The 136,900-nt window shown below is 57.1% G+C and overlaps 5 protein-coding genes and 1 non-coding gene across 11 annotated transcripts in view; 5 read left to right on the top strand and 1 right to left on the bottom strand.

The window, feature by feature from the left end:
• LOC136389650 (tumor necrosis factor receptor superfamily member 10B-like) overlaps positions 1 to 17,366 on the top strand; it is a 19,217-nt gene extending 1,851 nt beyond the window's left edge. Inside the window, exons 2-11 of the mRNA XM_066361488.1 lie at positions 3,947 to 4,028; positions 5,800 to 5,925; positions 9,295 to 9,409; positions 11,033 to 11,109; positions 12,398 to 12,547; positions 12,830 to 12,904; positions 13,600 to 13,625; positions 14,497 to 14,790; positions 15,398 to 15,440; positions 16,075 to 17,366. Coding sequence (XP_066217585.1) covers positions 3,947 to 4,028; positions 5,800 to 5,925; positions 9,295 to 9,409; positions 11,033 to 11,109; positions 12,398 to 12,547; positions 12,830 to 12,904; positions 13,600 to 13,625; positions 14,497 to 14,790; positions 15,398 to 15,440; positions 16,075 to 16,379 — 1,293 coding nt within the window. The 3' untranslated portion in view covers positions 16,380 to 17,366. The remainder of the gene's footprint in view (positions 1 to 3,946; positions 4,029 to 5,799; positions 5,926 to 9,294; positions 9,410 to 11,032; positions 11,110 to 12,397; positions 12,548 to 12,829; positions 12,905 to 13,599; positions 13,626 to 14,496; positions 14,791 to 15,397; positions 15,441 to 16,074) is intronic.
• A 3,749-nt stretch (positions 17,367 to 21,115) lies between these two features.
• Positions 21,116 to 21,619, bottom strand: LOC136388519 (large ribosomal subunit protein uL15-like). The gene has a single exon (XM_066360342.1). It carries the CDS (start codon positions 21,575 to 21,577, stop codon positions 21,131 to 21,133), a length of 447 nt encoding a protein of 148 aa, XP_066216439.1. The 5' UTR covers positions 21,578 to 21,619; the 3' UTR covers positions 21,116 to 21,130.
• Positions 21,620 to 23,465: 1,846 nt separating this feature from the next.
• On the top strand, positions 23,466 to 43,067 carry LOC136402681 (tumor necrosis factor receptor superfamily member 10B-like). 2 transcript variants are annotated; one of them, XM_066380349.1, is made up of 11 exons: positions 23,466 to 23,602; positions 28,829 to 28,910; positions 31,124 to 31,249; positions 34,656 to 34,770; positions 36,230 to 36,306; positions 37,992 to 38,117; positions 38,458 to 38,496; positions 39,552 to 39,577; positions 40,424 to 40,717; positions 41,324 to 41,366; positions 42,001 to 43,067. In XM_066380349.1, the coding sequence occupies exons 1-11, from the start codon at positions 23,564 to 23,566 to the stop codon at positions 42,303 to 42,305; spliced, it is 1,272 nt and encodes a 423-aa protein (XP_066236446.1). In that variant the 5' UTR covers positions 23,466 to 23,563; the 3' UTR covers positions 42,306 to 43,067. The 2 variants fall into 2 exon arrangements, with proteins under 2 accessions (XP_066236446.1, XP_066236537.1); XM_066380440.1 differs by lacking the exon at positions 38,458 to 38,496.
• Positions 43,068 to 44,234: 1,167 nt separating this feature from the next.
• On the top strand, positions 44,235 to 90,038 carry CARS1 (cysteinyl-tRNA synthetase 1). 2 transcript variants are annotated; one of them, XM_066380131.1, is made up of 23 exons: positions 44,240 to 44,331; positions 51,857 to 52,105; positions 56,374 to 56,465; positions 57,867 to 57,955; positions 58,768 to 58,864; positions 59,590 to 59,688; positions 60,596 to 60,748; positions 65,834 to 65,974; positions 66,088 to 66,176; positions 68,753 to 68,874; positions 73,255 to 73,367; positions 74,748 to 74,876; positions 75,172 to 75,301; positions 75,425 to 75,528; positions 76,332 to 76,429; positions 76,546 to 76,735; positions 77,113 to 77,181; positions 82,578 to 82,659; positions 84,931 to 85,011; positions 85,616 to 85,683; positions 88,586 to 88,645; positions 88,973 to 89,056; positions 89,634 to 90,038. In XM_066380131.1, exons 1-23 carry the CDS (start codon positions 44,307 to 44,309, stop codon positions 89,766 to 89,768), a joined length of 2,499 nt encoding a protein of 832 aa, XP_066236228.1. In that variant the 5' UTR covers positions 44,240 to 44,306; the 3' UTR covers positions 89,769 to 90,038. The 2 variants fall into 2 exon arrangements, with proteins under 2 accessions (XP_066236315.1, XP_066236228.1); XM_066380218.1 differs by lacking the exon at positions 51,857 to 52,105 and having other exon boundaries at positions 44,235 to 44,331.
• A 9,611-nt stretch (positions 90,039 to 99,649) lies between these two features.
• The window catches only part of NAP1L4 (nucleosome assembly protein 1 like 4), a 49,542-nt gene continuing 12,291 nt past the window's right edge, over positions 99,650 to 136,900 (top strand). For 2 of the 4 annotated variants that reach the window (XM_066379862.1, XM_066379889.1), the window contains exons 1-12: positions 99,650 to 99,732; positions 113,908 to 113,938; positions 115,333 to 115,391; positions 117,885 to 117,984; positions 120,112 to 120,253; positions 120,448 to 120,534; positions 122,031 to 122,162; positions 128,027 to 128,098; positions 131,736 to 131,875; positions 133,078 to 133,223; positions 135,737 to 135,759; positions 136,093 to 136,212. In XM_066379862.1, the coding sequence (XP_066235959.1) occupies positions 113,925 to 113,938; positions 115,333 to 115,391; positions 117,885 to 117,984; positions 120,112 to 120,253; positions 120,448 to 120,534; positions 122,031 to 122,162; positions 128,027 to 128,098; positions 131,736 to 131,875; positions 133,078 to 133,223; positions 135,737 to 135,759; positions 136,093 to 136,212 (1,035 nt within the window). In that variant the 5' untranslated portion in view covers positions 99,650 to 99,732; positions 113,908 to 113,924. Of the gene's footprint in view, positions 99,733 to 99,943; positions 100,012 to 102,664; positions 102,808 to 113,907; positions 113,939 to 115,332; positions 115,392 to 117,884; positions 117,985 to 120,111; positions 120,254 to 120,447; positions 120,535 to 122,030; positions 122,163 to 128,026; positions 128,099 to 131,735; positions 131,876 to 133,077; positions 133,224 to 135,736; positions 135,760 to 136,092; positions 136,213 to 136,900 lie in introns of those variants that run through there. The other 2 variants (XM_066379881.1, XM_066379872.1) reach the window with 2 other exon arrangements.
• On the top strand, positions 128,668 to 128,790 carry LOC136389893 (small nucleolar RNA SNORA54). The gene has a single exon (XR_010748448.1). It is a non-coding gene; the product is annotated as a small nucleolar RNA SNORA54 (small nucleolar RNA).

Below are 136,900 nucleotides of genomic sequence, written 5' to 3'. Positions count from 1 at the left end.
TTACATTGTCATAATAGCACAGCTGTTTTCAACCCTTTTCATCTCTTGGCACACGTAAAGGAGTTACTAAAATTCTGCACTCTCCTCGGCCACCTTCAAAGGGGGATGGTTGGAGAAGGAGCTTCTTTTTTCTTTTTTTTTTTGTGGCAGAGACAGCAGAAACAGAGAGTCAGAGAGAGGGACAGAAAGGAACAGACAGCCAGGAAAGGGAGAGAAATGAGAAACTTCAATTAATTCGTTGTGGTTCCTTAGTTCATTGATTGCTTTCTCATATCTTATGTGCCTTGACTGGGGTAGGGGGTGTTCCAGCAGACCGAGTGACCCCTTGCTTGAGCCAACAACCTTGGACTTAAGCTGGTTTGTCCTGCTCAAACCAGATGAGCCCGCACTCATGCTGGTGACCTCGGGGTCTCGAACCTGTGTCCAACCACATCCCAGTTCGACACTGTATCCACTGCGCCACCACCTGGTCAGGTGGAGGGAGGACAGGAGCTGGGAGAATGGGCGGTGTTGGGAGGGGCAGGTGCTGGAAATGAGACTTCAGGGGCAGCCAGGTGGGGCTGGGGAGGGGCCCTGGGTGCTGGAGGCCAGGACACAGCTGCCCTCAGTGTTCTTCCAGACTCGAGGGACCAGCGTGGGCTGAGATGGCAGCTGAGTCGGTGTGGGATTGATAGCCTCCCTGTTCTTGGCCCGTCCGGGTGCCCGACAGGAAAGACGCATCCTCTTGTCTCAGCCTGTTTTCCTCTTTGAAAAGGTTTTTGATTTTTTTTAAAGTTTCCTTTGCAATAACTTCCCATTCTGTAATTACCAAAATAAGTCTGATGGTTGCACAATGGAGTGAAGGTACCAAATGCCGCTCTTTCCAATGGTCACTTTTCAGTGATGTTGTTGGGCAGATAAAATATATTATGCTCACGTTGTTAAAGATGGCGCTGCCCACGTGGAAGCCTGTCTCCCAGGTGATGATATTAGTTGCCCTTCTTGCTTGGGATGGGCGTGATTATATTAATGTGTGTTGAGGGAGGGCTTTCGCGCCAAAAGGGTTTTAAAAGATGAGGGATTACGTTCTAGGGGAAAAGTGACTGTGTTCTAGGAGGAGAGCAGAGAAAGGCCATGTGGAGGAGAGGAGAAGCAGCCAAGGTGGCGGAGTGCTGAAGGACAAGCCGGTTTGTGCAGAGAGAAGGAGATGGGGAACAGAGGTGAATAAGGCTGGTGAGGTAGAACCTTTGGTTCTAGGAAACTCGGATAAGTCCGTGGCTTTGGGAGCCCTGAATGTAAAGGGAAGTGTTTTCCCAGTGTGTGTTTTACTTGCCCACCGGGTGCAAGCTAGGATTAAAGATAATGGCCCACCAGTTCTTGGCTCTGTTGTTTCTTTACCGACTGTCTGAATCCAATACGTGGGCCAGGCGGCTGTGATGGTGGCCGTGCCTACGGGCTTAACAAGTGTGAATTTGAAACCAATTATAAAAATTAGTTTCCAGAAAAGAAAAATTTAAAATAAACCAACCCACAGACTTGCTTTGCTCCTGCCTAGATGTTGCAAAGGTAACAGCATCCCAGGCCCCTGCTGTGCAGTGACCAGATCGGGTGACATCCGGGTCAGGCTGGCATTGGGTCTGCAGGCCACCTTCATATTTGAGCAGCTGTCACTGTGATGTCCTGAGCAGGCTGGAGCCCTTCCTCAGTCTGCCTTTCCTTCCACGACCATAACGCCGTTTAGAAGCATGGCCCATGATTGCATAGAGTACTTCCCAATTTGGGTTTGTCTGATGGTTTCTTTCCTTTTTTCTTTCCTTCTTTCTTTCTCCCCCCCCCCCCAAAGTGAGAAGCGGGGAGGCAGTCAGACAGACTCCTGCATGAGCCCAACTGGGATCCACCTAGCATGCCTACCAGAGGGTAATGCTCTGCCCATCTGGGCTGTTGCTCCTTGGTAATTAGAGCCATTCTAGCACCTGAGGCGGAGGCCATGGAACCATCCTCAGCACCTGGGTCAACTTTGCACCAATGGAGCCTTGGCTGTGGGAGGAGAAAAGAGATAGAGAGGAAAGAAAGAGGGAAGGGTGGAGAAGCAGATGAGCGCTTCTCCTGTGTGCCCTGACTGGGGATCAAACCTGGGACTTCCACACCCAGGGCCGAAGCTCTACCACTGAGCCAATCGGCCGGGGCTTTTTTTTTGACAGAGTTAAAGAGTCAGAGAGAGGGACAGAGACAGACAGGCAGGAAGAAAGAGAGATGAGAAGCATCAATTCTTCGTTGCAGCTCCTTAGTTGTTCATTAATTGCTTCCTCGTATGTGCCTTGACGGGTATGGGGGGGGGGCTACAGCAGAGCTAGTGACCTCTTGCTCAAGACAGCGACCTTGTGCTTCAAGCCAGCGACCTTAGGGCTCAAGCCCAGCAACCATGGGGTCATTTCAATGATCTCACACTCAAGCCAGCAACCCCACGCTCAAGCTGGTTAGCCTGTGCTCAAGCCAGTGACCTGGGAGTTTAGAACCTGGATCCTCCGCATCCCAGTCCAACGCTCTATCCACTACGCCACCACCTGGTCAGGCCCTTCTCATGGTTTCTTGTGAATAAAGCCCAGTTAGGTGTTTTCGACAAAAATACCACAGAAGTGATGTGTCATTTTAGCTGCATCATCTAAAGAGACAGCACCTGTGACATCGCTTTGTCCCTTTCCTGGCTTGTTGACTGTGATGACTTAGGTCAAGCACTGTTTGATGGAATCCATCATCTTTAAGTTACTGTTATTTTTTATTATTATTATTTTTTTTTACAGAGTCAGAGAGAGGGATAGATAGGGACAGACAGACAGAAACGAGGAGAGATGAGAAGCATCAATCATCAGTTTTTCGTTGCAACACCTTAGTTGTTCATTGATTGCTTTCTCATATGTGCCTTGACCGTGGGCCTTCAGCAGACTGAGTAACCCCTTGCTCAAGCCAGCGACCTTGGGTCCAAGCCGGTGAGCTTTTTCTCAAACCAGATGAGCCCGCGCTCAAGCTGGCAACCTCGGGGTCTCGAACCTGGGTCCTCCGCATCCCAGTCCGACGCTCTATCCACTGCGCCACCGCCTGGTCAGGCTAAGTTACTATTATTTTTGTTGTTGTTGTTGTTACTCCTATGGTGTTTGCAAACTGAGTTTTTGTCTGTAAACCTATCTGTATCAGTTTCATTTTCCCCAACCAAACATACAGCATAAATCAGTAAATTCTTACAATAGAATCGAATTTGCAGTGAAGGGGGGAAAAGAATCTGGGGAACAGAAAATAAAGAAAGTAAAAGCCAGAAGAAAAGAAGGAAATAGTCAAGCAGAAAGTAAGATATCAAACTTCCAATTAAGAGGGTAGACAGAATCTAAATACAGGAGCCACCCAGGACGTACACCTGTACATAGACATAGGTTAGTCACATCTGTGGATTATCAGGCTGAATGTGGAAGAAAAACCTACTGGTGGGTGTTTTTAGAGCCAAGCCTCAAAGGAAGGACACAGGACACCCTGAGTGACACAGTGGGAGATGAAGGGGGAGACAGGTGACGGGCACTGTCCTGTAAGGACGGCGGGAGTGGCATTCTCAGAATGGGACACGAGGGGATTCAGGCAGGAAGGGAGGTCCCATGCAGCTGCTGAGACAGCCAACTGCGTCCTGGAGCAAAGACTCAGGTCCGAGGCTGCCTAGCAGGCGGGCCCTGGTTCTAAAGGTGCAGGTCGATGCGATATCCACGACCATGTGCCTCAGGAAACTACAGATGGCCCCACGTTACACCTGCCCCACAGAGCAAGTGCAAGGACACAGGCATATAAGACCGTGTTCCCCGTGATGGGCACAGTGCTTGGTGGGTGGCCGTCCACCTTGGCTGACACGTGTCCATGCAGGGGACGTGTACGTCCATCCGGCTCAGAGGCCTCTCTTGATTAACCCAGTCTCCCTTTGTGATTGCAGGTGATCATAGGAACCAATGTGAACCAATGTGAACCTAACCAGTATGAGCAGGGGAACCGCTGCTGTGACCGCTGCCCCCCTGGTGAGTGTCAGGACGTCTTCCTGGGCCCTGGGCAGACCTGACCTGGGAGTGGGGGCTCAGCCCCTTGCGCAGAGCTGCAGGCCGCCTGGGTGGGGAGGACCAGGTGGGCGGGCCTCACCTGAGCAGTTACCCCCCCACCCACTGCAGGGCTCTGTTGTGAACAGAGGGGTCTCTGTGCTTACTCTGACATTGGGGAGGTGCCTTCACAGGGCTTGGAGGACAGAAGTGGGGTGTGTGCCCAGGGTGGACACTCCCCTGAGCATCCTGTCAGGAGCGCCCCCCTCTCAGGGCAAGGATGAGGGACACCTGTGGTCAGTAGCTCTAGTGAGTGGCTACCGCTGCCCGCACGCCCAGCATATCCACTGAGGCTCACTCACAATCATGAAGATGCTCTGAATTATCCCGTAACGCAGCGGGGGCCCCAGGCTCCAAGGGCCTGCTCTGCCCTCCCTCCCACCACATCCCCTCATTGTCGGTCAGGACCAGGCTCCTGGGCCTTCTGTGGAACGTGATCAAGGCCACGGCCCCCACACTGCACCCCCATCTACACACACAGGCTGCTGCGCACACACTATCAGTGCCCCTACCTTCTAGGGTCTCCTCTTAGAAAGACACAGCCACACACCTGCACCCCCGCTCTCTGAGCCCCACCCACACCGCCACACGCCTCCTTTTAGCCATGAGTCTGAGCCGTTCGGGGCTCCCAGCTCAGGGACTGAACCCCACACCCAGACCACTCACGGCTGCTCACACACCACCAGTCCATACAGTACACACTTCTACAGGTATGCGTATCTATGCACGCACACACCTGTGTGCACACACACCTGTAATATACTGCACACACGTATGTACACCTATGAATTAAAGGCACAGTTTATCTAACATGAAACCTTTGAGCTCTCAACATGCATGCAAAAGGCACGTTGTTATAGCCTCAGGGACAGTCTTTGCACAAGGCGAGAGCTAGTCCACCGGGTTCCTGCGGGCCCAGCACCTGTTTCTAGGTCTCCAGGCTCCACAGGAAACTGTCCCGGAAGCTGCTGAGCGGCCCCGGGTGGGTAGAGGCACAGGAGGTCGGCTGGGCCCCAGTGCACCCTGAGAACCCCTCCTTCCCGAGCTGGGCCCCAGTGCACCCTGAGAACCCCTCCTGCCCGAGCTGGGCCCCAGTGCACCCCGAGAACCCCTCCTGCCCGAGCTGGGCCCCAGTGCACCCTGAGAACCCCTCCTGCCCGAGCTGGGCCCCAGTGCACCCCGAGAACCCCTCCTGCCCGAGCTGGGCCCCAGTGCGCCCTGAGAACCCCTCCTGCCCGAGCTGGGATCCAGTGCGCCCTGAGAACCCCTCCTGCCCGAGCTGGGCCCCAGTGCGCCCTGAGAACCCCTCCTGCCTGAGCTGGGCCCCAGTGCGCCCTGAAAACCCCTCCTGCCCGAGATGGGCCCCAGTGCACCCCGAGAACCCCTGCCCGAGCTGGGCCCCAGTGCACCCTGAGAACCCCTCCTGCCCGAGCTGGGCCCCAGTGCACCCTGAGAACCCCTCCTGCCCGAGCTGCAGGGTATCGGGAACACCTGGGTTGACTCAGGTTCCTAGGTCCTGGGACACTTGGGGCCAGGTGCCATCCAGAACATTCTGAGGAGCTAGGAGGTGAGGGTTGGCGCTGTGCTGGGGACTGGCCCTCAGGTGCTGAGGAACCTCCTGGGGCAGAGGCCTCAGCGACCAGGTGAGTCTGTTTCTCAAGCCGCAACCTCACGTATGTCCCCACCCCTCCCACAGGCTACTTTGTCAGCCAACCCTGTGACATGGAGCACCGCACACAGTGCAGTCCGTGCCCACCTGACACCTTCATGCCCAACGACAATACGGAGAGCGAATGCCAAAAGTGTTCCCGGTGCCGGCAGGGTAAGTACGCTGTTCTCAGGCATGTGGGGTCCTTTGGATTTTTTTTTTTAATTTTTTAATTTTTTACAGAGAGTGAGTCAGAGAGAGGGATAGACAGGGGCAGACAGACAGGAACAGAGAGAGATGAGAAGAATCAATCATTAGTTTTTCATTGTGCATTGCAACACCTTAGTTGTTCATTGATTGCCTTCTCAAATGTGCCTTGACCGTGGGCCTTCAGCAGACCGAGTAACCCCTTGCTGGAGCCAGCGACCTTGGGCTCAAGCTGGTGCGCTTTTGCTCAAACCAGATGAGCCCACGCTCAAGCTGGTGACCTCGGGTCTCGAACCTGGGTCCTCTGCATCCCAGTCTGATGCTCTATCCACTGCACCACCACCCGGTCAGGCATTCTTTGGATTTTAAAGCACACACCCCTTCTACCAGGCTGTAGAGCTCACCCCAAGAGCAGTCATTACAGATGAGCAGGGTGATGGGGTTGCCAGGTCCCCATCACAGGGGCACATTTACCAGGACAATACGTGTCTGCAGTTAAAGAATCCACTTAGCTAGAAGGATTTCAGAGCTGCCGTCTACAAGAATAGCACACAGTCGTTTGCCTCAGGTTCCATATATCAGCAACAAAGTGGTTTTAAAAATATAACTGTAGCCTGACCAGGCGGTGCCGCAGTGGAGAGAGCATCGGACTGGGATGCAGAGGACCCAGGTTCGAGACCCCGAGGTCGCCAGCTTGAGCGCGGGCTCATCTGGTTTGAGGAAAAGCCCACCAGCTTGAACCCAAGGTCGCTGGCTCCAGCAAGGGGTTACTCGGTCTGCTGAAGGCCCGCGGTCAAGGCACATATGAGAGAGCAATCAATGAACAACTAAGGTGTTGCAATGCACAATGAAAAACTAATGATTGATGCTTCTCATCTCTCTTCGTTCCTGTCTATCTGTCCCTGTCTATCCCTCTCTCTGACTCTCTGTCTCTGTAAAAAATTTTAAAAATAAATAAATAAATAAAAATTAAAAATATATAACCGTAGAGAAAAGATACCATTATTTTTTACAAAAGCAAAAAATAAGATAACTTTAGAATTAATCTAACAGAGGATGTATTGGGTGTTTATGTGAGCAAACATTTAAGAAAACCTGAAAGCTCTGAGGATAAGAGGATGAGAAAGAAGATACAACGTTTCAAAGATGTCAGTTACAGGGAGAGAATCTCAGGGTCAGTGCATTCTGAAGGAAATCTCAGCACAGGGTGTGCACCTCAATCCGACAATTTTTTGTTTTATTTTTTTATTCAGCGAGAGGAGGGAAGGCAGAGAGACAGACTCCAGCATGCACCACCACCAGGATCCATCCGGAAAGCCCTCTAGGGGGCTATGTTCTGCCCATCTGGGGCGTTGCTCCGTTGCTCAGTAACCGAGCACTTCTTAGTGCCTGAGGCAGAGGCCACGGAGCCATCCTCAGTGCCCGGGGCCAACTCGCTCCAATCCAGCCATGGCTGCAGGAGGTGGAGAGAGAGAAGCAGATGGGCGCTTCTCTTGTGTGCCTTGACCAAGAATTGAACCCAGCACACCCATAGACTTGGCTGATGCTCTACCACTGAGCCAACCAGCCAGGGCTTATTTTTATTTTTAAAAAATATTTATTGATTGGCCTGACACTGTAGTGGTGCAGTGGATCAAGCATCAACCTGGAATGCTGAGGTTGCTGGTTCAAAACCCTGGGCTTGCCCTGTCAAGGCACATATGGGAGTTGATGCTTCCTGTTTCTCCCCCCCCCCTTCTGTCTCTTTATCTCTCTCTCTCTTTCTCTCTTCTCTAACGTGAGTAAATAAAAAAAAATTAAAAATATTTTTGATTGGTTTCAGTAAAAGTGTAAGGGAGGGAAAGAGAGAGAGAGAGAGAGAGGCAGGAACATCAAGCTGTTCCTGTCTGTGCTGTGACCAGGGATTGAACCTGCAACCTCTGCTATCTGGCCAGGGCCATATACATTTTATTTTTGAAAAAACGGGAAGCCTGACCAGGCAGTGGTACAGTGGAGGACCCAGATTCGAAACTCCGAAGTCACCAGCTTGAGCCCAAGGTTGCTGGCTTGAGCAAGGGCTCATTCAATGTGCTGTGCCCCCCTCTCTTGCCAAGGCATATATGAGAAAGCAATCAATAACTAAGGTGCCACAACAAAGAATTGATGCTTCTCATCTCTCTCTCTTCCTGTCTGTCTGTCCCTATATGTCCCTCTCTCTGACTCTGTCACAAAAAGGAAGGAAGGAAGGAAGGAAGGAAGGAAGGAAGGAAGGAAGGAAGGAAGGAAGGGAGGAAGGAAAAGGAAAAAACAGGAATATTCATGAGGGGCAGAGGGTGCACAGCTGCCTTTACAGACAGGTCTTTGCAGCAAGGTAGGGAGGGAGGGAGGACGAAAGCCATAGAAAGTTCCAGAGGGTGGAACTTGATACACTGACAGCATGAACACAAGCTAGCACCGGGTTCCCACATACTAAGATTTGAAGAGACAAGGAGACAGCTCAGCTCAGTATCACGAGTTCAAAGGGTGCCTACGCCACTGCCCACCACCCGTCCCTGCCTCAGCCTCCCCCTGGGCTGGCTCTTCCCCATGTCCGCTGACACTGGGGACAGTATGTAATGGCATCACGAGGAGCCACCCAGTGTCCACTGATAGAGGAGTGGGTATAAATCCCGTGTGAGTTTGCACAGTGTCCCCCAGTGACACTGGACCATGACAACAGGACTGAGTCCCAAAGGAGTGGGCAGTGTGCCCAGCACGGGCCGTTCGGCCGCACTGACGTAGGGCTGGAGGTAAAATCACAGAGGGCTGACTCAGGGGTGTGGGGTCGGGGCCCCAGGCGTGTGGGTGACGGTCTTAGTCTCAGACTGGGCTGTGGTTCCTCTCATGTTTATTTCATGTCACATGTAGCTCATGGTTCTTCCAGTGGGTCAGAAGGGAAGACGGGGCAGCTGGACAGAGGTGTTTGGAAACCCTGCCTGTCTGTAAAGCGTCAGCGTGGGAGGAGGTCTGGCGGGCTGCGGCGGTCGCCCCTGTGCCCGGAAGGGTGTCATCAGTGTGACCGCAGAGCTGTCCCAGTGGGTGTGGGTGCAAAGGGTTCTCTGTGTGCTGCTGGCAGGGACTCATAGCAAAGGAGCAGACAGGAATAATCTGGGGGTGTCTCTGAGGTGTGGCTCGGTCCTTCCTGCTCCTCCGCAGTCACCCCAGTTGCAGGAAATCCGGTCTGATTGTTACCTCGTCCCTAAACGTTAGAAAGGACGGAGTGAGCAGGTCAGTTCCGGTGGCTAAGGGGCCAGACATGCCAGTGTGGCCAGGGACAGAGTCCCAGCCCTGGTGACTGACCCCCTGCCTTCCCTCTAGACGACCAGGAGATGGTGAGTGACTGCGACCCACGCAGAGACCGGCGGTGTCAGTGTAAGACCGGGACCTACTGCGACTCTGAGGACTGCTCGGAGAACTGCAATCGCTGTACCAGGTGTGTCAGCCTTGGGGCACGGGGCCATGAAACAACCTGGGTCCAGCTCCCCCATCCACCACTTGTCCTCTGTGGGTCACTTATGCAGCTGCCCCCTGGGTTTCCCCATCTGTGAAATGGTAGCACCAGCCACCAGGAGGAGCCATTCTGTAGATTAAATCAAGCAAATGGCAGGGCTGACTCAGTTCATCCACTGACTCCTAGATCCCCTCATTCTACAGACAACAGTGCCCCCTGCAGTCTGCAGGTGGAACTGCGGGCTCAAGCCCCAGCAGTGCTGGAGTCAGTCAGTCAGTCAGCAGATGGACAGTGACGGTTCCATGAGGGGCAGAGGGCGCAGAGCTGCCTTTACAGACAGGTCTCTCCAGCAGAAGTGGGGAGGGAGGGAGGACGAAAGCCATAGAAAGTTCCAGAGGGTGGGAGCTCTGGGCTGGGAGAAGGGCAGGACTGTGTCCCGTGAATGACCATTGTCACTGTGTGAGTGTCCCGGGTCCATCTGTATCAAAGCACCACAACTGGACACTTTCAAAACCAACAGGAATTACTCTCTTGCAGTTCTGCAGACCGGGAGTCTGCCGTCCAGGTGTGGCAGGGCCACGCTCCCTCCGAAGGCTCTGGGGAGGATCCTTCCGGCCTCTGCGGCTCTCAGCTTTGGGTGGGGCCGGCGCTCCTTGGCGCCCCTGTGCTCCTAGACGCATTGCTCCGACCTCTGCCTCTGTCTGCACACCACGCTCTCCGTGTGCTGTCTCCTCTCTGCATCTAGAATGCTCTGCATCTAGACTGCTCTCTGCATATAGACTGCTCTCTGCATATAGACTGCTCTCTGTATATGGACTGATCTATGCATATAGACTGATCTCTGCATATAGACTGCTCTCTGCATATGGACTGCTCTCTGCATATAGACTGCTCTCTGCATATGGACTGATCTCTGCATATGGACTGATCTCTGCATATAGACTGCTCTCTGCATACAGACTGCTCTCTGCATACAGACTGCTGTCTTTAAGGGCAATGGTCATTGATTAAGACCTGCCTTACCCCGGTATGAGCTCACCTGACTAGAGCATGTCTACAAAGACCCTGCTTCCAAATAAGGTTTCATCCTGAGGTTCTGAGTGGGCCTGGGCTTGGGGGAATCTTCCGGGGAGATAACCCAGAGGTAGAGAGAGCACTTGCAGAACAGTTCAGTCTGTGGGGCGCATTGGAGGCCCTTTAGTACACACCGGCCATGCTGACCTGCGGGCTCACTCATGTGCCTGACACGTGTACAGTCAGCGCTGCCTGCAGGTCTGGTCTGCTCAGGGCTCTGGCTTCTCTCTACTGGCTCGCCTATGCCCTTCCCGTGGGCTCCAGCTTTGGACTGTCTTCCCTCTTGGAAGAGATGTGGCGACCGCAAGTCCACACTCACAGCCACACAGCTTTTTCTAGGAGCAGGTGGAGCGGGACCCCTCCCCCGGGAACCACCGAGCATTCCCAGGTTCTTCTCTCTTTGGAGCACACTGGGCCAGTTAGCTGGGGAATGCCAGGCACCGAGAGCCCAGGGCGGGTGGGCGGTCCTGGGACCTGGGCGGGGCCTGAGCCCGGAGATCACACTCAGGTTTCCTCCCTCTTTCTGGTCAGTTGTAAAGGCGCCACCCTCCAGACATGCAATGCCACCATGGATACTGTGTGTGCCACGGACAGAAACCCAGAGCCAGGTAGGAAGCCGCTCCAGGGCCCAGGCGGGGACGGGGGTGCAGGGGGCCCGAAAGCCTGTGCCTCTTGGGTTAAGTCTGGGCAAGACCCGTGCCCATTTTCATGTGGGTTTCATGGTTGTATCTGGGATCGTTTCTCATTTATAACTCAGGATACAGACCCTTTACTCTAGAAATGTCTCCTCCCAGTCAGGGTACCTCTGTACCAGTTTGTGGGGGGTTGTGGTAGACCGAGGTTCCTCCTGGTAACGTGGTCTGGTCTGTCCCCACTTTCCTATGTTTGCTGCTCTCTGATCCCCTGTGAGAAGTCTTTCCTTATCCCAAGATGTTGCTCATATGATCGCAGAATCTTTCTTATTTCATTTGACAATGACGCTGGCATTGGCGTGTTCGTGGTGTGAGGCAGGCGATGTGGCTCCGTGTGGTTTGTCCACACACACGCAGATGACGGAGCACCGTGTGGGGAACATAGACCCTTCCCCCAGTCTCGGTGTCACCTGGTCGTAAACCAAGCGCCCGAGTACGTCCGTCTGGGACTTTCTATCTGTCCTTGGACATGACACCATATTTCCACAGTATTCTCGGAGCTGCTCTTGTACTTTGGGGTATCAATTTATAGTTCTGAATTAGCTTGTAGATTTCCATAAAATGATTTGAAATCATCCATTTAAAGAATATCTTAATGCCAAAATAAAATATATTCGTTAGGGCCTGATCTGATTCTAAAGAGAAGCCATTGGACCATCAGTGGCTTCATGTGGAAGAGTCCTACGTCCCTCTGTTCTCGTGGGGTGGCCACGTGTCCATGCTCCGATTGGCCTGTACAGCTTTTCTGTCTGTGACTCCTGTTGGTGCTGTAATGTCACCAGCGTGAGGACAGGGCACCAGAGTGGTCTCAACAGACCTCCCCTGGGGGTGGGCTCTGGCCTGTCCCCTGGGCCGCTGTGGCCGGGCTCTGCTCTACTCAGGACCAGCTGTCGTCCCCCTCTCTCCGGCCACCGGGCTTTGCCTCCTGCCGGCCCAGGAGGAAGTGACCACTCAAACTAGAGCCCCTTAATGGGACATCACAATCTTGGCCACTCTTGTGGGACTGACTTGGTACTGCCTTCACAGTTGGGTCCTCATCTGCGAGCCGGACAGATGAGCCTGTCCTGCCTCCACCCCGAGAGACTTGGGGCCTGGACGTGGAGAGCCGTTCCAGCTCCGAGAGCAGGCGTTTCCTTCTCTAACGTGTCCCTTGGGGGGTGACATGCTTACCTGACTATGGCTCTCTCTGTCTGCCCCCTTCCAGGAAACCCAGCCAGTGGTTCTGCTGAGAGCTCTCCTGGCTTTGTAAAAGTGGGGGTGCCCATCATCGCTGTCATCATCGGCCTCGTCATTGGCCTCGTCATCGGCATCGTCATCGGCATCGTCATTGGCATCCGCTGCTGTAGAAGACCAGGTAGAGTAGAGTCCGAGCTGCCCCGCAGGGGACACAGGTCAGCAACCAGGTCAGGAACTGCAGGAGGTGCTAGGCGGGACGTTCTTCATTTAAAACAGAGCTGCGCTCACTTCCTCACTCAGGGACCCTCGGGCCTGAACTGGCGCTCTGGGCAAGGGGCTGTGTGCCGAGTGCGTGACCTGGCACAAGGCTTCACACCAGCATCCCAGGGCAGCGGGCAGGGGCAGGGTGTCCGGGTGCCCTGGCCAGGAAGCAGGGGGTCGGGGAGGTGAGAGCACTGAGCACGCTCACTCACTGGTAACTTTTACCTGTTTCCAGGTGTGAAGCTTTTGCAGCAGATACTCGGTTTCTTGAAGCGTAAGTACATTTCCTTTGTAATTAATGCAGGGATTTCCCTACAGAAGTCCTTGTCCAGTTATATCAGTCATAGTCATCTGACACTTAACGATGGGATACACTCTGATAAGCGTGTCCCTAGGCAATATTGTTGTGCAAACATCACAGAGAACACGAGCATCTGGAGGGTAGAGCCAGTACCAGGCTGTGTGGTGTAGCCTGTGGCTCCCTGGCTACAGACCTGCAAGCACATTACTGTACAGACAGCAGGAGTATTACATCACACGGGGCAGCGAGATGCAGTGAGCAGAGCTGACCACCAGGTGGCGGAGATGCTGCCTGTGAATCACACTGGCTGCTCTAGGCACTTTCTCACAAGTAGGGAGATACACCCAGAAACAGATACAAAGTGGAGACTAGTGCGTCAGTAAAGCAGTAACATAGTAGCTCATTATTGCTGGCACGCTGCTGTAAGTAATCATATCTGCTACTTTTCTGTGCCTCTGGCAGCAGCACAAGTTTGTTCACACTTATCACCCCAACCACGGGAACAATGACATGTGGCCCTTTGGTGAGGCCTTGTCACCAGGTGATAGGAGTGTTTCAGCTCAATTCTACTCAATGGGCGCACAGCGGTATGTGTGTCTTATCATTGACCAAAACGTCGTTATATGGTATATGACGGTATATTTATGCATTTTCTTTTTTATTTTCAGTAAAGTCGAGTGAGCCAAACAGCCATGTGAGTATCACTGGGAGTGTCCTACTCATGGCTTCAGGCCTGAGGGCCGCAGAGAGTCCCCAGGGTGGCAGGAGGCAGCCGCCCCACCCCCACCCCACCCATATTCACACCTCAGCGTTTGTGGAGTGGTCCCACCCCCTCAGCAGATCCTCAGTGTTGTGCTAGAGACGACTTCATCTCTGCTGGTCTAGACCCCGATTGGAAACTGAGGCACTGGGGGCACAGGGCTGTGTCCGGGTTCCCCAGGGCTGTCGAAACAGATGACCCCAAACGTGGGGCTTAATACACAGGGCCTCCCTGTCTGCCCGATGTGGAGGCCAGAAGTCTGCAATCCGGGTGTCAGGGGTTGGCTCCCTCCCAGGCCCTGGGGGGTCCTTCCAACCCCTCCCTCACCTCTTCTGCTGGCTGCCAGCAGTCCTGCTGTGCCTTGGCTGTCGACATGTCACTCGAGTCTCCGCCTCCGTCCTCACCTGGCCTCCTCCCCGAGTGTCTCTGTGTCTCTGAGTAGCTGTCTCTGAGGACACTCCCTCGTCACTGGGCTTAGGGCTACTGTCATCCTGTGTGGCCTCATCTGCACAGACTCCATTCCAAATAAGGCCCCTTCTGAGGTCCTGTTCATGGTTTAAGATGTGGACATCTCTTTTGGGGTCACCATTCATCCTATGAGAGACTCGTTTGGGGAACCCCCAGGGAGCTGGGAACAGAGCTGGACCCTGACCCCGTGAAGCACTCTTCAGTGAAAGTGCACGGCCCTGGCTGGTCTACCAGACACCTTGTCATTTCTGTCCCTCAAAGTGTCTGTCCCCTAAACTGGCTTGTATAAGACTGTGCTACAGAAGCCTGTCACCAAAAGCATGACTTTGTTTTTTAGTCACTCGATAGCATCCAGTTCAGCACACTGCTGGCTACAGACCCTGAGAGGGGCCCACCTGCCCCGGGCGAGGCCACAACACCGCTGCTGCAGGAGGGGGACTCAGCCCTGGCGCCCGGGGCCGGGCCCCGCCCAGGACCCTCAGAGGAGCCTGGGGAGGACACTGAGCTGCAGGAGGTGGTGGCCGGAGGAAGCCAGGCAGCCCCAGAGCAGGAGCTGCAAACTGCTGCTCCCCCGGCCCCGGGGCTGCAGGGTCAGGCCGAGGCGGCAGCCTCCCTCAGGCACCTGGAGCAGGTGAGCGAGCTCCCTGGGAGGGTCTGCGTAACAGTGCGGCCTGCGCTTATAGAGCACCTACTGTGTGCAGGGCCGTGGTAACTGCTCCCTCTGCGCTCTCGTCAGTTCTTGTCTGGGTTTCCTGGGGCGACCACAGCAGAGCACCACGGACCAGGCAACGTGAACACCACAAGTTCACTGTCCCCGTTCAGGAGGCAGGATGTCCAAGGTCGAGGTGTCGGCAGGGCTGGTTCCATCCGAGGCCGTGAGGGAGGTTCTGGTCCAGGCGTCTCCCCTGGGCCGGGGTCTGGGAGGGGTCAGGGGAACACTCAGAGCATCCGGGCCCTGGACCCTCGCCCTCCAGAGCTGGGGCAGTGGGACAATGCAGTGTTGTCCCCAGGCCCAGGCCATGTCCTGGGGGAGTGTGACACAGAGGCAGGTGGCCCTGAGCTCCCTGCTCCCCCTGGGGGGACAGCTAGTGACTTCTGGAGTGTGGTTACAAAGGCCGCCCTGCCCCCACCCACTGCTGCCACACAGACCCAATGACACTTTAGTTTTCTGTGAATTTCCTGCAAGTGTTCACACAGGTGTCTTCTCCTGGTACAATTTCATTGTCTTTTCTCTGCAGGAATATAAACAGCAGTATTTTCTGAAGGACACGTCCTGTGATGGTAAGTCATTCAAATTCTTCAGTTACAGTGACTGATGAGGTGTAACTCCTTCTTGTTTGGTGTGAATGTCAAGGTCTAATGTCTGAATTCTGGAAAGGGGAATTATGTAAATAGCCTGGTGCTATTTCTCATCTCATCCTCTCTGACAGCGGTGGGGATCCACCCTCTTTATAGACTTAGATATCAGACGGTCCACAGCTCAGCAAGGCCACAGAACTCTGCCCCAGGTGTCAGATCCTGTACTCGGCCCCCTGGCATCAGCCTTCTGTCCTGACGCCTCACAGCCGCTCTGGTGAGGTGGGGAGGAAGGGCGGGGCCAACCCCAGCAGACTCCTTATCCCGCCCCGGTCCAGCATTCCCGGGATACCAGGTCCCTTCACGGCTCACTGGCTGCAGAGTGAATGAGGAACAGGCAGGTTGAGAGCCATGGCAGGTCAGGGCTAACCACGGTCACCTGGTCCCAGAGCCCCTGCACTTCTTCCAGGTCAGCCTGGGTGGCCCAGGGCCCCCCTCCCCGGGGCCATGGTGTGCCGGCGGGGCCGGGCCTGGAGGAAGGTGGGAACGGTTACAGCGACGCTTCGTGAGCCTTCCGGAATTGTAACCAAGTCTTCCTTTCTCATTTCTGTTTTCTCAGCCAGCAAGAAGCTCTGTTATGAATTTGTACGTAAGGTTCCAGCGAATGACTGGAAGATGTTCGTGAGGCTTGTCGGACTCGGAGAAAATGACACTGATATTTGTGAACATGAGAACCCAGGGAATCTGATGGAACAATGTTACAAGATGCTGGTCCGCTGGAAGAACAGGCTGGGAAGGGACGCGTCCCCGTTCACACTCATGGCGGCCCTCCATGAAATGGAGCTCCACGAGGAATTGCACAATATTATGAACCACTTGGTTGCTGAAAATATCTTAGGGAGGCATGCAGAGACCCCAAAGTAGAGTAAACTCTGGACACAGGGTGTGACTTTAAGCAGCATCCTGAATGGGGAGGGGTGATCTTCTTTCCTGGTTCTGATCCCATTGGAAGCTTCATGAATCCCAGACAGGGCTCAGCCCCTTTCTCATCTGAATGGATTCCCTGTGAAGCTTCCAGTGGGAGGTCCGTGCAGCAAGAGAGCTTCTTTGCTGGGCACGGCCCGTCCGGGACTTCTTGTGGCCAGTGTGGCTGACCTGTGGCAGGTCCTCAGGTTACCCAGGGTCCCTAAGCTGCTCAGGAATGAACCCCCTTATTGTGCGGGGTGGGCTCACGTTCCACAGACCCTCTTCTAGGCACTGTGGGCAGGAGGGGTTGATGGTTGTCTTCTGTCCCCACCAACTCCTTGATCTCCGAGTTACTGTGATGTCTGCATGCCCTGAACAGAATGTGACATTAAGTGGGTGAAATGTACGATCAGTTCAGTGACAGGCAAGCCTGCAGCTGTCCTGGGCTAGCACTAGATCATCTCAGGTGAGGCATGGGGGACAGTTTACAGAGCCATTTTAGAAAAATAATTTTCAGGATTTTACTTTTTTTTAATTTTTAATTTTTTTTAGAAAAATGTGTAAGACTATTTAACATTTTAGAGAGGAGAAAGAGAACGGGGGGGAGGAGCAGGAAGCATCAACTCCCATATGTGCCTTGACCAGGCAAGCCCGGGGTTTCCAACCAGCAGTCAGTGTTCTAGGTCTACACTTTATCCTCTGTGCCACCCCAGGTCTATGCAGCCATTTCTTAAGTGCCTTATATTTAAACATCTTGACGCGTAAGATATTGGTGCTATTTAATATATGTCTTAAATTTATTCTTTGCAGGCCCTGGCCGGTTGGCTCAGCGGTAGAGCGTCGGCCTGGCGTGCGGGGGACCCGGGTTCGATTCCCGGCCAGGGCACATAGGAGAGGCACCCATTTGCTTCCCCACCCCCCCCCTCTCCTTCCTCTCTGTCTCTCTCTTCCCCTCCCGCAGCCAAGGCTCCATTGGAGCAAAGATGGCCTGGGCGCTGGGGATGGCTCCTTGGCCTCTGCCCCAGGCGCTAGAGTGGCTCTGGTCCCGGCAGAGCTATGCCCCGGAGAGGTAGAGCATCGCCCCCTGGTGGGCAGAGCGTAGCCCCTGGTGGGCGTGCCGGGTGGATCCCTGTTGGGCGCATGCGGGAGTCTGACTGTCTCTCCCCGTTTCCAGCTTCAGAAAGATACAAAAAACAAAAAAAATTATTCTTTGCATAATAAAAAACGTATTTTCAGCAGTTGTGTTTTCTGTGTGTCATTCCTGTTGGGTGCATAGTCTTGGGTGTGATGTTCTTGGAAGGTGATGTCCTGCCCAGAGAATGTCACAGACACCAAGGATGTGCCCTGGGGGTGCAGGGGCTCCGGAGTAGAGATCAAAGGCCAGAGAAGCCTCTTGCTGGTTTGTGGCCTTCCCGAGGGTCTCTGTCTCAGGAAAGGATAGCACAGTCCTTCCAGGGCTCAGCTCAAAATGTGGGCCCCACCCTGCACCCTGCTCATTCACCCCAACTTCACCAGTCCTTGGCAACAGTCACAACTCGGCCACTCCTTCCCCTCGAGCACCAAGCATGTTCAACTCCAGTTAGTCCATCAATGACGGAAATGCCACACCACCCACCCTCTTGTCCAGGAACCTGGGCATCTTCGCCGCCCACCTCCTCCCTGACGCCACGGAACCCTAAGTATTGACCTCCTGTGACCCTCGCACAGCTGTACTCACCCCACGGGGCCAGTTCACTCCCCTGCTGACCACTGATCAGTCTTGCTCCCCTGTGGGCTTTCCTGAATCCACGCTGCTTGCACTGGGCAGTTGGAATGAACATCAAAGCACACAGCTGGCCATGCCCTCCTGTCACACCCAGGGTGGAGCTCCTCCAGGGTAGACATTGGAGGAGGTGCCAGCCTCAGCCTGTGCCTTAAGCCCTGTGTCCTGTGGTCATGCTGAGTCTCAGTGCCTTGCTTTTTGCTGGGGCCACGTGCAGGCCAGTCCCCTCTTCCTGGAGTTCAGGCCCCGTCCATCCCAAACCTCTTCCTCTCAGTCTCCTCGGAAGCAGCCATTCTCCCCGAGGAGCCCGGTCCAGCCCGGAGAGGCCCTCTCTGACCACCGGGCCGCAGTTTGTCCCCAGGACATTTGGGTCACTGCTAACTTAGACACCCATGCCTGAGTAGATCTGTGCTTGAAGCCACCCCGCAGTGGCCAGACTGGGAACTCCACCCCGAACTCCCTGGGGGACCCCGTCTCCGGACTCCTCCTGCTGCACAACACGGAAGGTGGCACGGAGGCGTCTCCTGGCCTCTCCCGTTAACCACAGTCCCTGTCTGTCCTCACAGGGAGCAGGGACGGAAGGGAACACGTGGTGTGTGCAGTCCTGGGGCAGCTCCATCCATTGTCACCTTAGGAGTTGTGGGTTCCAAAACCCTAATGAGAAACACGACGTGCACCCCCCTGGTCACTGCAGCACTGTGTGCAATAGTCAGGATCCGGAAACAGTGCAAGTGCCCCTCAGTGGGCGATCCGAGAAAAACCTGTGGTGCAGCCTGACCAGTGGTGGTGCGGTGGATAAAGCGTTGACTTGGAATGCTGAGGTCACGTATTCGAAACCCAGGGCTTGCCCAATCAAGACACATATGAGAGCTACTATGAGTTGATGGTTCCCGCCCCTTCCAAGTCTCTCTCTCTCTCTTTCTCTCTCTCTCTCTCTCCTTTAAAATCAATAAATAAAACTTTAATTAAAAAAAAGAAAAAACCCAGCACGCCTGACCTAGCAGTGAGCAGTGGATAGCGCGTGAACTGGGATGCAGAGGACCCAGGTTTGAAACCTCGAAGTCGCCGGCTTGAGCACGGGCTCACCTGGTTTGAGCAGGGCTCACCATCTTGAGGCCAAGGTCACTGGCTCCAGCAAGGGGTCACTCAGTCTGCTGTGGTCCCATGGTCAAGGCACATATGGGAAAGCAATCAATGTGACTGAATAAAGAAGCTTTGGTACATATATACTACGGAATACTACTCAGCCATAAGAAATGACATTGGATCATTTACATCAACATGGATGGATCTTGATAACATTATACGGAGTGAAATAAGTAAATCAGAAAAAACTAAGAACTGCTTGATTCCAAACATTGATGGGACATGAAAACGAGACTAAGACACATGGAGAAGAGTATGGTGGTTATGGTGGGTGGGGGGAGGAGAGGGGGGAGGGAGAGGGTAGAGGGGAGGGGCACAAAGAAAACCAGATAGAAGGTGACGATAGACAATTTACTTCGAGTGATGGGAATGCAACATAATTAAATGTCAAAATGATCTGGAGTTGTTTTCTGTGAACATATGTAACCTGATTTATTAATGTCACCCCATTAAAATTAATTAAAAAATTAAAAAAATTTAAATCAATCAATGAACAACTAAGGTGCCGCAACAAAAAATTGATGCTTCTCATCTCTCTGACTCTGTCTTTGTCACAAACAAACAAACAAAAAACCCCCCAAATACCCAGCACTGGTACGTTTACACAATGGAATACTACACAGCTATGAAAAAGGAAATCTTACCTTTCAGATAGTCCTGAGGATTTTTGTGTTAAGTGAGATAAACCAGGCAGAGAAAGACAAATACCATATGATCTCCCTATGTGTGGGGTCTTACAAACACAATAAACTGAGGAACAAAATAGAAACAGAGGCAGGGACACAGGAAGAGATGGACAGCAGTCAGAGGAAAGGGGGAAGGGGGACGGGATCAAATACTTTGTCCTACGTTTCCATGTTTAGCTTCATGTTTCTCATTTGCATGTGATATTCATGTGGACTGCCCGGTCCGTATATAATGGCAGGTAGGGAGCGAGCTGCCCAGTGGACGTCTGGCTTATGTGAGGTCAGGGCCAACTTACCAAAGGCCCCACACAGCCCCTGCACTGGCTGAATTAGGAACAGCGGAGTAGCCTGGCCAGGCGGTGGCGCAGTGGATAAAGCGTCGGACTGGGATGCGAAGACCCAGGTTCAAGACCCCAAGGTCGCCAGCTTGAGTGCGGGCTCATCTGGTTTGAGCAAAGCTCACCAGCTTGGACCCAAGGTCACTGGCTCCAGCAAGGGGTTACTTGGTCTGCTGAAGGCCCACGGTCAAGGCACATATGAGAAAGTAATCAATGAACAACTAAGGTGTCACAATGTGAAATAAGAAAGTGATGATTGACTGCTTCTCATCTCTCCATTCCTGTCTGTCTGTCCCTTTCTCTGACTCTCTCTCTCTGTAAAAAATAAAAAATAAAATAAATAAAATAAAAGTAATAATAAAACTTTACATTTTATTTGTTTTTTATTTTATTTATCGGTTTTAGAAAGATAGGCAGAGAGACAGGAACCTCAATCTGTCCCTGCATGTGCCCTGACTGGGGATTGAACCGGCAATCTCTGCACATTGTGACGATGCTCTAACCCACCAAGCTATCTGGCCAGGCAGAAGCTTCACACTTTAAATGAGGTGAACTCCATTATTCCGCTGCCCTTTTTTTTTTTTTTTACAGAGACAGAGAGTGAGTCAGAGAGAGGGATAGACAGGGACAGACAGACAGGAACAGAGAGAGAGGAGAAGCATCAATAATCAGTTTTTTGTTGTGACACCTTAGTTGTTCATTGATTGCTTTTTCTTTTTCCTTTTTTTTTTTTTTTCAAAATCACTTAGTATTTAATGGGCTTCCCTCTGTGTAGCTTCAAGCTCCTAGGACACAGGCCCCACCAACACCCTTAATCTTCTCCTCAGCTCCTCTGCTGAGGAATTTGGCTTTCACAGTGACAGGCTGCTTTGGGAGCTTTCCCTTCCCGAGGGCTTTGTAGTGGCCCGATCGCACCACATCAATGACAGGAGCAGCTCCAGTCTTATTTTTGGCAGCATTTACCCGTGTCTGCTCACTGGCCAACGTCCACAGTTTATCAAGGTTAACAGTTGGGCAGAAGCTCTGGTTCCTCTTTAAGTGGTAACGCCTCATCCCAGCTTTCCCAAAGTAACCTGGGTGATATTTGTCGAAGTTGATCCTGTGATGACGCAGGCCACCAGCATTACCTCGGCCTCCCGGGTGCTTTCTGCGTTTGCCGAGGCGGCCGTGGCCGTGGCTCACGTGGCCCCGAAGTTTCCGGGTCTTCCTCAGTCTGGATGGCATGGCGGCTGAAATGCAAGAGCTGATTGCTTTTTCATCTGTGCCTTGACTGCAGGCCTTCAGCAGATGGAGTAACCCCTTGCTCGAGCCACCGACCTTGGACTCAAGCTGGTGAGAATTTGCTCAAACCAGATGAGCCCGTGCTCAAGCTGGTGACCTCGGGATCTCAAACCTGGATCTTCCGCATCCCCGTCCAATGCGCTCTATCCACTGTGCCACTGCCTGGTCAGGCTTATTATTACTTTGAAAAGTGAATGATGCCTGCCAGGCCTGTGCTGGCTCAGTGGATGGAGTGTCCACTATGAGTTGATACTTCTTTCACCACCATCCCTTTCTCTGTGTAAAAGCAAGAAAAAAATGTTGTTTTTTTGGTTTGTTGTTTTTTTGGGTTTTTTTTTTCAGGGACAGAGAGAGAGTCAGAGAGAGGGATAGACAGAGACAGACAGACAGGAACGGAGAGAGATGAGAAGCATCAATCATCAGTTTTTCGTTGCGAGACCTCAGTTGTTCACTGATTGCTTTCTCATATGTGCCTTGACCGCGGGCCTTCAGCAGACTGAGTAACCCCTTGCTCGAGCCAGCGAGTTTGGTTCCAAGCTGGTGAGCTTTTGCTCAAACCAGATGAGCCCATGCTCAAACCAGATGAGCCCATGCTCAAACTGGAAACCTCGGGGTCTCGAACCTGGTTCCTCTGCATCCCAGTCCGACGCTCTATCCACTGCTCTACTGCCCGGTCAGGCAAGAAAAAAAAAATTTTTTTTTTAAATCATTAAAAAATAAAAGTGAATGGTTCCTGACCTGTGGTGGCGCAGTGGGTAAAGCCTCAACCTGGAACTCTGAGGTCGCCAGTTCAAAACCTTGGGCTTCCCTGGTCAAGGCACATACCAAAAGTCAATGCTTCCTGCTCCTTTGCTCCTTCTCTCTCTCTCTCTCTCTCTCCCTCTCGTGTGTGCGTAAAAAAAGAAAAAGAAAGAAAAGAAGAAAGAAATATTTTTCAGAAATTCGGAGAGAGAAATAAGGATGAACATGAATGATGTTAAAGATTAATAAAAAATTTTGAAAAGAGCCTGACCAGGTGGTGGTGCAGTGGATAGAGCCTGGACGTGGGACGCTGAGGACCCAGGTTGGAACCCCGGGAAGTCACCAGTTTGAGTGTGGGATCACAGACATGATCCCATGCTCTCTGGCTTGAGCCCAAAGGTCTCTGGCTTTAAACCCAAGGTCGCTGGCTTGAGCATGGGGTCACTGGCTCTGCTGGAGTCCCCTCTCAATCAGGCTCATCTGAGAAAGCAATCAGTGAACAACTAAGAAGCCTGAACTAGGAGTTGATGCTTCTGATTTCTCTCCCTTCCTGTCTGTCTGTCACCCTTTCTCTCAAAAAAAGAAAATTAAAAGGAAATTCTGTCCTACAAGTGACATCAGCAGGCGTCTCTTTAGACTGTTCCTACATTCTTGCTGGGAGTGAATGAACGTGACGTTGAGGGGAAAGGTGAGGCCATAGAGGACTAGAGGGCTCTGTCCGAGGCGACTCCTGTCCTTACCCAACGGGGAGATTCGGGCACAGACAGGGAGGCGAGGGAGACACAGTGACGCTTGTACAAGGACCGCCATGGTTGTCAGCAGCCCCAGGCGCGGGGGAGAGGCTGAAGCAGAGTCCCTCTCGCTCAGAGAAACACCTGGACACCTTGATGCGGGACTTCCAGCCTCCGGGACGGTGAGGCCCGCCCTGCACGTCTGTGGTTTAAGCCGCGGGGTGTGGGGCTTTGTCAGGGCCGCCCCGGCAGACTGACCCAGGGTCCCTCCGGGTGGCCTGCTTGCCCCTCCCCCCCCAGACTAGGAAAGTCCCTTTGTCGGGAATCGAACGGATCAGAGGCTCCGCCCACCTTTGGACCGGGACAGCCTACAAATCACTTCCCCGCGGCTCCGCCCGCGGCCATCAGTCAGCTGACCTACCCAGGCCGTCACTCCATTCATTCCGCAGTCGTCGCCATGTCTTGGTGGCGATTACTTCTGCTGCTACCCGTCCGGGTGAGTGAGTAGGTTCTGGATTGGATGAGGCCTCCCCATCCCGACTCCTGCGGGACTGACGGGGTCCCCCCTCCTCTGGGAATGAACGGGGTCCCCCGCCCCCACTCCTCCGGGACTGATGGGGTCCCCCCTCCTCTGAGAATGAACGGGGTCCCCCGCCCCCACTCCTCCGGGACTGGACGGGGTCCCCCCTCCTCTGGGAATGAACGGGGTCCCCCGCCCCCACTCCTCCGGGACTGGACGGGGTCCCCCCTCCTCTGGGAATGAACGGGGTCCCCCGCCCCCACTCCTCCGGGACTGACGGGGTCCCCCGCCCCCACTCCTCCGGGACTGGACGGGGTCCCCCCTCCTCTGGGAATGAACGGGGTCCCCCGCCCCCACTCCTCCGGGACTGGACGGGGTCCCCCCTCCTCTGGGAATGAACGGGGTCCCCCGCCCCGACTCCTGCGGGACTGACGGGGTCCCCCCTTCTCTGAGAATGAACGGGGTCTCCCGCCCCTACTCCTCCGGGACTGGACGGGGTCCCCCCTCCTCTGAGAATGAACGGGGTCTCCCGCCCCCACTCCTCCGGGACTGGACGGGGTCCCCCCCTCTGGGAATGAACGGGGTCCCCCGCCCCCACTCCTCCGGGACTGGATGGAGTCCCTCCACCCCCACTCCTGCGGGTCTCAAGGCCGCCGAGGGCGTCGGGCGCGGGTGGGAAGGCTAAGGGACCTAAGGGGTCCCCGGAACCCAGGCGCACCCCGGCCGGCTCCGCCCCGATCCTGCGGAGCCGGAACACGAAGGCGGGCGCCCTGGTGGGAGACACGCTGGCGCAGCGTGCGCGTGGGCCCGAGATGGCGCCCCCTTTATTTTGAGGGAAGTTGAGTGGAGATTTTGTCCCAGGACTGGACGGTCTCTCGGTTGCCAGAAGTTCCGCGGGTGATGAAATCGGATGTTGACGCATGCGCCGTTGGTATGCGGGGGTGGGGGGGGCTGGGGCGCTGGGGGAGGGCTCAAACCTACAACCTGGAAACCCAGAGCGCCCTAGGAGGGTAGGTGATGTCTTTCTCATTTATTGATTTGAAAAAGAGGGGAAGGCGGTTGAGGTAGAGAGAAAGAACAGGAGGATCTGTTGTTCCACTTGTCTGCGCATTCAGGGGTGGATCTATGTGCCCTGACCAGGGATGGAACCCTGCCCGGGCTGTGTCGGGTACAAGGTCTCAACTGAGCTACTAGGTCTGCAAGATACTGTTTTTAATAAAAAGTGGGTTTTTCCTCGTTAGCCAGTGTTCACTCGGAATGCAGCCCTGCACTTGGCCTGAACGGCTCCCAGCCTCACGCCCGAGCTTCCCAGCGCTGGTTCCAGTAAAACTTTACTCACAAAAGCAACCGGGGCCCTGGCCGGTTGGCTCAGTGGTAGAGCATCGGCCTGACATGCAGGATTCCCGGGTTCGATTCCCGGCCAGGGCACACAGGAGAAGCGCCCATCTGCTTCTCCACCCCTCCCCCTCTCCTTCCTCTCTGTCTCTCTCTTCCCCTCCCACAGCCAAGGCTCCATTGGAGCAAAGTTGGCCCGGGCACTGAGGATGGCTCTGTGGCCTCTGCCTCAGGTGCTAGAATGCCTCGACTGCAATGGAGCAACGCCCCAGATGGGCAGAGCGTCGCCCCCTGGTGGGCATGCCGGGTGGATCCCGGACGGGCGCATGCGGGAGTCTGTCTCACTGCCTCCCCATTTCCAACTTCAGAAAAATACAAAAACAAAACAAAACAAAACAAAAAAACCACCAAAACAAAAAAGCAACCGGAGTTTGACGATTTGTTACTTTTAAAACTATTTGCATTACATGGCATCTATCTTTTCTTTTTCATCTATTAATTTTTTTTTTTTTTTTTTTTTTTTTAATTTTTCTGAAGCTGGAAACAGGGAGAGACAGTCAGACAGACTCCCGCATGCGCCCAACCGGGATCCACCCGGCACGCCCACCAGGGGGCGACGCTCTGCCCACCAGGGGGCGATGCTCTGCCCATCCTGGGCGTCGCCATGTTGCGACCAGAGCCACTCTAGCGCCTGAGGAAGAGGCCACAGAGCCATCCCCAGCGCCCGGGCCATCTTTGCTCCAATGGAGCCTCGGCTGCGGGAGGGGAAGAGAGAGACAGAGAGGAAAGCGCGGCGGAGGGGTGGAGAAGCAAATGGGCGCTTCTCCTATGTGCCCTGGCCGGGAATCGAACCCGGGTCCTCCGCACGCTAGGCCGACGCTCTACCGCTGAGCCAACCGGCCAGGGCTTCATCTATTAATTGATTTTAGAGAGAGAGGAAAGGAGAGAGAAAGGGAGAGGGAAATATCAACTTGTTACCAACCTGTTTCTGCTTTCGGTGGTTGATTACCTACCTGTACGTGCCCTGGCCGGGGATCAAACCCGCAACCTTGGGGTATAGGAACGGTGCTCCAGCCGACTGAACTACCCGACCAGCACATAGCATTTATCTTCATTGCTGAATTTTGAGGGGAGAGGGCTTACATTTTGCCATGTCGTGCCCTGGGAGGTCAGGGGGTGTTGGAATGCAGGACGCATCCTTTTGGGCGGCGCCAGGGTGCCGACCACAGCGCAGCTGAAGGGAGCAGCGGCCCTCAAAGGCCACCCTCAGAGGGGGAGGGCTGGAGGGGAGCTTCTGAGGAAGGACAGGAGCTGGGAGAATGGGCGGTGTGGGGAGGGGCAGGGACCGGAAATGCGACTTCAGGGGCAGCCAGGTGGGGCTGTGGCGGGGCCCTGGGTGCTGGAGGCCAGGACACAGCTGCCCTCAGTGTTCTTCCAGACTCGGAGGGACCGGCAGGACCAGCGTGGGCTGAGATGGCGGGATTGATAGCCTCCCTGTTCTTGGCCTGGCCGGGTGCCCGAAAGCAAAGACACGCCCTCTTGTCTGAGCCTCTTTTCCTCTTTGAGAACGCTTTTAATTTTAAAGTTTCATTCTGCAATAACTCTAGAAATTACCAAAATAATCCAAATGATTGCACGATGATGCGAATGTACTAAATGCCGCTGTATTCGCCTTTCCAACGGTCATGTTTATTTTTTTAATTGAATTTAGCGAGAGAGGAAGGGAGGGAGGGAGGGAGGGAGGGACGGAGAGAGGAACATCTTTCTGTTCCTATATGTGCCCTGACCGGGGATCGAACCTGCAACCCTGTCATGTCAGGACAATGCTCTAACCAACTGAACTATCCAGTCAGGCCTAGAAATAGTCACTTTCAAGTGCCTTGAATTTGAGCCCATTTTTAAAAATTACCTTCCAGAAAAAAAACAATAAAATAAACCAGCACACAGACTTGTGTCGCTCCCGCTCACATGCCACAAAGGTAACAGCATCGCAGGTCCTAGCTGTGCAGTGATCGGATCAGGTGACGTGAGGGTCATGCGGGGATTGGGTCTGCATGCCACCTTCGTATTTGGGCAGCTGTCGCCACGGTGTCCTGAGTAGGCTGGAGCCCTTCCTCAGTCTGCCTTTCCTTCTGGGACCATAATAACACTGTTGAAAAGTACAGCCAGCCATGGCTGGTTGGTTCAGTGGATAGGGCATTGGCCTGGCGTGCAGAAGACCCAGGTTTGATCTCTGGTCAGGGCACACAGGAGAAACACCCATCTGCTTCTCTCCCGCTTCCCTCTCTCTATCCCTCTAGCAGCCGGTGGCATGATTGTGTCAAGCATCAGCCCCAGGCACTGAGGATGGCTCAGTTGATTCGAGCATCGGCTCCAGACGGGGTTGCCAGGTGGATCCTGGTCCAGGCACATGTAGGAGTCTGTCTCACTATCCCTCTCCTCTCACTTAAAAAAGAGAAAAAAAGGAAAAGAAAAGCACGGCCAATGATTTAATTGAATACTTGCCAATTTGGGTTTGCCTGATGGTTTCTTGTGAATAAATAAATCCCAGTTAGGCATGTGCTTTTTTGTGTTTATGTGTTTTTGTTTTTCAAGAGAGAGAGAAAGAGAGAGAGATGAGAAGCATCAACTCGTAGTTGTGGCACCTTAGTTGGTCACTGATTGCTTCTCATACGTGCCTTAACGAAGGGGGGTGCTCAACCCAAGCCAGTGACCTTGAGCTTCAAGCCAGTGACCATGGGATGCTGTCTGTGATCCCACATTCAAGCCAACAACCTTGGGGTTTCAAACCTGGGACTTCAGCATCCCAGGTCGACGCTCTATCCACTGCACCAGCAATGGTCAGGTCTCAGCTAGGCACCTTTGACAAAAATCCACCTAAGTGGTTGTCCTTTGAGCTGCACCATCTCAAGAGACACAGCGCTCATGACATCGATGTGTCCTTTTACTGGCTTGTTGACTGTGATGACTTAGTTCACGTGCTCTTTGCCGGAATCCATCACCATTAGTTCCTGTGGTTTTGTTACTCCCGTGGTGTTTGCAAACTGAATTTTCTTCTTGAACCTCCCTATCCACCTTATTCTGCTCCATTGTTCCCTTCATTTTCCCCAAACAAAAATGCAGCGTAAACTGACAGCAGACTCTATTTTCATTTGCAGTGAAGAGGAGAAAAGGATCTGGGGACAGCAAGGAAGGACAGTAAAAGCCAGAATCAGGAAGGAAAAAAAGAAAAAGAAAGTAGGGTATTAAAAACATCAATTAAGAGGGTAGACAGAAATCTAAATACAGGAGCTACCCAGTACGTACACCTGTACATAGACATAGGTTAGTCACATCTCTGGATTATTAGGCTGAATGAGGAAGAAAAACTTAGTGTTGGGTGTTTTTAGAGCCAAGCCTCAAAGGAAGGACACAGGACACCCTGAGTGACACAAGTGGGAGACAAAGGGGGAGACAGGTGACGGGCACTGTCCCGTAAGGACGGCGGGAGTGGCATTCTCAGAATGGGACACGAGGGGATTCAGGCAGGAAGGGAGGTCCCATGCAGCTGCTGAGACAGCCAACTGCGTCCTGGAGCAAAGACTCAGGTCCGAGGCTGCCTAGCAGGCGGGCCCTGGTTCTAAAGGTGCAGGTCGATGCGATATCCACGACCATGTGCCTCAGGAAACTACAGATGGCCCCACGTTACACCTGCCCCACAGAGCAAGTGCAAGGACACAGGCATATAAGACCGTGTTCCCTGTGATGGGCACAGTGCTTGGTGGGTGGCCGTCCACCTTGGCTGACACGTGTCCATGCAGGGGACGTGTACGTCCATCCGGCTCAGAGGCCTCTCTTGATTAACCCAGTCTCCCTCTGTGATTGAAGGTGATCATAGGAACCAATGTGAACCAATGTGAACCTAACCAGTATGAGCTGGGGAGCCGCTGCTGTGACCTCTGCCCCCCTGGTGAGTGTCAGGACGTCTTCCTGGGCCCTGGGCAGACCTGACCTGGGAGTCGGGGCTCAGCCCCTTGCGCAGAGCTGCAGGCCGCCCTGGGTGGGGAGGACCAGGTGGGCGGGCCTCACCTGAGCAGTTACCCCCCCACCCACTGCAGGGCTCTGTTGTGAACAGAGGGGTCTCTGTGCTTACTCTGACATTGGTGAGGTGCCTTCACAGGGCTTGGAGGACAGAAGTGGGGTGCGTGCCCAGGGTGGACACTCCCCCCAGCATCCTGTCAGGAGCGCCCCCCTCTCAGGGGAAGTGTGAAGGACACCTGATGTCGGTAGCTCTAGTGAGTGGCTGTAGCTGCCCACACGGCCAGCAAATCCACTGAGGCTCACTCACAATCATGAAGATGCTCTGAGTTATCCCGTAACGCAGCGGGGGCCCCAGGCTCCAAGGGCCTGCTCTGCCCTCCCTCCCACCACATCCCCTCATTGTCGGTCAGGACCAGGCTCCTGGGCCTTCTGTGGAACGTGGTCCAGGCCACGGCCCCCACACTGCACCCCCATCTACACACACAGGCTGCTGCGCACACACTATCAGTGCCCCTACCTTCTAGGGTCTCCTCTTAGAAAGACACAGCCACACACCTGCACCCCCGCTCTCTGAGCCCCACCCACACCGCCACACGCCTCCTTTTAGCCATGAGTCTGAGCCGTTCGGGGCTCCCAGCTCAGGGACTGAACCCCACACCCAGACCACTCACGGCTGCTCACACACCACCAGTCCATACAGTACACACTTCTACAGGTATGCGTATCTATGCAGGCACACACCTGTTTGCACACACCTGTAATACACTGCACACACGTATGTACACCTATGAATTAAAGGCACAGTTTGTCTAACATGAAACCTTTGAGCTCTCAACATGCATGCAAAAGGCACATTGTTATAGCCTCAGGGACAGTCTTTGCACAAGGCGGGAGCTAGTCCACCGGGTTCCTGCGGGCCCAGCACCTGTTTCTAGGTCTCCAGGCTCCACAGGAAACTGTCCCGGAAGCTGCTGAGCGGCCCCGGGTGGGTAGAGGCACAGGAGGTCGGCTGGGCTCCAGTGTGCAACCTGAGAACCCCTCCTGCCTGAGCTGGGCCCCAGTGTACCCTGAGAACCCCTCCTGCCTGAGCTGGGCCCCAGTGTACCCTGAGAACCCCTCCTTCCCGAGCTGGGCCCCAGTGCGCCCTGAGAACCCCTCCTACCCGAGCTGGGCTCCAGTGCGCCCTGAGAACCCCTCCTGCCCGAGCTGGGCCCCAGTGCACCCTGAGAACCCCTCCTGCCCGAGCAGGGCCCCAGTGCACCCTGAGAACCCCTCCTACCCGAGCTGTACCCCAGTGCACCCTGAGAACCCCTCCTGCCCGAGCAGGGCCCCAGTGCACCCTGAGAACCCCTCTTGCCCGAGCTGGGCCCCAGTGTACCCTGAGAACCCCTCCTGCCTGAGCTGGGCCCCAGTGCACCCTGAGAACCCCTCCTGCCCGAGCTGGGCTCCAGTTTGCACCCTGAGAACCCCTCCTTCCCGAGCTGGGCCCCAGTGCGCCCTGAGAACCCTTCCTGCCCGAGCTGGGCCCCAGTGTACCCTGAGAACCCCTCCTGCCTGAGCTGGGCCCCAGTGCACCCTGAGAACCCCTCCTGCCCGAGCTGGGCTCCAGTTTGCACCCTGAGAACCCCTCCTTCCCGAGCTGGGCCCCAGTGCGCCCTGAGAACCCCTCCTACCCGAGCTGGGCTCCAGTGTGCACCCTGAGAACCCCTCCTGCCCGAGCTGGGCTCCAGTGTGTACCCTGAGAACCCCTCCTTCCCGAGCTGGGCCCCAGTGCGCCCTGAGAACCCCTCCTGCCCGAGCTGGGCCCCAGTGCGCCCTGAGAACCCCTCCTGCCCGAGCTGGGCCCCAGTGCACCCTGAGAACCCCTCCTGCCCGAGCTGGGCCCCAGTGCACCCTGAGAACCCCTCCTGCCCGAGCTGCAGGGTATCAGGAACACCTGGGCTGACTCAGGTTCCCAGGTCCTGGGACACTTGATGCCAGGTTTTCGTCTAGAACATTCCGAGGAGCTAGGAGGTGAGGGTTGGCGCTGTGCTGGGGACTGGCCCTCAGGTGCTGTGGGACCTCCTGGGGCAGAGGCCTCAGCGACCAGGTGGGTCTGTTTCTCAAACTGCCGCCTTACGTATGTCCCCACCCCTCCCACAGGCTACTTTGTCAGTGGACCCTGTGACATGGAGCACCTCAGACAGTGCAGTCCGTGCCCACCTGACACCTTCATGCCCTACGACAATAGGGAGAGCGAATGCCGAAGGTGTTCCCGGTGCCGGCAGGGTAAGTACGCTGTTCTCAGGCATGCGGGGTCCTTTGGAGTTTGTTTATTTATTTATTTATTTATTTATTTATTTTACAGAGACAGAGAATGAGTCAGAGAGAGGGATAGACAGGGACAGACAGACAGGAACAGAGAGATGAGAAGCATCAATCATTAGTTTTTCATTGTGCATTGCAACACCTTAGTTGTTCATTGATTGCCTTCTCAAATGTGCCTTGACTGCAGGCCTTCAGCAGACTGAGTAACCCCTTGTTGGAGCCAGCGACCTTGGGTTCAAGCTGGTGAGCTTTTGCTCAAACCAGATGAGCCCACGCTCAAGCTGATGACCTCGGGTCTCGAATCTGGGTCCTCTGCATCCCAGTCTGATGCTCTATCCACTGCACCACCACCCGGTCAGGCATTCTTTGGATTTTAAAGCACACACCCCTTCTACCAGGCTGTAGAGCTCACCCCAAGAGCAGTCATTACAGATGAGCAGGGTGATGGGGTTGCCAGGTCCCCATCACAGGGGCACGTTTACCAGGACAATACGTGTCTGCAGATAAAGAATCCACTTAGCTAGAAGGATTTCAGAGCTGCCGTCTACAAGAATAGCACACAGTCGTTTGCCTCAGGTTCCATATATCAGCAACAAAGTGGTTTTAAAAATATAACTGTAGCCTGACCAGGCGGTGCCGCAGTGGAGAGAGCGTCGGACTGGGATGCAGAGGACCCAGGTTCGAGACCCCGAGGTCGCCAGCTTGAGCGCGGGCTCATCTGGTTTGAGGAAAAGCCCACCAGCTTGAACCCAAGGTCGCTGGCTCCAGCTAGGGGTTACTCGGTCTGCTGAAGGCCTGCGGTCAAGGCACATATGAGAGAGCAATCAATGAACAACTAAGGTGTTGCAATGCACAATGAAAAACTAATGATTGATGCTTCTCATCTCTCTCCGTCTATCTGTCCCTGTCTATCCCTCTCTCTGACTCTGTAAAAAATTTAAAAAATAAATAAATAAATAAAAATTAAAAATATATAACCGTAGAGAAAAGATACCATTATTTTTTACAAAAGCAAAAAATAAGATAACTTTAGAATTAATCTAACAGAGGATGTGTTGGGTGTTTATGTGAGCAAACATTTAAGAAAACCTGAAAGCTCTGAGGATAAGAGGATGAGAAAGAAGATACAACGTTTCAAAGATGTCAGTTACAGGGAGAGAATCTCAGGGTCAGTGCATTCTGAAGGAAAATCTCAGCACAGGGTGTGCACCTCATTCCGACAATTTTATGTTTTATTTTTTTATTCAGTGAGAGGAGGGAAGGCAGAGAGACAGACTCCAGCATGCACCACCACCAGGATCCACCCGGCAAGCCCTCTAGGGGGCTATGTTCTGCCCATCTGGGGCGTTGCTCCGTTGCTCAGTAACCGAGCACTTCTTAGTGCCTGAGGCAGAGGCCACGGAGCCATCCTCAGTGCCCGGGGCCAACTTGCTCCAATCCAGCCATGGCTGCAGGAGGTGGAGAGAGAAGTAAGGGAGGGGATAGAGAAGCAGATGGGTGCTTCTCTTGTGTGCCTTGACCAAGAATTGAACCCAGCACACCGATAGACTGGGCTGATGCTCTACCACTGAGCCAACCAGCCAGGGCTTATTTTTATTTTTAAAAAATATTTATTGATTGGCCTGACACTGTAGTGGTGCAGTGGATCAAGCATCAACCTGGAATGCTGAGGTTGCTGGTTCAAAACCCTGGGCTTGCCCTGTCAAGGCACATATGGGAGTTGATGCTTCCTGTTTCTCCCCCCCCCTTCTGTCTCTCTCTTTATCTCTCTCTCTCTTTCTCTCTTCTCTAACGTGAGTAAATAAAAAAAATTTAAAAATATTTTTGATTGGTTTCAGTAAAAGTGTAAGGGAGGGAAAGAGAGAGAGAGAGAGAGGCAGGAACATCAAGCTGTTCCTGTCTGTGCTGTGACCAGGGATTGAACCTGCAACCTCTGCTATCTGGCCAGGTCCATATACATTTTATTTTTGAAAAAACGGGAAGCCTGACCAGGCAGTGGTACAGTGGAGGACCCAGATTCGAAACTCCGAAGTCACCAGCTTGAGCCCAAGGTTGCTGGCTTGAGCAAGGGCTCATTCAATGTGCTGTGCCCCCCTCTCTTGCCAAGGCATATATGAGAAAGCAATCAATAACTAAGGTGCCACAACAAAGAATTGATGCTTCTCATCTCTCTCTCTTCCTGTCTGTCTGTCCCTATATGTCCCTCTCTCTGACTCTGTCACAAAAAGGAAGGAAGGAAGGAAGGAAGGAAGGAAGGAAGGAAGGAAGGAAGGAAGGAAGGAAGGGAGGAAGGAAAAGGAAAAAACAGGAATATTCATGAGGGGCAGAGGGCGCACAGCTGCCTTTACAGACAGGTCTTTGCAGCAAGGTGGGGAGGGAGGGAGGACGAAAGCCATAGAAAGTTCCAGAGGGTGGAACTTGATACACTGACAGCATGAACACAAGCTAGCACCGGGTTCCCACATACTAAGATTTGAAGAGACAAGGAGACGGCTCAGCTCAGTATCACGAGTTCAAAGGGTGCCTACGCCACTGCCCACCACCCGTCCCTGCCTCAGTCTCCCACTGGGCTGGCTCTTCCCCATGTCCGCTGACACTGGGGACAGTATGTAATGGCATCACAAGGAGCCACCCAGTGTCCACTGACAGAGGAGTGGATATAAATCCCGTGTGAGTTTGCACAGTGTCCCCCAGTGACACTGGACCATGACAACAGGACTGAGTCCCAAAGGAGTGGGCAGTGTGCCCAGCACGGGCCGTTCGGCCGCACTGACGTGGGGCTGGAGGTAGAATCACAGAGGGCTGACTCGGGGGTGTGGGGTCGGGGCCCCAGGCGTGTGGGTGACGGTCTTAGTCTCAGACTGGGCTGTGGTCCCTCTCATGTTTATTTCATGTCACATGTAGCTCATGGTTCTTCCAGTGGGTCAGAAGGGAAGACGGGACAGCTGGACAGAGGTGTTTGGAAACCCTGCCTGTCTGTAAAGCGTCAGCGTGGGAGGAGGTCTGGCGGGCTGCGGCGGTCGCCCCTGTGCCCGGAAGGGTGTCATCAGTGTGACCGCAGAGCTGTCCCAGTGGGTGTGGGTGCAAGGGGTTCTCTGAGGTCTGTTCTCTGTGTGCTGCTGGCAGGGACTCATAGCAAAGGAGCAGACAGGAATAATCTGGGGGTGTCTCTGAGGTGTGGCTCGGTCTTCCGGCTCCTCCACAGTCACCCCAGTTGCAGGAAATCCGGTCTGATTGTTACCTCGTCCCTAAACGTTAGAAAGGACGGAGTGAGCAGGTCAGTTCCGGTGACTAAGGGGCCAGACATGCCAGTGTGGCCAGGGACAGAGTCCCAGCCCTGGTGACTGACCCCCTGCCTTCTCTGTAGACGACCAGGAGATGGTGAGTGACTGCGCCCCGCGCAGAGACCGGCGGTGTCAGTGTAAGACCGGGACCTACTGCGACTCTGAGGACTGCTCGGAGAACTGCTATCGCTGTACCAGGTGTGTCAGCCTTGGGGCACGGGGCCATGCAACAACCTGGGTCCAGCTCCCCCATCCACAGATTGTCTGCTGTGGTCACTTATGCAGCTGCCCCCTGGGTTTCCCCATCTGTGAAATGGTAGCACCAGCCACCAGGAGGAGCCATTCTGTAGATTAAATCAAGCAAATGGCAGGGCTGACTCAGTTCATCCACTGACTCCTAGATCCCCTCATTCTACAGACAACAGTGCCCCCTGCAGTCTGCAGGTGGAACTGCGGGGCTCAATCCCCAGCAGTGCTGGAGTCAGTCAGTCAGCACATGGACAGTGACGGTTCCATGAGGGGCAGAGGGTGCAGAGCTGCCTTTACAGACAGGTCTCTGCAGCAAGGTGGGAGGGAGGGAGGACGAAAGCCATAGAAAGTTCCAGAGGGTGGGAGCTCTGGGCTGGGAGAAGGGCAGAACTGTGTCCCGGGAATGACCATTGTCACTGCGTGCGTGTCCCGGGTCCATCTGTATCAAAGCACCACAACTGGACACTTTCAAAACCAACAGGAATTACTCTCTCGCAGTTCTGCAGACCGGGAGTCTGCCGTCCAGGTGTGGCAGGGCCACGCTCCCTCCGAAGGCTCCGGGGAGGATCCTTCCGGCCTCTGCGGCTCTCAGCTTTGGGTGGGGCTGGCGCTCCTTGGCGCCCCTGTGCTCCTAGACGCATTGCTCCGACCTCTGCCTCTGTCTGCACACCATGCTGTCCGTGTGCCATCTCCTCTCTGCATCTAGAACGCTCTCTACATATGGACTGCTCTCTGCATATGGACTGCTCTCTGCATACAGACTGCTCTCTGCATATAGACTGCTGTCTTTAAGAGCAATGGTCATTGATTAAGACCTGCCTTACCCCGGTATGAGCTCACCTGACTAGAGAGCATGTCTACAAAGACCCTGCTTCCAAATAAGGTTTCATCCTGAGATGCTGGGTGGGCCTGGGCTTGTGGGAATCTTCTGGGGAGATAACCCAGAGGTAGAGAGAGCACTTGCAGAACAGTTCAGTCTGTGGGGCGCATTGGAGGCCCTTTAGTACACACCGGCCATGCTGACCTGCGGGCTCACTCATGTGCCTGAGGAGTGTACAGTCAGCGCTGCCTGCAGGTCTGGTCTGCTCAGGGCTCTGGCTTCTCTCTACTCGCTCGCCTGTCCCCTTCTCCGTGGGCTCCAGCTTTGGACCGTCTTCCCTCTTGGAAGAGATGTGGCGACCGCAAGTCCACACTCGCAGCCCCACAGCTTTTTCTAGGAGCAGGTGGAGCGGGACCTCTCCCCCGGGAACCACTGAGCATTCCCAGGTTCTGCTCTCATTGGAGCACATTGGGCCAGTTAGCTGGGGAATGCCAGGCACCGAGAGCCCAGGGCGGGTGGAGGTCCCGGGGCCTGGGCGGGGCCTGAGCCCGGAGATCACACTCAGGTTTCCTCCCTCTTTCTGGTCAGTTGTAAAGGCGCCACCCTCCAGACATGCAATGCCACCATGGATACTGTGTGTGCCACGGACAGAAACCCAGAGCCAGGTAGGAAGCCGCTCTAGGGCCCAGGCGGGGACGGGGGTGCAGGGGGCCCGAAAGCCTGTGCCTCTTGGGTTAAGTCTGGGCAAGACCTGTGCCCATTTTCATGTGGGTGGTTGTATCTGGGATCGTTTCTCATTTATAACTCAGGATGTAGACCTTTTATTCTAGAAATGTCTCCTCCCAGTCAGGGTACCTCTGTACCAGTTTGTGGGGGGTTGTGGTAGACCGAGGTTCCTCCTGGTTACGTGGTCTGGTCTGTCCCCACTTTCCTATGTTTGCTGCTCTCTGATCCCCTGTGAGAAGTCTTTCCTTATCCCAAGATGTTGCTCATATGATCGCAGAATCTTTCTTATTTCATTTGACAATGACGCTGGCATTGGCGTGTTCGTGGTGTGAGGCAGGAGATGTGGCTCCGTGTGGTTTGTCCACACACACGCAGATGACGGAGCACCGTGTGGGGAACATCGACCCTTCCCCCAGTCTCGGTGTCACCTGGTCGTAAACCAAGCACCCGAGTACGTCCGTCTGGGACTTTCTGTCTGTCCTTGGACCTGTCACCCTATTTTCACAGTAATCTGCTCTTGTTCTTTGGGGTATCAATTTATAGTTCTGAATTAGCTTGTCGATTTCCATAAAATGATTTGAAATCATCCATTTAAAGAATATCTTTCAGCGGTAGAGCGTCGGCCTAGCATGCGGAGGACCCGGGTTCGATTCCCGGCCAGGGCACATAGGAGAAGTGCCCATTTGCTTCTCCACCCCTCCGCCGCGCTTTCCTCTCTGTCTCTCTCTTCCCCTCCCGCAGCCAAGGCTCCATTGGAGCAAAGATGGCCCGGGCGCTGGGGATGGCTCTGTGGCCTCTGCCTCAGGCGCTAGAGTGGCTCTGGTCACAATATGGCGACGCCCAGGATGGGCAGAGCATCGCCCCCTGGTGGGCAGAGCATTGCCCCTGGTGGGCGTGCCGGGTGAATCCCGGTCGGGCGCATGCGGGAGTCTGTCTGACTGTCTCTCCCTGTTTCCAGCTTCAGAAAAATGATAAAAAAAAAAAAAAAAAAAAAAAAAAAAAAAGAATATCTTAATGCGAAAATAAGATATATTCGTTAGGGCCTGATCTGATTCTAAAGAGAAGCCATTGGAGCATCAGTGGCTTCATGTGGAAGAGTCCTACGTCCTTCTGTTCTCGTGGGGTGGCCACGTGTCCACGCTCCGATTGGCCTGTACAGCTTTTCTGTCTGTGACTCCTGTTGGTGCTGTAATGTCACCAGTGTGAGGACAGGGCACCAGAGTGGTCACAACAGACCTCCCCTGGGGGTGGGCTCTGGCCTGTCCCCTGGGCCGCTGTGGCCGGGCTCTGCTCTACTCAGGACCAGCTGTCGTCCCCCTCTCTCCGGCTGCCAGGCTTTGCCTCCTGCCGGCCCAGGAGGAAGTGACCACTCAAACTAGAGCCCCTTAATGGGACACCACAATGTTGGCCACTCTTGTGGGACTGACTTGGTACTGCCTTCACAGTTGGGTCCTCATCTGCGAGCCGGACAGATGAGCCTGTCCTGCCTCTACCCAGAGAGACTTGGGGCCTGGACGTGGAGAGCCGTTCCAGCTCCGAGAGCAGGCGTTTCCTTCTCTAACGTGTCCGTTGGGGGGGTGACATGCTTACCTGACTACGGCTCTCTCTGTCTGCCCCCTTCCAGGAAACCCAGCCAGTGGTTCTGCTGAGAGCTCTCCTGGCTTTGTAAAAGTGGGGGTGCCCATCATCGCTGTCGTCATCGGCCTCGTCATCGGCATCGGCATTGGCATCCGCTGCTGTAGAAGACCAGGTAGAGTAGGGTCCGAGCTGCCCCGCAGGGGACACAGGTCAGCAACCAGGTCAGGAACTGCAGAAGGTGCTAGGCGGACGTTCTTCATTCAAAACAGAGCTGCGCTCACTTCCTCACTCAGGGGCCCTCGTGCGTGAGCTGGCGCTCTGGGCAGGGGGCCGTGTGCCATGTGCCTGGACCAGGCTCAGGGCTCAGACCAGCACCCCAGGGCAGCGGGCGGGGGCAGGGTGTCCGGGTTCCCTGGCCAGGAAGCTGGAGGAGGCTGGAGCTCCCCACAGGGGGTCGGGGAGGTGAGAGCACTGAGCGTGCTCACTCACTGGGTACTCCCCCTTGTGTGCAGGGCTGAAGGCTTTGCACTCCTTGGCCATTTTCTTGAAAAGTAAGTACATTTCCTTTGTTTTGAATTTAGGCATTTCCTCCGTAGAAGTCCTTGTCCAGTTATATCAGTCATAGTCATCTGCTGCGTAATGACAGGACACGCTCTGATCAGCGTGTCCCTAGGCGATTTCATCTTTGTGTAAACATGACATAGGGCCCGGGCACCTGGAGGGCAGAGCCTGTACCAGGCTGTGTGGTGTAGCCCGTCGCACTTGGGCTACAGACCTGCACGCACGTTACTGTTACAGCAAGAGATTAAATCACACAGGGCAGCTTCATGTCATTAGCTGAGTCTAGTGCGTCCATAAAGCAGTAACATAGTTGCTCTGTATTGTTCGGCATGGCTACTGTACATAATCATATCCGCTACATTTCAGTGCCGCTGGCAACTAGGTAGGTTTGTTCACACCTGAGTCTCCCCAGCCTTGGGAGAAATGACATGTGGCCCTATGGCAGGACCATGTCACCAGGTGATAGGATGGTTTCAGCTCCATTGTATTCTGGTGGGTGCTCAGCTATCTGTGTGGCCTTTCGTTTTTTATTGTTCTTAAATGTTTTCCTTTGCTACAGAGTGCTAGGAAGGCCTATTTATTTATTTATTTTACTGAGAGAGAGAGAGAGAGAGAGAGGCAGAGGGAGAGAGAGAAAGGCAGAGAGACAGACAGACAGACAGGAAGGTACAATAGAAAGATGAGAAGTGTCAAGTCTTCATTGCAACTCTTGACTTGTGCATTGATTGTTTTCTTGCATGTGCCTTGACCGAGAGGACTCTCGTCGAGCCAATGTCCCCTTGCTCAGGCCAGCGTCCTTTGGGCTTAAACCAGCCACCATGGGGTCATGTCTATGATCCAATGGTTAAGACAGTGGCCCGCACTTGAGCTGGTGTGCCCGTGCTCAAGCCAGTGACCTTTGAGTTTCAAACCTGGTCTTGAGCATACAAGGCCAACGCTCTATCCACTATTCTGTCGCCCGGTCAGGCATGTGGCCTGTCATTGACTGAAACGTTGTTATGTGGCGCAGACAGCATTTTCATTTCCTTTTCTTTTTGATTTTCAGAAAAGTCGAGTGAGCCAGGCAGCCATGTGAGTATTCCTGAGAGTGTTGCGGTCGGGTCTTCAGGCCTTGAGGACCACAGAGAGTCCCCAGGGTGGCAGGAGGCAGCCGGGGTGCCCCCCATATACATGACTCAGCGTTTGCGGAGCCGTCCGCACCCCCTCAGCAGATCCTAAACGTTGTGCTGGAGACGACTTCATCTCTGCTGGTCTAGACCATGGAGTGGAAACTGAGGCACTGGGGACACAGGGCTGTGTCCAGGTTCCCAGGGCTGTCGAAACAGATGACCCCAAACGTGGGGCTTAAAACACAGGGCCTCCCTGTCTGCCCGATGTGGAGGCCAGAAGTCTGCAATCCGGGTGTCGGGGGGTTGGCTCCCTCCCAGGCCCTGGGGGATCCTTCTCGCCCCTCCCTCCCCTCTTCTGGCTGCCAGCAGTCCTGCTGTTCCTTGGCTGTGGACAGGTCACTCCTGTCTCTGCCTCCGTCCTCACCTGGCCTCCTCCCCAGTGTCTCTGTGTCTCTGAGTAGCTGTCTCTGAGGACACTCCCTCGTCACTGGGCTTAGGGCCACTGTCATCCCATGTGGCCTCATCTGCACAGACTCCATCCCAAATAAGGCCCCTTCTCAGGTCCCGGCTAGAGTATAGGATGTGGACATCTCTTCTGGGGTCACCATTCAGCCCATAAGAGACTCGTTTGGGGATCCCCCAGGGAACTGGGGACAGAGCTGTACCCTGACCCCAGGTAGCACTCTTCAGTGAAAGTGCACAGCCCTGGCTGGTCTACCAGACACCTTGTCATTTCTGTCCCCCAAACTGGCTTGTATCAGACTGTGCTACTGAATCCTGTCACCAAAAGCATGACTTTGTTTTTTAGTCACTCGATAGCATCCAGTTCAGCACACTGCTGGCTACGGACCCTGAGAGGGGCCCACCTGCCCCGGGCGAGGCCACCACACCACTGCTGCAGGAGGGGGACTCAGCCCTGGCACCCGGGGTCGGGACCCGCCCAGGACCCTCAGAGGAGCGTGGGGAGGACACTGAGCTGCAGGAGGTGGTGGCCGGAGGAAGCCAGGCAGCCCCAGAGCAGGAGCTGCAAACTGCTGCTCCCCCGGCCCCGGGGCTGCAGGGTCAGGCCGAGGCGGCAGCCTCCCTCAGGCACCTGGAGCAGGTGAGCGAGCTCCCTGGGAGGGTCTGCGTAACAGTGCGGCCTGTTCTTATAGAGCACCTACTGTGTGCAGGGCCATGGTAACTGCTCCCTCTGCGCTCTCGTCAGTTCTTGTCTGGGTTTCCTGGGGCGACCACGGCAGAGCACACAGACCAGGCAGCGTAAACACCACAAGTTCACTGTCCCCGTCCGGGAGGCAGGATGTAAAGGTCGAGGTGTCAGCAGGGCTGGTTCCAGCCGAGGCCGTGAGGGAGGTTCTGGTCCAGGCGTCTCCCCTGGGCCTGGTTTTGGGAGGGGTCAGGGGGACACTCAGAGCATCCGGGCCCTGGAACCTCGCCCTCCAGAGCTGGGGCAGTGGGACAATGCAGTGTTGTCCCCAGGCCCAGGCTGTGTCCTGGGGGAGTGTGACACAGAGGCAGGTGGCTGTGAGCTCCCTGCTCCCCCTGGGGGGGACAGCTAGTGACTTCTGGAGTGTGGTTACAAAGGCCGCCCTGCCCCCACCCACTGCTGCCACACAGACCCAATGACACTTTAGTTTTCTGTGAATTTCCTGCAAGTGTTCATACAGGTGTCTTCTCCTGATACAATTTCATTGTCTTTTCTCTGCAGCAATATAAACAACAATATTTTCTGAAGGACACGTCCTGTGATGGTAAGTCATTCAAATTCTTCAGTTACAGTGACTGATGAGGTGTAACTCTTTCTTGTTTGGTGTGAATGTCAAGGTCTAATGTCTTAATTCTGGAAAGGGGAATTATGTAAATAGCCTGGTGCTCTTTATAATCTCGTCCCCTCTGACAGCTGTGGGGATCCACCCTCTTTATAGACTTAGATATCAGACGGTCCACAGCTCAGCGAGGCCACAGAATTCAGCCCCAGGTGTCAGGTCCTGTACTCGGCCCCCAGCCTTCTGTCCTGACACCTCACGGCCGGCTGGCCGCTCTGGTGAGGTGGGGAGGAAGGCGGGGCCGACCCCAGCAGACTCGTTATCCCGCCCCGGTCCAGCATTCCCGGGATACCGGGTCCCTTCACGGCTCACTGGCTGCAGAGTGAATGAGGAACAGGCAGGTCGAGAGCCATGGCAGGTCAGGGCTAACCACGGTCACCTGGTCCCATAGCCCCTGCACTTCTTCCAGGTCAGCCTGGCTGGCCCAGGGCCCCCCTCCCCGGTGCCATGGTGTGCCAGCAGTGCCGGGCCTGGAGGAAGGTGGGAACAGTTACAGCGACACTTCGTGAGCCTTCCGGAATTGTAACCAAGTTTTCCTTTCTGATTTCTGTTTTCTCAGCCAAGAATAAGATCTGTTATGAATTTGTACGTAAGGTTCCAGCGAATGACTGGAAGATGTTCATGAGGCTTGTCGGACTCGGAGAAAATGACATTAATATTTGTGAACACGAGAACCCAGGGAATCTGATGGAACAATGTTACAAGATGCTGGTCCGCTGGAAGAACAGGCTGGGAAGGGACGCGTCCCCGTTCACACTCATGGCGGCCCTCCATAAAATGGAGCTCCACGAGGAATTGCACAATATTATAAACCACTTGGTTGCTGAAAATATCTTAGGGAGGCATGCAGAGACCCCAAATTAGAGTAAACTCTGGACACAGGGTGTGACTTTAAGCAGCATCCTGAATGGGGAGGGGTGATCTTCTTTCCTGGTTCTGATCCCATTGGAAGCTTTATGAATCCCAGACGAGGCTCAGCCCCTTTTTTGTCTGGATTCCCTGTGAAGCTTCCAGTGGGAGGTCCGTGCAGCAAGAGAGCTTCTCTGCTGGACACGGCCTGTCCGGGGCTCCCTGTGGCCTGTGTGACTGACCTGTGGCAGGTCCTCTGGTTATTCAGGGTCCCCGAGCTGCTTGGGAATTGACCCTTTTATTGCGCGGGGTGGGCTCACGTTCCACAGACCCTCTTCTAGGCTGTGTGAGCAGGGGGGGTTGATGGTTGTCTTCTGTCCCCACCAACTCCTTGATCTCCAAGTTACTGTGATGTCCCCATGACCTGGAACAGTGTGGCCTGAACTGGGTGAAATGTTTGAGCAAGTCAGTGACACGGAGCCCTCTAAGCGCTCTGAGTGGTCATTACACTATCTGGGGGGCGGAGGCGTGGGTGACAGTAACAGTTATGGAGACATTTGTCAAGTGCCTTAAACTGTTTAACAATCAATTCCAAAGATATTGTTTTAGCCAATGAATGTAGTGCTTAATACATGCTTTTATATTTTTCTTTATGTATTTAAATTTATATCTTAAATAGACTTTTTACATGCTCGTATAAGTTTTCTTTAACCAGGAAGACAGTATTTCAAATGCTGTTATAGTATTTCTTTCTGTAATAAAATTGTATCTTAAGTAGTGTTTGTTTGTTTGTTTTTGTCATTCCTGTTGGGTACATACTCTTGGGGGTGATGTCCTCGGAAGGTGATGTCCTGCACAGAGCACGTCACAGACACCAGGGATGTGTCCTGGGGGTGCAGGGGCTCCGGAGTAGAGATCAAAGCCCAGAGAAGCCTCTTGCCTGGTTTGTGGACGTCCCACAGGTCTCTGTCTCAGGAAAGGACAGCACGGTCCTTCCAGGTCTCAGCTCAAAATGTGGACCCCCCCCCCCCCGCACCCTCCTCACTCACCCAAACTTCACCAGTCCTTGGCAACAGTCACAACTCGGCCACTCATTCCCCTTGAGCACCAAGCATGTTCAACTCCAGTTTGTCCATCAATGACGTAAATGCCACACCACCCACCCTCTTGTCCAGGAACCTGGGCATCATCTCCACCCACCTCCCACCTGACGCCACTGGAATCAGCATCACTGGCCTTCTGTGGCCCTCACACATCTGTGCTAACCCCACGGGGCCAGTTCACTCCCCTGCTGACCACTGATCAGTCTTGCTCCCCTGTGGGCTTTCCTGAATCCACACTGCCTGCACTGGGCAGTTGGAATGAACATCAAAGCACACAGCTGGCCATGCCTTCCTGTCACACCCAGGGTGGAGCTCCTCCAGGGTAGACATTGGAGGAGGTACCAGCCTCAGCCTGTGCCTTAAGCCCCGTGTCCTGTGGTCACGCTGAATCTCTCAGTGCCTTGCTTTTTTGCTGGGGCCACATGCAGGCCAATCCCCTCTGCCTGGAATGCACGCCCCGTTCATCCCCATCCCCTTTTTCTCAGTTTCCTCTGAAGCAGCCATTCACCCCAAGGAGCCCATTCCAGCCCGGAGAGGCCCTCTCTGACCATCTGACCGCAGTTTGTCCCCAGGCCATTTGGGTCACAGCTTAGACACACATGCATGACATGATTTGTGTTTAACGTGCCCCACCCAACTCGTGGCTAGACTGTAATTCCCCCACGCGTCCCATGCGGGTCCTGGTCTCCAGCCTCTTCCCCAAAAGGGACCAGGTCCTGAGGCTGAACTGCAGTGAGCTCGCCGAAGCCAAGGACTACAACTCCCAGAATGCTCCGGGCTGACGGCGTCTCCGGTTGCCTGGCGACCGGCTTGTCTCGGAAGACTAGCCCAGTGTAGGGCGGAACTTCCGGGTCGGCGGTTGCATCAGATTCTGGGGAGCTCTCTCTGCGGGTGCTGGTCCGGGATTCGTAGGATGGCAGGTTCCTTCGGGGAGCAGGGTGAGTGCGTAGCGGGGCGGACGGTGACCCCGGGTCTGAGGGGCGGGTCTCCGGGCCGAGAGAGGGGTGACCCCAGGTCTGAGAGGCCGGGTCCTTGGACGCGAGGGGCGGGTCCCCGGGCAGTGCCGGGGCTAGACGCGGGGGGCCCCGGTCGGCGGGACGGAGGAGAGACCCTGGCCGGGCGCCGGCGACCTCGAGACCCCAGCAGGCTGGGCCTGCGCTGGTCGCACCCTGTTGGGACCGCCCCTGCCTGGGCCCCGCCGAGTTCACCGCTTGCCCAGCCTCCAGCTCCCTTGGAAATTGACAGGGGGTCGCTGCCCACGCCCGAGGTGACCCCGTGCTTCCCCCGCCGGCGGCGCCGCTCCTGCCCCAGCTGGACTTAAGGGACAGGCCGAGCCCGAGGGTTGTGCTCCGGACCGGGCAGTACCCGGGGTGGGCGGCGAACGCGTAGGTTGGCACTCAGGCAACTGCGGCGGGGACGCCATGGAGACAGGCACAGGAGGGGGCGTCATCGCGGGTAACAGAGTGGCCTTCGGGGTCAGCCTGGCCAGGGCGTCGTTACCCGCTTTATTGCCCCCGGAGAGGTTCCCCCCGAGCAGCTCCGGCTCTGCCTCCCAATTCCCTGCTGTCCTCTGGGGCAGACAAGGGCGTCCACTGGTGGACATCTGAAGAGTCACGCTGCAGGTGCTGGAAAGATCCGAGTGCGGGCCAATTCCTGACAGTCTGGAGCCACTTTCCTGGGGAAAAGCGCAGTGTGCAGTGTGTACTCTCCTGGCTGGAGAAAACTAGATGCCTGTTCTTCTGAGACACAGCACCTGCCCACAGTTCAAGCTGTGCCAGGCTCCCTGGGCGCCCCGTGGTGCCCCCGCCCCCCCTCCAGTACGCGCTGGGATTCCTGGTGGGGAGCACCGAGATGGCACTAGTGCCCGCCTTCTAGGCCCTCCTCATGCCACCCACAGGTGTGCCTGGATTCCAGGTCAGTCTCCACCCACCCCAGAGCCAGGCCTCCTTCCCGTGGTTCATATCTCGGACTCAGAGTTCCCATCTCTGCCCCTTCCTTGGGGTCCATTGGGAACACTCCTTCCTCCAATGTGAGAGGTGAGGGGCAGTGAATGTAAAGACCTTTAGGGGGCACTTGGCCCAGAATAGGTGCTGACCAGGCAGAAAAGTGCAGCTTGGTTTTTGTGTCCTTTATTATTATTATTAATTAAAATTTTTTTCTACTTATTGATTTCACCAAAGCAGGTGGTGGGAGACAGAAACATTGAGCTGTTTCTGTATGTGCCCTGATTGGGAATTGAACCAGCAACCTTTGCACTTCCAGATGATGCTCTAACTAACTAAGCTGTCTGGCCAAGCTCTCATTGTCTTTTTGGTTTTTTTTTTAAGTGAGAGAGAGACAGCGAGACTGCCACATGTGCCCCAGTGGGATCCACCAGGCAAGCCCCCTACTCACGATGCTTTGCCCATGTAGAGCTGCTGCTTGGCAAACAAGCTGTTTTTAGCACCTGACGTGGAGGCTCCCCCAGGAGCCATCCTCAGCATGGGGCCAACTCGCTGGAATCCATCGAGCTGTGGCTGTGGGAGAGGAAGAGAGAGAGAAGGGGTCTTATAGTCTTTTAAATGAAAGTGTGTTCTTGGTCCATTTTGTAATATAAATGACATTGTTTTGTTTTTTTTCATTGCTTTAGAACTTGAAGTTTCAGAGTCTTAGTAAGAATTGTGGCTGGGTAGCTCAGTTGGTAGGAGCATTGTTCGGATATGCAAGGTTGCAGATTTAATCCCCTGTTAGGGCACGGAGAATGCACACATGAATCAACTAATGAGCCTGAGCATTGGTGGCACAGGGGATAGAGTGTCAACCTGAGACACTGAGATCCTAGGTTCAAAACTCTAAGGTCATCAGCTTGAGAGTGGAATCATCGATGTGATCCCGTGGTTGCTGGTCTGATCCCAAAGGTCAGCTTGAGCAAGCGGTCACTGGCTTGACTTGAGCCCCCAGTCAAGCCATGTATGAGAAGCAGTCAATGAACAACAACTAAAGTGATGCAACAACCAGCTGATGTTTCTCATCTCCCTCCCTTCCTGTCTCTCTCTCTAAACAATTTTTAAAAGTATACGTTAAAAAAAAATAGAATCAACCATTGAATGTAGAAATAAATGGAACAACAAATCAGTGTTTCTTTGTCTCTATTTCTCTCTCTGTGAAAGAGAGAGAGAGAGAGAGAGAATTGCCCCGTCTTGACAACCGATACTTAGGTTGGGTTTAACCGCCCAGGATGTCTGGATGGCTGACAGTTGCCTGGTCCTTCACCTTACGCCTCCACCAGCCATAGCCCTGTCCTGGGACACAGGCCCCCTGCTCTCTGCCACCCCCACACACCTGTCCCCAGGCTTCCCCTCAAAGACCACACATCTTCAGTGACATGGAAAAGGCTTCACAGAACTACCTGAGTTCTGGATGGTCCAGTGTCTGGTTGCCTTTTGTTTGCAAGCTTGCATTCATCAAAAGTGACCCCCTCCCCAGACTCTTCAGGGAGGGAGGCCCTCGTCTAGAATAGTCTCCCCTTTCTGGTCACTTCTCCTGCACTGACTCAGATGTCGGGTCCCCTGTGATGGCACCGGCTGCACAGCATCTCCCTGTAGCTTGCAGGTGCCTGCAGCCGGTCAGGGAGAGGAGGCTCGTCTCTGAGGACCCCAGGGGGACGGCGCCGCTCTCCGAAGCCTTGCCCTGCAGACTCAGGCACTCTGGTGGCCTCCGCTTAGGTCAGACATACATCTTGGTTTTATTTTATTTTCTTAAGTGAGAGGAGGGGAGATAGACTTCCACATGCATGCTCGACTCAACTGAGCTATCTGCAGCATCCAGGGCGAGCTCTCAGAGCAGTCTGGTCCACTGGCTGTGACAGAGGAGGAGCAAGAAGGGGAGAGGGGGGGAAGAGAAGCAGTTGGTCACTTCTCCTGTGTGCCCTGGCAGGGAATCGAACCCGGGCCGCACACAGGGCCAGCGCTCTATGCACCGAGCCAACCGGCCAGGGCCCAGCCTGATTTTTTTTTTTAAGATTTTATTTATTAATTTTTAGAGAAAAAGAGAGAGAAAGGGTGAAGGGGAAGCAGGCAGCAACTTGTAGTTTCTTCTTGGATTTGCCTTGACCAGGCAAGCCCAGGACTCGAACCAGCGACCTCAGCGTTCCAGGTCGATGCTTTATCCACTGCGCCACCACAGGTTAGGCACCCAGCTTGATTTTTGATACCGTTTAATGCACCGGTCTCATGGTGATAATGTGGCTAGCATTTCTGTCAGCGTGAGTCTGTGTCAGCCCTGGTCTGTGCATCGGCCACAGCCGGTGATCCTCAGAGCAACCCTTCGTGTAGCCGCTGCCCTGTCTTCCTGGGCAGCCTGGACTCCTGGGGTCCAGAGAAGCTCCGTGATTTGTCCAGAGTCAGAGGTGGAGCCAGGCCTGCAGCCTGGGCAGTGTGACTAAAGCAGGGACCCTGAGTGCCGCCCTGTGCAGCTCAGGGGACTGTCTGCAGAATGGCCACCATTCCCGGGTGTCAAGGCGGGACCAGGGATAATGCCAGGACGCTTCACTGCGTTTCCAAAGGAGAATAAAATGTACGTATCTCTAGGCTGCAGACACTTGCCCACCTGTGAACTCATATCTCTGGGACTTACTTTCTCATCAGAGTGATATGAGATGGTGCCCCTGGGGCAGAGCTAAGCCACCGTCCGTGGCATTGGTGCCGTCCAACCACCCACGTGTCACTGGGCAGGAGGTTGTGAAGGAATCCGGAACCCATAATGAGTGGAGGTGTGTGAGCGACACTGGAGAAGAGACACCCCAGGCGGAAGCATTAGGCCCTTGACCGCAGTGGGAAGCTGTCCCTCGGGGGGGGGGGGGGACGGTTACTTAGGTGGGTCTGTCACTTTAATTGAGTCACTACTCAGTAAGCGTGCATGGAACACCTGCTTTGCCAGACTCGCGGGGCCCCTGAGATCCCCCAGCAGCAAGGTGCAGCTGTCTCCGGCTGGGCGGTGGCGGGGGACAGGCCATGACAGTGAAGGGGGACATTCATCTGTGTGACTGTCAGGTGGGCTGACAGCTGGAACACAGAGCCCCGAAGCCTGAAGTGTCACTCGAGTGCTTCCTCTTGGTCGCTCGCCACCCTGTGCACACGCTGCTGGGTGAGCCGCAGCCCACCGGGTGGTTCGGAGCCCGGGTTCCTTCCCTCTGGGCTGCACAGTCTGCCAGGACCTTCGCTGCGTCCTTCCAGCCGGTATTCCTTAGGTGGGGTGCCCTGCGGAGGGCCCCAGGAGCTCCGCCGGGCAGACAGCCGGCTGGCCAAGCCCGGTCCCAAAGCGGGAGCCGTAGACTCGGACCTGAGTCTGAGCCCCCAGCACTGGGCTCCTGAGGAAGACGGCTGGCAGGGAAGGCGGGTGGGCTGAGCCCAGAGGAGCAGGAGGAGGGGTGGGCAGGGAGCAGCCTAGGCCCTGAGGCTGGAGACAGACTGCACTGCTTTGCCGAAGGCCCTGAGGCCGCGGTCGGGGAGGCTGGGGAGGCTGGAGCTGGGCCTCGGGCGGGTCTGCCAGGGCCTTGTGCACATGGAGGGAGCCTAGGTCTGGCCTTTGAGTTTTGGAAGGATCAGCAGCCCCTCTCCTGTGGAGGGATGGAGGGAGGCAGGGAGACCAGGGAGGACATGGTGGCCTGGGCCCGTGGCCGCAGTGGGCAGACGTGGGAGGACCGGGGTTGGTGCTGGTTCAGGAAGGGGAGTGAGAACTGGAGGGGTTCAGCTTCAGCCCCGGGGGTGGAGGGAGATGCCATCCGTTCCCGGGACTCGTGTCCAGGTTTGGGGTAAGACACACTGCCCGGGACACCCCGTGGACACGTGACAACTAGACATCAGGGCTGCTGCTCAGGAGGGAGGGGCTGGAGAGGTGATTGGGAGGGGGAGGCCTGTGGAGGAGTCCTGGGTCCCAGAGGGCCGCCCTCCCCCAGGGGTGGGGGGCCGGGTGCAGGTGCCTCTCTAGGGGTGCATTCCACACCTTTCCCAGCCCCCCTTCAGAGCCCCCTGGGCAGGCCCGGAGCCCCCACAGGCTGCGTGTGGGGGGCCCATGGGGAGTTGGAGGAGCCTTTGAGGGCAGGGGCGTCTGCAGGGCAGGGCGGGGTGCTGGGGCGCCCCAGATTCCAGCGCTGCTGAGGGGCTGGGACCTGCCTCAGTGGGGACAGAGGAGAGAGGGGGGAGGTGGCCACAGGGGTTGAAGGCACAGCTTTCAGAGCTGATGGGAGGGGTGGGCAGCCAGGCAGTGTCCTGTACTTTGGTCAAGGACGGCCTGGGCTTGATGTGAATTTGGTCCATGGCCTTGCTGAGGGATTGCCTGGTTCTCACGGCGGTGTGATTTCAGTGAGTGTTTTGTAAGGACATGGGCTTTCTCAGCCAGGGGCGCGGCCATGTTCCGGACACGCCCGCCTTCAGAAGGCGGCTTTCCTATGCCGTGTCCTGGACAGAAGTGCCGACTGACGGGCTGTTCCCTCCAGAGACGTGGGCAGTAGTTTGGTCTCGGGCTCCACTGTGGGGGCTGCCGCAGATGGGTGCCCTGCTTGGGAGTCTCTTGTCGGACCTGGCATCGTGGGCATGTGGCCAGACCACAAGCTGACCCAAATCCCTGAGCACTTGAAAGCTGACCTGTCTTTATTGGTTTCCTCCAGACGCCCTGAGTGCAGCGGCTACAATTACCCTGTGGCTGTCTGCGTCCTAGCCAGAGTGGTCGGGGCCCCTCCTCTGGGTGCCCAGCTCCCCTCCCTGCCCCGCCCCTCCCTACCCCGCCCCCCTCCCTGCTCCGCCCCCCTCCCTCCCTCTGGATGGTCCTGGCGCTCAGACAGTGCGTGTGTGTGGAGTCCCTGCCTAACCACTCCGTGGTGAACGTAATATAGTAATTACACAGGAGCAGTGGCAGTAGCCCTGCTGATGGCCCTCTGGCTGTGGGCACTGGCTGCGTGCCGGGTGGTGTGGAATCACTGAGCAAGTGGAGCGTCGCCCGCCCGTGCGCACTGGCTTTGCGAGCGTGTTGTCAGCAGCCTGGCTTCCCCGAACTACCCGGTCAGTGCCGGGAAGCCGTGTGGTGCTGAGCGCGTTTGGCACATTCTTCTTGTCGTGACAATAACATGCGCTGTAGAAAATGGAGCCGCGAGGGGTAAAGAGGGAAGTACCATTTCCCGAGCCCCGTCCACCAGGACTGCCGCCAGCACCCACCTGGTCTGCTCTTCACGTTTTAGTTAACTGACGGCATCGTCTGGAAAGGACCAGTGCTCGTTTACTCCCAGGAGAGTCGGTTCTGAGTGGGCAGGCGTGAGCCTGTCCCCGCTTTCCGCCCCAGGCTCCCTCCCTCAGCCAAGGGGCCTGGTTCTGCCTGGTCCCGAGCCCCCCAACACCAGAGATGAACAGTGCCAGGCATTAGAGTGGTGAGAACAGGTTTCATTCAGTGACTGTGACAGTAGGGAAGAGCTGAGCTCCCTCCGGCCTGTGCGGAGGGGACGGAGGTGACTGTCAGGAGTGGGATCGCAGAGGGCTGGCCCCTCCCTGTCCACGCCCCACGGCCAGCCCAGCCTGCCAGCTGCCAGTTCCGGAAGTTAGGATTCTGTTCTCCCACAGGCAGGGACGGTGCCATCCCAGAGAGTGGCTTCGGGCCCTGAGGGACACGGGGGGCTGGGAGACATGGCGAGTGCTCTGAGAGAGGGAGGAGGGCAGGGATGGGGTCAGGGACTGGCCGGAGCCGGCAGTGGCCCCGGAAGATTGAGCTTTCTCGGGTGGACATTTCAGGGGCTGCGGTCCTCCCAGAAGCCACTGTAGCATTGGGTCACCTCTCGGGGCAGGGCTCTGGACCGAGCTCCGCAGTTCTCACCTAGCCCTCCTCGCCTGCCCGGGAACTGGGCACCAGCACCCTCAGCACCTGACCGAGGGGTGTGCCCTGCAGTAAAGGGGTTTGCAGTTTTCTTTAGCTAAGGTCAAATCCGCATAACATTAAATTACCGTTCCCAGGTGAGCGATTCTGTGGCCTGTGGTGCACTGACAGTATTAGGCAACACCAGCTCCATCTCTGTCTCAAACGTGTCAGACCCCAGCGGAAACCCCGTCAGCGGTCACTCCCCACACCCCCTCGCCCCGCCCCGCCCCGCCCCAGGCAGCCACGGGGCAGCGTCCTGTCTCCGTGCACGTGCCTGTTCTGGGCGCCTCGTATCCGGGAGAGGTGTCTTTCTGCCCTCCGCCCCAGGCAGCCATGGAGACCTTGTTCTGGACGCCTCGTATCCGGGAGAGGTGTCTTTCTGCCCCCCGCCCCAGGCAGCCATGGAGACCCTGTTCTGGACGCCTCGTATCCGGGAGAGGTGTCTTTCTGCCCCCCGCCCCAGGCAGCCACGGGGCAGCGTCCTGTCTCTTTGCACGTGCCTGTTCTGGGTGCCTCGTATCCGGGAGACGTGTCTTTCTGTCCCCCCGCCCCCAGCTGACGCCGCGTGCCTCTGTCTTGCAGCTCCCGACTACAGGTCCATCCTGAGCATTAGTGACCGGGCAGCCAGGGTGCGGGCCCTGAACAAGCACCTGAGCACGCGTAGCTACGTCCAGGGCTACTCCCTGTCCCTGGCAGACGTGGAGGTGTTCAGGCAGCTCGCGGCCCCTCCTGCGGACGCGCGTCTCTTCCACGTGGCCCGCTGGTTCAGGCACGTGGAGGCCGTCCTGGGCGTCTCCTGTGGTGGAGGCGGGCCCAGTGGGCTCCACGCGAGTGAGTAGCAGGCCTGGTCCCCAGCGTTAGAACCTCGCCCCCCAGTGGCCACCTCTGAGGTCAGAGCCCTGGTGTGTGGCGCTGGTTGGCCATGGTGCCCCAGAGGAGCCCACAGGCGGGCTCCTGTCACCGTGGGCTCCTGTCACCATGGGCTCCTGTCACCATGGGCTCCTGTCACTGTGGGCTCCTGTCACCATGGGCTCCTGTCACCATGGGCTCCTGTCACCATGGGCTCCTGTCACCGTGGGCTCCTGTCACCATGGGCTCCTGTCACCGTGGGCTCCTGTCACCATGGGCTCCTGTCACCATGGGCTCCTGTCACCGCATGCACGCGATTGGCCTGGTGACCCACCAGTGCTCCCTGAGTGCAGATCAGGAGGAAACCTGCCCGCCGTCGGCTCTGGGGAGTCAGGCTGCCCTGGCGTCTCCCTGGTCCCTGGTGCGTGGCCCTGTGTGCCCCCCACACAGCCGCGAGCGGGCGCCCCCAGGTCCCGGCCCACCATTCTCAGCCAGTCCCTCGCCTGGCTCGCGTTCGGCTTGGCGCTTTTTCCCTCTCCTTTCCCTGAGGTGGCAGTGTGTGTGCCCACCGGGCTTAGGGTGCTCGGGTCCTCTCATTGGAACTCAGAAATGCGTCACCGGTCGGCTTTGAGGTGAAACCAGCCACGCGCGGCGTTCGCCCCCGCCCGGCCGTGCCGCTGTTCCCGCGGCCGTGCCGCTGTCCCCCTGGCCGTGCCGCTGTTCCCCTGGCCGTGCCGCTGTTCCCGTAGCCTTGCTGCTGTTCCCGCAGCTGTTCCCGTGGCCTTGCTGCTGTTCCCGCGGCTGTTCCCGTGGCCGTGCCGCTGTTCCCGCGGCCGTGCCGCTGTTCCCCTGGCCGTGCCGCTGTTCCCGCGGCTGTGCCGCTGTCCCCCTGGCCGTGCCGCTGTTCCCGCGGCCGTGCCGCTGTTCCCGTGGCCTTGCTGCTGTTCCCGCGGCTGTTCCCGTGGCCTTGCTGCTGTTCCCGCGGCTGTTCCCGTGGCCTTGCTGCTGTTCCCGCTGTTCCCGCGGCTGTTCCCGTGGCCTTGCTGCTGTTCCCGCGGCTGTTCCCGTGGCCGTGCTGCTGTTCCCGCGGCCGCGGCGCTGCTGTTCCCGCGGCCGTGCTGCTGTTCCCACGCTGTTTCCATGGCTGTGCTGCTGTTCCCATGGCCGTGCTGCTGTTCCCGCGGCCGTGCTGCTGTTCCCGCGGCCGTGCTGCTGTTCCCATGGCCGTGCTGCTGTTCCCACGCTGTTCCCATGGCCGTGCTGCTGTTCCCATGGCCATGCTGCTGTTCTCGCGGCCGTGCTGCTGTTCCCGCAGCCGTGTTGCTGTTCCCGTGGCCGTGCTGCTGTTCCCTGGCCGTGCTGCTATTCCCGCAGCCGTGTTGCTGTTCCTCTGGCCGTGCTGCTGTTCCCCTGGCCGTGCTGCTGTTCCCGCGGCCGCGCTGCTGTTCCCGCAGCCGTGCTGCTGTTCCCACGCTGTTCCTGCGGCCGTGCTGCTGTTCTCGCGGCCGTGCTGCTGTTCCCACGCTGTTCCCATGGCCGTGCTGCTGTTCCCGCGGCCGTGCTGCTGTTCCCACGCTGTTCCCATGGCCGTGTTGCTGTTCCCGCGGCCGTGCTGCTGTTCCCACACTGTTCCCATGGCCGTGCTGCTGTTCCCATGGCCGTGCTGCTGTTCCCACGCTGTTCCCATGGCCGTGCTGCTGTTCCCACGGCCGTGTTGCTGTTCCCCTGGCCGTGCTGCTGTTCCCCTGGCCGCGCTGCTGTTCCCGCGGCCGCGCTGCTGTTCCCGCAGCCGTGCTGCTGTTCCCACGCTGTTCCCATGGCTGTGCTGCTGTCCCCATGGCCATGCTGCTGTTCCCGTGGCCGTGCTGCTGTTCCCACGCTGTTCCCATGGCTGTGCTGCTGTCCCCAAGGCTGTGCTGCTGTTCCCACGGCCGTGCTGCTGTCCCCGTGGCCGTCCTGCTGTTCCCGCGGCCGCGCTGCTGTTCCCGCGGCCGTGCTGCTGTTCCCACGCTGTTCCCATGGCTGTGCTGCTGTCCCCAAGGCTGTGCTGCTGTTCCAGCGGCCGTGCTGCTGTTCCCACGGCCGTGCTGCTGTCCCCGTGGCCGTGCTGCTGTTCCCGCGGCCGTGCTGCTGTTCCCACGCTGTTCCCACAGCCGTGCTGCTGTCCCCGTGGCCGTGCTGCTGTTCCCCTGGCCGTGCTGCTGTTCCCGCGGCCGTGCCACTGTCCCCATGGCCATGCTGCTGTTCCCGCGGCAGCGGCAGCGTGGCCCTGGTGATTTCCGGTGCTCCCGTCAAGTCCTGGCTCAGTTCCTGCACAGCCTCTCTCTCTGACCAGGCTGCCTGATGTTCCCAAGGGGCTTGGCTGTTCCTGTGGCTTTGGGTGCTCCCTGCCCGGTTCACGGGCGGTCAGGCTGCCCACTGCCCCTGCTGGGGGCTTTCCCATACTCCTTTGTGGAACCCCCGCTGTAACAGGCGGAGGCGAGGCATGGTGTGGGTGTGGGGCTTCTGGGTCATCCTACAGCAAACACCTGTTCTTCAGCAGAGGGGGAGGGGCGTGGCTCTGTAGGTCGTTTGCTTCCTGTACGTTCAGCATGGTGACCCAGGTGACATCTGTGGGGTCAGGACAGTTTCTCCCAAGGGCTCAGGTATCAGGCGTCCTCCTGGGCCCCAGCCCCCCACGGGCACGGCCTGTGTGGTGTTCCGCTGAGTGAGCTTGTTGAGAGAGGGACAGACACAGGACATCATCTACCTTGTGAGACAGAGGGGTCCCTGTGACCTCAGTGCCGGGAAGGAGGGCACTGGACGTATGTCACCCTGTGGTCCACGAGGCTGCTCTAGACTGACTGAGAGACGTGAGGGAGGCCCTGCCCAGAGTACGGGCTCCTGCTGAGCACTGTCTGTCTGTCTGTCTTGTCCACGTCTGCTCCCTCCCCTCCCCGCCTGCACACACACACACACACACACACACACACACACACACACACACACACACAGCAGCCCTCCTCCTGTCCCTTCCCCTGTGACTCATACATCCTCCGTGCGGGTGCTGTGACCTCGGGCGCTCGGCTGGGCCCGGGACTGACTTCTCCGTGGGAAGCTGCGTGTAGTGACCCGCTGACCCCTCTCCGTGCAGATTCGAGGGAGGTCAGCCCAGGCATCACCGAGGGCAGGCTGGCGGCAGCACAGAGAACCCTTAGCAACAACCCTCTGGCGGGAGTGGGCGGGAAGAGGGCAGCTCGGTGGCTGCAGATGACCTGGTCGGGGACGGGGGGCAGGCAGTGCCCAGACCCCCCCCCCCGTGGACTGGTCTCGGGGTGGCACACACACGGTGGAGCACGGCACAGGCCGGCTATGGACGAGGACTGGGGGGCAGCTGGGGTGGGTGGGCCGCGACCAGGCCCCCAATGGGGTGGGAGTGGTCACTGAGCTCAGGGGTGATTCCTGGCCCTGGTGGAGCTGCTGCCGTGAGGCTCTCAGAGCCCAGGTCAGATGTGTCGGGAGCGTGGGCCTGGCCGCTGGGCGGCAGCTGCAGCCAGACCCTGGAGGAAGGGCCGTGAGCACAGCCTGGCCCGGGACTCCGCTAAGGGGCCACAGTCTGGAGAGCAGGGAGCCCAGAAGAAAGCTATTGGATGAGGTGCTACTCTGTGAGCCCTGCCTGGGGACAGGGACGACCCTGACCTGTTTCCGAGGTCATCAAGAACCCATGGGAGCAGGAAGCCATGAGTGCCCGCATCAGGGCGCCCCCAGCATGCTACAGGGCGGGGCCCAGGATAGAGTGGGGAGCCTGCCTCTCACTCACCACATCTGACAGAGACGGGGCCACGGCCCTTCCTGCTGACTTTCCAAGGCCGGGGGCCAGCAGCTGTATCTGGCCTGGCCTGGCTTCTCCTGTGCCCGGCAGTGGCTCCACTGTGCCCCCCTAGGGAGGGCTGGCCGCCCGGGGGAGGGGGCACCTGAGTTATGTGCTGTGCCCCATCCAGTCCAGCAGTGTGACCCACGCCTCCCCCTGACCCATGAGCCATGTCCAGTGGCACGTGTGAATGGGAGGACACGTGTGTGAAGGGCAGTGGGGTGGACTGGGTGTCCCTGGCCCTGCTGGGGAGTCGGGTGGCCGTAGGATTCACCGTGGCGCAGATGGGAGCACAGCTGAACGGAGAGGCGGTTGTGTAGGCGGGTGGAGCAAGATTGTATCTTTTTGTCAGAAACAATGTCTCCATTGTATGAACAAATGCTCTCTCTCTGCCTCGCAGGTAAAGGCCGGCGGGTGCAGCCCGCCTGGTCGCCTCCGGCTGGGTCCGAGCCATGCAGACTGCGCCTGTACAACAGCCTCACCCGGAATAAGGTCAGGCAGGGTCACCTGGGGAGGGGGCAGAGACGGCTCTGCCAAATCACAGAACTGCGGTGTGTTTGTCTGTCAGCTCTGGGGTTCCATGAGTGGAGGTGTGAGAGTCACCATGTGCTCTCTGAGTGGCTGGACGCAGCTGTGCTCCGAGACCTGGCACAGTACACAGCACCACGGGCTGGGAGCCCTGCCCGGTGGCCTGCAGCTACGGAGTTAGCTCTGGGCCTGGCCCGAGCGAACATAGGCACTTAACGGTCATTCAGAGCCAAGCCCAGTGCTGGCCGCTTTCTTATTTATTTTTCTTCTTTTTCCAAATGAGAGGAGGGGGAATAAACAGACTCCCGCATGTGCCCCAATGGGGACCCACTCAGCAAGGAACTCCTGTTTGGGGATGGTGCTCTGCCCCTCTGGGGCCATGCTCACAACTGAGCTATTTTTAGTGCCTGAGGTGGAGGCTCGAGGGAACCATCCTCAGTACCTGGGACTGATGTGTTCGAATCAGTTGAGCCATGGCTGCAGGAGAGGAAGAGAGAGGGGGGAGGGGGAGGGGAAAGACGCAGATGGGCGCTTCTCCTGTGTGCCCTGACCGGGAATTGAACCTGGGACATTCACCCGCCGGGCCGACACTCTACCAATGAGCCAACCGGCCAGGGCTCTGTCTGCTTTCAGAGAGGACCTGTGGTGGTAGCAGTTGTCACAGTGCACACCAGCGCAACGGGCAAAGCTGGACGCAGGCGGTGGTGTTGGGAGGGGAGCGGGCCGTTCCGCTCGGCATGGCCCGTGGCCCCAGTGGTGTGGGCAGATGGGTCTCCATCAGCGAGCACACCTAGTGGACAGGGGTTCCCGGGTGGATCCGGGGGAAGACCGTGGCCCCGAACCAGTCCGAGAGTGTGGGACCTTTCAGCAGGTGGGCGTGGAGCCCTTGGAACAGGGCTTGCTCCTGGCGGTCGGCCTACCGGCCTGTCCCTCCAGGAGTGCGGACCTCGGGCAAGTGCTGGAAACCGGTGCTTCAGCCGTGACAGGTAACTGGCAGCACCTGCCCTGCCCAGACTGTTCCCAGGGGCAGACCTAGGTCCTTTGAGGCACTCCGCCCGCGCCTGGCATGCAGTGGGTGCCGAGACCCGCGAGCCACTGTCGTCAGGGAAGCCGCGTTTCAACAGGAAAGCCAGGCGTCCGTCTCCTCTACCTCCCGCCCCTGGGACGAGTGGAATCCAGGGAGAAAGGGGCCTGGCACCCGGGCCTTCGGGAGTCTGTCTGGACTCTTGCCCCACTCCAGACGTGGTGACTTCCCACACACCACAGTCCTCACTGGACGCGGTTTGCTGGCTGCTCGCCGCCGCGCGGGGCTGTCCTGCCAGACCACCGCACTTCTGTGACCATCATTCTTCATTTCTCACAAAGGACGTGTTTATACCTCAGCACGGAAGGAGGGTGACGTGGTACTGCTGCGGGCCCACCGTCTACGATGCGTCTCACATGGGGCACGCCAGGTAGGACCCGCTGCCGGACGCCAGGCCCACGGGGCCTCCTGGGTCTGCGGGGCTCTGCTTTGCTCCAGAGTCCTGACAACGGAGTGGAAAACCCACCCTGAACTTTTCTTCTCTTTTTAAAAAAAATTCCCATTGATTTGAGAGAGGGAGAGAGAGAGAGAGAGAGAGAGAGAAGCATCAACTCATTCCATTTAGTTGTGCGCCCACTGGCTGCTTCTCGCAGGAGACCTGGCCAGGGATCCAACCCAGGGCCTCGCCTGACTGGATGGCTCAACTGGTTAAAGCTTCATCCCAAAGCACAGAGGTTGCTGGTTCGATTCCTGGTCAGGGCACATCCAGGAACAGACCTGTGTTTCTGTCTCTGTCGCTCTCTGTCTCTGAAACCAATCAATTAAAAAATATTTTTTAAAAACCCAGAAACCCAGCATCTTAGTGAGCTGAAATGACGCTCTCTCCACAGAGCCACTCGGCCAGGGCCTCTCTTATTTTTAAGATGAAAATTTTCTTTCTATCAGCAATCCAAAGTCACTGTAGAAAAATCAGAGAACACTGGTAACAAGAGCGCCCCGCAGCCCGCGGTTAACACCCTGGGCCGTGTGCCTGGGCTGTTGGCCCTTGTACCTGGAAAGGTTCCCCACGCCCCGCAGTTGTGGTGGGAGGGCCCACGAGCTGAGCTTCCCTGACACTCTGACCTGAGGCCCCGGGGTCCCACGGCCGCCCGCCCGGGTTATGGCCCGGAGGAGTCACAGTGGGCTGTGGGGGGCGCCCCGGATGGAGCCTTCTCCTCATCGGAAAGGCTGGCCTTTCCCCAGGTCCTACATCTCCTTCGACATCCTGAGGAGGGTGCTGCAGGACTACTTCAAGTTTGACGTCTTTTATTGCATGAACATCACGGACATCGATGACAAGGTAAAGGGTTTTAAAGGTTGCCTTTTATTTCTTTGAGAGATGGAACGACAGGCAGGAAGGGAGAGAGATGAGAAGCATCAACTCATAGCTGCGGCACCTTCATTGTTCATTGATTGCTTCTCATGTGTGCCTTGACCAGGGACTCCAGCCGAGCCAGTGACCTCTTGCTCAACCCAGTAACCTTGGGTTCAAGCCAGCGACCTTTGGGGTCAAGCCAGTGACCTCAGGGTTTTGAACCTGGGACCTCAGTGTCCCAGGCTGATGCTCTATGCGCTGTGCCACCACAGGCCAGGCTTCCAGACTGCATTTTAAGGAAATGACTTTGAGATGAGTAAACAGAATAAGGCAGGCTTGAGCCAGCTCAGGTCTTGACCTGGATGACCTGACTCAAATCCCCTTGATGAATTAGCATTAGTTCATGCAAACGACTGATGTATTCAGATGTGTGGGTGCTGGTTGAAAGCCACGTGTTCAGGGACCAAACTGGCCCCCTGGTCACGGAGGGCCCCCGCGGGGAACACTGGGGCCAGCTTGTTTTCTGGGCAACAGGAAGGCCACATTGGAACAGGCTCGCGTGGGCGGCTGGGGGTGGGGCAGTGTGTGCAGTCACTGGTGGCGTGCACTCTGGGCTCACGGCTGTCCTCACCCGGAGTCGCCCGTGGCGCGGGGGCGGACGTGGCTCTGAGCGTCTGCCCCCCTCTCCGCCTGTCCCTCTCCCTCTGCAGATCATCAGGAGGGCCCGGCAGAACCACCTGTTCGAGCAGTATCGGGAGAGGCAGCCCCGCGCGGCCCAGCTCCTGGAGGACGTGCACGCCGCCCTGCAGGTGGGCCCCTCGCGGTCAGCTCCTCAACTCTTAGTCACGGCACGTGGCCGTTCACAGGTCACTGGGCCAGGAGAGCGGCAGTCCCATCAGGGGTCCCCAGACTCTTGTCGCCAGGGCAGACACGTGTGGACAGGGAGTAGCGTATGAGTCGGGATACATCACCGTGCCGCTAACCTACTTACCTGTAAACACTTCTGACGTTGCTGTCGACTCTTCCATGGCCGGGACACGGCCCGCCCCGCACTCTGACCCAGACGCACACACGGCGCCATCCCTCAGTCGTAGTATGGACATGGCAGGTGTTTGAAGAGCTGGAGTTTTCCCAACCTGATATTTTCACTTTGAATAAACAGTACGACAAATTATGGTGTTACTTAGTGAGATTAGCGTAAGTTGTCTTACTGTCTTAATAATCACTGACTTTAGTGGTCACAGTACTAGTTAGTGGCGTGCTTGTGGCATTTTACCTCAGGGCAAAAACCTGAGTGAAGTCAGAGCTTAGCAAGCTTCTAGGCCAATAAGGGGGAGGCCCACTTCGCTGTGGGCCCTTCCTGACGGAGGTGGCCCGTGGCACCCGAAGTCGCTAGGTGACAGCTGTGTCATCGGGGGCAACCACAGGAGAACCGCTCTCACGCCGGGTTCACATCAGAGAAGCCAAGGCCGCCGGCTGAGCGTGGCCCCAGGTCGTGTGCGCTGACTGGCGGAGCCGAGGCTCAGAGACCAAGGACCCGGCCGGGCAGTCCTGGTGCCGCCTGCCCGGGCAGAGCGAGGGTGGCACTCTGAAGGCCACGTCTTCATTGCCCTCGTAGGCAGAGGGGGGAGGGGGCTTTCCAGGCTGAGCGGCCTTGGTGGGCGGGGTTTGTGAGCCAGCCAGGGCTCACGGCCCGCCCTCTCCGTCCCACTGCAGCCGTTCTCGGTGAAACTGAGCCAGACCACGGACCCCGACAAGAAGCAGATGCTGGAGCGCCTCCAGCAGGCAGTGCAGCTGGCCGCGGAGCCGCTGGAGAGAGCCCTGCGGTCCGAGCTCTCCGCGGAGGAGGACGTCCACCGCCATGCGCAGGTGAGCAGGCCCCGGCCAGCGGAGCGCTGCACTGCGCAGCGGACCCTGCGTCCTGGCCCCGGGGGCCGCGATCCTGCGCCTCTCGTCCCACATCCTCCCTCCCCGCTTCCTAGAGTGAGACCAGGGGTCCCCCACCCCTTCCCACCACCTTCCTCAGGTAAGCAGGAGGTGCACGTGGAGTGTGTGGGGAGCAGCCTTCTCTCGAAGTTACTCCAGTTATTTGTACGACTCCCCAGTGTTTCTTAATGCCGGCACCTGAAGAGAAGAGGAGCGAGGTTACAGTTGCAAAGAGCTGTGGGGCCCGTGGGTGCCCCGCTGAACGTGGGCCCTCCCCTGGCCGAGGGGCCCGTGGGTGCCCCGCTGCACGTGGGCCTTTCCCTGGCCGTGGGGCCCGTGGGTGCCCCGCTGAACGTGGGCCTTTCCCTGGCGTGGGGCCCGTGGGTGCCCCGCTGAACGTGGGCCTTTCCCTGGCCGTGGGGCCCGTGGGTGCCCCGCTGCACGTGGGCCCTCCCCTGGCCGAGGGGCCCGTGGGTGCCTCGCTGAACTCGGGCCCTCCCTGGGCCGTGGGGCCCGTGGGTGCCCCGCTGATCGTGGGCCTTTCCCTGGCCGTGGGGCCCGTGGGTGCCCCGGTGATCGTGGGCCTTTCCCTGGCCGTGGGGCCCGTGGGTACCCCGCTGAACGTGGGCCCTCCCCAGAGTGGCTCTTCTGCCTCTGGAAAGGCCTCCCTGCAGACAGAGTGAGGGCAGGGCCAGCCCGGTGCCCTGGGCTTCTTCAGCACTCTGCCTGCCTGAGCTGCCCTGCCCGCAGCGGCTGTCCCCGGCCACCCTCGCCCTGCGGCGGGCGTTCAGTCTGCTGTACACCGGCGCCCCCTGCTGGCAGCCTCCTCAAAGCCCAGGCAAACAGGAACCCAGAAAGGGCCGCGAAGCTGCCCCCGGCCAGCTGCCTGCCGAGCCACCAGCTTGCTTGCCTCTGGTGTCACGTGGGTGTCCTCACATAGCAGGTGCTTGGAGGGTGCTTGTTCTGGGCTTTATGGAAAGGGCCAGGTGCCCACAGTCTTGGGCGAGCGCTTTCCCTGCGGTGTGCCCCTGAGGAGGGGCCCCGGCCGGTGGGCTGGCCACACTGTGGAGGACGCCTGACCCGGCCCACTATCCCTCCTGTTTCCTTGTCACCAGCGGTGCTGCTTTGGGTCTGCTCCCAGCTGTTTCACTAATATCCTAGCTGTTTCACTTTATTTTTAATTGTGGTAAAATGCATAGAATGCACAATGTACCACGTTAACCATTTCTAAGTGCGCAGGTTAGGGACGTCGGGGACACTCACCCTGCTGTGCAGCTGTCCCCGTCATCCACCTCCAGAGCTCCTTCCACATTCCCAGGCTGAGACTCCGTCCCCACTAAACACCCCTCAGTCCCCTCCCCGCGCCCCGGCCCCTGCCGTCTACTCTCCATCTCTACCTACCTGACTCCTGGGGACTCGGGGACTCGGGGACTCGTGGAAGGGGATCGTGCCGCGTCGGTCCTGCTCTGTTCTGTGTCTGCCTCAGCCCCCTCCCTGCGCCCCGGCCCCCGCCGTCTACTCTCCATCTCTACCGACCTGACTCCTCAGGGACCTCGGGGACTCGGGGACTCGGGGACTCAGGGAAGGGGATCCTGCCGCGTCGGTCCTGTGTCTGCCTCAGCCCCCTCCCTGCGCCCCAGCCCCCACTGTCTACTCTCCGTCTCTACCGACCGGACTCCTCGGGGACTCGGGGGACTCGGGGACCCGGGGAAGGGGATCCTGCCGCGTCGGTCCTGCGTCTGCCTCAGTCCCCTCCCCACAGTGTCTTGAAGGTCCCTCCACGTTGCAGCAGGTGTCAGAGTGTCCCCCCCCCCTTTTAAGACTGAGTGGAATTCTGTGGTGTGGATGGACCACTTTTTTTTAAAATTTTTCTTCAGTAAGAAGCAGGGAGGCAGAGAGACAGACTCCCGCATGCACCCAACCAGGACCCACCTGGCACGCCCACCAGGGGGTGATGCTCTGCCCATCTGGGGCGTTGCTCCATTGCTCAGCAGCTGAGCTATTTTAGCACCGGAGGCAGAGGCCATGGAGCCATCCCCAGCGCCCAGGCCAACTTTGCTCCAATGGAGCCTTGGCTGCGGGAGGGGAAGAGAGAGACAGAGAGGAAGGAGAGGGGGAGGGGTGGAGAAGCAGATGGGCGCTTCTCCTGTGCGTCCTGGCTGGGAATTGAACCTGGGGCTTCCATACGCTGAGCCAACAGTCCTGGGCCGATCGACATTTTGCTATTCCTTCCTTCCTTCATCCATCCATCCATGGGCACTCAAGCTGTGTCCGCCTTTGGCTGCCGTGACTGACGCTGCTGTGAATGGGGGTGTGCACACACCTGTTCGAGTCCCAGCTTTCAATGCCTTTGCGTCTGGGCTCCCGGAAGTGGGATGCTCCGGTCGTGTGGCGGTTTTCGTCTTCCTTCTCTGAGGCCCACGTGCTGTCTTCCGCAGGAGCACGAGGGTTCCGGTGTCCCTTTGCCCTCGCCGACGTGTGCTGCTTTCTGACTTCCTCACGGCGGTCATCCTGAAGGGTGGGAGGTGCTATCTCCCTGTGGCTGGGGTCTGCGTGTCCCTGATGACTGGTGATGCTGGGTCATGAGCTGTGAGTTGTTCCTGACTGGCTCTGGATGCACCTGGGGCTGAATACCAGGGGCTGGAATTGCCAGGCCGGAGGGGATGTTTCCGGCTAACTGTCGGGGTCCCCAACACCATCCTCGTGGTCGCTGATTCTCCTGCAGGATTCGTGTGGGACTCGGCACGGAGCCGTCCTCACGTCTAAGCTTTGTCCCAGGGACACAGCCTGGGAGAAGATGTGGGCTGACTCTGGAAGAGCTCCCTCCCTCCTGCCCCATCCCGGGAGGGACACAGCCTGGGAGAAGACGTGGGCTGACTCTGGAAGAGCTCCCTCCCTCCTGCCCCATCCCGGGAGGGGCACAGCCTGCTCTCCCCCACCAGAGACAAGGCAGCCACAGGTGTGCAGCGTGTCAGCACGGGGAGCCCGTCGCAGCCTGGGCGCCTGGCACGGACCACCCCCAGCCCTTGGAGGAGAGCAGGGTTATGTTCCCATAAGCCACGCCGTGCGCAGAACACCACAGCGGCCGCAGGAAGCTGGTGTGTGTGGGTGGGGGGGGGGGTGAGCCGCCTCTCAGCCCAGGGGACGGTTCTGTTCCCGACACAGCCGAGGGCAGCCCTGCCATCAGGCCCTTCCAGCTGTGAGCCCGCGCTCAAGCTGGTGACCTCGGGGTTTTGAACCTGGGACCTTGTGTCCCGGTCGGTGCTCTATCCACTGCGCCACCACCCGGGCAGGCTCGTTCAAAATATTTTGAAACTTTTCTTTTTTGAAACTTCCTGAGCTAGCCGAGCCTGGTGTTATTCTGAAGTGTGTTGTTTGATCTCCGTGGACTTTGGGATCTTCCAGTTGTCTCTGTAGTCAACTTCTGGTTCAATCCCAGAACCTGATGATTTCTCTCCCGTAAGCCTGCTCGGCGGTGGTTCGCGGCCCCGCCGGTGGCTGGTCCTGCCGACCACGTCCACGTGAGCTCAGGAAGAAGGTGTGTCCCGCCATTGTTGGGTCAGGTCATCTCCAGTGGACGGACGGGGGTGTTGAGTCCCTGCTGCGGAGCTGTCCGTCTCCGAGGGCGGAGGGTTGAGATTGGGGGCCCGCCTCTCTCCCCGGAGCCCCGTTGGGCTTTGCCGCCCGGAGTCCGATGCGCTGTCTTTGGGTGCGTGCACGCTGAGGACGGTTGGCTCCTCTCGGTGAACCTCCTTCGTCGTGTGTGGTTCTTCCTCGTCGCTGCCCACGCTCCTCACCTGGGCGTCTGCAGCGTTCGGAGTTAGTGACGCTGCCCGCTTTCCTTTGATTCGAGTTGGCACGGCGCGTTCTCCTGCCTCCGTTTACTTTCCAATCTCAGCGTGTCTTGATGTTGAAAGTGGGTTTCTCGTGGACAACGTACAGTGTGTCTGGTACTTTGATCCACTCTGACGATCTCCGGCTTGTCCTTGGTGCGTGTGGACCACGGGCACTCAGCGTGGTCGTGGATGCGGTTGGGTCGATGTCCGCCAGGTGTGCAGCTGGCCCCTGTCTGTCGTCGGTGAGTGCAGGTCCCCCGCCCTCCCTGCGGGCTCTCACTGACACCAGGTGTGCACGGGATGCGTGCGTGCACGCCCGGCAGGGTCATCCTTGCCGCTGCTGACAGGTTGAGAGGAAGGACCAGAGTCAAACGTCCCGTCTCTCGTGCTCTTCCGCTCGTGCTGGAGGTCCGGGTTCCCGGCATGTCGTTTTCCTTCTCCCTAAAGAACTTCTGACGTCTCTTTCGAGGCAGGTCTGCTAGCGACAGGCTCTCCCGACTCTTGTCTGTCTGGAGAGTCGCATCTGAAGGGCAGTTTCACAGAACACAGAGGTTGAGGTGGGTGGTTTATTTCTCTCAGTGCTTTAAGTATTTCAGCGCCCCCTCTTGCTGCCTGGGTCCGGAGGGTTCGTCGGATGAAGTCCTGACCTTGTTTTTCCTCCGACCTCTTCCCTTCTGGGGTTTCTTTCTCTGCCTTTGCTTTCCTGCCTGTATTGAAAATGGTATGCCAAGGTGTAGCGTGTCTGGTGCCCATCCTGCTCGGTGTTCTGTGAGGTCACGGAGGGACGCGTCTCCCTGATGTGAGCGCGTGGTGACAGGCAGCGTCTCCTGCCAGCGCCGCACTGGGGTGGGCGTGGCACGGGCGGCATCTCCGGTCCATGGCCTCTGACCATCCTCAGGGCAGCGTGGGCTTTGAAAAGACCTCCCTCCGGACTGACATCTGTCCATCTAACCCTCGGCCGTCTCCCATTGTGATCCTTTTTGTAAGCCCTCGACTGCGGGGCTGGGGGTGAGCACCGCGCGTGTGCCGTGCCTCTGATCCTCCCGTGTACGGGGTCTCAGTGCTGAGCCATTCGCGTGCACACTGCGGGCCCTGGGGGTGGTAACGCCCAGATCAAGGCTGACATGGCGCAGAGGGCCCCCTGGAGGGACCCCGTACAACCGGCGCGTGTGGCTCTGTTTCCTTCTCTCAGGTGCTGTTGGAAGAGGCAAAGGACTTGCTTTCCGACTGGCTGGACTCCACCCTCGGCAGTGAGGTGACTGACAACTCCATTTTCTCCAAACTGCCCAAGTTCTGGGAGGAGGAGTTCCACAAAGACATGGAAGCCCTGAACGTGAGTGCGGCGGCTGTCCTGCCCCGGCGGTCTCGGGCCAGAGGCGCGAGGGGCGCTCCCGGGCCAGCGCACAGGGAGGAAGGACCAGGACCGGCTGTCTCTGCCGTCCGCAGGTTCTCCCTCCCGATGTCCTGACCCGGGTCAGTGAGTATGTGCCGGAGATCGTGAACTTCGTCCAGAAGATTGTGGACAACGGTTACGGGTGAGCTCCGGGCCCTCCTCGGTCCGCACGGCATGCCGGGGTGTTTTCCGGGAGAGCGGCTCTCCACCTGAGACAGCCGTGGGAGCCGGGCCACCGTGGTCCCGTGAGGCTGCCGTCACAGAGGCCCAGGCCGGGCAGCTGAGACCGGGGACTGGCTCACAGCACCGGAGACCCGAGACCCGAGATCACGGTGTCGGCAGCGCTGGTCCCTCGGGGCCGTGAGGGAGGGGCCGCTGCAGGACCCCCCCCTTGGGCTGCAGGTGGCTGCCCCCTCGCTGCGTCTGCACACGCAGTTCCTCTGCACGCGTGGGCCCCGCGTCTCCTCGTGTAAGGACACCCGTTGTACCGGATCGGGGCCCACACTGACTGCCTTGTTTTACCTTACGACCTCTTGAAAGAGCCCAGCGCACAGTCTGAGTTACTGGGGGCCAGCCCTGCACCCTGCGGGCCTGGGCACACCGTGCGCCCCATTCACACTCACACCCCTTCCCTGCTGGCACGGAAGCTCAGCCTTGGGGCGCCGCACAAGAGGACTCTTCTCTTGGGGGTTCCCTGGTGCTGGCTGCCATGCGCACAGGCACCTAGCTATGCAGACACCCCGTCTTTGTTCAAGGAAGGGAGGAGGGGCAAGGCAGGGGTCCCCAAACTACGGCCTGCGGGCCGCATGCGGCCCCCGGAAGCCATTTATCCAGCCCCCACCTCACTTCCGGAAGGGGCACCTCTTTCATTGGTGGTCAGTGAGAGGAGCATAGCTCCCATTGAAATACTGGTCAGTTTGTTGATTTAAATTTACTTGTTCTTTATTTTAAATATTGTATTTGTTCCCGGTTTTTTTTTACTTTAAAATATGTGCAGTGTGCATGGGGATTTGTCCATAGTTTTTTTTATATTCCGGCCCTCCAACGGTCTGAGGGACAGTGAACTGGCCCCCTGTGTAAAAAGTTTGGGGACCCCTGGGCAAGAGGGTGGCACTGGCTGCCCCGGCCTGCCCCTGAGCCCCAGCGGGCTCGCTCACACAGCTCAGGGCCACCCCCACCCAAGCAGCCGACCAGCGCCTCCGCTCGGCCGAAGCCTGCCCTGGGCTCTGTGGCGAGGCTGAGAGATGCCGGCAGCACCTGGCCCGCGGTCCCCTGGGAAGCCCACAGTGCGGACCGTCAGTCACGGGCCCAAAGCAGCGCGCTGGCATGCAGGGCACTGCTGGTCTTTGGCAGTGTTGGCGTCATGGTGCGGGCACTGGAGAGGCCATGTCCTGAGGCACCGGTGAGCTGGTGGCCCTGCCCCAGGGGTGCCTCTCTGCATAGAAACTTAGCACTTTCAGAACGCGCCTGCAAGTGGAAGCACAGACAGGAACCCGGTATGGTCTGCAGCGTGGCACCTGTTTGCTGTGCCCCTGCCCCGGGCAACGATGTGCCCCCATCATTGGGGAGCAGGCGGGCGCCCCAGTGTGGCCCGGGCAGCGCAGCCTCTCCAGACACACCGCCCTCTCCCCCGTGAACACGGGCTCTGCAGGGCAGCACACGGCCTGTCCGGGGTGAGAGCAGGCAGGGCATTCCTGGCCGGGCCCTGCGGGTTGGCAGAACACAGAGAGAGGCAAGGGCATGTCACCCAGGATGGCAGTGTCACCGAGGCAGGCCAGCATGGGGCAGCATGCTCACAGGACGTGGGGTGGAGGCTCTGTGAACAGTGGCAGGCTGCCTGCCGGGGCGTGGGGACTTTGCCTCTGCTGTGTGAGGTGTCCTTGTCACCTCCCCACTCAGCCCACACAGCTCCGTGGCCTCGAAAATCGCGTCACAGAGGTACGAGGTGGGCTGGCTGCAGCCTGTCAGCCCTGTGCCCGATCAGGTTGTGCTGTGATGGCTCAGGGCTGACTGGGCCTCGGCCACTCTGTCCCCAACCTCGGCCCACTCTGTCCCCGGCCTCGGCCACTCTGTCCCCGGCCTCAGCCCGCTCTGTCCCCAACCTCGGCCCACTCTGTCCCCGGCCTCGGCCCACACTGTCCCCGGCCTCGGCCCACTCTGTCCCCGGCCTCGGCCATGCTGTCCCCGGCCTCGGCCCGCTCTGTCCCCGGCCTCGGCCCACTCTGTCCCCGGCCTCGGCCCACACTGTCCCCGGCCTCGGCCCACGCTGTCCCCGGCCTCGGCCACTCTGTCCCCGGCCTCAGCCCGCTCTGTCCCCAACCTCGGCCCACTCTGTCCCCGGCCTCGGCCCACACTGTCCCCGGCCTCGGCCCACTCTGTCCCCGGCCTCGGCCACTCTGTCCCCGGCCTCAGCCCGCTCTGTCCCCAACCTCGGCCCACTCTGTCCCCGGCCTCAGCCGTGCTGTCCTTGGCCTCCACCGCGCTGTCCCTGACCTCGGCCCACACTGTCCCCGGCCTTCTCCGGCCTCGGCCCATGCTGTCCCCGGCCTCGGCCCATGCTGTCCCCGGCCTCGGCCCACACTGTCCCCGGCCTTGGCCCACACTGTCCCCGGCCTCGGCCCATGCTGTCCCCGGCCTCGGCCCACACTGTCTCTGGCCTCGGCCCACACTGTCCCCGGCCTTGGCCGCGCTGTCCCCAGCCTCTGCTTTGTCTTCCAGCTACGCTTCGAACGGGTCCGTCTACTTCGACACGGTGAAGTTTGCGTCCAGCGAGAGACACTCCTACGGGAAGCTGGTGCCCGAGGCGGTGGGCGACCAGAGCGCCCTGCAGGAGGGGGAAGGTGAGCGGGGTGGGGGCCGCGGAGGCACTGGGATTCCCAGGCCACACGTCCTCACCTCAGAGGGGTGTTAGGAGTCTCCTGAGCTACGCTGTGACATGTATCATTTTTTAATAAGCAAACAAACACAGCTGGCCCTTGAACCCCCCAGGTTTGAACTGCAGGGGTTCACCTACCTGGCGCCCTTCCCCATGAACACTGTAGAAGTATTTTCCCTTCCTTGTGGTTTTCTTAATGACATTTTCTTATTCCTACCTTAGTTATTGTAAGACTGCAGTATATATAACAGACAAAGTCTGTGTTAACTGCTTAGGTGTGATTGGTAAGCTTCCGGTCAGCAGTAGGCTATTATTATTAGGTTTTGTTGTTTGTTTGTTTGAGAGACAGGGAGGGAGAGAGAGGATGAGAAGCATCAGCTTGTAGTTGCTTTCGCTACAGTTGTTCAGTGATTGCTTCTCATACGTGCCTTGACCGGGGGCTGCAGCCGAGCCAGTGAGCCCTTGCTCACGCCAGTGACCTGGGGCTCACGCCAGTGACCTTTGTGTTCAAGCCAGTGACCCTGGGGTTTCAAACTGGGGACCTCTGAGTTCCGGGTCGACGCTCTATCCATTGCATCACCACCAGTCAGGCAAAATACTCTTCAATTAGGTCATTTCACCTTCAGGGCTGTGTTCTAAGGAAATATCAGAACCGAAAACAAAACAAGACGACACAGACGCGGCCAGAAAAGACAGACTGAGTTGGCTCAGCAGCGTTCACGCGAGACCCGCTGGCGTTTAAGGAGACAGACTGAGTTAGCTCAGCAGCGTTCATGCGAGACTCGCTGGCGTTTAAGAAGAGACAGACTGAGTTGGCTCAGCAGCATTCATGTGAGACCCGCTGGCGTTTAAGAAGAGACAGACTGAGTTAGCTCAGCAGCGTTCATGCGAGACCCGCTGGCGTTTAAGGAGAGACAGACTGAGTTAGCTCAGCAGCGTTCATGCGAGACCCGCTGGTGTTTAAGGAGAGACAGACTGAGTTAGCTCAGCAGCGTTCATGTGAGACCCGCTGGCGTTTAAGAAGAGACAGACTGAGTTAGCTCAGCAGCGTTCATGCGAGACCCGCTGGCGTTTAAGGAGAGACAGACTGAGTTAGCTCAGCAGCGTTCATGCGAGACCCGCTGGCGTTTAAGGATGACTACGTTCCCCGGAGTGAAGGGGACATCAGCGTGATGCTAAAGCCTTGCGTCCCCCGAGGGGGCCGGTCGTGGACTGTGAACTGGACGGCATGACCTCCAGGTCTCTGGAGCGAGGAAGTAAATGCACCCGCGTCTATCGGGGCCGATACACTTCACCCCCGGAGAGGCCGGCTGAGTGCACATTAGTGGCAGTGGCCTAACAGGTCAGAATGTCACCCCTGGGAGCTGAGGAAGGTCCACTCCTTGAAGGGCCGCACATAGGACCACTCACCAGGCCACATGAAGGAGTCCCGTAAAGTCCCAAAGAGTGGCTCCCCGTGGGACCACACACTGACCACAATGGCTGAATTACCGTTGACACGGAAGGGGCACATAAAACTGACAGACCTGTGCTTTCCACAGGGACAGTGCTGAGCGGACAGAGAGAAGCCGGCTGGCCTCTAAACGGCTCTGTGCGTGGCCTGTCCTCTCCCCGGCTGACGCGAGGGCCGGTTTACGTTGCAGGGACGAGAGGAAAGGAACCCAGGGGCAAACAAGGGACGAAGAGGGACACGCGCTCCCTTTGGGGATGTTGCCACTTCTGTCACCTCACTGCAAGGAAGCCCCGAGGTGTCGTTGTTCATGTGAATGCCAGCACTCCAGCAGGGACGGGGTGCTGGGGACGGGCCTGTGCAGCCCGCCTGCTCACCCTGCCAAGGACAGCGGGCGTCTGGGTGACGGTGACAGACCCTGCTGACATTCTGCGGTCACACTGAGGATGGGGAAAGGGAGGGAAAGGGTGTGTGACTCACTTCTCTTACTTATAAAATCTTGAGCAGGCCCTGGCCAGTCGGCTCAGTGGATAAAGCGTGGTCCTGGCACGCCAAGGTCACAGGTACGATCCCTGGTCGGTCAGGGTACATGCGAGAAGCAGCCAGTGAGTGGACAGCTGAGTGGGACAGCGAGCTGATGCTTCTCTCTCTGCCTCTCCCGAATCAATGGGGGAAAAGATCTTGAGCAAATAACAGTGTCACCAAAGAGTGACACTGGTGAAGGGGGAGGGGTGTGCAGAGCGAGGTCCTCTTCTCCCTGTGACAGAACATTTTTGAGCAACCATGTTTGTGACAAAAAAGTTAACCTTAGTGTGCAGTCTGTCACTAAGACTGTGGCTGAGAGAGGACGTGAGGACGTCACGGCGCCACGCCCAATGTTTCGAATGCTTCCTGGAGAAACCCCCGCGGACAGGGACAGAACGGACAGGAAGCCAGGACAGCGCGTGGCCTGGGTCCCTGCGTGCTGGACGTGTCCGTGCTCTGGGTGATGGTTTACAGTGACACAGCTGGACGTGTCCGCGCTCTGGTCGATGGTTTACGGTGACACAGCCGGACGTGTCCGTGCTCTGGTCGATGGTTTACGGTGACACAGCCGGACGTGTCCGTGCTCTGGTCGATGGTTTACGGTGACACAGCTGGACGTGTCCGTGCTCTGGTCGATGGTTTACGGTGACACAGCTGGACGTGTCCGTGCTCTGGTCGATGGTTTACGGTGACACAGCCGGACGTGTCCGTGCTCTGGTCGATGGTTTACGGTGACACAGCCGGACGTGTCCGTGCTCTGGTCGATGGTTTACGGTGACACAGCCGGACGTGTCCGTGCTCTGGTCGATGGTTTATGGTGACACAGCTGGACGTGTCCGTGCTCTGGGCGATGGGTTTACGGTGACACAGCTGGACGTGTCCGTGCTCTGGTCGGTGGTTTACGGTGACACAGCTGGACGTGTCCGTGCTCTGGTCCATGGGTTTATGGTGACACAGCTGGACGTGTCCGTGCTCTGGTCGATGGTTTACGGTGACACAGCTGGACGTGTCCGTGCTCTGGTCGATGGGTTTACGGTGACACAGCTGGACGTGTCCGTGCTCTGGTCGATGGGTTTACGGTGACACAGCTGGACGTGTTCGTGCTCTGGTCGATGGTTTATAGTGACACAGCTGGACGTGTCCGTGCTCTGGTCGACGGGTTTACGGTGACAAAGCTGGACGTGTCCGTGCTCTGGTTGACGGGTTTACGGTGACACAGCTGGACGTGTCCGTGCTCTGGTTGATGGGTTTACAGTGACACAGACCTGCGATCGGGCACCGCAGAGCGTCAGCAGCGGTTGTCCCCGTGTTTGTGACTCTGCCGTTTTTCCTGATCCTTTCTCGTGTTTCCCAAGTACTCTGCGTTTAGTACATGTCTCGTCATCGGAAAGTTGGTGGTGTACCTTCCCTAGTGTCCCCCCCGGCCGGCTCTCGGGGTCGCGTGCCTCTGTCACCTGACGGCTGGAGAGGGGTCTCTGAGGTCACGCTGGGTCTGCACCCTGACACTGAGAGCGTCCTTCCTGTTCCCGAGTGTCCCGTGACGGGCTGCCAGCACCCAGGAAGGGGCCCTGCCCCCGTCACCGGCTCTTAGCCCGTTACCACGGGGATTCTCTGTGGAGGCTGGGCCGCCGGCAGGCTTTCATTTCCACAACACCGGTGTGTCCCTTGGGCCTGGCACGTGGTCTGCAAGTGTCCTGTGCTGACCGTGCTCCTCTTCTCTGGGAAACGTCGTTTCTCTTCCCTGCCCCTGCCGGACACAGACTGTGTCCCCAGGACCAGCGCTGACCGGCTTCTCTGCTCCCTGGGGGCCTGCAGCCTCCGCCCCGTTACCTCCGTCTGTTACCTCCGTCTGTGCACACAGGAGGTTCTGTGAGTGTCCCTACTGGCCGCCTTCAGGCCCGAGAAGCCGCTCGCAGAGGTCTAGCCGGTTCTCATGCCACCAAGCAACAGCTGAGTCATGCAGGCCACTGTGCGAGCCAAGGGTCCCCAGACATGCCCACGAGCTGCTGCCGTGACATCGCCTCGTCTCGGACCAGAGCCTGTCACCTATCCTGAGCTCTGGCCGTGGGTGGCAGGGCTGAGCATCTAAGGAAGTGTAGGCGCGAGCCAGGCCCACGGTCAACAGCCTCAGACACTGGCCTGTGACTCAGGCAGGGACTCCTGAGCTCACAAGTAGGGTTTCCTAAACCCAGACGCTGAGATGGCCCCAAAGTCTGGGCAGGGTAAGCGTGAGGGTGTGCTTGACCACACGAATAAACGGAAACCCGTCCAAGGGCCTGACTGACCCGAGGACGCCCCACTGGCCTTGACGTGAGACGGTCGCGTCCCTCGGGCCGCACTGAGTAGCCCGTCCCTCCTGCCTGTCCGCAGGTGACCTGAGCATCTCGGCAGAGCGCCTGAGCGAGAAGCGGTCCCCCAGTGACTTCGCCCTGTGGAAGGCCTCCAAGCCGGGGGAGCCGTGCTGGCCGTGCCCGTGGGGGAAGGTGAGCAGGGGGAGGCGCAGGGCGCGTGGGGGAAGGTGAGCAGGGGGAAGGTGAGCAGGGCGCGTGGGGGAAGGTGAGCAGGGGGAAGGTGCAGGGCGCGTGGGGGAAGGTGAGCAGGGGGAAGGTGAGCAGGGCGCATGGGGGAAGGTGAGCAGGGGGAGGCGCAGGGCACGTGGGGGAAGGTGAGCAGGGGGAAGGTGAGCAGGGGGAAGGTGAGCAGGGGGAGGCGCAGGGCCCGTGGGGGAAGGTGAGCAGGGGGAGGCGCAGGGCCCGTGGGGGAAGGTGAGCAGGGCCCGTGGGGGAAGGTGAGCAGGGGGAAGGTGCAGGGCCCGTGGGGGAAGGTGAGCAGGGCCCGTGGGGGAAGGTGAGCAGGGGGAAGGTGCAGGGCCCGTGGGGGAAGGTGAGCAGGGCCCGTGGGGGAAGGTGAGCAGGGGGAAGGTGCAGGGCGCGTGGGGGAAGGTGAGCAGGGGGAAGGCGCAGGGCGCGTGGGGGAAGGTGAGCAGGGGAAGGTGAGCAGGGCGCGTGGGGGAAGGTGAGCAGGGCCCGTGGGGGAAGGTGAGCAGGGGGAAGGTGAGCAGGGGGAGGCGCGGGGCCCGTGGGGGAAGGTGAGCAGGGGGAGGCGCAGGGCCCGTGGGGGAAGGTGAGCAGGGGGAGGCGCAGGGCCCGTGGGGGAAGGTGAGCAGGGGGAAGGCGAGCAGGGGGAGGCGCAGGGCCCGTGGGGGAAGGTGAGCAGGGGGAGGCGCAGGGCCCGTGGGGGAAGGTGAGCAGGGGGAGGCGCAGGGCCCGTGGGGGAAGGTGAGCAGGGGGAAGGCGCAGGGCCCGTGGGGGAAGGTGAGCAGGGGGAAGGCGCAGGGCCCGTGGGGGAAGGTGAGCAGGGGGAAGGTGAGCAAGGGGAAGGTGAGCAGGGGAAGATGCAGGGCGCGTGGGGCCCCGTCATGGGAGGGCTCTGCACCAGGGCAGCACACAGCTGCCCCATCCCGGAGTCCACCTGCCACTGAGCCTCGCGGGCCTGTGTGCTGGTCACTTCTCCTCCAGGGCCTCTGTCTACCCGTCTTGCAGCTGGGGGTGGGGCTGCTGGACCACCTCGGAGGCCCCTCTGTCCCAGTGGGCTTTGATCTGAGTGTTGCGAGCTCCTGGGGCCGAGGTCACCCTGACATGTCCTGTGACAACATGCCCAGTGGCCCCGCTCCTGGCCGAGTGCTCGGAGTCTGGACGTGGCACAGTCTCCGCACAGAACCACGGGGACTGCACAGAACGGGTCCCCTGCACTTCCCGCTGGGGTGGGACACCTGTTTCCAGAGAGCTCAGGGGTGCTGAGGGTCAGAACACTGGGGCGAGTGAAGCTCAGGGCGGCCGGTCACTGGGCTGTTTGGTCCCCAGGGTCGTCCAGGGTGGCACATCGAATGCTCCGCCATGGCGGGCACCCTCCTGGGAGCCTCGATGGACATCCACGGAGGGGGCTTTGACCTCCGGTTCCCCCACCACGACAATGAGCTGGCACAGTCGGAGGTAGGCACGGTCCTGGGGGGCAGGCCTGTCAGGGGGGCCGTCTGAGTGAAGCCTGCCTCCCACGTCAAGGATCTGTCTGGGAAACAGCTCGAACCCTAATGAATTGGGCTGATTTCCCACATGAGCAGCTTGGCCTCTGGCGACAGACAGGCCTGGATGCAAACCAGTTGTTACCTTCCCTGCTCGTCGACCTGGGGGGTCCCCCTGAGCCCCAGCATGGCCGGCACCTTCCCCGGCACACCGGGGCGCCACGGGACTCAGGGCCCTGCCCTTCCCCCCGTCTCCGCGCGCACAGGCCTACTTTGAAAATGACTGCTGGGTGCGGTACTTCCTGCACACGGGCCACCTGACGATCGCGGGCTGCAAGATGTCCAAGTCGCTGAAAAACTTCATCACCATCAAGGACGCCTTGAAGAAGCACTCAGGTAAACCGTGGCCGCTCCCAAAGACCCCAGGCTGCTTTCCTCGGCGGCCGTGGCCGTGGCCGTGGCCGTGGCCGTGGTCGTGGCCGGGAGGCTGAGGGAGCCGCTGCCCTGCTTTCCCCACAGCGAGGCAGCTGCGCCTGGCCTTCCTCATGCACTCGTGGAAGGACACGCTGGACTACTCGAGCAACACCATGGAGTCGGCCCTGCAGTACGAGAAGTTCATGAGCGTGAGTCCCCCTGCGGGAGGCGCTGTCCTCTGGCCCAGGGCGGGATGTGGGCGGGGGGACCAGCTCCGTGCCCCTGGTGTCCCCTGCGGGAGACGCTGTCCTCTGGCCCAGGGCGGGACGTGGGCGGGGGGACCAGCTCCGTGTCCCCTGCGGGGGGCGCTGTCCTCTGGCCCAGGGTGGGACGTGGGCGGGGGGACCAGCTCCGTGTCCCCTGCGGGAGGCGCTGTCCTCTGGCCCAGGGTGGGACGTGGGCGGGGGGACCAGCTCCGTGTCCCCTGCGGGGGGCGCTGTCCTCTGGCCCAGGGTGGGACGTGGGCGGGGGGACCAGCTCCGTGTCCCCTGCGGGGGGCGCTGTCCTCTGGCCCAGGGCAGGACGTGGGCAGGGAGGACCAGCTCCGTGCCCCTGGTGTCCCCTGCGGGAGGCGCTGTCCTCTGGCTCAGGGCGGGACGTGGGTGGGAGGACCAGCTCCGTGTCAGCCCCCGAGTCAGCCCCCGAGGGAGCGAGGGAGCTGGTGCCCTGGCCCAGGGTGGGACGTGGGCGGGGAGGACCAGCTCCGTGCCCCTGGTGTCCCCTGCGGGAGGCGCTGTCCTCTGGCCCAGGGCGGGACGTGGGTGGGAGGACCAGCTCCGTGTCAGCCCCGAGGGAGCGAGGGAGCTGGTGCCCTGGCGCTGGGCGGTGCCACGCGTGGTTCCCCGGGCGGGCGAGGCGGAGCTCAGAGCCGCAGCCCTCGTCCACAGCGAGCTCTCGGACCCGAAAGCTGTCCCCCAGGCGGGCACTGCTCATCGGAACTCCCTAACTGTAGGAGTTCTTCTTAAACGTGAAGGACATCCTTCGCTCTCCTGTGGACGTCACCGGCCAGTTTGAGAAGTGGGAGGAGGAGGAGGCAGAGCTGAACGAGAGGTGAGGTGGAGCCTCCCCCTGGGGCGGCCGGTGTGCCGGGACCGCGCTGCCCTGACCGGCGTGGACGCTGCGGTGGTGGTGGGCTGACGTCCCCGACCCCTCCTCCACCCGCTCAGCTTTTACAAAAGGAAGACGGCGGTTCACGAAGCCCTCTGCGACAACGTCGACACTCGCACCGTCCTGGAGGAAATGCGGGCCCTGGTCAGCCAGTGCAACCTGTACATGGCCGCCCGGAAGGCGGCCAGGAGGAGGCCCAACCGGGCTCTGCTGCAGAGCGTGGCGCTGTACCTCACCCGCATGCTGAAGGTGCGCCGCGCCCGGCTCTGTGCGTGCACGCGGGCGGGCGGCCGGGGGAGTGGAGCCCCACGGCCATGCTGCAGGGGGCGCTCTGTCCCTCGGGGCAGATCGGACACGGCGGCTAGCCGTCTGCCTCAGTTTCCTCCCGTCTTGTTTGGAAAGCAGAACACGTGGGCTTGACCCACAGGCCACCTGGTGCACAGCTGTTCACCGTGTGCACCTCCGTGCTGACCGGGTCTGGGGGCTCTGCTGCGGGCAGGACCCGAGTGGGAGTGGCCGGCTGCCCCCCCCCCCCCCCCCCCCCCCGTGTGCAGCCACATGCCTGTGGACCAGTCAGCGAGCGCCACTCTCAGGCCCGTTTCCTCCCACACATCTGCTTTTCCTAGATCTTCGGGGCCATCGAAGAGGAAAGCTCCCTGGGTTTCCCTGTCGGAGGACCTGGAAGCAGCGTAGACGTGAGTGCAGCCCACTCGGGCCCCGAGTCTCCCCGCTGGGCTGCCCTCGGGTCGCCCGTCCCCTGGGAAACGGCACACTGCCAGGGGCACCCGCCTCCCTCCCACACCTGGTCCCCGGTCCCCAGCTGGGGCAGACCTGGGACGTTGGAGGCCGACACTCAGTCCCCCCCGCACGGGGCCTCACGGGCTGAGCCTCGGGCCCGGTCTCCATCTTGCTGGGAGAACTGAGCGTGGTCACCTGCCCCCCAGCTCCGTGAGCGGAAGGTCAGAGGAGCTGGAACAGCCTCCCTCCCTGGCCGTCAGTTGGGAGGATCTGTGCTGTGCTGAGCTCGACCCCAGGAGACCCGACTAGAAGGGACAGTCCCCGCCTTCACTTAGGGCACGGCCACGTGGCAGCCTGGCCCACTCGCTGGTCCTCGCACCTGTGGCCCTGAGCCCAGATAGGGAGTCCCCTCGCTGAGCTGCCTGAGCCCAGATAGGGAGTCCCCCCGCCAAGCCGCCTGAGCCCAGATAGGGAGTCCCCCCGCTGAGCTGCCTCTGCCCAGATAGGGAGTCTCCCCGCTGAGCCACCTGAGCCCAGATAGGGAGTCCCCCCGCTGAGCCACCTGAGCCCAGATAGGGAGTCCCCCCGCTGAGCCACCTGAGCCCAGATAGGGAGTCCCCCCGCTGAGCCACCTGAGCCCAGATAGGGAGTCCCCCCGCTGAGCCGCCTGAGCCCAGATAGGGAGTCCCCCCGCTGAGCCGCCTGTACTCAGATAGGGAGTCCCCCGCTGAGCCACCTGAGCCCAGATAGGGAGTCCCCTCACTGAGCCGCCTGTACTCAGATAGGGAGTCCCCCGCTGAGCCACCTGAGCCCAGATAGGGAGTCCCCTCACTGAGCCGCCTGAGCCCAGATAGGGAGTCCCCCCGCTGAGCCACCTGTGCTCAGATAGGGAGTCCTCTCACTGAGCCACCTGTGCTCAGATAGGGAGTCCCCCCGCTGAGCCACCTGTGCCCAGATAGGGAGTCCCCCCGCCGAGCCACCTGTGCTCAGATAGGGAGTCCCCCCGCCGAGCCGCCTGTGCCCAGATAGGGAGTCCCCCCGCCGAGCCACCTGTGCTCAGATAGGGAGTCCCCTCACTGAGCCGCCTGAGCCCAGATAGGGAGTCCCCCCGCCGAGCCACCTGTGCTCAGATAGGGAGTCCCCCCGCCGAGCCGCCTGTGCCCAGATAGGGAGTCCCCCCGCCGAGCCGCCTGTGCCCAGATAGGGAGTCCCCTCACTGAGCCACCTGTGCTCAGATAGGGAGTCCCCTCACTGAGCCACCTGAGCCCAGATAGGGAGTCCCCTCGCTGAGCCACCTGTGCCCAGATAGGGAGTCCCCCCGCTGAGCCGCCTGTGCCCGGATAGGGAGTCCCCCCGCTGAGCCGCCCGAGCCCAGATAGGGAGTCCCCCGCTGAGCCGCCCGAGCCCAGATAGGGAGTCCCCCCGCTGAGCCGCCTGTGCCCAGATAGGGAGTCCCCCCGCTGAGCCGCCCGTGCTCAGATAGGGAGTCCCCCCGCTGAGCCGCCTGAGCCCGGATAGGGAGTCCCCCCGCTGAGCCGCCTGTGCCCAGATAGGGAGTCCCCCCGCTGAGCCACCTGTGCTCAGATAGGGAGTCCCCTCGCTGAGCCACCTGTGCCCAGATAGGGAGTCCCTCGCTGAGCCGCCTGAGCCCGGATAGGGAGTCCCCTCACTGAGCCGCCTGTACTCAGATAGGGAGTCCCCCCGCTGAGCCACCTGTGCTCAGATAGGGAGTCCCCTCGCTGAGCCGCCTGTGCCCGGATAGGGAGTCCCCTCACTGAGCCGCCTGTACTCAGATAGGGAGTCCCCCGCTGAGCCACCTGTGCTCAGATAGGGAGTCCCCCGCTGAGCCACCTGTGCTCAGATAGGGAGTCCCCCGCTGAGCCACCTGAGCTCAGATAGGGAGTCCCCTCGCTGAGCCACCTGTGCCCAGATAGGGAGTCCCCTCGCTGAGCCGCCTGTGCCCGGATAGGGAGTCCCCCCGCTGAGCCGCCTGAGCCCAGATAGAGAGTCCCCCACTGAGCCGCCTGAGCCCAGATAGGGAGTCCCCTCGCTGAGCCACCTGAGCCCAGATAGGGAGTCCCCCGCTGAGCCGCCTGAGCCCAGATAGGGAGTCCCCCCGCTGAGCCGCCTGAGCCCAGATAGGGAGTCCCCTCGCTGAGCCACCTGTGCCCAGATAGGGAGTCCCCCCGCTGAGCCGCCCGTGCTCAGATAGGGAGTCCCCCGCTGAGCCGCCTCTGCCCAGATAGGGAGTCCCCCCACTGAGCCGCCTGTGCCCAGATAGGGAGTCCCCCCGCCGAGCCGCCTGTGCCCAGATAGGGAGTCCCCTCACTGAGCCGCCTGTGCCCAGATAGGGAGTCCCCCCACTGAGCCGCCTGAGCCCAGATAGGGAGTCCCCCCGCCGAGCCGCCTGTGCCCAGATAGGGAGTCCCCTCACTGAGCCGCCTGTGCCCAGATAGGGAGTCCCCCCGCTGAGCCGCCCGTGCTCAGATAGGGAGTCCCCTCGCTGAGCCGCCTGTGCCCGGATAGGGAGTCCCCCCGCTGAGCCGCCTGAGCCCAGATAGAGAGTCCCCCACTGAGCCGCCTGAGCCCAGATAGGGAGTCCCCTCGCTGAGCCACCTGAGCCCAGATAGGGAGTCCCCCGCTGAGCCGCCTGAGCCCAGATAGGGAGTCCCCCCGCTGAGCCGCCTGAGCCCAGATAGGGAGTCCCCTCGCTGAGCCACCTGTGCCCAGATAGGGAGTCCCCCCGCTGAGCCGCCCGTGCTCAGATAGGGAGTCCCCCGCTGAGCCGCCTCTGCCCAGATAGGGAGTCCCCCCACTGAGCCGCCTGTGCCCAGATAGGGAGTCCCCCCACTGAGCCGCCTGTGCCCAGATAGGGAGTCCCCCGCTGAGCCGCCTGAGCCCAGATAGGGAGTCCCCCCGCTGAGCCGCCTGTGCCCAGATAGGGAGTCCCCTCGCTGAGCCACCTGAGCCCAGATAGGGAGTCCCCCGCTGAGCCGCCTGAGCCCAGATAGGGAGTCCCCTCACTGAGCCGCCTGAGCCCAGATAGGGAGTCCCCCCGCTGAGCCGCCTGTGCCCAGATAGGGAGTCCCCCCGCTGAGCCACCTGAGCCCAGATAGGGAGTCCCCTCGCTGAGCCACCTGTGCCCAGATAGGGAGTCCCCCGCTGAGCCGCCTGAGCCCAGATAGGGAGTCCCCTCACTGAGCCGCCTGAGCCCAGATAGGGAGTCCCCCCGCTGAGCCACCTGAGCCCAGATAGGGAGTCCCCCCGCTGAGCCGCCTGTCTGGCAGGTCTGGGCTCGAGACAGCCTTCCCCAGGGGCGGCCGTGCTTGGCGTGAGGGCGGACACACACGGTCCTGCTATGTGATAACTGTCACGTGACGTGTGCCCAGTCACGTCCCCCTCAGCGGACTGCCACCCCCTCCCTGTCAGGGCCGTGCCGCCGCTGTGTGACTAGAACGCTTGTCTGCGTGCTCACGTGCAGTGCAGCAGGTGCCACTGAATAAAGACGGGAGTTGAGTCAGCAGGAAGGCAGGATGGCCCCCGGGGCGTGGACAGACGCCCCCAAGCCGCAGCTCCCAGAGCGGGCAGCTGTGCCGTGAGAAGCACCGCCGGGCTCCGTGCCTGAGCCGCCAGGGCCCGTGCCAGCCTTGGCACTCGCGCTGTGGCATTCCCTGGCCCTGGCCCTCCGGGAACGTCTCTGGTGTTTCTCAGAAAGAGAGGCCCCACGGCTGCTTTATTCACAAGCTCGTTTCCTTTTCTGAAAGCGCCGAGTTAGAAACAGTCCCCTGAACTGGAGTAAAGAGTGCTTCCCATGTCCCACGCCCGGGGGTGGTGTGGGGTCTTCCGCTGGCTGTGGACGTGGGTCCCAGGACCTCACTGGTCCACAGGAAGTGCACCGGGTGAGCCTGCTGGGCCCCAGGGTGCCACGTGGTCCACGCTGTTGGCAGTTCATGGGCTCAATTCCAGACCCACACTGTTTCAGGACCCGGGGAGGCAGCTCCTGAGTGCTGTACTGGGTCAGCACCGAGCCGTCCACAGCACACTGGCGTGGTCAGCCCCTGTCCCTCCCCACGCCAGGGTTGAAGGACCTGGGACCCCAGAATCCAGCTCCTCCCCTGCAGGGTCCCGTCCCCTCAGCCCAGGGCAAGATTGGGCCCCGAGTAGTGTAGGCCAGTGGCCCCCAACCCCCGGGCTGCGGACCGGTACTGGTCCGTAGGCCATTTGGTACCGGTCTGCAGAGAAAGAATAAATAGTTTACATTATTTCCGTTTTATTTATATTTAAGTCTGAACGATGTTTTATTTTTTAAAAAATGACCAGATTCCCTCTATTACATCTAAGACTCACTCTTGATGCTTGTCTCAGTCACGTGATACATTTATCCGTCCCACCCTAAAGGCCGATCCATGAAACTATTTTCTGACATTAAACCGGTCTGTGGCCCAAAAAAGGTTGGGGACCACTGGTGTAGGCCACACTGAAGGCTCAGCGGCCTCGCCAGCTTTTGTATTTAGTTATTAATAACCTGGTGGTGTAGCTGTCCAATGACCTAAGAGGCAGGAGAGGGCCTGACCAGGCGGTGGTGCAGTGGATAGAGCGTCGGACTGGGACGCAAGGACCCAGGTTCAAAACCCCGAGGTTGCCAGCTTGAGCATGGGCTCATCTGGTTTGAGCAAGGCTCACCAGCTTCAGCCCAAGGTCGCTGGCTTGAGCAAGGGGTCACTGGGTCTGCTGGACCCCCCCCTCCCCGGTCAAGGCACATGAGAAAGCAATCAATGAACAACTAAGGAGCCGCAACGAAGAATTGATGCTTCTTATCTCTCCCTTCCTGTCTGCTTGTCCCTACCTGTCCCTCTCTCTGTCTCTTTCTCTCTGTCACAAAAAGAAAGAAGAGGCAGGGGAGAGGCTGCTCAAGGCCAGCGGGAATACGGCTGATGTGACACAGAGTCTCTGTAAAGCCGAGCGCGTCCACTTTGGGTTCTGCCCCTCCCACGGGCTTTGCCAGCTTTGTGTTCTCTGGCCGCTCCTCGTTTCTGCTGGAGGCTCGCGGGACAGCAGGGCGAGCATGCGTGTGGATGGCAGGCGGGTTGAGGACATAGTTGTCTCGACCCGGCGGCTCTGAGGTGCCAGCCCCGGTGTCCACAGGCCCTGGCCGGGAGGAACGGTGTCCCACCTGTCAGGAATGGCGTCTCCCAGGAAGGCCTGTGTGTGACCAGTGGGGTGCGGGAAGCTACCTGTTCTCCCGCGCCCATGCGCCTGTGCCGGCCTCTCGGCAGTGCCGCGCGTGTGCCGAAGCGGGTGTGACCCACACGAGGGGGACCCCCTCTCAGGAGCGAAACCCGTCTTCCCACAGCTCGAGGGCACCGTCATGCCGTACCTCCAGGTGCTGTCGGACTTCAGAGAGGGGGTGCGGAAGATCGCCCGGGACAAGAAAGGTGAGGCCGGCGCTCCGCGGGCTCTGGGCCTCCTCGCTGGGCCCCTGGGCCCGGGCGGCTCACCCTGGGCCAGCACTGTTGACAGCGGGTCTTCCTCTCCTGTGGGGACGTCCTGGGCGTTCTGGGATGCTCTGCAGCATCCCGGGCCTCTCCTCACTGGATCTGGGAGCACCACCCCCCACCCCCAAGTTGTGACACCCAGAAATGCCTCTGGATGCCAAGTGTCCCCTGCAGGGCGGCACAGCTGGGCAGGGACCGCGGAGAGTGTGAGAGGCCGGGGTTTCTCTGCCTCCTGCCCTTGGCGTGGAGAGTCAGACGCGGGCCCTCTGAGCTGCGGTCCAGCCTGCTCTCTGTGTGCGGAGTCGTTCTGCCCTGCTGAGTCCGCGGGCTCAGGCTCGAGAGAGTGCCCCGTGCTGGCTTGGCAGAGGCGAGCCACAGTGACTGGGAGCGTCCTGCGGGGAGCCAGGGCCCCCAGAATTATTTCCCACTTGGGCCGTGGTGGGGTGAGTGCCTCGAACTTGGGGTTTTGCCCACGCACGCCTCCCTGGTGTATTCAGCCGGCCCTTCCCCGTCGACGCTGCTGAGCTGCGCCCACACTCAGGTGCCGGTCGAGGCTGCTGAGGTGTGCCCACACTCAGGTGCCCGTCGAGGCTGCTGAGCTGCGCCCACACTCAGGTGCCCGTCGAGGCTGCTGAGCTGCGCCCACACTCAGGTGCCCGTCGAGGCTGCTGAGGTGTGCCCACACTCAGGTGCCCGTCGAGGCTGCTGAGGTGTGCCCACACTCAGGTGCCCGTCGAGGCTGCTGAGCTGCGCCCACACTCAGGTGTACTCAGCCGGCCCTTCCCCGTCGAGGCTGCTGAGCTGCGCCCACACTCAGGTGTACTCAGCCGGCCCTTCCCCGTCGAGGCTGCTGAGCTGTGCCCACACTCAGGTGTACTCAGCCGGCCCTTCCCCGTCGAGGCTGCTGAGCTGCGCCCACACTCAGGGGCCGGTAGGGTGGGCAGCGCTGGCTGACGTCCACCCTTCTGGCCAGCTTCGAACCACGGCCGCCCAGAGCGGGGCCAGCTGGGCATCCGCTCCGCACTCCGTGGTCTGCTGGAGGCGCGGCACACCTGGGACGGGGTGTGTGGTCCGCCTGCTTCACACGGGGCACCCATTCTCCTCCCAGCCGCACTCAGGGATGGCGACAGGGCCCGCTCCCACGGGACCGTTCGCCTCCGCGAAGCTGGTATACAGCCCCTGACCTGCCTACTATCGGCTCTCACGCTGAATTCTGCCCTGAGGTCGGATTCAGGCTGAGCGGGAGCTCTGCATGAGCAGCTCCTGGCGTCCAGCCCACGTTTGATTAGGGTCAAGCCCCTCTGCTCCATGTCCCTAACTTCCTAACTGCAAGTGGGGTTGCTCTCCCTGCCCGGCGCCTCCTGGGAACGGCCGCCGGGTCACCCAGCAGTCCAGGGTGCCTGACCCTACAGGGCCCCCAAATTCAGGCCCAAAGGCCACACCGGTCATCTTCATCCCCACTGCCCCCCGCTCTGCTTGATGTGTGTCATCTTCCTTGGAAGAGTCACTTCAGAGCCAGCAGGCCCCCCAGACACGGCTCCCTCCCGGCTCCTGGGCAGGCCACCTTCCTCGGAGTGGGACAAGCCCTGGCCGGGAGCACCGTGACAAAACCAATGAGTGTCACTTAGGTGGGGCAGGGGCCCAGGCTTCTGGCCCTTCCATGTCCCTCTCTGGGCCAGGGTCTCTCCGTGAGAGATGCTAGCAGCTGCAGGGGGTCACCCCATCTCCAGTCACGAGTACCCCCAGACAGCCGCATCCTTTACTCCAGCCCTGTTCTGGCCCTCACCAGGCAGCGGGAGCTGGGAGCTGTGGGGTCCTGGGCCAGGTGAAGAGGGCGAGGGGCCCTTCCAGGACTCCTGAGTGACCTCAGGGCACAGGCCCAGAGCGAGTGTGCCCTTGGTCCCTGGCTCCCGGACTGGAGCGTGCCAGCCTCTGTCAGGAGTGTCACTTCTGTGCAGTAGGATCTGGTTTCGTGCACCTGCCCAGGGTGCAGCCCCCAGCCCGACTCCTCCTGTTCGGAATCCGGGGACTAGTCCGTGTGACCTCAGGCAGCGCCTGCCTCTGAGCAGTGTCCTAGGACAGGCAGGGGTGGCAGGGGTGAGGACCCCCTGCCTCCTACAGCTGGCTGGGCGGCTCGGCTCCCTCCGGGGCTCGGGACGGCACACTTCCCAGGGTCCCTGACGCTCCCTGAGTCACTGTTTCTGCCCCCAGTCCCCGAGGTCCTGCAGCTCAGTGACGCCCTACGGGACGACATCCTGCCCGAGCTCGGTGTACGGCTGGAAGACCACGAAGGTGGGATTGTGGAGGAGCGTCCCCCCTGATGGCAGGGAGGCGGGACGCTGGGTGGGGGGTGTTCTGAAAGGGCCACGAGAAGAGGTCCTGGCATGGGGCCCAGGACCACTGTTTGTCCCCTGTTGAAGACCCTAGAGTGGTGTCCCGGGCCCTTCCGAGGGGGCGGCCTTGCTGTTTGATCTCCTCGCGTGTCCTCACCAACAGCTCATCTGTCTAAAGGGGGTTACGGCGCCCGCTCTGTGGCCCAGCGGCCCCTTGCTCACCCTGGACCACAGGCCACCTTTTCTTACCATCCGTCCCTTAGGAGAAGGCCTGTGTCACATGATTGTCAGCCAGGGTCACAGCTTATCTCTCAACCTTGCAAAGAAAATTATTAGGTTTTTTAAAAGATTCAGATGACACATCTTACTTTGCGACTTCTGGGTTTGCTGTCATGAGCAGTAAGGGAGGGGGCCCACCCCGCATTTCTCCAGGGGACCCTCGGCTGAAGCCGGGGTGGGGAGGGTGTGGTGAGCCAGGCGGGCGGCTGGTAGGGGAGGCATCAGGGAGGCCGGACAGATGGACATCAGGCCTCAGCTCTCCTGACAGACCACTTGCTTTTCAGGACTGCCAACTGCGGTGAAGCTGGTGGACAGAGAGACCTTACTGAAAGAGAGAGAAGAAAAGAAAAGGGTGAGTAAAATTAAGTGCCTGAGCTCGATAGTCATTGAAAATGTGAAAACCAGTCTGACCAGGTGGTGACGCAGTGGACAGAGCGTAGACCTGGGACGCTGAGGACCTAGGTTCAAAACCCCAAGGTCGCCGGCTTGAGCGTAGGAGCACAGACATGACCCCATGGTCGCTGGTTTGAGCCCAAGGTCGCCGGCTTGAGCGTAGGAGCACAGACATTACCCCATGGTCTCTGACTTGAGCCCAAAGGCCTCTGGCTTGAGCCAGGTGTCACTGGCTCAGCTGGAGCCCCCCAGTCAAGGCACATAGGAGAAAGCAATCAATGAACAACTAAGATGCCACAACTATGAGTTGATGCTTCTCATCTCGCTCCCTTCCTGTCTGTCTGTCTCTGTGTGTCTCTTCCTCTCTCACTGGAAAAAAAAAAGTGAAAACCACTGGGGTTTACATGCTTACCTTGTAATAGTCAATGTTATACTGCTATTAAAAGCCGAGGGCTGATAAATGTTAGAAGGAAAAATAAATGAGATAGGTAGCTAGTTGTTAGTTTGGTAACAAAAATAACTTACCTTCTAATGAAGGGCCTCTTTTTAAAAAGTAACTTGCAGATTTTAAGGGAAAACGAGTCATTTTGAGTCAACTGTGGGGCTGACATACTTGGTCACACCTGGCTCCTACCTGAAGTGCTGTCTCCTTTGTCACCTGGGTAAGAATGTCACAGCTGCCAGAACCCTCCTTCCCACATGCCTAGGACAGCACTGCGCACTCACGGCCAGGAGCCGGGCCGGGCTCAGGCCACCGTGAGTCAGGACAGCCTCCGCCCTCAGGGACCTTGGAGTCCTGTAGTGGGAGCTCCAGGCACACACACAGTTCACGTCGGAACTGCTGGGTGCACCTGGCCAGGTGGTAGCACAGTGGATAGAGCCTCGACCTGGGACACTGAGGACCCAGGTTCAAAACCCTGAGGTCACCGGCTTGAGTGTGGGATCTTAGACCTGACCCCATGGTCACTGGCTTGAACAAGGAGTCGCTGGCTTGAATAAGGGGTCACTGGCTCAGCTAGAGTCCCCCAGACAAGGAACATATGAGAAGTAATCAGTGAACAACTAGGGTGATGCAACTAAGAGTTGATGCTTCTCATCTCTCTCCCTTCTTGCCTGCCTCTCACTTACACACACACACACACACACACACACACAAAACAAAGAATTGCTGGGGGCGGCTCGGGAGAAGCCTGTGGGGTGCAGGCAGCTGACCTCCTGGCCCCGTAGGAAGTGGGGGCAGGCACTGTGGGAGGGGCCCTGTGGCGAGCGAGCACGGGGCCCCGAAGGGCCTGGGCAGACGTTCAGAAGTAGAGCCTGTGGGCTGGTCGGGGCCCGAGCCCAGAGAGGAACGGCATGGGAGGCGAGCGGGGTGAGGAGGTACAGTTCCAGGGAGGTGCCGGACCCATTTAGACCCAGGAGCCACCTGCACATCCCACGTGGCTGGAAGGATCAAGGGACCGGGGCTCGCCGTTGGCGTCCACCCGTGTGACCGCCCCATTTCTGTCACGCCAGTCACCCAGGTTTTTGTCGGGCTCTCGCATCTCCTTGGGAGCCATAGCATGTGGCCTGCTGTGACCCTGCCATGGAGGTGACGTGGGGCGGCCGTGCCTCCTGAGGGGCCAGCGCCCAGCTTCCCACGCCCTCCCCAGGGAGCTCTGCCATCTGGAAGTGCTCGCCGGGGCCTGGGGACGTGGGGCCCCATCCACACGTGCCTCTCCCTGTGGCTCCTCATTGGCCACGGGCCTCGCAGGGGGGCTTGCCAGCACTGTGGTGGCCCCTTCCTCCCAGGAGCTCCCGGATCAGACTCAGGGCAGCGGCCTCCCGCCAGGCCACCCGACTGCCGGAGCTGGGGTCCTGGTGTCTCCTGGGCCCTGCCCGGCACCTTGGCACCACACCCTCCCAGACAGCATTTCTGGCGGCATGGCGCCCCCCCCCTCTTCCCCGGCCCCAGCCTCTCCCTGGCCGCCAGCCCCGCCCCGTCAGGCTCTGTGGCGACCATCCCGGCCCAAATGTGCTTGTGTCCAGGCCCCTGTGTCCAGCCAGCTGCCTGAGGGCTCCGCTGGCCAGGGAGCACCTGAGGCTCAAGGTGTCCAAGAGAGAACGTGTGATTTCAGCGCCCAAACCTGTGCCTCCTTCCTGTCCGGGGCTGCACGCCGGTCCGTGCAGTGACTCAGGACCAGCTCCCAGGCAGCTGTGGGGCTCCCCCTCACAGGCAGCCAGCCCTGCTGGCCCAGGCCCCACACCCAGGCCCGAGGAACTCGCTCCCCGCCCCCCCTTCCCTGGCCGCCACCCTCACCCCTGTCAGGATGCCGCCCGCGGGCTGGGAGATGGGCTGCCTGCAGCTCCTACAGCTCCTCCCCCACCCTTCGCCCAGAATGAGCCCAGGCTCCCCCCCACCCCCTCACCCTGTCAGGATGCCGCCCGCGGGCTGGGAGGTGGGCTGCCTGCAGCTCCTACAGCTCCTCCCCCACCCTTCGCCCAGAATGAGCCCAGGCTCCCCCCCACCCCCTCACCCCCGTGCCCTGGCCCCTGCGGACCTCTGCCCTCCTCTCCCATCCTCTGCGGGCCCTCCCAATGTGGCCCCTGGCCACTCACTGACGGGGCTGCTACCTCTCCAGGCAGCTCACCCTGTAGCTGACCCTCAGGTCTCCCCACATGGGCTGTCTGTGTGGAGCACGGCCGGGCACCCAGGACCCGCCAGGTCAGCACAGCCAGCGTGCTTGCTGCCTGGGCCCATGCTCACCGGCTTAGGGTGGGCCAGTCCCCACCCCAGGGCACAGCAGGGGCCTTGCTTTGTCCCAGCTCCCACCTGGAGGGGACCTGGGACCGACCAGTCATGGCCATTCCTGCACTGCCCCCAGGTTGAAGAGGAGAAGAGGAGGAAAAAGGAGGAGGCCGCCAGGAAAAAGCAAGAACAGGAGGTAGCGTGGGAGAGCGTTTGGTGGGGCGGCTTCCACCCTGTGCCTCTGCGCTCTGTCCGCCCGCGGCGCCCACCCAGCCCTCGGCACACGCCCCACACATCCTGCGGGGAGGCTGGTGGCCCCGGGCAAGGGAGACTTATCCTGCGTGCTGTTGCGATAATCCCCCTGTTCCCACAGTGAGGCACACGCCTCCGTGTTGAGCTGACCCTCACTTCCCTTTGCCCGTCTGGCAGCTTCTGAATCTGGGGGCTGGACGGGGAGCGGGCGTGTGGTCCCGGGCGAGAGCCGTGTGGGCTCCGTGGCGGTGACCGCGTGTCTGTGTTCCAGGCCGCCAGGCTGGCCAGGATGAAGACCCCGCCCGGTGAACTGTTCCTGTCAGAGCGCGACAAGTACTCCAGGTTCGATGAGAATGTGAGTCTCTTGTTTCAAGCCCGTGTGAGGCCTGTTAACTTGGACGACAGGACTGACACCGGAGAGCCGGCTCTCTGTTTGGGCGCAGGTGGAAGGGAGGCAGGGTCCTTTGGCACCAGTTTAAGGTCCAATGCCTGTGGCCCAGGGTACCAGGGCCGCCCCCCCACACACACACACTGCCGTGGCCGCGCTGAGAGGGACCGCCTGGGAACTTGCACAGGTTTTCCCTGCCAAGCTGGCCAGACATGTCCCCTGCCCCTAGGGCTCTTTGTTGCGGCCGCTCACTATCTCAAGACCCGCAGGCCCCCTCCCTGGTCCTGCTGCGTACTTGCCACATACTTCTGGGCCGGTCACGTCAGAGCTGCTTGGAGCACTGCCCTGCCCCCGGGTGGCTGTCCCAACCCAGTCACGTCTCAGAGGCCGGGACAGGCATGTGAGTCCGTGCCCGCCCTGGGCCCCGAGCATTGCGGTCAGCAGGCAGCCAGGCCGGTGGACGTGTTAGGTCAGAAGCAGAGCCCTGAGGTGGGGCTCAGAGAGGTCAGTGCCCAGCAGTGACGCCCGTGCTCATGTGTTCCAGGGCCTGCCCACACACGACACGGAGGGCAAGGAGCTGAGCAAAGGGCAAGTCAAGAAGCTGAAGAAGCTTCTGGAAGCTCAGGAGAAGCTGCACGCAGAATACCTGCAGATGGTCCAGAACGGGGGCTGCCCGTGACCGTGGGGCCGTCGGGGCTGCTGCCCGTGACTGCGGGGCCGTCGGGGCTGCTGCCCGTGACTGCGGGGCCATCGGGGCTGCTGCCCGTGACTGTGCGGCCATTGGGGCTGTCCGTGACTGCGGGGCCATTGGGGCTGCTGGCCGTCTCTACACCCGCAGCGGGGCCCCGAGCCCCGGTCACGATTACAGTGGCCCTCGGTCCTAGACTGTTCCCAGCGGCCGCGCCAGCCTGGCCCCGAGACGTCAGTAATAAAGTCTTCCCACAGCGAGGCCACCGCACTCTCTGCCGTCGCCACACGCTGGGCGCTGGGCACTGGGCCGGGCCTGCTTGCTCAGCAGGCCAGCACTGCCTGGTCAGTCCCCGTGCGGACCGCTGTCAGCTAATCCCTGGTGTGTGGGCGCATTGGGAGGCTTTGGGCAGGAAAAAGGCCGGCTCAAACCACTGGACCCGCGGACGCCCCACACAAAGGCCCCTCAGCCGGCCCCCCGGTTCTGATGAGTAAACACGCGGCCGGCCGTCTGCCGATGGCTGGCTCAGCAGGCGGGTCCTGGCCGCGGCCCAGCGCACCGTCCGCAGCAGCACGTCCGGGTCTGGAAGGAAGGGGGAGGCCTCCACACACTGGGGCAGCTGTGTCACCGCCCCCCGCTCACGTGTTCTTGCTCCTCAGGGCTGAGAATCAGCACCTGAACTCTGACAAGCCTAGCCGCCCCGATTGAGGAGGGTGCGGGCCGAGCCCCCCAACCCCCACTGCTTGGCCCCCACTCAGGTCCACTGGGACAAACTCCTCACTGTCATGCGGGGCGGTCAGGCCGGGAAGGCCAGCTGCATCTCGGGCGGTGGGGCTGGCAGAGCAAAGCAACAGTCCCCCGGGTGAGCGTGGCAGGGCCCCACGTGCCCGTGCTCGTCCTCGGCCCCTGCGGCCCCCCTGCTGGGACGCTGTCCGGAAGACCCAGTGTGTCCGGATGTGTCTGTCAGCCGACAGTCGGTGCCACTGGGTGCCCACAGTCACAGGCGGGGCACAGTAGCTGGGAGACAGTGGGGGGCATGGCTTGGTACTGATCTGTCCGACCCCTGAACCTTGTAAACATTCTCCATCAGTGGTTGCCAACCTCTTTACACTTGGGGACCAGTGAAAACAGATTATTTCTGGGACCACTAAGGCAGAAATCACCCTGAGCATAAGTGGATTTGACGGCAATCACTGGGTCTATACCAGGGGTCTCAAACTCGCGGCCCGCGGGCCGCATGCGGCCCGCTGAACAATTTTGTGTGGCCCGCAGACTAATCCATGAAGTTCAAAATATTTTGGATAAAATTAAGTAAGCCTAGGGGCCTACTTGTATTTTTCATTTCTCTAGCATCCTAGCTAGATATTAGCTTAGTTAACAGCAGTTGAGATGCGAACTACAGTTTCTGGTCGTTTTGTGACACTGAGTAAACTGCATGTACGATTGTGCTTGTACTGATTTTTTTTTGTTTTCAACTGCAGTGAGAAAAGTGTTGCGTAACAGTTGCCTTTTGTAGACCTAGTGCGGCCCGCCGAACGGCTGTGATCTTGCTCTGCGGCCCACATACTGAGTTGAGTTTGAGACCCCTGGTCTATACCCTTCATCTGACATCAGGGTGGTTCACACTCACGGGCCAGCAGCTGAAAGACACTGCTCTCCAAACCAAAGACTTAAACCAGCAAGAAAGAAAGGCCCCCGCGCCATGTGGAACAAGCTCGTCCAGTTATCTGCTGCTGTACTGGAAACCACAAGGTCATGTTCCTGTGGACAGGCCGATCTGATCGGGCTCTCCTGCGGGGCGCAGTCAGGCGGTGACGTCTGCGGTCTGTGCAGGGGCAGCTGCCCCTGGGCAGCTTGGCTGCGGACTGCAGCCTGGCCTGGCAGTGCAGTGCGGCCTGCTGCTCAGCGGGTGCCTGCGCACCCCAGGGTCCTCCCCACAGAGGCCTGCCCACGCTCAAGGGGCCCGTGGGGCGGGCTCCCTGAAGCCCGTGAGCCACTAGGAACACCATCGCCACTGTTTGGGGAAAGCACCGTGCGCCACAGAGTCGTAAAGCTCGCTGAGGAGGCTACTTCATAGAGCTTGCCACTCTGCCGGGCGTCTTGAGCGGTGTCTGTTCCAAGTATGAAATCAGAGGCGTTAAGGAAAACCATAGTGTCAGACGCGAATTGGAGAAAACCACGTGAACGAGTGCTTGGTGTGGAGACCATACGTATGTCCTGGCTGTGTAGACCAAGGGGAGGGGGGGACAGCTGTAGTCACCATGAGAACCCGCCCAGGTTCCGTGCCACTCCTTGGAGAGAGGGCCCATGCCAGGCCCGCAGCAGAAGCACAGGGGACCCCGGACCGTCAGGCGCCCCAAAGCCAAGCTCTCAGACAAACTAGCGTCACGTCAGAAGGACAAACTAGCTGGCTGGATCTGCAGGGCTCCGTGCCGAGTGGAAGAGCCGACCTCACGGGTCACATGCCGAATGCTCCTGTTTAGACCACATTCTCCAGATGCCAAAACCTGGGGCAGAGCACGTCGGCCGTGGCCGGGGGTCAGGGCGGGCTGGCTCCACAGGCAGGGCAGACCTTCCGGAACAAGGCAGGGTGCAATTTTTCCTAACTCGTGTAGCGCTGGCCCACCTGTGAACGGTGTTGCTTCCCTGCACCCGAAGCCTCTTTCCAGGCTTAGGAGCCAGAGTTCTCTTGGCGCTTCTCCCCCAAAAAGCAATCTTTGGTGTTTTCTTCAATAAAAATATCACGGATTCATGATCTGAAAAATCAAATCATGCAAAAAATTACTAGGGTAAAGTAGAGACAGCGTCCCTGTAAAGCCATCTCTGAAAGAGTCACAGGGGACGCCTCCAGACTCCTTCCTTCTGAGGGGAGAGGTTTGCCAGCCCCTCCTGCGTTGTGCGTCTCTCTGCAGGGGATGCGCTGGGGCATTTCTCTACAGCACCACGTCATGTCACAGACCTGCCCGTCCTGCGTTGTGCGTCTCTCTGCAGGGGACGCGCTGGGGCATTTCTCTATAGCACCACGTCATGTCACAGACCTGCCCGTCCTGCGTTGTGCGTCTCTCTGCAGGGGATGCGCTGGGGCATTTCTCTACAGCACCGCGTCACAGATCTGCCCCGTCCTGCGTCCTGCGTTGTGCATCTCTCTGCAGGGGACGCGCTGGGGCATTTCTCTACAGCGCCACTTCACAGACCTGCCCCGTCCTGCGTTGTGCATCTCTCTGCAGGGGACGCGCTGGGGCATTTCTCTACAGCGCCACTTCACAGACCTGCCCTGTCCTGCGTTGTGCGTCTCTCTGCAGGGGACGCGCTGGGGCATTTCTCTATAGCACCACGTCATGTCACAGACCTGCCCGTCCTGCGTTGTGCGTCTCTCTGCAGGGGATGCGCTGGGGCATTTCTCTACAGCACCGCGTCACAGATCTGCCCCGTCCTGCGTCCTGCGTTGTGCATCTCTCTGCAGGGGACGCGCTGGGGCATTTCTCTACAGCGCCACGTCACAGACCTGCCCCGTCCTGCGTTGTGCATCTCTCTGCAGGGGACGCGCTGGGGCATTTCTCTACAGCGCCACGTCACAGACCTGCCCCGTCCTGCGTTGTGCGTCTCTCTGCAGGGGATGTGCTGGGGCATTTCTCTACAGCACCACGTCATGTCACAGACCTGCCCGTCCCGCGCTGTGCGTCTCTCTGCAGGGGATGCGCTGGGGCATTTCTCTACAGCACCACGTCATGTCACAGACCTGCCCGTCCCACGCTGTGCGTCTCTCTGCAGGGGATGCGCTGGGGCATTTCTCTACAGCACCGCGTCACAGATCTGCCCCGTCCTGTGTCTCTCCTCCAGCCCGTCTTGTTACTGCATCCTAATCTGGGTGCCACGGGCTATGGAGGGACGCTGGAGTGTTTCCTCTCTTCTGCCAGCTCTGGGGGTTCCTCAGTGGGCAGCAGCAACCCTTCAGGGCCAGGATGGTTGGGGTCCAGGCGTTCCGAAGCTGTGGGGTTGGAGAAGTTACTCGGGACGGGGATGATGATGTCTACCCAGAACACCGCGGGGTCCGGGCAGTGCCGTTACTCAGTGACACAGAGATGAGACACGGCACCCCCGGTGGGGAGGAAGCAGACAGGGCGGCCCCTGGAGGGGGACTCACGGGGCTCCTACCTACACAGAGGCAGGTAGGACGCTGGGAAGACAAAACCAGGGGCCATGAGGACGCTGGGTTCTGACCCCACGCTTCCAGCCCTGCTTGTCCTTGACATCAGCATCTGAGGACTTCGCGGCAGATGGCTCCCGCCTGCCTCCCCCTCTGAGTTCACCGGTGGGCTGCAGAGTGGCGTGGTCAGAGCTTGCCTGTGGACCGGTGGACAGTGGGAGGGTGGGGCAGCAGGCACCCTGTGGAGGAGGACTGCTGTGGCCGCAAACCACGGGCACTAAGGGGCCTCAACTTGTCAAGAGTGGGAGCTCCTGGCTAAGAAGGAGCCGGCCCCGCGGAGATCCCATCAGCTGGTGTCCTGCAGTCGGGAGGAAGTCAGAGGACTGTGTCCACCAGGTGACTGAGAAGTGCCCCGCCAGAGAAGGCCCAGGACAGAGGTGAGGATGCCGTTCAGAACGAAGGTGGTACTGAGGGTGGAGACAGGAGCCTGGTTCTGTGAAATGGAGACCAGCTTCGTCGCTCGGGGCTCTCGGGAAGCCTCCTCGCAGGTCCCCAGAGCCTGTGGTCTGGCGCATGCGGACCCAAGGAGTCTCCCAAGTGCTGGGAACCCACATTCCGGGGCAGCCAGGGGGCTGCTGTGGGGGTTGGCATCTCGCCCCAGGTGGCCGGAGACTCGGCCTGAGCTTAGGAGAGAGCTGGTCCCTGAGGGGAGAACCCCCCCCAGCACTGGGCCAGGCCTCAACCCTTCAGCCCTAACCCTGTGTGGCCGGTCTGGAAACCCAAGGACGCCTGGAGCAGGTGTCCAGCCCAGAATCTAGCGGGAGACCCCCCTGCAGTGGCCACGCCCTGAGATTTTTCAGAACAGCTTTGTCCTGGGTTGAAGAGTGGCCTCCATCTGGAATTCCACAATGTGACCGTATTTGGAAATAGGGTTTCAGCAGCTGTAAGTTAGGTTAAGATGGAGTCACACTGGAGGACCCTCAATGCAGTATGACCGGTGTCTTTATAAGAAGAGGAGAAAGACATGCACACAAGCCATGTGACAAACAACAGAGGCAGAGCCTGGAAGGACAGGGTCACTGGCCCCGGGACGCCTGCAGCCCCAGAAGCTGGGAGAGACCGGCAGGACCCCCCCCCCCCTGCAGCTTCCAGAGTGTGGCCCTGGGACACCTTCATGTCACACTCGTAACTGTCCAGACTGGGAGAGAATCTACTTGTGCCGTTGAAGCTGCCCAGTTAGTGGCGTTTGGTGCCGCAGCCCTCAGGAAACCGGCGGCGATAGCGATTCTCGTATTTTGTTCTCTTTAACCGAAAAACACTTGATGGCTTAAAGGTTCATTTAAATTCATCCATTCGTGGCTATCACGGGACGGAAAATACAGTCACAATGCAGGCAGGCACGGACTGCCGCCTGATTTCCTAAGAGACATGACTAAGAGGTTTTGCAGGTTCCAACGAGCCACGCGGTACACAGCCAGCTAGCTGCAGGGGACCCCGACTCCCGCTTCTGCTGGGAAATCCAAGACCCTGTGCCTGAGATCTGAGATGTCAGCTCCCAAGTAGACTGCTCGGGATGGTAATGTGGGTGTCATCGTGCCTGGTGCCCCCCTCCCCCATCACACCCAGAACAGCCCGCCCAAAGCATCACCTGCCACAGCCCTGTCCCTAAATCTCTGTCATGCAAACGTGCGCCTGCCCGGGGAACCTGCCAGGAGTTCACCTCCTGGGGTGGGGTGCGGGGGAGGGCTCCCAGGGACTGTCTTCAGGGACATGAGCCACCCTGAGCTATCTGTAGGTCCTGGAATGCAGTGTGCTGCTCAGCGCCCAGCCCACACCCTGCCCTGCCTGCTGGTCCACTCCTTCCAGTTCTCAGGTGGCAGCAGGGCACCCCTTCCTCTAGGAAGTCTGCCTGGCACTTCCTTCTAATGGTGGGGACCGGGCAGGAGGCAGGGAGAGAACGTGCCTGTGTCTCAGGAAAGATGGCAATGGGCGCCTCCATGGAAATGAGGCGGGGAGGTGGCAGCAGTTGTTCAAGGAAGGTCTCAGAGGAGGTGGCCATTCAGTTGGACCAGAATGACAGGAGCCAACAAGGGAAGATGTGGATGAGGACTTTGATCTCACTCACAACCTCCCCCAAATGACCTTCTTGCAAATCCATGAGACCCCCAAAGGGGCAGGCCAGGGGATGTGTACTCAACCTTCCCAGGCCTGGCCTTTCTCCAGGCGGCATCTGGGCCAGAAGTGGACCCAGGAGTCCTGGCTCAGAGCCGTCCTGGGGTCAGCATACAGGCCCTGTGGTGGCTGCTGCCAGTCACCCTGAGCCCCAGGGCCTGTGGGGGGATCAGACGTCACCCGGGGCAGGATGCAGGCTGAGTTCACCCCGGACAGAGTCCTGAGGAGAGCCTGGGAGGCAGGGACTAAAGGACAAGCCTGGACTTCAGCTCTAAGACCCTCCCCCCCACCTGTGACCTCAGGCGCTTGGTCCCCCATCACCACCAGTGCTGGTGGGGAGGTCGGAACAGCCAACACCTGCTCCAAGCTGACCACCGGCCCAGTGTCATTCCAACCTGCCCCTCAGCCTTACTAAGCAGGTCCACAAGTGCCCCTGACATGCAGCTGGGGAGACGGAGGCCCAGGCCGAGGGCCACCCAGCCAGAGTTGGTTAGAGCACAGACATCTGGTCCCAGGGGCCAGTCCAGGAATGCCTGCCCCTTTACCCTGCCCTCTGCTGCGTGGCCCACTGGCCAGGAAGGACATCTGACCACCTTACTGTGCCGAATGGTGGCCCCCAAGAGATAGGTCCAACCCTAAGTTCTGGTACCTGTGTCCTGGGCGTTTGTAAATAGGGTCTTTGTAAACGTCATCAAGTTAAGATGAGGCCATTAGGGTGTGGGCTGATGCAGTGACTGGAGTGTTCTTTTAAGAAGACACAGGGCACCTGACCCGTGGTAACCTAGTGGATGGAGCATCGACCTGGAGTGCTGAGGTCTCCAGTTTGAAACCCCAGGCTTGCCTAGTAAAGTACCTAGGGCAAGCAGTCAACGAACAACTAAAGCAGGGGTCAGGAACCTATGGCTCACGAGCCAGATGTGGCTTTTTTGATGGCTGCATCTGGCTCGCAGACAAATCTTTAATAAAAAAAAAATAACGTTAAAAATATAAAACATTCTCATGTATTACAATCCATTCATTTCCTACCGCTCCTGTTCATGGTTGCTGGTAGGGCTGTAGCCAATCACAGCTGTCTTCCGGGACAACAGCAAATTTTTATTGGATGATGCGTAATGTACATGGGTCGTTGTATGGCTCTCACGGAATTACATTTTTTTAATTTTTTTTTTTACAGAAACAGAGAGACAGTCAGAGAGAGGGACAGATAGAGACAGACAGACAGGAACGGAGAGAGATGAGAAGCATCAATCATCAGTTTTACGTTGCGACACCTTAGTTCATTGATTGCTTTCTCATCTGTGCCTTGACTGCGGGCCTTCAGCAGACCGAGTAACCCCTTGCTCGAGCCAGCGACCTTGGGTCCAAGCTGGTGAGCTTTTTGCTCAAACCAGATGAGCCTGCGCTCAAGCTGGCGACCTCAGGGTCTTGAACCTGGGTCCTCCGCATCCCAGTCTGATGCTCTATCCACTGCGCCACCGCCTGGTCAGGCTCTCACGGAATTACATTTTAAAATATGTGGTGTTCATGGCTTTCTCAGCCAAAAAGGTTTCCGACCCCTGAACTAAAGTGAAGCAACTATGAGTTGATGACTTCTCGGTCACCTACTCCTCTCTCCTTTCTCTATAAAATCAATAAATAAAATCTTTAATAAATGAATAATTTAAAAAAGACAACATAGGGAGCCCTGGCCGGATAGGTGGGTTCATTAGAGTATCCTCCCTACACACAAAGGATGCGTTTGATCCCTGGTCAGGGCACATACAGAAAACAGATCAACGTTCCTGTCTCTCTCTCTCTCTCTCTCTCTCTGTCTCTCTCTCTCTAAAATCAATGATGATAATAATTAAAAAAGACAACACAGTGAGACACATGTGAAGATGAAGGCTGAGAACTAGTGTGATGTGGCCACAAGCTCAGGAGTGCGTCAACCCCCCCCCCCCCAGAGGGGGGAGAACTGGAAGAGGCAGAGGTAGGAAGAGGCAGGAAGGACCCTCCCTTGGAGTTTTCAGCGGGAGCCCAGCCCTGCTGACACCTCAATTTCTATTCTAGTCTCTGGAACCGTGAGAGGACCCGTGTTCATTGTGCTAAGCCCCTCATTTTGTGGCGCTTCGTTGTGGGAGATGAAACAGCATTATCAACACCGTCACAAACCGCAAGTATGTCGCCCACCTTCCTACCAACTCACTGAACTGGCCCAGGGAAAGTCCCCACCACCACAGCCAGTCCACCTTTCTTAGATCCCCCAAGGAGCAGGCCCAGCTTCCTGCCCACTGCGGAGCCTCCCAACTACCACAGGTGGTGATGAGGGGCGGGGCAGCATCCACAGGGGCTCCACCAGCTCCATGCCAACAGCGCCAATCCTCAACATCTGCCCAGGGCCAGAGCCAGATCCCTCAAGGGGTTGGAACCTTTATTCAATATGAGGAAAGACCTCCAAACTTGAAAATGCTGGCTTTCTTCTCTGCAGTAGAGTATGTCTCCCTTCCCTGCCCACCCCCCCCCAGCTCTGCCACACCCTGGCCAAGACCGAAACAAAATGACCAGAAAAGCCAGGTAAAGCAGATGTCACACAGCCTTCCAACACAACAGCCACATCAGCAAAGAGGCTGGGATGTGTATGTCATGCCTGGGTGTCCCCTGGCCACCTTGACCTTTTGTCCTCGAGAACCCCCCAACCAGGGGCCTCCGGATGGTCTCACACCCACGCCTCCCCCCTACACACACCAAACGCCACAGGACAGGAATGAACACCTTGCTAAAAATTAGAAACTTTCAAAAGCAACCCCTACGCAAAGAAAGTCAAGTTCCTGAAAAAATGAAACAGAATGAAAACCCCTAGTTTTAGGCAGAGTATGGAAACGAACCCCCCCCCCCAGACACACACACACACACACACACACACACACACACACACACACACACACACACCCAGCAGTAGCCTGGGGGTGTGGTTTTTCTAACTCAACTGTCATCGCACGCAAGTTGAGAGATTAGTGCTTATCTACACTCTGGGGGTCCCCCAGCCGCTGGCAGCCCAGCGGCCGCACCTGCAACCGCCCGCATTGGGACGGAGACGCAGAGGCGTGGGCCTGGCGCTGCGGGAAAGAGACCCAGTGCACGCGGGACGAGCGGAGCTGGGACGCGCCCGCGGACTGGAGGACCAAGGCGGGGAGGGGGTCGCCTTAAGTCCGCGGGGCCACCGCACACATGACTTGGGGTCTGGGAGGGTGTGAGAAGTGTAGGTGGGTCCTACCCGGCACCCGGAAGTGGGGCGCTCGGGCGGGCTGCGGCTGGCGCCCTCCACGTGGGCTCCGCGCGCATCGGCCCCTAAAAGACGCGGAAAAAACACGAAGGGAGCGAACACGCGCCACCGCCCCGCTGCCGCCGCAGCCGCACACAGTATATTTGCATATGTCTCGCGGGGCTGAGCGCGGCGCAGCCTCTGATTGGCCGTCACCGGCGGCGTCGAAGCGTAGTTGACTTGCGCCGAACCAGCCCAATCGCAGCGCGCTTTCCTCGTGGGGGGCGGGGCCAGGGGGCTTGGCCAATGGGGGGCACTTTTGTTGGCGGCCACGGCGGCGCAATCCCAGGAGCGAGCGGAGCCCGGGCTGTCGCCACTGCCGCAGGAGGCGTGAGGTGCGGACGCGCGGTCTCGGCGGGCTAACGGCGCGCTGGGGGGGGCCGGCGAGGTCTGGGGGGGGGGCCGGGCACCGGGGACACCGGGCGGCACGGCCATCGCGGGCGGCGGCGGGGGCAGGGGCGGGGCCGGGAGCGCCCGAAGCGGCGGCGGCGGCTTGCGGGCGGGCCCGCGGGGGGACCGGGCCGGACCGGGCCGGGCCGGTGGCGGGTGTTCCTCCCAGCTCCGCCCGCCGCTGAAGGTCAGAAGGCTCTTTGTTCCGCGCGCGGCGTCCCCGGGTAGGTGACGGCCGCGGGCCGGGCGGGCCGGGCTCCCGGGGCAGCGCCGAGCCGCCGACGGGCCTTTGTTTTCGGACCTGGCGCCGTCCGGGGGGTGCGCGGGCCGCGCTCGGCGGCTCCGGACGTGCGTCGGGCGGGCGGGGCCGCTGTGTTGGCCAGGAGACGGAACCCGCGCGTCCGGGACCGTGTCGGGGAGACACCCCCCCCCGCCGCCGCCGGCGGACTCGGGGTTCGGGCCGGGCTGCGGGCCGGGGGCCGCGGGAAGCAGGACCCACGTCCCCGCCCCCAGAGGCGCGGCCGGTCGCCGGGCACGTGGCGGGAGGAGAACGGTCCCTGCGCTTCTCCGGGTGGGACGGGGGGCAGCGGTCACTTGGGCGCGTCCCGACCCGACTGCTCAGCCGCCGGTTCGTCCCAGGAGGGGCCTGGTCCGGTCCGGCCCGGCCGGGGGTCTGGGGGTCAGCGTTCAGCCCGCAGCCCTCGGGCGAGGGGCGCGCACCTGCCGCCGCCGCCGCCTGCGGGGGTGCCGCGTGGTCCCCTGCCGCGCCCTCCTGCGTGGCCCTGGGAAGGGGCTCGTGCAGGTTCCTTGTTCGCGCCCTGAGACTCAACTGTCGGGACGGGGAGTTCCGAACTTTTTTGTGCCCCCCCCCCGCCCCGCCCGGCACGTGACAGCATCCTGCGGTCAGCACGGCACCCCTAAGGGACGCGCGCTGCGGGTCCACGCCGGTTCCTGCGCGCGGGCCGCTCCTCCACGCCGGGCCCTGCCCGGCGGACGGGGACCTCTGTCCCCTTGTGTCCCCGCGCGTCCCCGCTTCCGCCGAGGGAGGAAGGAAGTTTTTTTTCTCCTGTTGCTTTAGAGGAGCATTTGAGCCAGTGCGTCGTTCCCAGCTCGTCCTTCTGGGGCTCCGCTAACTGCTCCCCGTGGCGGGATTGGGAGGTCACTTCAGCCTGCGGTTCGTGTTCGCCCCCTGGGGTAAAGAAGGTCGGTGGGGGTCGAGCCCCGAGGTTCCAGAGCCCCTTGTGCTGGTCCCCTTGCTAAGTGGGCAGACTTGGCAGGAGAAAGAACTCCCCCACCCCCAAAAAACACGAGTTTGCTCTGCTTCTGATGCTTTTCCTGCTTGTTTTGGGACAAGGAAAGTGTTTTCTTCTCTGGAGGGAAAGTGTCCTGTTCTGGGGTTGGAGAGGGTCAAGTGAAGATAAGATCTTTTTGGCTAATAAAAATAGGATTGCAAAACAAATTTCCTAAAGACCTGTAGTGACCAAAGGGCCTCATTCTATAGATAAAATAGGTGTAGGAACTTAATGTTCCCAGGTTTTACTTGGGAACGTTTTCACTAGAATTTTAAGGTCTCTTCTCATGGTATGATGACAATAATTCTCTAAAGCAATTATTTATAACTGTGTAAAGTAACTGCTTGAACGCTGTAGCACTGCCATAAATACCTAATATTACATGTGCATTGCAGTCGTTTTCCGGGTTGACCAGTATTACTGAGGCAGAGTCTGCACTTACCTGTGTCTTTCCATCATTCAAACGCTGTTGTGAATTTTGTGTTTTCAAAACATACTGAATGATGACTGGAGAAATGAACTTCTTTGCAGTAGCTGTTTTATTCACTTTGGGTGTGATAACCTCAGTAAACTGAATTCTGACTTTGAGGCTTGTTATCCTCTTAAAATGTCCAGGTGTTGTAGTTTTGTGAATTGGTGGTTTAGATTACCAGACTCTTCTGTGGAATTTTGAGTTGAGGCGATTTTATCTGTGTGGGGTTGTTTACGATTTCACAGAGATTAAATACTTAAGAGTTGGGGTGTGTGGTTTCTGTTCACTTGTCAGGTTTTTAGCAGCCTCTTGATGCCAAGAGCATGTCAGCTCGCCACGTATGCAGTTCTCTGACCAGCCACAGTTAGGATTGTGGTCTTTTCCATTTTTCTTCTTTTAGCAGCTGATTGCCTTTTAGTAGCAGGAGGAGGTGACCTCAAATGTACACATGTAAAGGCATAATGGAGTTCAAGATTAACTTTCAGGCCCTGGCTGGCTGGCTCAGTGGATAAAGTGTTGGCCTGGCTTGTGGACGGCCCAGGGTCAGTTCCCAGTCTGGGCAGACAGGAGAAGTGACCATTTGCTCCCCCCTCTACCCCTTCAGCCAGTGGCTCGATGGGTTGGAGCTTGTTGGCCCAGGGCACCAAGGTTAGCTGGGTTGGTCCGAGTGTCTGCCTCGGACACTAAAAACATAGCTGTTGGTTTGAGCATCAGCCCCAAACGGGGCTGTGGGGTAGACCCCGTTTGGGGTGTATGCGGGAGTCTGTCTCACTTTCTCCCCTTCTCTCACTTAAAAAAAAAGTTAACTGTCAGAGTTTTTCTTCCTTGCTTGCAGTTTTCGATGTTACTGTTTCAGTGAACCCATGTTGTTGGAGAACCTAGATTGTTTTGTTTGTTTTGGGTGAATAATATCTGTGGGCAGGGGGATAATTTAAATTCCCTGGCAAAATTCCTTAGCGCATGGAGTCGGTGCTCCCACTGATGGCCTGTACTTGACTACTAGGGCAGCCGTGAGGAGCTGGGTTTGGTCTGACACGCTTACTTTTTTGTTGTTTTTTATTTTATTTTTATTTTTTTAAATATATTTTTTAAGATTTTATTTATTCATTATAGGGAGGGAAGAGAGAGAGAGAGAAAGAAGGGGGAGGAGCAGGAAGCATCAACTCCCATATGTGGCTTGACCAGGCAAGCCCAGGGTTTTGAACCAGCAACCTCAGCGTTTCCAGGTTGACGCTTTATCCACTGCGCCACCACAGGTCAGGCAAGCCCAGGGTTTTGAACCGGCGACCTCAGCGTTTCCAGGTTGACGCTTTATCCACTGCGCCACCACAGGTCAGGCCACGTTTTTGTTGTTTTTTTAAAGGGAAATTACACTATTTAGGCATCCCAAGTGAAAAGCTGACGTTACTTAATTTGACTTTTCTACAGCCAGGCTGAATTAAAAGTAGGAGGTAGCTGATGTCGAATCATTGCAGGAAGTCGCTGTCCCCTGGCCTTAGCTTATTTTGCGTAGCATCTCCTAGTTTAGCAAGTATTTGCTTCCCTAAACTGCAATTGTGAGATTTGTCCATGAGCACCTAGTAACGGCAGAACCTTTATTAATGGGCAGTGAAGACTTTTGTGTTTACAAAATCTTAAAGAAACCGTTTGTGATGGTGCAGATTATTTATTTATTTTTTTATTATTATTTTTTTACAGTGACAGAGAGAGTCAGAGAAAGGGATAGATAGGGACAGACAGACAGGAACGGAGAGAGATATGAAGCATCAATCATTAGTTTTTCGTTGCGACACCTTAGTTTATTGATTGCTTTCTCATATGTGCCCTGACCTTCTCATATTGCTTTCTTTTCTTTTTTTTTTTTAATTCATTTTTTTTTTAGAGAGGAAAGAGAGAGGGAGAGAAGGGAGAAGGAGCTGGAAGCATCAACTCCCATATGTGCCTTGACCAGGCAAGCCCAGGGTTTCGAACCGGCGACCTCAGCATTTCCAGGTCGACGCTTTATCCCCTGTGCCACCACAGGTCTCATATTGCTTTCTCATATGTGCTACAGCAGACCGAGTAACCCCTTGCTTGAGCCAGCGACCTTGGTTCCAAGCTGGTGAGCTTGGCTCAAACCAGATGAGCCCGCGCTCAAGCCGGTGACCTGGCGGTCTCGAACCTGGGTCCTCCACATCCCAGTCTGACACTCTATCCACTGTGCCACCGCCCAGTCAGGCTTTTTAAAATTTTTTTACAGAGACAGAGAGAGAGAGAGAGTCAGAGTGAGGGATAGACAGAGACAGACAGACAGGAACGGAGAGAGATGAGAAGCATCAATCATCAGTTTTTTGTTGCTACACCTTAGTTCAGGGGTCTCAAACTCAACTCAGCATGTGGGCCGCAGAGCAAGATCACAGCCGTTAGGCGGGCCGCACTAGGTCTACAAAAGGCAACTGTTACGCAACACTTTTCTCACTGCAGTTGAAAACAAAAAAAAAATCAGTACAACAAGCACAATTGTACATGCAGTTTACTCAGTGTCACAAAACAACCAGAAACTGTAGTTCGCATCTCAACTGCTGTTAACTAAGCTAATATCTAGCTAGGATGCTAGAGAAATGAAAAATACAAGTAGGCCCCTAGGCTTACTTAATTTTATCCAAAATATTTTGAACTTCGTGGATTAGTCCGCGGGCCGCACAAAATTGTTCGGTGGGCTGCATGCGGCCTGCAGGCTGCAAGTTTGAGACCCCTGCCTTAGTTGTTCATTGATTGCCTTCTCATATGTGCCTTGACTACAGGCCTTCAGCAGACCGAGTAACTCCTTGCTCAAGCCAGCGACCTTGGGTCCAAGCTGGTGGGCTTTGCTCAAACCAGATGAGCTCACGCTCAAGCTGGCGACCTCGGGGTCTCGAACCTGGGTCCTCCGCATCCCAGTTGACGCTCTATCCACTGCACCACCGCCTGGTCAGGCTATTTATTATTTGATGGCCATTGGTGTTTTACCCTGCCGGCTGCTTTGCTTTGTTTGCCACTGAATTTTAAATTTCACCAGTGTTTTGTAACTGGAGAGGCAGTGTGTTTTTGTAGCAAGAGAACTACAAAAGATCACTTTGTGATCTTTACCTTTTGATCCTAACCATGTGTTGCCTTAAATTTCCTCTTACAAGTATGCTCTGTCAGCTGTTGTAACTAGTGTGCTTCCAGTCTGTTCCCTCTGGTTTTTTTTTTTTAATGTACTCTTTATTTTATTATTATCCCCAAAAGCCTGTTCAAAAACAAGACTTCTGTTTGATAGTTTTGTGGTAGAAAGATTATCCTTACATTTCAAATACTTATATAGAAAGGTTGTAGAATGCAGTTTTGTTCTAATTTGAAACGTTAATTGTTTGCTCACTTATCACAAAGTAGCTTTCAGTGCTTTTGCACCCATCCATTGAGTTATGAGCACCTTCTCTGTGCTAGTTCCAGGTTCTGGGACATCACAGTGAACAGAATAGAAGGCCTTTCCCTCGTCGGTTTCTGCAGTGGAAGACAGACTGATGGGTTGGATGGTGCTTTTGGGAAGAAAAGTAGAGGGAAGGAACAGGAATTTGGAGTTGTGACTTTAAATAGGGGACAGGACCTGGCTGGGAACCTCAGTTGGTTAAAGCGTTGTCCCAAAACAAGGTGTTGCGGGTTCAAGGCTCAGTCAGGACACATACAGGAAGCAGGCAGTGAATGCACAGCTAAGGGAAACAACACATGAAGGCCTCTTTCCTTCTCTCCTTTAAATAAGGTGGAGGGGAAAAGCCTTACTGACAAGGTGACAAGGTCTTTAAATATGATACTTAAGAAAAACTGAAAAGTTTGCTTTATTCATTCTTATGCTAATGAATTGCAGAAAACAGAGAGCAGAGGACACAATTGGAATTACAGCAATGAAGACCCACTGTGCCTTGAGTGAAAATGGGAGAATTGGCCCCGGCTGGTTAGAGTGTCGGCCCGGCATGTGGACATCCCAGGTTCGATCCCAGGTCAAGGCACACATGAGAACCAGCCATCTGCTTCTCTTCCCTCCCCTCTTTCCCTTTCTCTCTCTCTCTCCTCGCATAGCCAGTGGCTCTGTTGGCCCAAGCATTGGCCCCAGGCTCCGAGGATAGCTGTGTTGGTCTAAACATCAACGCCAGACGGGGTTTGCTGGGTAGATCCCAGTTGGGGCACATGCTGGAGTCTGTTTCACTATTTCCCCTCCTCTCACTTTAAAAAAAAAAAGAAGAAAATGGAGTATTTTGGTTAAGGAAAGGAAATTGTTTTTTTACTCTGTTTCTGAAAACAGCTTGATTCTAGCAAGTTTTTAAAAAGTTCACTCGTCTGGTGGGAGCTTGATTTTGTAAGCAGACATGGCTTTCCACGTATCTTCAGAAACTGCTTGTGAGCCTCTCAGGTGTTCATGGGGTCCCTCGCTGTGCTGTGTACAGGCGACACACGGGCAGTGTCACTCAGCAGCACTGAACGAAGGAGTGAAGCAGAGATTGCTCAGCCACTGTCTCCTGGCCGCCCCACACTGGGCACAGGGATTGCTGTGCTGAGCAAGCAGACAGGTCCCTGCCCTCCTGCAGCTCGTTCTGCTGTGGGCAGACAGACACGGTCCATTATCCATTCTTTCCTTAAAACATAGTAAGAAGCAGTTTCCAGTGTACACAAAAGTAGTAGTCTCCCATACCTGATACATTGCTGTATTAATTAATTTGTTGCCACTCTTAGTTCATCTGAGAACATAAATGATTAAAAAAAATTTTTTTTAAAGAGGTAGATGAGGGGGCAGGCAGGGAGAAAGATAGGAATCATCAATTCTTCATTGTGGAACTTTGAGTTGTTTGTTGATTGCTTTCTCATATGTGTCTTGATTGGAGGGCTCCAGGAGAGTGAGTGACCCCTTGCTCAAGCCAGCAACCTTGGGCTCAAGCCAGTGACCATGAGCTCAAGCCAGCGACCTTGGGCTTCAAGCCAGTGACCATGGACTCAAGCCAGTGACCTTGGGCTTCAAGCCAGTGACCTTTGGGCTCAAGCCAGCGACCATGGGGTCATGTCTATGATCTTGCACTCAAACTGGCGGGTGACCTTGGGGTTTCAAACCTGGGTCCTTAGCATTCCAGTCCGATGCTCTATCCTCTGTGCCACACCACCTGGTCGGACTTTAATTAACATTTTTGATAAACACCAAGAGAAGGAAGTACATATATGTTAGGCCAGGGGTCCCCAAACTTTTTATATAGGGGGCCAGTTCACTGTCCCTCAGACCGTTGGAGGGCTGGACTATAAAAAACTATGAACAAATCCCTATGCACACTGCACATATCTTATTTTAAAGTAAAAAAACAAAACAGGAACAAATACAATATTTAAAATAAAGAACAAGTAAATTTAAATCAACAAACTGACCAATATTTCAATGGAACTATGGGCCTGCTTTTGGCTAATGAGATGGTCAGCGTGCTCCTCTCACCGACCACCAACGAAAGAGGTTCCCTTCCGGAAGTGCGGTGGGGGCCAGATAAATGGCCTGAGGGTGCCATATGCGGCCCGCGGGCCATAGTTTGGGGACCTCTGTGTTAGGCTATCAATTGATACATGTGATTGAAGTCAGTTTGAACATAATTTCAAGACTATCTGTATGAATTAAGGTCCTGAGTACCTTTTTTTAAAAAAATTCCTAGTAGATTACAAGTATGGGTGAGTGTTGTGTTTAACAAGGACATTTACCATTAGTTCCGAAACTTACCAAAGTTATTTTGTCCTTTAGGTTGTTTTCACTTGCCTTATGGCATATTGATTGCCACAGTCACCTCCTAATACTAAGAGATGCAGTGACAGAGTGGGTCAGAGCAATGTAACTGGTGGGACTGTCCCAGGGCTGCACGTACTGGCTGGGTTCTATGGGTGGGGACGTTGGGATGTCCTGATTCCTTCCTAGAATAGGTGGCTCCTTGTCCCTCCCGATGTGGTCTTCAGGCAACCTGCCGGGTACTGCTAGAGGTTTGGACCTGGACCTGGGGCAACAAGACTCCTCCTTAGGTTGATAGGGTGGGACTGCTGTCCCCCATTGTTCATGGAGCTCGTGGGAGGACACGCAGGACCTCTGACTTGATTAAGGCCTGATGATAAAGGCATGAAGATTTGGATACATTCCTCAGCTCTCACACCTTTCTCTCCCCGGAGTGGCTCAATATGAAACAGTATGATTACTCTAGTTGTACACTAGATATTTTCAGTTTCAAATTAAGAATTTAATGTTATCTTGGATAATTTGCTACAAATTTTTTTTTTTTACTCTTTTTTTTTTTTTTTTCTTTTTGTGTTTTTCTGAAGCTGGAAATGGGGAGAGACAGTCAGACAGACTCCCGCATGCGCCCGACCGGGATCCACCCGGCACGCCCACCAGGGGCGATGCTCTGCCGCGACTGGAGCCACTCTAGCGCCTGGGGCAGAGGCCAAGGAGCCATCCCCAGCGCCCGGGCCATCTTTGCTCCAATGGAGCCTCGGCTGGGGGAGGGGAAGAGAGAGACAGAGAGGAAGGAGGGGGTGGGGGGTAGAGAAGCAAATGGGCGCTTCTCCTATGTGCCCTGGCCGGGAATCGAACCCGGGTCCCCCGCACGCCAGGCCGACGCTCTACCGCTGAGCCAACCAGCCAGGGCACAAATTTTTTTTTAATTAAAAAAAAAAGAAATTTTCCAATGAAAAGAGTTGTATTGTTTGGGGTAAGAGTAAGTTAATCCATAAGTAGGGTTGTGAGTTATCTTACATAAATGAAAGCAAAGTGTTCGTTTGTGCAGTCGGTGTGCATGCCAGGCCACACTTAGGACTGGAGGCTCCTGACGGAACCTGCACTTCTGCATTCTTTGGAAATTTTAGAATATTCTTTTACCGGGTATCCTTTTCATATTTTAACCTGATTGCAGTTTTAGAAGTAGGAAACCCTTCTGATGAGGCTTGGGACTGTGGTTTCATAAAATTGAGAGTAAACTCAGCCTACTAGTATTCAAAAACAAATGAAATGGGTGGTTATGTTTCTGAAACCTGCAAATTTGCTCCTTTCCTGTAACTTCCTGTTTTGCCTGTAGTGGGGATCGCTGAACAAAAGTGGGTGATCGCTGACACTTGACTGTTTGAACTCCAGTCTTTTTCTTTTTTTTTTTTTAACTGAGACAGAGAGGGATAGATAGGGACAGACAGACAGGAACGGAGAGAGATGAGAAGCATCAATTATTAGTTTTTCGTTGTGGCACCTTAGTTCATTGATTGCTTTCTCATATGTGCTTTCACCATGGGCCTTCAGCAGACCGAGTAACTCCTTGCTCAAGCCAGCGACCTTGGGTCCAAGCTGGTGAGCCTTGCTCAAACCAGATGAGCCCGCACTCAAGCTGGCGACCTCGGGGTCTCGAACCTGGGTCCTCCACATCCCAGTCTGACGCTGGATCCACTGCGCCACTGCCTGGTCAGGCAAAACTCCAGCCTTTTTATAATGTCATCACTGCTCCTTTGATAAAGGGAGCAGTGTTTAAAGTCATTTGATTGTTGGTTTTATATCAGGTGATAGATGCAGTGCTCTATGAGCATATTGCAGTTCAGACAGAGGAGAGAGGCTGGTATGGTCATGTACTAGGCATTTTACATGTGTAATTCTGTCCTTAGTTTTTGGACATTGAAACCAAGGTTACACAGCTAAGAGGTGATAGGGACAGGTCTCAAACCCAGATCACAAGTGGGTTATTGTGTGTCTTCTTGATTAACTTTTTTTTTAAAGAATGTTATGTCCAGTTTAATTGTTTTGCCATCATGTCACCAAAAATAGGATTAGAAAGTAGCACACACCTTTACTTTTGTGGAAGTTAAGTGGATCGTTGTGTATCAGTGGGCTTTATTAAACTGAAGTGTCATTCCATGGGCAGGAGAACCTCTTTGGCCCGGGTCTTGCAATGGGTGTTTACTCATTCAACAGATACTGTGCACAAGACTGTTTCACACCCTGGGACTGCGTGATGAGCAGGCTCGGAGTGTGTTCACGCTGCTTCTCAGTTTTGGGTTTCCTGGGAATGCTGGTGAGCCGCGGGTTCCTGACCCCGACGGAGCTCCGATTGTCCTGAGACGAGCAGGTGGAGGTGGCAGCAGGAGGGGGACTGGACGGTGGGCGTAGGGAAAGGCCCGGAGGGTCTGGATGTGAAACACGAGCATTTTAGTCTAAAATGGAACAAAGAATATAGAGCAGGGGTCCCCAAACTGCATCTCCCTCAGGCCATTTATCCGGCCCCCGCTGCACTTCCGGAAGGGGCACCTTTTTCATTGGTGGTCAGTGAGAGGAGCACATTGACCATCTCATTAGCCAAAAGCAGGCCCATAGTTCCCGTTGAAATACTGGTCAGTTTGTTGATTTAAATTTACTTGTTCTTTATTTTAAATATTGTATTTGTTCCCGTTTTGTTTTTTTACTTTAAAATAAGATATGTGCAGGCCCTGGCTGGTTGGCTCAGCGGTAGAGCGTCGGCCTGGCGTGCGGGGGACCCGGGTTCAATTCCCGGCCAGGGCACATAGGAGAAGCGCCCATTTGCTTCTCCACCCCCCCGCCCCTCCTTCCTCTCTGTCTCTCTCTTCCCCTCCCGCAGCCGAGGCTCCATTGGAGCAAAGATGGCCCGGGCGCTGAGGATGGCTCATTGGCCTCTGCCCCAGGCACTAGAGTGGCTCTGGTTGCGGCAGAGCGACGCCCCGGAGGGGCAGAGCATCGCCCCCTGGTGGGCAGAGCATTGCCCCTGGTGGGCGTGCCGTGTGGATTCCGGTCGGGCGCATGCGGGAGTCTATCTGACTGTCTCTCCCCGTTTCCAGCTTCAGAAAAATACAAAAAAAAAAAAAAATATATATGTGTAGTGTGCATAGGGATTTGTTCATAGTTTTTTTATAGTTCGGCCCTCCAACGGTGTGAGGGACAGTGAACCGGCCCCCTGTGTAAAATGTTTGGGGACCCCTGATATAGAGAATCCTGCACAGGCACCTTGGAAAGATGGAACTAAAAGACTGTGAGACTGCTGTAGGTGCCTGGTTTACAGAGGACCGACACACCCCTGACCCGAGCACCAGCCATCTCTCCCGGTCTGGGAGCCCGCAAACGTGCCACACCGTCCCTGGCTTGGATGCTTCCCGTTAGCACTCTGCCCTTAAAAGCAGCTGCCATTGGCGCCTGTGTGTCCCAGACTGCAGCTCCTCTGCTGCCACGCTGTGTCTGACAGCTGGAGCTCACCTCTTTTCTTTCAGGTTGACAGAAACCTGAGTTCACGTCTTGTAGCCGGGTGCCCTGGGCTTTGGTGTTTCACCTTTGCCAGCCTCAGTGTCCTCCCCTGTACTCTGGGGATGCTTCCCCCCTGGGCGAGGGGGGGAGGGTATGAAATGTGGGCGGGTGCCTGTCACAGGTCCCTTACTAGTGCAGGGGGTGTCACATCGCATGTGGCTTGATTCTTGTTGACTGGGTGATGAAATGGAGTGTGTTAAGCTGGCAGTGACATTGCCTCAGCAGAGAGCAAGTGCCTCCCTTTCAGCCTGCAGTGTGAGTGTGGGGTCTGCAGGAGGGCCCCTGGGGAGCGTCTGTCTGTTAGACTGTGAGGAGCTTTGATTTTGTGGCCAGGTCATAGCTGGACCAGTGGGTAACCTTTCGTCCCCTTTGACCCAGCAGTCCTGCTGTTGTCATACATAGAGGAACTTAGGGATGGGAGCCATGTGAGCTCATGCAGATGTTATCAAAGATCAGAGGGGAACCTTCAGTAGTTCAGAGCTGCCAAATGCTAAGGGTATCAACTCCACTAACGTCATCAAATTACCTGCCTTACGTCTGGGGAGGGCAGGGCATGCTCTTGGGAGGACAGTGATTGCAGCTCTGCGTGTCACACACTGCAGACTGAGCTTTGAACAAGAGTGGGGAGGCAGACGGAGCTGGTAAGTGTGGGAAACAGGCTTCCTGTGTGGAGTGACTGGAGTCAGGGAAGGAGGGACCCTGCGCGAAGTAGTCTGGGGTGAGTGCTGCCGGCCACTGTAGGAGGGGCTGCGTCACGATTTTTCTTAGTTTTCATCTGCTTCCTTAAATAATTCAGCTTTTTGTGTGTGCGTGTGACAGGGACAGAGAGGGACAATTAGGGGCAGACAGGAAGGGAGGGAGATGAGAAGCATTAGTTCTCCGCTTTGGCTCCTTAGTCTCCTTAGTTTTCATTGATTGCTTTCTCATATGTGCCTTGACTGGGGGGCTACAGCAGAATGAGTGACCCCTTGCTCAAGCCAGCGACCCTGAGCTCAAGCTGGTGAGCCCACACTCAAGCCGGATTAGCCTACGCTCAAGCCAGCGACATTGGGGTTTCGAACCTGGGTCCTCTGTGTCCCAGTTCGCCTAGTGAGGCTCATTTAGCCTTTTAAAAAAGATAGTGCTACATGTAACATTTTAAATTTTAAAAATAATTCAAGGCCCTGGCCTGTTGGCTCAGTGGTAGAGCATTGGCCTGGCGTGTGGATGTCCTGGGTTCAATTCCCCATCAGGGCACACAGTAGGAGCACCCATTCTCTCTTGCCCTCCTGCAGCCATAGTTCTATTGGAGCAAGTTGACCCCCGGCGCTGAGGATGGCTCCATGGCCTCTGCCTCAGGCGCTAAGAAGAGCTCAATTGCTGAGCAGCACCCCAGATGGGCAGAGCATCGCCTAGTGGGCTTGCCGGGTGGATCTTGGTCGGATGCATGTGGGAGTCTGTCTCTCTGTCTCCCCTCCTCTCACTGAATAAGAAATAAAATAAAAATAATTCACGTTTTTTTTTGAAACAAAATTACCTAAGAAAAATGTAGTTGAGGTAAATTCAAGACAATTACAAGTCTTTTCCAATTGAAGCTGTTTGTTTTAGAAAGAGAGGGAGGGAGGAACTGACAGAAAAGGAGAGAGATGAGAAGCATCAACTCATAGTTGTTCATTGATTGCTTTCTCCTGTGTGTCTTGACGTGGTGGTGGGGGCTCCAGTCTAGCCAGTGACCCCTTGCTTGAGCCAGTGCCTTGGGCTCAAGCCAGTGACCATGAGGTAATATCTATGATCCCACACTCAAGCCAGCAACCTCAGGATTTCGAACCTGGGTCCTCAGTGTCCCAGGCCAATGCTCTATCCACTGTGCCACCGTCTAATCAGGCAAAGCATTTTTCTCAAATATGAAGTTTTCTTGTTGTTTTGTATTACCTTACAGTATTCTGATGGAGGGGTTTGGACTTTGCTGAAATGCCTGCAAGTGAAACTGACCAGTTGTCAACCAGGAACAACCCTTCAGGAATACTCTGGAGTGTATTTATTGCATCTAACATTAAAGGCCCTTCATCACCAAGCCTTTATTATTTTTTTATTTTAGTGAGAGGAGAGGAGGCAGGGACAGACTCCCACATGTGCCCTGACCGGGATCCACTCAGCAAGACCCCTAGGGGACAATGCTCTGCCCATCTGGGGCGTTGCTCCATTGCAACCAGAGCCATTTTTTAGTGCCTGAGGCAGAGGCCATGGAGCCATCCTCAGCACCCGGGCCAACTTCGCTCCAATGGAGCCTTGGCTGCAGGAGAAGAGAAGGAGAGAGAGAGAAAAAGAGAGAAGGGAGAGGGGTGAAGAAGCAGGTGGTTGCTTCTCCTGTGTGCCCTGAGAATCTAACCCAGGACATCCACACACTGGGCGGACGCTCTACCATGGAGCCAACTGGCCAGGGTCCACCAAGCCTTTATTTTTATTTTTTCAAGCCTTTATTTTTTGTTTAAGGAGTCTTTATACATTTAGATAGGGTTTCGAAATTTTATTATCAAGTTCTTATAAAAAAGTGAATGTTCTAGAACCTACCTTTAATATTTATAAGAAAAGTCACTTGAAAAGTTTTATTTGTGTTGTGAAAGTGGGACGATGTGGAATTTTACACAAGCATGGCACCTTCAGTGTCAAAGTAAGAACGTATAGAATAAACCAGTCACGTCTCCTTGAGTTAGTAACTGGCCAAGCCCAAGAACATACTCCTGTGGTTAAAATTTAGAGGAAAGGCAGATTATAATAGATTGTTCTGAAGTCTGGCCATTTTAGTACTGATGAGAAGTTTTTTATGAGTGGAGTATGCCCACGCTGAAATACACAGCTCCAAGTAGAATCTGAGTTTTGACACGTTGCATCCAGGGTAACCAGTACCTGACCGGAGAGCTCAGATCCTTCCCCCAGCCCAGAAAGTTCCCTCCCGCCCTGCTAGTAAGTAGGCTGTGCCCTGTAGACAACACTGGTGGGAGAATGCATTTGACAGTTTTTTTGTTTGTAAATGTTTAGTGATGTTAATTGTTATAAATTTTTTTTTAATTTATAGGATATAAAAACATTCAGATGGCAGATAACAGGTAAGCCTAAATGGACTTTATTTATTGGAGTTTACATTTTAGCTAATGAACCACAGGCAGACCATATTTGTGAACATTTGAGGCTTTAGCTGATGGCTCTTTCTGTGTTTTTCCCTGTGTATTTGAGCCCATAGAGAAATTACTTTGACATGCAATGTCTCAAATATTGATACTTAAAACCTTTTGTGGGAAGTGATCCTTTTGCTCTTCTGGGTTGAATGCCCCCAGGTAAAGTCCTGTGATTGACTTGACACCATCCTAACATTCTGTAGCCTCTATGGTCAAGTGAAAACTTTTATTTTGTGGAGCATTCTGAAGGTCACATTTGGTTGTGTGTAATGTTTTATGTGGTTTATTTTTGGTAAGGGAGGTGTGTCAGGCATCTTTGAAAAAAAAATATATTTTTGTTTGTTTGTTTGTTTGTTTTCCTGAAGTTGGAAACGGGGAGGCAGTCAGACAGACTCCCTCATGCACCCGACCGGGATCCACCCGGCACGCCCACCAGGGGTGATGCTCTGCCCATCTGGGGCATTGCTTTGTTGCAATCAGAGCCACTCTAGCGCCTGGGGCAGAGGCCAAGGAGCCATCCCCAGCGCCCGGGCCAACTTTGCTCCAATGGAGCCTTGGCTGTGGGAGGGGAAGAAAGAGACAGAGAGGAAGGAGAGGGGGAAGGGTGGAGAAACAGATGGGCACTTCTCCTGTGTGCCCTGGCCGGGAATCGAACCCAGGACTCCTGTACACCAGGCTGACGCTGAGCCAACCGGCCAGGGCCCATCTTTGAAAATTTAAGCGAGCATGTAAAGTTTAGTAGTTTTGTTTTATTTTTTTAAAAAGTCAGTTTGAGAGAAAGAGAGAAACATCAAACTGTTTCTGCATGTGCCCTGACAAGGACTCAAGCCCATGGCCTTTGTGTATCAGACAGGGCTCTGACCCGCTGAGCTGCCTGGCGGGCTCAGGTCTGAGTTCTGGAAAGTGTATGTGGTGAGCTGAAACAGCACTGTGGCCGCAGGCACGGGTCCTCAGAACTTGGGAAGGCAGCTCTTCTTTGATCAGCAGCCATCCAGACCACGGATCCTGGTTGTTGGTTAGTGGGTTTGGGTTGAGAGCAGGGAGAAGGTTTTTTGAGGAAAGAAGTTGTAGAAATGAAAATTTGGAAGCTTTGGCCAAGGTTGGAAATCAGACCTATGGGTTATTTTGTGTGTGGGGGGGTGGGTGATGGAGTTGTGGAGTGTTTCAGTCAAGTTTCATATGTAACACGTGTGTCCCTAGTTGTATTCTGCCAAATCTGAAGGTACTGTTGAGACACCTCTAACCAGTGAAATGAGAAGATGCCCTGTGCTCTTTCCCTTTGGAACTTTCATTACAGTAATACTTTTATTAATGCACTGTCTTAGCTTTTCAGATGGGGTTCCTTCAGATTCCTTGGAAGCCGCTAAAGATGCGAGTACTACAGGTCAGTGCGCTGATTGTGGGGGAGGTACCAGGTGGGGAGTGTGCGTGCAGAGGGGTCTCCTGCTCTGGAACCCTTTGTAACAATAACAGAGGAGTACACGAGGGTTTTAGGAAGAGTTAGAATAATCACAATAAAAATCAGTACTTAAAAAGAATGTGTTTTATTATAGGAAGTTCAGACTTTAGAAGTGCCGTACCCGTGGTCACTGGCATCAGTGGTGACGAACAAAACGCCAGCCTTTTCCATGCGGCTTCTCTTCCCGACTGCTCAGAGGCAGGCCGCAGATGCCATGTTTTGTCACTTAGTTCATAGGTGTATCTTTTCCCCTCTGTTCTCAAATCTAGCTGTACTCCCCCTGCCCTGAACTTTTTGAAAGCAAGTTAGGGATATATACTAACTTGAAGAGCCTCTGAAACAATGTATTGTAACTTTCCCAAAAACTGGGATGAATCCTCATAACCACACCTTCACATGACTACAATACTGTGTGCAGCTGTATTATAACCCCCCTTTTCTGAGCAGTTGTTTCACAGCTGTACCCCACACCCAAATCCAGGGCTAGCCAAGGATCGTGCATTATATGCAGCTCTGTCTCCTCTGATGGAGAGCCACCCCCACCTTCTTACCCTTCACTGCAGGGATCAGACAGCAAGCTGCGTCCCCAGCTCTTGGGGAGTGCCCACACCTGGACTGGTCTGGTGGTTTCCTGGTTATATTCAGGGTTAACGTTTTGGCAAGGCTGCCACGTAGGTGACCTGGTGCAGCGGGAAGTGCAGTTAGGCCCTTGACGGCTCCCGGATCGATGGCTTGGTTAAGACAGTGTCTGCCAGACTTCCCCATCGTAAGGGCCCTGTGGATATCCTGTGTTTTGTGAGACACTTATGTAGTGATTTCAGCACCCATTGATGGTCCTTGGTGAGTCAGTAATGACCCTTGTGCTTGTGAAAGGGTGTTTTCTGATTCAGTCCTGTCATATCGCAGCTGTTAAAGAAGACACCCCCTTTGGTGTTACGGTAGAGACATGGGTTACTTGCCTATCGCTCTTGTATCAGTTGCCACTATTTTCTTACTGGTGTGCGTTGTCCCACTTGACAAGTGGGTGCATTCAGGCTAGCTGATGTATCCTTTTACCATGTCCCCATCAGGTTCCAGTGCCTTTCTGTTTTTTTGAGTAGTTTTGTGGCACAAATGATGATATTCCATTTTCCCTTGAACTCTCCTTGCCCCAGACCTGTGTCCCGTTAGGGAGAGTTAAAGACCAAAATGTCGATGCTAGGTGTCATTGTTTCTGAGCCTCACAGTGGCCAGAGCTTGAGGAGGTGTGTGAGTGTGCGCCTAACATATAGTTTTGTGTGTACACAAGTACGTACGTGAGCCACCGTGTTGGTGGTTGCTGGCATTTAAAACGAGTGCCTGCTTGGTGTGTTCTGCTTCCCGTCACCTTCTTGCAGAGGGTGGGAGAACTCCCAGATGGACACTACTTTGATTTCTGCACAACGGCAGGAAGAGGGGTCAGTTCAGCATACTCTGAGTCCGCTCTGGGCCAGGTGTGGCCCACTCCATGGTTACAGTGGGTGGGACACTCACTTTCTTGCTGCTGTCTTGAGTGTGCGCTGTAAAGGCCGTGTGGGGGAGACAAGTGACTTCTGCAAGGCGGGGATCAGGACACAGCCTGTGGAGGGGGTTTGGGCAGGAGAATGCTGTGGGGTGAGGTGGGCAGAGAACACTTCGGAGTCTGGCCGGCAGGGAATGGTGAGAAGCGGCTTTACTGGTGTGTGCTGGGGCACCAGTAGGCACTGATTAACTCCCATAGTGGGGTCTGCTCACCCACCATGGGACGTAGGGAGTGAAGGTGAGGTGACAGGAAGTGACGAAGTCCTCATTTATAAGACTTGGGGCCTAAACAGCCGAGATGAGACCCAGAAGTCTCTAGGTACCCTTGAGTTAGGCGTTAACCGCCACTCAGGTGATCAGCAGACTATCCAGTGCCTTTAAAGCAGGGGTCGGGAACCTTTTTGGCTGAGAGAGCCATGAATGCCACATATTTTAAAATGTAATTCCGTGAGAGCCATACAACGACCCATGTACGTGACGCATTATCCAGTAAAAATTTGGTGTTGTCCTAGAGGACAGATGTGATTGGCTCCAGCCACCCACAACCATGAACATGAGCGGTAGGAAATGAATGGATTGTAAGACATGAGGATGTTTTATATTTTTAACATTATTTTTTTTATTAAAGATTTATCTGCGAGCCAGATGCAGCTATCGAAAGAGCCACATCTGGCTCGCGAGCCATAGGTTCCCAACCCTGCTTTAAAATACATTTTAATTATTTTCAAAATGTGTTTTTAGCAAGTCACTTGGTATATTTAGACAGTACAGTGGATGAGCAAGGCTGAGTAGATATGTGTTAGTGATTTTGACTCTTGGTTGGTTGTTCTGTGGTGGGCATATTTTAAATCGTTGGGCCTTGTTTTTAACTCTTAACAGAGAAGCTCACAGACCAGGTGATGCAGAACCCTCAGGTCCTGGCAGCCTTGCAAGAACGGCTCGACAGTGTCTCCCACACTCCTTCCAGCTACATCGAGACGTAAGTATGCCACGGATCAGACTTGGTACGAATTTAAGGGACAAGGAAGAGAAAAACCATTTCCCTGTTGCTGAGAATAGGAGTAGTGTGCTTTTCGTTTGGTGACATCACCTGCTGAGCCTGGTGCTGGGCTCCAGAGAGGAGCACTCACCTGGATCCTGAGCCTGGGGGCGGGACCCAGACCTGCAGAGGGAATGCAGCAGACGGGGCTGTCTGGTAGAGACGTGAGCAGTGCCACCCTGTGGCCATTTGAGACTGAGTCCAGTGGCACAGGGACGTGCCAGCTGAGGGCAGGCGCTGTCTCTTCCTGGTGGGTGGCTCTGAGTCTGCTGGCTCACCTGCCTGGGCTTGCAGCCACCAACTGCTTTTCAGAAGAGGCCTGGGTGCTGGCCGACTGCCCAGTGGGAAGACGGCCGGGCCGCTCTTCTCTGTGCTGGCTGTCCTCTGGAGGGAGGGACTGCCCCGGGCCTCCAGATGGAGGCCAGGTTGAGGCTTGGTCTCAGCACGTCCCACACTCTACATGGTCCCCACACATGGCTGGGTGTGTTCTGAGGCGGTTACAGTGGAGAGGGGATGTGTGGGGGCTGCTCTGTCCAGAGGGAGGGCTCTCGGCAGGTGCCTGTTGTGAGGGGGCAGCAGTGACACTGGGGGGCAGTGTGGAGTGGGTGGCTGTGGTTGCCAGTGCTCTGGCTTTGGGAGCTGGGCAGGGGGCTGGGAACAGGGTTTGTGGGGATGGTGACGTGCCTGTCACCAGGAGACTCGTTACTATCACTGATTCAGGGCGTCTAGGGGACATCAGGGTCCAGTTTGCTTAGAATCCTGTATGCTTTTTACTCCAGGATGACTTGAAAAGTTAAAAAATAACTTCCAAATGTGTGAACGATACAGAAAAGCAGTGCAGACGCTAGTACATGTCACCATCTTGTTAAGTTCTTACTCTGCTGCTTCTGTGTTTGCTCCTCCCCGCACCAGTCCTAGGAAGGTGACTGGTGAAGGGCCTTCACCCTGAGGTGGCCGCGGCTATGATGGACCCAGCACAGGATCCTTTGTGGTTCCAGGCTGTCCGAGCTCTCTAAACTGCCTGTGCTGGGCATAGCCGGGGCCCCGTCAGTGCGCAGGCTAGGGCAGACCGGCCCGTCCAGCGGGCTTGTGCAGGTCTGTGGAGAGACCCAAGACTGCTCCGCCTTCTGGACTGTGACCAAGAGTTCAGGCTAGAACATTTTCAGAGTCCTGTTGCCTATAAGTGGATGATTCCCTTAGAGGCCTGCTTTGCTCTCAGCCTACCAAATGTGTGTGTGTGTGTGCGCGCGCGCGCATGCACACGGGGGCATGAGTTTTTTTGTTTTGTTTTTAAACACTTTATTTCACATTTTTTTTTTTTTCAGAGAGAGGGACAGATAGGGACAGATAGGAGGGGAGAGAGATGAGAAACATCAATTCTTCATTGTAGTTCCTTAGTTGTTTATTGATTGATTTCTCATATGTGCCTTGACCAGGGGCTACAGTAGACCTAGTGACCCTTTGCTTGAGCCAGAGACCTTGGGCTCAAGCTGGTGAGCCTTGCTCAAACCAGATGAGCCTGCATTCAAGCTGGCGACCTCGGGGTCTCGAACTTGAGTTCTCTGCATCCCAGTCCGACGCTCTATCCACTGTGCCACCACCTGCTGAGGCGGTGCATGAGTTTTTAATTGCTGATTTTGTAAGGAAAAGACAGAAGTTCTTTTCATTTCTATTCCTTTAGCTAGTTTCTTTCATGTTTGATTATTTTTACTTTCATGAAGTATCGTCAGCTTCCTCACCCCACATTTTTGTGTGTTTTTTTTTTTTTTATTTCTATTTATCGATCTTGGGGAGAGAGAGAGGAACACTGATCTATTCCTTTATGTATACTAACTGGGGATTGAACTGGCAGCCTCTGCACTTTGGGGGTGATGCTCCAAACAACTGAGCTGTCTGCCCAGGGATCCCCCTTATTTTAACCCTTTTGGAATGTATGCCCTTTCCTTAATGCCTTAAGCTGTTTTCACAGTGGGGACATGAATTCTGTGTTAACCTACGTTTAATGAGACACGAGTGTGCTGCCTGAGTCTGCAGGCTTGTGCCTCTTTTCCGTGTCGCCCGCTGCAGTTTGCCCAGAGCGGTGAAGAGGCGAGTCAACGCCCTGAAGCAGCTCCAGGTGAGGTGTGCGCACATAGAGGCCAAGTTCTACGAGGAGGTCCATGAACTGGAGCGGAAGTACGCCGCGCTCTACCAGCCTCTCTTTGACAAGGTGGGCGCGCTCTTCGCTGCGCTGGCTCGCTCCAGGTTGACCTAGCGGGCCCTCGAAGGTTGTCCTGTGGGCCCTGGCACTCTGAGTCTCAGAGTGTTGGGGGGCGTCCAGTCCTCAGTCTTCCCCTAGCCCTAGTTACAGACCTGGCCTTAGCTCGAATGACACAGCTCTAAGAAGGTCTCGCTCTCCCTTAGAGAAGGGAGTTCGTCACGGGTGATGCCGAGCCGACGGACGCGGAATCCGAGTGGCACTGTGAGAACGAAGAGGAGGACAAGTTGGCTGTAAGTTGTTCTGATGACCGTGGCTTGTGTTGTCGTAATACCGTCCGAAATAAGTGTTTTAACAGCTTTAATGATTGTCCTGACTTTACCAAGTTAAGAGCCCTAATGGGAGGCGCTGCTTCATCCTTAGGTCAGGTGTTTAGATGTCCTGATGGCTGAAGACTGAGCCGCTGTCGGGCTTGGCACCTGACCGGTCCCGTCAGTACGGTGAACCAGGCGCGGTCTCCCCTCTCTGTCGTCTGGAGCACCTGCACTCAGGACACCGGCGGTGTGGGGGCAGTGAGAGTCCTGTCAGTGTCCTGTGCAGGCGGGCTGTGGTGAGGTGCTGGACACCGCCCCTACCCTGCTGTAGGGCCAGTGAAACGGGGACGTGGCCAGAGGGCTGCCTCTTGCCACTTTAGGTCCGTGGGTTAGGTGTCCTCTTGGTGATATGCCCTGTCCGTCTTCTGCTCACAGACTTTCTGATGATGGGTCCCATTCCACTGCCATGAGGTTCACTTTGTGTTTGATTTTGTTTGGGAAACAAGTAGCTTCTATTCTGTAAGATTAACTTTTAGGATTTTTTTCCTTTTTTTTTTAAAGATTTTATTTATTGATGTTACAAAGGAAGGGTGGGGATGAGAAGTAGTTGCTTTACTCTAGCTGTTCATTGGTTGCTTGTCGTATGTGCCTTGACCGGGCAAGCCCAGGGCTTCGAACCAGAGACCTCAGCATTCCAGGTCGGCACCCTATCCACTGCGCCAACACAGGTCAGGCTTAGGATTTATTTCCCTTTTTGTTGACTTTATTGGGGTGACACTTTTTAAGGTTTCCTGAAATGTTAGCCTCAGTGGGCGTGTGGTTTGATGTAAAGCTGTGCAGAGCCTAGTTGAAGCCGTGGCTGGGTCAGTGTAGCTGTGAGTCAGGCCCGCATTGCTCAAGAAACACTGCTTCTGCTCATCGGAGAAGCCGCCTGCTTGTTTCCTCGTTAGGTCCCCCGTGACGAAGCACTCCCACCTTCCCGTGGCCTGCGCACTGCTGGCCTCACCTCCGTCCTCGGGGTCCTGCTGTCTGTCTTGGCACACCTAGCCTCTCTGGGCACCACCCTGACGTCCGCGCGGTGCCGTCTGGCGCGACCTTTCGAGCCAGCTCTTTGTAGTTGGATGTACAGGGGCGTGGCCGTTTCTGTTGCTGCAGCCTCTGGAGCGGTGTGTGCCGTGGTGGGCAGTCATCCCCAGGGGGACACCTCAGGGAGCCAGCTCTTAGGGCCTTTCCCAGTGCGTGGCCTCGGACCACCTCTAGCCAGTTTAAAGTACGTCATGGAATTGCTCTGGGTCGAGTGTCTTCAGAGCTTTGTCCCCAGAAATGTCTGTCGTTACGCCCTGTGTGCAGTGGTCTTAGGGTGCAGAGCAGAGAGCAGGCTTTGTGACAGTAGTCTGGGAGACTCTGTGTTAATTCATTGTGTTATTCACTAATTTGTTGCTTTGTGGTTTTTTCCCTACATCTTTAACTTTTAGGGAGACATGAAAAATAAAGTAGTTATAGCAGAGAAAGAAGCCGTGGCGGCAGAAGAGCCAAACCCCAGAGGAATCCCGGAGTTCTGGTTCACCATCTTCAGAAACGTGGATATGCTGAGCGAGCTGGTGCAGGTGAGCAGACTGCCCCCTGCCGGCGGGCTCCCGTCCTCACCGTCTGAGCTGCTCACCGCCAGTCAGCGGTCTCCTTGTGGGTGGAAAGGCACTCTCGGGGACGCCCCTACTGAGAGCAGTCTTGATTTCTCGGGGGAGTTGGTTACTGCTGAGGACACCCCTACCCACACACGGAACTGTGGTTGTTGTGGGCAGGCCCGCGGCTCCGAGCCAGAACTCGGAGTCAGCTCACCTCCTGGTACGGGGCTGTTGCCTCACGCCCAGAAAGCCTGCAGCAGATCTGAGACCTCTCCATCCTGCTGTGATGGGAGCAGGTGGGGATGTGAGGGGTGAGTGTGTGCGTGCTGTGCATACACACACACACTTGCACTACCACAGTTATTAGACATCTTTGTTGATGGACTTTTGAAATATGAAATGGGCCCGTTGTGTATCTTTGTTAGCTGTGTAAATATGTAGCATTTTGTTAATGTTCTAGAGGAAGTGTATTTAAAAAAACAATTTTGAAATAGCCACTCTTTCTGTTTTTGTCTTGATCTGTCAGGCTTTCTATAATGAAATGATGAATCAATTAAAAGGAAACAAATTTGACTTTCCCTGAACTGAGTTATGGTAGAACTTTCCAGAATACAGAAGTAAGTCCTGCCCAAAGTCTCGCTGGCTGACTTGTCTAGATGCTCATTGCTCAGAAGTCGGAGGAGACAGTTCTCTCTGCATTGGGCTTGTCGGGGACGGGTCGTTGGAAGCAAGTTCTGTTGTACTTTCTTTGAGATTTCACAGCACGGGTCTAAAAGTTTCCAGAGCTCCGCCCTCCTGGCGCAGTGCTCCTCTGTGTGCGGGAGCTCAGGCGAGGACGGGCATCGCCTCGGCTGCCCTCCTGGCGCAGGGCTCCTCTGTGTGCGGGAGCTCAGGAGAGGACGGGCCCTCCTGGCGCAGGGCTCCTCTGTGTGTGTGCGGGAGCTCGGGAGAGGACGGGCCCTCCTGGCGCAGGGCTCCTCTGTGTGTGTGCGGGAGCTCGGGAGAGGACGGGTCCTCCTGGCGCAGTGCTCCTCTGTGTGTGTGCGGGAGCTCAGGAGAGGACGGGCCCTCCTGGCGCAGGGCTCCTCTGTGTGTGTGCGGGAGCTCAGGAGAGGACGGGTCCTCCTGGCGCAGGGCTCCTCTGTGTGTGTGCGGGAGCTCAGGAGAGGACGGGCCCTCCTGGCGCAGGGCTCCTCTGTGTGTGTGCGGGAGCTCAGGAGAGGACGGGTCCTCCTGGCGCAGGGCTCCTCTGTGTGTGTGCGGGAGCTCAGGAGAGGACGGGCCCTCCTGGCGCAGGGCTCCTCTGTGTGTGTGCGGGAGCTCAGGAGAGGACGGGCCCTCCTGGCGCAGGGCTCCTCTGTGTGCGGGAGCTCAGGAGAGGACGGGCCCTCCTGGCGCAGTGCTCCTCTGTGTGTGTGCGGGAGCTCAGGAGAGGACGGGCCCTCCTGGCGCAGGGCTCCTCTGTGTGTGTGCGGGAGCTCAGGAGAGGACGGGTCCTCCTGGCGCAGGGCTCCTCTGTGTGTGTGCGGGAGCTCAGGAGAGGACAGGTCCTCCTGGCGCAGGGCTCCTCTGTGTGTGTGCGGGAGCTCGGGAGAGGACGGGTCCTCCTGGCGCAGGGCTCCTCTGTGTGTGTGCGGGAGCTCGGGAGAGGACGGGTCCTCCTGGCGCAGTGCTCCTCTGTGTGTGTGCGGGAGCTCGGGAGAGGACGGGTCCTCCTGGCGCAGTGCTCCTCTGTGTGTGTGCGGGAGCTCAGGAGAGGACGGGTCCTCCTGGCGCAGGGCTCCTCTGTGTGTGTGCGGGAGCTCAGGAGAGGACGGGCCCTCCTGGCGCAGTGCTCCTCTGTGTGTGTGCGGGAGCTCAGGAGAGGACGGGTCCTCCTGGCGCAGGGCTCCTCTGTGTGTGTGCGGGAGCTCAGGAGAGGACGGGCCCTCCTGGCGCAGTGCTCCTCTGTGTGCGGGAGCTCAGGAGAGGACGGGCCCTCCCGGCTCAGTGCTCCTCTGTGTGTGTGCGGGAGCTCAGGAGAGGACGGGTCCTCCTGGCGCAGTGCTCCTCTGTGTGCGGGAGCTCAGGAGAGGACGGGCCCTCCTGGCGCAGGGCTCCTCTGTGTGCGGGAGCTCAGGAGAGGACGGGCCCTCCTGGCGCAGGGCTCCTCTGTGTGCGGGAGCTCAGGAGAGGACGGGCCCTCCTGGCGCAGGGCTCCTCTGTGTGCGGGAGCTCAGGAGAGGACGGGCCCTCCTGGCGCAGGGCTCCTCTGTGTGTGTGCGGGAGCTCAGGAGAGGACGGGTCCTCCTGGCGCAGTGCTCCTCTGTGTGTGTGCGGGAGCTCAGGAGAGGACGGGCCCTCCTGGCGCAGGGCTCCTCTGTGTGCGGGAGCTCGGGAGAGGACGGGCCCTCCCGGCGCAGTGCTCCTCTGTGTGTGTGCGGGAGCTCAGGAGAGGACGGGCCCTCCTGGTGCAGGGCTCCTCTGTGTGTGTGCGGGAGCTCAGGAGAGGACGGGCCCTCCTGGCGCAGGGCTCCTCTGTGTGCGGGAGCTCGGGAGAGGACGGGCCCTCCTGGCGCAGGGCTCCTCTGTGTGTGTGCGGGAGCTCAGGAGAGGACGGGTCATCCTGGCGCAGTGCTCCTCTGTGTGTGTGCGGGAGCTCAGGAGAGGACGGGCCCTCCTGGCGCAGGGCTCCTCTGTGTGCGGGAGCTCAGGAGAGGACGGGCCCTCCTGGCGCAGTGCTCCTCTGTGTGTGTGCGGGAGCTCAGGAGAGGACGGGTCCTCCTGGCGCAGTGCTCCTCTGTGTGTGTGCGGGAGCTCAGGAGAGGACGGGCCCTCCTGGCGCAGGGCTCCTCTGTGTGCGGGAGCTCAGGAGAGGACGGGCCCTCCTGGCGCAGGGCTCCTCTGTGTGCGGGAGCTCAGGAGAGGACGGGCCCTCCTGGCGCAGGGCTCCTCTGTGTGTGTGCGGGAGCTCAGGAGAGGACGGGTCCTCCTGGCGCAGTGCTCCTCTGTGTGTGTGCGGGAGCTCGGGAGAGGACGGGCCCTCCCGGCGCAGTGCTCCTCTGTGTGTGTGCGGGAGCTCAGGAGAGGACGGGCCCTCCCGGCGCAGGGCTCCTCTGTGTGTGTGCGGGAGCTCAGGAGAGGACGGGCCCTCCCGGCGCAGTGCTCCTCTGTGTGTGTGTGGGAGCTCAGGCGAGGACGGGAGCAGCGTTTCCTGCACTCCTTCTACAGTGACCGCCTCTGGCACGCAGCTTAAAATAGCTGGCCTTCCTGACCGAGCCTCCTCTTCCTGCACAGCTCCAGGTGGGGTGGGAAAGCCAGGTCATAGGCCACGAGCCAGACCTGCAGATTCTCACCCAGACTGCATGTTAGAACTACCTGGGCAGCTTTTCAAACTCAGTAGCAGGGCCTGGCGTGTGGACATCCCAAGGTTCAGTTCCTCATCAGGGCACACAGGAGTAGCGACCACCAGCTACTCCCCCTTCTCTCTCTTTCCCTCCAGCAGCCACTGGGCTTGATTAGTTTGAGTGTGGCCCTGGGCGCTAAGGATTGCTCAGTTGGGCCTAGTGTTATCCTCAAGTGTTAAAAATTGCTTGGTACTTGAACATCGGCCCAAGATGGGGTTGCAAGGTAGATCCTGGTGTTGGGGGGGGGCACGTGCAGGAGGCTACCCTAGTATCTCCCCTCCTCACCTGAAAACAAAAAACTCAATAGTATCCTCAGTGCCTCCGCACCCCCACGTCATGAGAGTGGTGTTTGTAGAAGCCCTCATGGGGCTGGGGTATGCCTCAGGGTGGAAGGTTGCCACATAGTGGAGCAGATGGACAGACTCAAAGTTCAGGTTTTTTCAGACCTCAGTACGTGTGCCCATCCCAGGGACACATAGGTTCTGCGCTTCCGGGTGGGACCTGCAGGGCTGTCTGATGTGCTCCAGGTGATGCTTGTGCGGCTGGCGGGGCGCGCTGTGCATGCTGGCAGGCTTGGGCTGATGGGGCTTTCTGGTCCAGAGTAGGTGACTTGCTTGGTAGCCTGGCTCTTGGTGCTGGTTAGAGTTAGGGGTGCCATGGCTGCTTCGTTGTGCATTCCCTTGTTTTGAGGGCAGTAGGACACTTGGACATAGGTCCGAGGAGTCGCTTTCATTCTTGCCAACACCTTGTCTTGGTGGTCTGCTTCGGCATTGAAGCCACATGGGGTGTTGCTGCTCTCTGTCTTACAGCTGTGAAAGGACATGCTGGCACTCTGGAGGCTCATTTATCTGAGGGAGTGGTGAGATGCTGTTTGCACTGTGACTTGGTAGATAATGGTTGGAGGTTCCATCCTGGTCAGCTGTTAGGTCTGCTGATGGACTTGACTCATCTGGGGTTCTCTGTTTGGGGGGCGGAGGTAGAGTGGACGCCTGCAAGCAGAGTAGGCAGTCAGAGACAGCAGCTGCAGCTCTCAGCCCTGCGGTGCCCAGTGCCTGCTGTGGCCACGCGAGGCTCTGGTCCTCAGGGACGTGAAAGGCATAGTGGTTGTCTTGTGGGGCTCGGGAAATACCCAGTGAGCGCTACTAGGTTGAGGGGGAAGAGTCTGAAGATCCCGGTGCCATGTAGTTGGAGACACACTAGTGATGACTTTCCTCTTGGTGATTCAGAGCCTGGCATAGGCTCCATCAGGGTGCACAGCCCGAGAGCCACATGTCCTCTGGAAGTTAGGGCTGACTCTTCACACTGAGGTTCCTTCCTTCCTGTCTGTGGATTTGCTGTGTACCTGTGTTGCAGTGTTTTGTTCTGTCCATACTGTCGAAAGAACTTACAATTGGAGACTTGGTAGTTACCAGACTCAATTCTTAGGACTTAATGGGACCTCAGGAAATCTTTCGGTTCAGTCCCTAGACTTCAGGGGTAGAGAAGTGACTTTATCAAATGAAGTGTCTCATTAGCATGTGGTCACTGGGTTTTGAGTCTCTATTCCTTTTCTTTCTTTTTTGGGGGGGGAGAGGGTGGGGAGAGAGAGACAGATGGGAAGGGAGAGGGATGGGAAGCATCAACTCATAGTTGAGTTATCTTGGTTGTTCATTGACTGCTTTCTCGTATGTGCCTTGACTCCCGGGGGCTCTAGCTGAGCCAGTGACCCCTTATTCAAGGCAGCAACCAGGGTGTCATGCCTATGATCCCACGCTCAAGTCGGCGATCTCAGGGTTTTGAACCTGGGTCCTCAGCATCCCAGGTTGACACTCTGTCCACTGCGCTACCACTCGATCAGGCTAGTTACTCCTTTTCTGGTGTTTTCTCTCTTAGACTTTTTCAAATGACAAACATTGGTAAACTTCTGAGTTTGAATGACAATCTCTTGTGAAAGCATGTAGCCATTGTTGCGAGCTCTTACATAATGCTGAATGTTGGGTCTCAGACACGCCTGTAAGTGTTCTTGACTGTGAGTGCCTATGTTACAGGTTTTGGATATTTGTTGCCATGTGCCAGTGTGGGAGGGCAGGGGATTGGCCACCAGTGTTAGCAGCTGATACAGGCGTTTCTTGTGATTCTATCTCCAGAGATGTTCAGTACTGACATGTCAGGTGACAGCAGGCATCTCTGTCCCCATGTACAGTGCAGCTGGTGTTGGTGTGAGAGCAGCCAGGGCTCTTATCCCAGCATTGAAGACAGTGCCCTTGGTGCCTGGTGTTGATGGTGACTAGTGACAGGACTCCTCTCTGCTGCCCCGTCAGACTGGTCCTCTGAATGGATGGGGGGCTTCCTGGGAGATGGTACCTGACGAGGGCAGGACTCCACCAGGTCCCGCGTCCAGATCCAGGGGTGATGCAGCAGCGACTGAGCACACGTGGGTCAGTTTTTAAAAGCTCATTAGAGATTTCTCTTCGTGTTTAGGAATACGATGAGCCAATCTTGAAACACCTGCAGGATATTAAAGTGAAGTTTTCAGACCCTGGACAGCCTATGGTGAGTACTGGTTATTTGAGCTCCTGGTTGGTGTCGGGGCATCTGACCACTGAGGGTAAAGAGCTTGGGGCCAGGCGAGCAGTCAGACCCCACTCACATGCCAGGTGTCCTGAGTGAGATGCTCCTTGAGGGCTGGTACAGCTTGGCAGGTGACTCGGGCACGTGCTGAGTGGTGGCAGGTGCAGGGGTCAGACACAGGCCTGGACTGGGTGTCCACTGTGCTGTGCTATAGTTTCTCAGCAGTTTGACTGTCCTTTTCCTAAGTGCCTCCTAAATTTTCAAGGATCTGGCATCTGTACAATCGGCTTAAAAGCGTGGTGGGTATGTGTACAGATGTGGGCAGCACTTTAACAGGAGTCCAAGATACTAATGAGACAAACCCCTTGGTGTCTGTTCTAAACAGTACCTGCAGAAAAATAGGGCTGACAGGTGCTTCCCTGCCCTTTGATTTGTCACAGAACCCACCCTCTCAAACACTGCTGCAGTGTCGTTCTAGTGCTGGGACGGGCACCCTTGACTCTGGAGAAACGTTGGCATGGCACAGGCCATCCGGCCTCGCTGGCTGCCCCAGGCACTGTTCGTGACCTGTCCGCCTGGCTGTGGCTGACGGGTTCCATTCCAGTGCTATAGTACTTCCATTGACACATGACTGACTGACTGGTGGCTCTCAGTTTCAGGTCTTGGAGACAAGCCCCCGTGGGCCGTGGGTGGGGACCTAGTCTGGGTCTCCTCTGGGTCTTCTCCTCCCTTCTTGTCGCAGAGCACCAGGCCCAGGTAGTGGATGAGGGCCAGTGTGAATGGAATTTCTTTCCCTAGTCCTGCAAGTGACATTTGCTGAGGCTGGTGCAGGGGAACACAGCTGTATATGTCCCTTCCCCTTCTCTTGTCTGCTGTACTCTGGGAGGTGACAGTCAGCTGTCCCCTCTGTGGGTGGAGTATGGACATGAGCCGGAGCGATGCCTGCTCCCTGGCGAAGGGATCCTTTCTCTCCTCCTGCAGCACCGGGTACCCAGTGCCCTCCGTTGTCCTCTGCCCGGCAAGCCCTCTCACCCGTGCAGAGGCTTTGCGGTAGCACCCCCTGGAGGCCGCCTTAGGCCACAGGGCCTCGTTTGCTGAGATGTGTGAATTCTCATTCCCGTGTGTCAGGGCACTTGAAGATTCTGTGAGTTTTCCCCACACTACTTTCTCACCTGTCATTCATCCAGATTCAGTTTACTGATGTTTCCTCTTCGGGTCAGTTTCCTTTTCTCTTATTAGATACTGTCTGTTGCTTTCCTGGGCTTGTCTCCTTTATTTCTCACCCTGTCGGCTGGCTCACAGACCACGGAGCCCAGGCGGTGGCGGGCCACGGCCAGTCCTGCTCTCCTGTGAGGGCCCTGTGCTCACTGAGAAGACGTAGCAGAGAGGGCCCGTCTTCCAGAAATAGCTGCTGCTGCCAATTCCCTAGTCTTGTCCTCTGTTGACCATGAAGCAGCTAAGACATTGAAGCTACAAAGATGGCGAAACCACCGAGCTTCAGAATGAAACAGGGTCGTGCGCTGGTGCTGCCCCACGCCCCATCTCCTTCCCTCTCTGCGGTCGCCGCTCTGCCACACCAGCACGTGGGTGGGAGTGCAGACGCTGTCACGCTGCTGTCCCCGCCGTGCGGGCGCTGCTGGGTGCGGCGTGGTGGTCGGCACACGTGTTGGCTGCGGGATAGTTTATTTAGCACCCCGATGTGCCCCCATCGCCACCCACTCTGAGTTGTTGCATTATTGTGAATTTCTGACACTTTCTTTAGCATAGTGACTGGGTCTACAGAGGTGAGTGCACCTGAGGCCGCCTGCTGGCAGTGTTTCTTTCTGCTTTGTGTGGTAGTCACCGTCTTTTGGTCTTTATTTTGAAGTAATTTCAAGCTTAGAGCAGAGCACAGTCATTCCCATGTGTCTGTTATCCACCTGGCCCGTAGAGTGGGGTGGAGTGGGGACCTCTCCTAGTCGTCCTGGCGTGAGTGTTGGCAGAGACAGCAGCCACCGAGTGGATGTGGTGGGCAGAAAGGAGATCCTCTCTTACTCTTAACTACGGGTGGGACTGGGGCACCAATGACGTGGCCTCATCCTTGGGCCTTTGTTTTGTTGGTCCATTGAACACTTTGGCTCATCCCCATTGTGTCTGGGTTACTCTGGGTAAACAGAGGCCTAGGGGAAGAAAAGAAAACAACTGGAAAAGATGAGAAAACAGTAAGTCACACACGGTGCGGAGGAGTGGGGATAGGACGAGGGAGAAGGCGTGAGGACCGCCCTGTAGGGACGGGGCGTGTGCAAGGGCCACGCACAGCACCCCTCTGGCTGGGCCAGCCCTGTCTGCCCCCTTCTGCCTGCCCCTCTGTCTTCCTGCTGGAGAGGGTATGTGGGCTTCCGGGCCCTGGGGTGGCCTTCTGTCCTGCTGAGCCTGAATTCGCCAGATCAGTGGCTTGTGTTTGTTGATTGCCTTTCCTTTCCAGCCCACATGGCTCTTGCAAAGGTCAGCGGACTTCCCCTGGCCAGACCCTGCTGCCATCCCTCTTGAAACCAATTGGACAGTCCCCCAGTCCTCCAGTCACCTGTGTCTGCTCGAGCCCTTCTTTGGAAAGGACTGTTTTCATTCCCCCTTTCTGTTCTGAGCACTGCTTTCATAGATTCATCTTCAAGTCAAGTCGAGGGAGAGGCTGCGATTTCTCTTTCACAGATGCGAAAAGCACAGAGACCTTGAGTAACTTCCCAGAGTTGCACAGTACTGCAGGCAGAGGTGAGCCCAGGCTGCCTGCTGGGTCGGCCTTTGTGAACTATAGGGTACTTACCCAGGCTGTCTTTTTTCTTTAGAAACAAGGGTTGAGTGAATGTCTGTGCACATCCTCATTCGTCCATTCAGGTAGCTCCCTCCTCAGGGAGGACAAATTCCTCAAGATAGCAGTACTAGGATGGGCTTTTTTATTTTAGTAATTATTTTGATATTGCCAAGTTGTCCTTCAAAAAACTACTTAAAAGTATGTGAGTGCTCCTGGTTTCCCAAAACACACGATGGAACCACATATTCTTTCTACATTTTGTCCCCAAACTGAGGCATCTCTTCATTTCTCATTTATTGTGGCACTCGTGCGTAGGAGTGCCTTTGCTCTCGGCCATCGGGTTTTATCTGTGGCTTTGCGCAGCTCTGTCTGTGTTCCTGTGGTGCTGCTCAGGCTGTGGCGTGCTTTGTGACTGAGGGTGGCCTGGTCCTTGGTGCCCCGTGGCTTCCTCTGCCTCCCCCACGCTGCTCTTCCACTGTCACTGTGGGGCAGAGAGCGCGTGTTTTGTTGCGTCCAGGAGGGAAAGAGGAGGGCAGGGCTGTCGTGCCCAGCCTCTCCCTCAGACCTCCCCCCACCCAGAGACAGCCAGCCCTCCACTGAGCGGAACGTGCATACAGACCCCTGCCCCCAGCCTACCCTGTGCTTCAACTTGGTGCTGGTGTTTCTTGCAATCAAGAAGTTTTTCTTGTTACGTAGCACGCTATTGCACTTTTCAGTACGGCTTCTACCGGGGAGAGCTGGTTTCCGGTAAGTACTGTGTGGCTTGTAAAGTCTGTCCAAAGGTATTTGTAGATTTTAGGTGGTGCTTACCCTGAGTTTTTTTTTTTTTAGTCTTTTGTATTAGAGTTCCACTTTGAACCCAACGACTACTTTACCAATTTGGTCCTGACAAAAACGTACAAGATGAAGTCAGAGCCAGATCAGGCCGACCCCTTCTCCTTTGAAGGTCCTGAAATAGTTGACTGTGACGGGTAAGGAACGCCGTTTCCACTTCTTGTTCTGAAACAAAACTAGGAGATGATTGTAGAATTTTGCAAGTAAGTTAGAAATCAGGACTGAAGCAGAAAGCTCTTAACCCGCTTAGCCCAGTAGACAAAGATTTAAATTAAATAGTCTTTCTGCTTGGGGATACGATGACCGGTGCTGGGAAGTGTGTCACGTGGTTACACGTGATAAGTTTAAGTCAGGGGCCCAGCGTCCTCATTTGAGTGAGGGGACTGGGTTCTCGTGCCATCAGTGCAGCTAGGCCATGCCCTCAGCACAGGCTTGGTGGTGAGTGAGTGAGTCAGCACAGAGGAGTGCAGGTCATTTGCTTGGTTTGCAAATTCATGGGGCAGTTTAATTGTCCTTTGACTCATGGTCAAGCAATTTGGTGATTTCAGGCTGTAGGTCACCAAGGAATAAATGTAGTTTGAGATGGCTTTGTAAATCATTTCATTTTGAATTAAAAAGTTATTTTTATTCACTGGAACCAACTGAGTTCTCATGAATCTCCCTGGATAAGTAATTCAGAGCATTATTAAAATCCTGGTAGACTTGTTGCTCATTTTGGAAGGACCATTTCCCAGGGCCAGCCATCGTGTGGGAAGCAGTCCTGGCTTTTCAGGTGTGTTCTAGAGCCAGCCATTCAGACATAGTCAGGTGCTGCCTGGTGGTCCGGGGGGCGGGATCAGAGTTTACAGCAGGCCGTGCTGACCCACCACCAGGACTGCTCGGCACCCCTGGGGCTGGTGTGTTTTCACCGGCTGTCAGTACGGATGTGGTCACCGCTTCCTTTCTCCTATTTGTCCCACTTATGTAGCTGCCTTGAGAGTTCGGATGTGTGAGTGGTGACTTGAAGTGTGCTCTAGGTCTGTCCAGGGCCAGCAGGTGACAGGCTCCTGAGGCACCTTTGCCTTGATCGGGGCTGGGCACAGAGAACACTGCAGACTGTGCAGAAGGTCTTGGGGAGATAATGCCATCGCAGCTATGGAAGCCTAAGTATGGGATGCTTCCACTCGGCTGGCAGGCCCGCCTGTCTCTGTCGCCGACCTGCAGTGGACTGGGTGTCTAGGGCTTGCTTGCAGGTGGGTTTGATTCTGCTTTCCAGGCTAAGCCTAGCGCTGTGGTGTGCTTGCGGATGCATCTGTAATCGGTTTCTCTCACGGGGCGTGTGTCCGGCTTGTCCCTGTAGGTGTACTATTGACTGGAAGAAAGGAAAAAACGTTACCGTCAAAACGATCAAGAAGAAGCAGAAACACAAGGGTCGAGGCACTGTCAGAACAATCACCAAGCAAGTCCCCAGCGATTCGTTTTTCAACTTCTTCAGTCCCCTGAAAGGTGAGTAGCTTGCTTTTGTACAGTGTCTCCTGCTCTCTGAAAATCTCCGTTCTTGTGAAAGGCCTACTTTAGTACCTGTTTTCAGTAACCAGGAGAACCCTGAAGAGTTTTTGTTTTATGAAACCAGGCGAAAGTCACAGAAGTTCAGTGTGCGTTGCAGGAGCTGTTACAGAGGCGGCGGCCCCAGCTCCTTCCCCAGGACCCGCCCTCTCCTTTCCCCCAGCCCTGTGTCTGTCAGCTCCTGGCTTTGTCTGGGTTGAGTCTGAGCATTTGCTGGCAGGGTGTGTCCGGAGGCGTGAGACAAGCCCGAGGGCTCCTGAGGGTGCTGCACACAGCCTGCACTGGGCAGAGCCGATGGCTGTGAATGAAGGGAAGGCACAGGGCGTGCTCTGACCCTGCCTGCGCCCGCCACCCGCACCCTCATAGGCAGAGAAGGCGTCTGGAACGCTGCCTGTCCCACTGGTCCTGACCCCTGCGGGGGTGTCGTTAGTGGACTGGTGGGTGTGCAGAGTGGCGTCCCTGATTCTACCTGTGTCGGTGTCATTTTAGGTTGTGTGCGGCACTTGGTGTGATTTGGTGGGTGGTGTTGGTTCTGGGAACCCAGGGCTTTGGGCGTTTGTTGTGACTAATGAGCAGCTGGGTCTCCACTGTGCAAGGCCAAGAGCAGGAGCCCGGCCTGGAAGCTTCGGTTCTGCTGTGTTGTTCCCCCTGAGTCCTGAAAGAGAGGTGGGACCTTCCAGCCAGGAAAGGGGAGCAACTGGTTTTGAAAGTACGTTGCTTGGACGTCTCAATATAATTTCTAACCCTGAGAGAACGTGAAGGCGGAGCAGTGGGTCATGCTGAAGCAAGGAAAGGCATGGCTCTTCACTTCCCAGAACGAAACCAGTTTGAGAGAGCCCTGCCACGTCGGGGAGCTCGGTCTGTCTGCCCTGGGCTGCCTGTCCCGGGCCGCGGGGTGGCCCCGCTCTCGGGGCTCGGTCTCTGATGTGACCTCGGCTCTGAGCCTCGTGCTGCCCCTCCCTGTCCCCGTCCAGGCCAGTCCCTGGTCAGAGTCACTGTGTCCCTGGGACTCGGCTTTGCATCTAGACGGCGTTGGTCTGGGGAACGAGAGTAGTCGTGTCCATCGTTCAGTTTCCTCTGGGGGCCCTTTCAAGCTCTCTGTGCCATTCTGGAGGGTACTCATGTGAATTCACGATACGGGTGCTTTGATTTGTTGGAAGATACGTTAAAACTGGATTTTAAGGCATTGATGAAATTAAGTGGACTCGAGAATTTGGAGGTTGATTTTTTTCTTAATTGAAGTACTGGAAGACTGTATCGTGTTTGTATAATATTAACGTACCAGACAGCACTGACGTGTGCACTTACAGTGGGCATAAGTAATGACTTAATATGGCTACTTTTGAAGTCAGATGAACATACTTTCACATCATAAGCCCTGTGGAATGAAGAGAGGCGGGCAGTGGGGGGCAGTGATGGAGGAGCCAAGAAAGACCTCAGAATTGATTAGATGGTTTTTGAAGTGAAGGAAACATAAGATGGCTGGTCAGTCTAGTGGTTTTTGTCCTTAAACCTACAAAACATCCAGAAGTCAAGTGAGGAAGGTCCCTGTGCTGACCCTGACCCCCAGCCAGGGCCCTCACACCTAAATCTCACAGCCTGTGGGGTTGCTTACACAGGTGCCAGGGCTTGGGGGCCACTGCCTCGTGGGTGGTGTTTCCACCCAGCACTTGTGTCTCTGGAGTGGACAGCTTTGCCTCCTCACTGTGACAGCTTTGGGGACAGTCGGAGACTTGTGGAGGTGGGAAGGCAGGGGTGAGGCCAGCAAAATCAACACTCAGCTCCTGATGGAAGCCAGGGCCTCGAACCAGCATTTCTGAAAGTAGGGCCTTTGAATCCCTCGATCATTTGAATGTCGTCGGGCTTCATTGAATGTGATTTAGTCCTGGTCTTTCCCGCCATGCTCAGGTCTCCGGTCTGTGTGTCACCTGAGGACCCACACGCAGCATCATGTGAGCGCAGTGAGGTGCTGTGTGGCGGGTGCCCAGAGGGACGCACGGCACGGGGTCTTTCGCGGCAGGAAGGTTTCAGCACTGTTCTCTCCTTCCGCTTCCCAGACAGAAGCCAGTGTTGACCTTTCTGGAACTTGAAAGCTCAAAAGATTGTCCCGTTTGTCTGCCCTGTTGTCACGTGTGGTTGTGTAGGACACAGGTTAGAGCCCCAGCGACAGCACAGGTGCACCCAGCAGCTGCAGTCAGGCCACTCGGAGTCCTTCCACCTGTCGGTTTAGACCGGGGCCGGAGTCCTCCAGCCAGCTGGGTCTGCGGGTGGAGAGGGGTGGGCTGGGCTGGGCGGGGCAGGGTGGGGTGCCCCCAGGAGGCCCAGAGCTCAGGCAGTCCAGTGAAGACCTCGGGCTGTGCGATGTTTCGTTTTACCTGTCAGCCGAGTCTCCTGTGTGGGATTGGGGTGGGTTTGCTCATCAGTGTAACCTGAAGTGTTTGTCTTCTTTCCAGCATCTGGGGACGGAGAGTCACTGGTAAGACCATGTCGCCATCAGAAACCTCCTCTTTTGCTGTTAAAGTCAGTGTTTCCTAAGTAGCTACCTATTTTTCTTTTTACTGTGGTCCTCCTCTCTAAAACCCTGGGGTAAATTTGGGTTCCCTGTCCCTCTGGGGTGGGACAGAAGCACGTGTTCCCTAAGTGGGCAGCACTTTCCCCCCCTGCCTCCTGTTGCTATAAGCTGCTGTCAGCCTGCGGGGCTCGCCTTGGAGGCTTTAACTGGGTCAGGAGAAAGGCAGGCCGGGGTAGGGTGGGAGAACATGGTGTTGATCTCATGCCAGTGAGTTCACACGTGGGTTTTCCCTCCCAGGATGAAGATTCCGAGTTCACGTTAGCCTCTGACTTCGAGATCGGGCACTTCTTCCGTGAGCGGATCGTCCCGCGGGCTGTGCTGTACTTCACAGGGGAGGCCATAGAGGATGATGACAATGTATGTGCTCGGAGTCCACACACGGTGCTGGGGGGGGGGCAGGGAGAGGAGTGGTCATAGCATCAGGGGATATCTGAGGCCAAACCCGTGTGCGCCCTGCCCCGTGGCTCATGGCAGGCTATCCTGAAGACCCCAGGGGTCTGCTGCTGTGTCCTGCTGAAGTCCTGTGAGCGCTAGGTGCCTGCTGAACAGGAGGGACACTCTCACAGAGGTCTGTCCTCTGGCTGTCACCGGAGGCAGTTTCCATCACAACCAAGGCTCGATTGCCGAGGGCCCTGGTCTGTGGAGACAGTTTTGTTTTGTAAGGAGTTGCTGGAGGGGGTTTGGGTGTTATTTCCTTGCTGTTAGAGCCTTGAGGCCTCTGGCTGCTTCCAGGTTCCTTCCTGTGAAGCCCGCTGGGCAGCAGGAGCCAGGTGGGCTGCCTGGCTTCGGGGTCGCCTGCACCCCAGGCACTGCCTGCTCCCCCTGGCCGAGGGCTCCGGGGGCGGTGTGGTCAGGCTGGGGGTGTTGTGGGGCCCAGCTTGTGTGCGCAGAGCTCTGCCGAGTGCGGGGTCACTTAAGCACTCAAGTAGTGGAGACTGAAAGTTTGAGGAACCGCTGATTACCCGATGACTAGATGACTAGATACAGGAGTCCTGGCTTTGTTTTCTGTGCTCTCCTGGGTTGTCTTGCTTGTCCTGTGGGCTGC

This window comes from Saccopteryx leptura, chromosome 1 (genome assembly GCF_036850995.1).
Source record: "Saccopteryx leptura isolate mSacLep1 chromosome 1, mSacLep1_pri_phased_curated, whole genome shotgun sequence".
Taxonomy (NCBI): domain Eukaryota; kingdom Metazoa; phylum Chordata; class Mammalia; order Chiroptera; family Emballonuridae; genus Saccopteryx; species Saccopteryx leptura.
The sequence above is the reverse complement of the archived record's forward strand: the minus strand, read 5'-3'. Positions and strand labels throughout refer to the sequence as shown.

Excerpts from the sequence above, each read along its gene's own strand:
- LOC136388519 (XM_066360342.1), bottom strand. The coding sequence starts at position 21,577 with ATGCCATCCAGACTGAGGAAGACCCGGAAACTTCGGGGCCACGTGAGC.
- LOC136402681 (XM_066380349.1), top strand. The coding sequence starts at position 23,564 with ATGTCTTGGTGGCGATTACTTCTGCTGCTACCCGTCCGG. Across the intron at positions 23,603-28,828 it reads TTCTGCTGCTACCCGTCCGG|GTGATCATAGGAACCAATGT; the intron begins GTGAGTGAGTAG and ends CTGTGATTGAAG. Across the intron at positions 41,367-42,000 it reads GAAGGACACGTCCTGTGATG|CCAAGAATAAGATCTGTTAT; the intron begins GTAAGTCATTCA and ends CTGTTTTCTCAG.
- CARS1 (XM_066380131.1), top strand. The coding sequence starts at position 44,307 with ATGGCAGGTTCCTTCGGGGAGCAGG. Across the intron at positions 58,865-59,589 it reads TCACGGACATCGATGACAAG|ATCATCAGGAGGGCCCGGCA; the intron begins GTAAAGGGTTTT and ends CTCCCTCTGCAG. Across the intron at positions 76,736-77,112 it reads ACCTCACCCGCATGCTGAAG|ATCTTCGGGGCCATCGAAGA; the intron begins GTGCGCCGCGCC and ends TGCTTTTCCTAG.